This window comes from Cetorhinus maximus, chromosome 14 (genome assembly GCF_964194155.1).
Source record: "Cetorhinus maximus chromosome 14, sCetMax3.hap1.1, whole genome shotgun sequence".
Taxonomy (NCBI): Eukaryota; Metazoa; Chordata; class Chondrichthyes; order Lamniformes; family Cetorhinidae; genus Cetorhinus; species Cetorhinus maximus.
This window is the reverse complement of record NC_135892.1, coordinates 39,093,105-39,229,982: the sequence shown is the minus strand read 5'-3', so window position 1 is coordinate 39,229,982 and position 136,878 is coordinate 39,093,105. Positions and strand designations below refer to the sequence as shown.

General features: G+C 43.0%; 2 protein-coding genes across 4 annotated transcripts; one reads left to right on the top strand and one right to left on the bottom strand.

The window, feature by feature from the left end:
- Positions 1-21,308: 21,308 nt before the first annotated feature.
- Positions 21,309-91,135, bottom strand: wtap (WT1 associated protein). Of its 3 annotated transcripts, none has more exons than XM_078556798.1 (8): positions 90,920-91,135; positions 77,511-77,548; positions 77,350-77,405; positions 62,421-62,479; positions 53,201-53,328; positions 36,190-36,368; positions 31,865-32,019; positions 21,309-22,602 (listed from the first exon to the last, which is right to left on the bottom strand). In XM_078556798.1, exons 2-8 carry the CDS (start codon positions 77,538-77,540, stop codon positions 22,001-22,003), a joined length of 1,209 nt encoding a protein of 402 aa, XP_078412924.1. In that variant the 5' UTR covers positions 77,541-77,548; positions 90,920-91,135; the 3' UTR covers positions 21,309-22,000. The 3 variants fall into 3 exon arrangements, with proteins under 3 accessions (XP_078412924.1, XP_078412925.1, XP_078412926.1); XM_078556799.1 differs by lacking the exon at positions 90,920-91,135 and adding an exon at positions 90,703-90,807; XM_078556800.1 differs by lacking the exon at positions 62,421-62,479 and having other exon boundaries at positions 90,920-91,094.
- A 75-nt stretch (positions 91,136-91,210) lies between these two features.
- On the top strand, positions 91,211-128,255 carry sod2 (superoxide dismutase 2, mitochondrial). Its single transcript, XM_078556801.1, has 5 exons — positions 91,211-91,542; positions 102,646-102,848; positions 116,215-116,331; positions 127,012-127,191; positions 127,975-128,255. The coding sequence occupies exons 1-5, from the start codon at positions 91,514-91,516 to the stop codon at positions 128,118-128,120; spliced, it is 675 nt and encodes a 224-aa protein (XP_078412927.1). The 5' UTR covers positions 91,211-91,513; the 3' UTR covers positions 128,121-128,255.
- Positions 128,256-136,878: the final 8,623 nt, after the last annotated feature.

Here is a 136,878-nt window from a genome sequence, read left to right as displayed (position 1 = left end):
TGATAGGTCCCATCTGGTTTCCGAACGGGCCAAATTGGGGAGTTAGTTGTGAACTGTGCCAGCCCAACTATTCCGCCCTGCTCAAGATTCTGTATTATATCCCACACCGTGTCTCGTTTAATGGCGTACTGCTTCCTCAGAGCGTGTTCTGGCCCTGGAAGATGGATTGGCGTCATATTAGCCCTCCCCGCAGTCGTAGATACATGGATGGGATCCCCTGTACTAAATCGGCTGTTGTCGATGAAGAAAGGTGGATCTTGGGCAGGGGTAAATTAACAGGGGGCCTTTCAGCCCAAGTAATGGAGTTGGTACTGTTAAGAGGCCTTGCATATGGCAGAGGGGAAAAGAGCTAATATTAAAACTGATAGGAGATATGCCTTTGGGGTAGTGCACAATTATATGGTTGCTTGGAGCAGAGGGGATATGTTACATCAGGAGGAAGACACATACAACATGAAGCAATAGTTAGAAACTAGTGGAGGCTGTGAAGCTATCATTAGAGGCAGCGGACCCCATTGAATTGGACAACCAACAGGTGGATGAAGCAGCTAAGGAGGCTGCAGCAACCGGTTTGGGATACCAGGTGGCCACAGCCGCAATTGGACCCAAGGAAGCGAATATGGCCGATTTACACAGAGACATTGAGGGAGGAGAGAGAAGTCAGTGAGAAAGACAGGGGCAAAGGCACAGATGGAATTTGGCGAAAGGAAGGAAAGGTAGTAGCGCCCCTCTGTATATAACAGAACCTCATGAAAATATACCATGGAATCGCCCACCTGGGAGATAAGCTATGTTAGAAGGATGGGCAGGTGCTGGTGGTGGCTGGGAATGGGAAGTACCCAGTGTGGGAGATATGGTAGTAGTCAGGGTCACACCCAATAAGCCAGGATTTGCACCTAGGTGGGCAGGACCATACGAGGTAATCATGACCAGTGATACGTGTGCCTGTGTGGACATTAGAGGAAAGGGGCGCTGGAAACACTGGTCACAGCTGAAGCATTTTGCTAATTAATTTTGTCTTAAAGAACTAATCTTGACCGGCCAGTGACGACCGGGATTATTTGTTTAATTTACAGAATGTTAACCGCTACACCAATACTCGTGGGACTGGTAATCCTTGTAGAGGGAATGGGGAATACCACCCAACAAACACCACAGGCGGGCCTATGGTATAGCACAAGCAGTGCGGAGTGCAACACCCAACATGGGACACTGAACATAACAATAGGAGTGCAAGTAACCTTGCATTGCAGTATGGGTATACTTAAGTTCGGACGCGGAAGCAGTAACAACTTGACACACATGGACGGTTGGTGGGGTCTCTTTGGGAAGACCGGTTTGTTTGTTAAATTCCTGAGTCTAACTAATGTATGTTTTAAACACAAGGAATGGGATGATTTTGTTTGTGAGAAAGCAAGTCACATAGATGTGGCATGCCTGACCAGTGCATGCCCAGCTTTTTTACTTATTCTCCCCCCCCCCAAGGATCAGGGATGGGACACTTTTGGTCCGAATGACAACAACAGATGAACGTGGGCACAAGACAATAATAGGTGACGTGGGGAGTATACCCTAAGGAAATGATCATTACAACTGCTTCTCCACCTTTCACGACAACAGGACAATCGGTCGCAGATGCATTTAAAACCTCACAAACCACACCAACTGACCCACCTTATCCGACATTAAGCCCAGGACTGGAAAATGGACTTTTGCTGATTAATGAAAAGAAGATCTGGTATGAACTATATGAAGGTGACACACAGTAGTGAAATGGACAGAAGCATGGCAAATGGTTATAATATGGAGGTGTGTGGAGTAGTGCACTTTGTGAGGACTAACATGGAAAGAAGATATGCAGTTATCGCGGTTGCATCATATGCCTGTGAATGTATGAAGACAAACATTTTTATTTTGTTTTTAAAAAGAACAGCATGGCATATTCTGGACATCACATGACTGTAAAGCACCTTGACTCAAGGTGGAGTCCAGGGAGTCAAGTGGCTTGTAATTTTTGCTCAGACAAGAATTAACTCAAACAAAAATACCTGGAAAAACTCAACAGGTCTGACAGCATCTGCAGAGAGGAATACAGTTAACATTTCGAGTCCGAATGATTCTTCATCAGAACTAAGAAATATAGAAATGAGGTGGAATATAAGCTGGTTGAAGGGGGGTGGGACAGGTAGAGCTGGGTAAAGGGCCAGCCTTTCACTTGCACTTCCCTCAATTTAGTCTACTGCATTCGCTGCTCCCAATGCAGTCTCTACATTAGAGAGATCAAACGCAGACTGGGTGACCGCTTTGCGGAACACCTTCGGTCTGTCTGCAAGCATGACCAGACATCCCTGTCACTTGCCATTTCAACACATCACCCTGCTCTCATGCCCACATGTCCGTCCTTGGCCTGCTGCAATGTTCCAGTGAAGCTCAACGCAAACTGGAGAAACAGCACCTCATCTTCCGACTACGCACTTTACAACCTTCCGGACTGAATATCGAGTTCAACAACTTTAGATCATGAGCTCTCTCCTTCATCCCCACCCCCTTTCCAATCCTCCCCCAACCCTTTTCTAATAATTTATAATTTTTAATATATTTTTAAATATATATTTTTTTCTTTTCCCACCTATTTCCCTTATTTTTAAATGTATTTCCATCCATTGTTTTATTTCTACCTTTTAGCCTATTTCGATCCCTTCCCCCCCACCCCCACTAGGGCTATCTTGCTCATCCTGCTTTCTACTCTTAATGTCATCATTAGCACATTCCTCAGCTAATATCACCATCGTCAACACCCCTTTGTCCTTTTATCTATGACATCTTTGGCAATCTCTTCTTTGCCTCCAGCTATCACTGGCCCTCTACCCAGCTCCACCTGTCCCACCCCGCTTCAACCAGTTTATATTCCACCTCATTTCTATATTTCTTAGCTCTGATGAAGAGTCATTCGAACTCAAAACGTTAACTGTATTCCTCTCCGCAGATGCTGTCAGACCTGCTGAGTTTTTCCAGGTATTTTTGTTTTTGTTTCGGATTTCCAGCATCCGTAGTATTTCTGCCTGTCTCTTCATTGCTTTCCATTTCTCTCCTGGTGTTTGACAAGGTGTTTACTAAAACTCGCTTTCACAGCCATATTTCCTTTCTCAGTAACAAAAACAGAATTACCTGGAAAAACTCAGCAGGTCTGGCAGCATCTGCGGAGAAGAAAAGAGTTGACGTTTCGAGTCCTCATGACCCTTCAGCAGAACTGAGTAAAGTTAGGAGAGGGGTGAAATATAAGCTGGTTTAAGGTGTGGGGGGGAGAGAAGTTGGGGAGGTGGTGGTTGTAGGGACAAGCAAGCAGTGATAGGAGCAGATAATCAAAAGATGTCACAGACAAAAGGATCAAAGAGGTGTTGAAGGTGGTGATATTATCTAAGAAAATGTGCTAATTAAGAATGGATGGCAGGACACTCAAGGTACAGCTCTAGTGGGGGTGGGGTGGAAAGACTGACAGGGTATTACAGTTATAGATTTAAAAATAATGGAAATAGGTGGGAAAAGAAAAATCTATATAAATTATTGGAAAAAACAAAAGGGAAGGGGAAGAAACGGAAAGGGGGTGGGGATGGGGGAAGGGAGTTTAAGATCTAAAGTTGTTGAATTCAATATTCAGTCCGGAAGGCTGTAAAGTGCCTAGTCGGAAGATGAGGTGCTGTTCCTCCAGTTTGCGTTGGGCTTCACTGGAACAATGCAGCAAGCCAAGGACAGACATGTGGGCAAGAGAACAGGGTGGACTGTTAAAATGGAAAGCGACAGGGAGGTTTGGGTCTTTCTTGCGGACAGACCGCAGGTGTTCTGCAAAGCGGTCACCCAGTTTGCGTTTGGTCTCTCCAATGTAGAGGAGACCGCATTGGGAGCAACGAATGCAGTAGACTAAGTTAGGGGAAATGCAAGTGAAATGCTGCTTCACTTGAAAGGAGTGTTTGGGCCCTTGGACGGTGAGGAGAGAGGAAGTGAAGGGGCAGGTGTTGCATCTTCTACGTGGGCATGGGGAGGTGCCATAGGTGGGGGTTGAGGAGTAGGGGGTGATGGAGGAGTGGACCAGGGTGTCCCGGAGGGAATGATCCCTACGGAATGCCGCCAGGTGGGGTGAAGGGAAGATGTGTTTGGTGGTGGCATCATGCTGGAGTTGGCGGAAATGGCGGAGGATGATCCTTTGAATGCGGAGGCTGGTGGGGTGCTAAGTGAGGACAAGGGGGACCCTATCATGTTTCTGGGAGGGAGGAGAAGGAGTGAGGGCGGATGCGTGGGAGATGGGCCGGACATGGTTGAGGGCCCTGTCAACGACCGTGGGTGGAAAACCTCAGTTAAGGAAGAAGGAGGACATGTCAGAGGAACTGTTTTTGAAGGTAGCATCATCAGAACAGATGCGACGGAGGCGAAGGAACTGAGAGAATGGGATGGAGTCCTTACAGGAAGCGGGGTGTGAGCAGCTGTAGTCGAGGTAGCTGTGGGAGTCGGTAGGCTTATAATGGATATTGGTGGACAGTCTATCACCAGTAATAGAGACAGAGAGGTCAAGGAAAGGAAGGGAAGTGTCAGAGATGGACCATGTGAAAATGATGGAGGGGTGGAGAATGGAAGCAAAATTAATACATTTTTCCAGGTCCCAATGAAAGCATGAAGCAGCACCGAAGTAATCATCGATGTACCGGAGAAAGAGTTGTGGGAGGGGGCCAGAGTAGGACTGGAACAAGGAATGTTCCACATACCCCATAAAGAGACAGGCATAACTGGGGCCCATGCGGGTACCCATAGCCACACCTTTTATTTGGAGGAAGTGAGAGGAGTTAAAGGAGAAATTGTTCAGTGTAAGAACAAGTTCAGCCAGATGGAGGAAAGTAGTGGTAGATGGGGATTGTTCGGGCCTCTGTTCAAGGAAGAAGCTAAGGGCCCTCAGGCCATCCTGGTGGGGGATGGAGGTGTAGAGGGATTGGACGTCCATGGTGAAGAGGAAGTGGTTGGGGCCAGGGAACTGGAAATTGTTGATGTGACGTAAGGTGTCCGAGGAATCACGGATGTAGGTGGGAAGGGACTGGACAAGGGGAGAGAGAAGGGAGTCAAGATAACGAGAAATGAGTTCCATGGGGCAGGAACAGGCTGACACGATCGGTCTGCCGGGACAGTTCTGTTTGTGGATGTTGGGTAGGAGGTAGAAGCTGGCCGTCCGAGGTTGGGCGACTATCAGGTTGGAAGCTGTGGGAGGAAGATCTCCAGAGGAGATGAGGTCAGTGACAGTCCTGGAAACAATGGCTTGATGTTCAGTTGTGGGGTCATGGTCCAGGGAGAGGTAGGAGGAAGTGTCTGCGAGTTGATGCTCAGCCTCACCCACCACTGAACATCAAGCCATTGTTTCCAGGACTATCACTAACCTCATCTCCTCTGGAGATCTTCCCTCCACAGCTTCCAACCTCTCAGTCTCCCAACCTTGGACGGCCCGCTTCTACCTCCTACTCAAAATCCACAAACAGGACTGTCCTGGCAGACCGATCGTGTCAGCCTATTCCTGCGTCACGGAACTTATTTCTTGCTATCTTGACTCCATTCTCTCCCCCCTTGTCCAGTCTCTTCCCACCTACATCCACGATTCCTCTGACACCCTACACAATATCAACAATTTCCAGTTCCCTGGCCCCAACCACCTCCTCTTCACCATGGACGTCCAATCCCTCTACACCTCCATCCCCTACCGGGATGGTCTGAGGGCTTTCCGCTTCTTCCTCGAACAGAGCCCGAACAATCCCTATCCACCACTACTCTCCTCCGTCTGGCTGAACTTGTTCTCTCACTGAACAATTTCTCCTTAAACTCCTCTCACTTCCGCCAAATAAAATGTGGCTATGGGTACCTGTATGGGCCCCAGTTATGCCTGTCTCTTTATGGGGTATGTGGAACATACCTTGTTCCAGTCCTACTCAGGCCCCCTCCCACAACTCTTTCTCCGGTACATCGATGACTGCTTCGGTGCTGCTTCATGCTCTCATCTGGACCTGGAAAAATGTATTAATTTTGCTTCCAATTTCCACCCCTCCATCATTTTCACATGGTCCATCTCTGACACTTCCCTTCCCTTCCTTGACCTCTCTATCTCTATTTCTGGTGATAGACTGTCCACCAATATTCATTATAAGCCTTACAGACTCCCACAGCTACCTCGACTACAGCTCCTCATACCCCGCTTGCTGTAAGGACTCCATCCCATTCTCTCAGTTCCTTCGCCTCCATCGCATCTGTTCTGATGTTGCCACTTTCAAAAACAGTTCCTCTGACATGTCTTCCTTCTTCTGTAACCGAGGTTTTCCGTCTACTGTGGTTGACAGGGCCCTCAACCGTGTTCGGCCCATCTCCCGCGCATCTGCCCTCACACCTTCCTCTCCCTCCCAGAACCATGATAGGATCCCCCTTGTCCTCACTTATCACCCCACCAGCCTCCGCGTTCAAAGGATCATCCTCCGCCATTTTTGCCAATTCCAGCATGATGCCACCACCAAACACATCTTCCCTTCGCCCCCCCGGCGGCATTCCGCAGGGATCGTTCCTTCCGGGACACCCTGGCCCACTCCATCACCCCCCACACCTCAACCCCCTTCCATGGCACCTTCCCATGAATCCACAGAAGGTGCAACACCTGCCCCTTTATTTCCCCCCTCCTCACTGTCCAAGGGACCAAACACTCCTTTCAAGTGAAGCAGTATTTCACTTGCACTTCCCTCAATTTAGTCTACTGCATTCGCTGCTCCCAGTGCGGTTTCCTCTACATTGGAGAGACCAAACGCAGACTGGGTGACCGCTTTGCAGAACACCTTCGGTCTGTCCGCAAGCATGACCCAGACCTCCCTGTCGCTTGCCATTTCAACACACCACCCTGCTCTCATGCCCACACATCCATCCTTGGCCTGCTGTAATGTTCCAGTGAAGCTCAACGCAAACTGGAGGAACAGCACCTCATCTTCCGACTAGGCACTTTACAGCCTTCCGGACTTAATATTGAGTTCAACAACTTTAGATCATGAACTCTCTCCTCCATCCCCACCCCCTTTCTGATCCCCCCCTTTTCCAATAATTTATAATTTTTAATATATTTTTAAAAATATATATTTTTCCTTTCCCACCTATTTCCATTATTTTTAAATGTATTTCCATCCATTGTTTTATCTCTACCTTTTAGCCTATTTCGATCCCTTCCCCCCACCCCAACCCACTAGGGCTATCTTGCTTGTCCTGCTTTCTACCCTTAATGTCACATTAGCACATTCCTTAGCTAATATCACCACCGTCAACACTACCTTGTCCTTTTGTCTATGACATCTTTGGCAATCTCTTCTTTGCCTTCAGCTCTACCCAGCTCTACCTGTCCCACCCCCCTTCAACCAGCTTATATTCCACCTCATTTCTTTTCCTTAGTTCAGATGAAGAGTCCTTCGGACTCGATACGTTAACTGTATTCCCCTCCACAGATGCTGTTAGACCTGCTGAGTTTTTCCAGGTATTTTTGTTTTTGTTTCAGATTTCCAGCATCCGCAGTATTTTGCTGTTATCCAAGAATTAACTCATGTCTCTGGAAAGCCATTAGAACGTAAATGTCCGTGGATGGAGTATTGTCCCTTAAAGGCATTCTGGATGCAAAAGTCACATGAATTTACAGCTGCTATTGTCGAATATTTACAGAAACTCAAATATAAGGGTGGCCCTATACTCTTTCTGTGAACTCAGATTGGAGAGGTGGCGAGAAACTAGCTTATCACAAGCAAGTATGAACAGCCACCATTCATTTCCCATTGTGACAATGGCTTCTGCTTAAAATCATTTGCATGGACAATAGCAGCATTGCTTCTGTGGTCATATTAGCAAAAACTAGCTTGGGACAGCAAATTTTATTATTCCAAGGACAGGCCAGAGACAATTCAGTTTGTAGATTGTATCTGATCCACAATGGGCTGTAACTTCTGATGCAGTGGCAATTGAGTCGGATTGCCACTCCGCTCGAAATTACTTACCTGGAAATCCAGAAGATCCTATTGTGCCCAACACTCTGATTCAGGCTGCACGACATCAGCTCGCTCCTGAGGCCTACTTTTGAGGGCAACTTGGTTGCAAGTAAGCCCTGCCCCCTTTTTTATGGCACTAACCGCCATAAACCAGGTAAGTTTAAAGGTCCAGCCCGGTTTAAAGGTTTTTGACAAGCCAGGGAAGGTAAGCAAGTAGGATTTGGAGGAGATTGGATTGGGCATTGGGAGGGGTTGAGGCGGGAGTCGGGCCGTGGTGGAGGGATTACCATGTACCCCCCTCCCTCAACTGATGAATCACTGCTCCTCCATGTTGAACACCACTTGGAGGAAGCACCAAGTGTGGCAAGGGCGCAGAATGTACTCTGTGTGGGGGACTTCAATGTCCGTCACCAGGAGTAGCTTGGTAGCACCACTACTAACCGAGCTGAGTCCTAAATGACACAGCTGCTAGACTTGGTCTGCAGCAGGTGGTGAGGGAACCAACAAGAGGGAAAAACATACTTGATGTCATTCTCACCAACCTGCCTGCCGCAGACGCATCAGTCCATGATGGTATCAGTAGGAGTGACCACCGCACAGTCGTTGTGGAGACAAAGTCCCGCCTTTACATTGAGGATATCCTCCATAGTGTTGTGTGGCACTATCACCATGCTAAATGGGATAGATTTCAAACAGATCTAGCAATCCTAGACTGGGCATCCATGAGGCACTGTGGGCCATCAGCAGCAGCAGAATTGTACTTGAACACAATCTGTAACCTCATGGCCCGGCATATCCCCCACTCTATCATTACCATCAAGCCAGGAGATCAACCCTGGTTCAATGAAGAGTGCAGGAGGGCATGCCAGGAGCAGCATCAGGCATATCTAAAAATGAGGTGTGAACCTGGTGAAGCTACAACACAGGACTACTTGCATGCCAAACAACATCAGCAGTAAGTGATATACAGGGCTAAGTGATCCCATAACCAACGGATCAGATCTAAGTTCTGCCGTCCTGCCACATCCGGTCATGAATGGTGGTGGACAATTAAACAACTCGCTGGAGGTGGTGGTTCCACCAATATCCCCATCCTCAATAATGGAGGAATCCAATACATCAGTGCAAAAAATAAGGCTGAAGCATTTGCGACAATCTTCAGCCAGAAGTGCGGAGTTAATGATCCATCTCGGCCTCTTCCGGAGGTCCACACATGCCGGTTTCAGCCAATTGGATTCACTACAAGTGATATCAAGAAACAGCTGAAGGCACTGGATACTGCAAAGGCTATAGGCCCTGACAATATTGCTGAAGACTTTTGCTCCAGAACTTGCCACGCCCCTAGCCAAGCTGTTCCAGTACAGCTACAACACTGGCATCTACACAGCTATGTGGAAAATTGCCCAGCTGTGTCCTGTACACAAAAAGCAGGACAAATCCAACCCGGCCAATTACCATCAGTCCACCTCAGTCATCAGTAAAGTAATGGAAGGGGTCGTCAACAGTGCTATTAAGCGGCATTTGCTTAGCAATAGCTTGCTCACTGACGCCCAGTTTAGGTTCCGCCAGGGTCACTCAGCTCCTGACCTCATTATGGCCTTGGTTCAAACATGGACAAAAGAGCTGAACTCAAGGTGAGGCGAGAGTGACTGCCCTTGACATCAAGTCAGCATTTAACCGAGTGTGGCATCAAGGAGCTCTCGCAAAACTGGAGTCAATGGAATCGGGGGGAAACTCTCCAATGGTTGGAGTCATATCTAACACAAAAAAAGATGGTTGTGGTTGTTGGAGGTCAGTCATCTCAGCTCCAGGACATCACTGCAGGAGTTCCTCAGGGTAGTGTCCTCGGCCCAACCATCTTCAGCTGCTTCATCAACGACCTTCCTTCCATCATAAGGTCGGAAGTGGGGATGTTCACTGATGATTGCACGATGTTCAGCACCATTCGCGACTCCTCAGATATTGAAGCAGTCCATGTCCAAATGCAGCAAGACCTGGACAATATCCAGGCTTGGGCTGACAAATGGCAAGTAACATTCTCACCACACAAGTGTCAGGCAATGACCATCTCCAATAAGAGACAATCCAACCATCGCCAGTTGACATTCAATGGGATTACCATCGCTGAATGCCCCACCAACAACATCCTGGGGGTTGCCATTGACCAGAAACTGAACTAGACTAGCCATATAAATACTGTGGCTACAAGAGCAGGTCAGAGGCTAGGAATCGTGCGACAAGTAACTCACCTCCTGACTCCCCAAAGCCTGTCCACCATCTATAAGACACAAGTCAGGAGTGTGATGGAATACTCCCCACTTGCCTGGATGAGTGCAGGTCCCACAACACTCAAGAAGCTTGACACTATCCAGGACAAAGCAGCCCACTTGATTGGCACCACATCCACAAACATTCACTCCCTCCACCACCGACACACAGTAGCAGCAGTGTGTACCATTTACAAGATGCACTGCAGGAATTCGTCAAGGCTGCTTCGACAGCACCTTCCAAACCCACAACCACTACCATCTAGAAGGACAAGGGCAGCAGATGCATAGGAATACCACCACCTGGAAGTTCCCCTCCAAATCACTCACCATCCTGACTTGGAAATATATCGCCGTTCCTTCACTGTCGCTGGGTCAAAATCCTGGAACTCCCTTCCTAACAGCACTGTGGATGTACCTACATCACATGGACTGCAGCGATTCAAGAAGGCAGCTCACCACCACCTTTTCTTAAAGGCAACTAGGATGGGCAATAAATGCTGGCCCAGCCAGCGAAGCCCACATCCTGTGAATTAATTGAAAAAAAATTCCAATGTGGGTGGGGAAATAATAGGAGTCATGTGGGTGGTCAGGGTGTAGGGGGGGGTGCCCTGGGAGTCATGTGAGTGGGGTACTAGGCGGTGGGGAGTCCTATGTGGGGTGTAGTCCGGAGGGTAGGGGGAGGGAGAGAGTCCCCTGGGGGTTTGGTGGGCGGTGGGAATCCCGTGGGGACCAGTGTGGGCCTGTACAATAGTTACCCAGAAGAATTAAAACCAATTTTCTAGCTTCTAACTTTTTCTAGGTAACTGTTGATGTAACAGTAGGAACCATCTGAGGTTTGAGGTTTTTAAAATCGCATCTTCAGTTCGTTCCTTGTGCAGGGCAATTGCCCATTGGAAGTCTGCTCATCCCGGGCAATTGCCGTGCAATTCTTACCTGGGAAGTTCCAGATGGTGAGGGCGGGGGGGGGTCTCCAGTGCATCTTTGGGGTACATCCGTTGTACTGCCCTTGAGCTCAAAAGTTACAGAAGTTACAGCTCAAATTCTTTTGGTTCTGTGTCATCAGTCTACCACAAGTTCGTTATTTTCTTGCCTCCAGTTTTTACACCTGAAATACATCTAGTTCTCTCAATGTTTGGTCTGTGTATAGGTTCAATAATTTTGCCAACAATATACAGCCCTGTAGTACTCCTCTCTCCACTTGAAATCCTGCTTATCTAGTCTGGCGCCCACGATTTGGTTCCAATATCAACTCTAGATAAATCTCTCATATTTACACATTTCAGCAACACATTAACAACTTTTGGTGATAAGCACAATTCAATACTTTTTCATTCTTTACGAAGCATGTGTAAATATCCTTGTTTATTTCTGGATATTTATAAAGATTGTTCTTAGGTTAAATATTCCCACTCTTGTTGCTACTCCAGATCTAAATCCAGACTGTGTTTCACCAATTTCTGCTTCAAATTCCTTATTATTTCTATTCTGATTTTCAAGATCACTTCAATGAAGTGACTCGTTACGCTTATGGTTCTAAAACGATTACACTCCATTGCTTTAGGATCCTTGGGTAACTCAATGATTAATGAATGCCTCAAGTCACTTGGAATATATCCTTTGGTATATTTTTGACCACAAATTTATGTTATCACTTCTAATTCTGTTTCTCCAAGGGCTTTTAGATGTTCTGCTGTTAGTTCATTTATGCCTGGAGCTTTTCTTGTACCCATCAACTTTAAATCATTCTTTACATCTGATATCATAATGTTTGGAACTTCATTTGCCTCTATCTTGAAGACATCTCGATTTGGATTATCGTCCAATTTACTAATACATTCTGTCCATCCTTTTGCTACTGCATTGCTGTGAAACAGTATTTACCATCTTTGACTTTTGTGTGCCCTTTCCCTTTGTCACAGTTTTTACCTGGTGCATAACTCATTTTGTAATTTCTTTCCAGCTCCAATCCTTCATCACGCATCTCATTATACCATTTCTCTTTAGCCTGCCATTATGCATTCTTTATATTCTTTTCTTCTGTTATCATTGCTAGAATCTCATCTGTCTCCTTGTCTCTTTTGGTAATATACCGTTTGCAGCATGTTGTATACTTTCTTTCATTTTTTTTTCCCATTTTTTTTCTACTTCTTGTTCTTATTCCTCAATCCTGAGACATTCATACTTTTTTTTTTACTTTAAAAGCGAATGCCTCTATGGTGTTCTCAAGGTCTAAACGGTTGCAGATCTTTTGTATTTTCAGTTTCAACTTCATTATTTCCTTGTGGCAAAAATTATGTGAATTTATATCTGTGCTGGGATACTTATGAATGTTCTTTATACTATTTAAAACATTGTTTTGCTGTCACAATCTATTTGATTTTTATACCCAATGCCTGAATTTCTCCAAGCCACCACTGTATGTCTTCGCTTTGGTAGCTTGAAGGTGTATGCCATCATCAGGTCATTTTCTTGACAAGATTGCATCAGTCACTCTCCTCTTTCATTTCTCAATCCAAGGACATATTGACCAACACGTGTTCCTGATGTTCCTTCACCGATTTGAACATTTAATTCGCTCATTACAATTAGCACATCAGTTGATTTAACTTGATCATAATACTTCAGGATGTCACCATAAAATGTCTCTATTTCCTGCTCACTGTGATCTTGCATCATGGCAAAAACCTGTATGACTTGTATGAGATCTTTTGGATTTCTTTGAGCTTAATCATGATCACTCTTTCTGAGAATGGCCAGTAACCTTGAACAGATCTCTTGTATTGGCTGGTGAGTATTTCCTCTTTATAACTAGAGAATTTCAAATCGGTGCAAGTGGAACATTTATTGAAATAATATAAGCATAGGTAGGACTAAAGACCTATGAATTAAAATGTGATCAGTAAAATTAATTAACTAATTAAAACACTATTGGCAGGGCAGGCGATGTGTTGCAGCTCCAAGATGTAGGAACTTGTGAATGCCAGTGTGATCCAAGGCAACATGTCTGCAGTAAGTGCCTGTGGCTTGAGGAACTTTGGCTCAGACTCATTGAGCTGGAAATCAAGCTGCAGACACTGCGCTGTTTTAGGGGACTTACTTGAACACTTTGTTCCAGAAGGTAGTCTCACCCCTTAGGCTAAGGTCGTCTGATTTGATCCATGGTCAGGGGCAGGAAGGTATGACTGTGAGTGAGGCTGGTATGGGGATCAAGAAGGTAGGAGTGGAGGACTCTCAGTCTTTACAATTGTCCAACAAGTTCAAGGCTCTTGCAGCTTGTGTGGACAAAAGTAGGGTTGATGAACGAGCTGACCACGGCACTGTGGGTACAGGAAGCCATTCTAGCAGGGGAGTTAATAGTAATGTAGTGGTAGTATGGGACAGTATAGTCAGGGTGTTAGACACAGTTCTCTACAACTGAGCGTGAGAATCCAGAAGGCTGCATTACCTGTCCGGTGCCAGGGCTCAGGACATCTGCTCAGGGATGGAGAGGAACTTGCAGCGGTAGGGGGAGGATCCAGTTGTTCTTATCCACATAAGTATCAACTACACAGGTAGAACAAGAAAAGAGATTCTACTTAGAGAGTATGAGCAGCTAAGGGATAAATTAAAAAGCCAAACATCAAAGGTAATAATCTCTGGATTATTACCTGAGCCATGGCAAAGGGCTGAGACAACTGAACGCTTGGCTCAAAGATTGGTGTTGGAAAAATGGGTTTTGATTCATGGGGCACTGGCACCAGTACTGGGCAAAGTGGGAGCTGCACCGTTGGATGGTCTTCACTTGAACAGTCTTCTGGTGAGTCGTATAGCTAGGGCAAGAGAGAGAGAAGGCTTTAAACTAAATAGCAGGGATGAGGAATCAAGTAAGTGAAGATGTGATAAATTAAAGGGAGAAAAGAAGACGAGAGCAAGGTAGCAAAAATGGTTATGATAGTCATAGCGTGACAGGAATGGACACAGCGTACAAATTTACAAGTGTGCCAGTAGATAAGGCTAAAGGTTGCAAAAATAGTAAAAAGACAAAATCAAAGGCTCTGTATCTGAATACATGTAGCATTCTTAATAAAACAGAAGAATTGTAAGCACAAGTAGAAATAATTATGATCTGATAGTCGTTACAGAGACATGACAAAGACTGGAGCCTGAATATTCAAGGCTATGTGAGATTTTAGAAAGGCTGAAAGCTAGTAAAAGGTGGAACGGTAGTTCTGTTAATTAAGGATGACATTAGTATAATTGGGAGAGTTGACATCAGCTCCAAAGAGCAAGATATAAAATCAGTTTGGGTTAGAGATAAGAAATAGATGGTGCAAGAAGTCACTTGTGGAAGTGGTTTATCGGCCCCCTAACAGTAACAGCACTGTAGGGTGGGGTATGCAGGAAGAAGTAATAGGGGATTGTGAGAAAGGTACAGTGATAATCATGGGTGATTTTAATCTACATATAGATTGGATAAACCAGATTGGCAAAGGTAGCCTGGAAGATGAGTTAGAGTAGCAAATTCTAGAACCAACCAGAGAGCAGGCTATTCTAGATCTGGTAATCACTAATAAGACAGGATTAATTGATGACCTGAAATTAAAAGCGCCCCTAGGTAGCAGTGATCATAACATGATTGAATTTCACATTCAGTTTGAGGGGAAGAAGACTGGTCAAAGAATAATGTTCTAAACTTAAATAAGGGTATGAAAACAGAGATGGCTGAAGTGAACAGGAAATTAGATTAAGGGATAGGTCAGTAAAGATTCAGTGGCAGACATTGAAGGAGCTATTTCAAAGCAATCAGCAATGATACATTCCAGTGAAAAAAAAAGACTCGAGGGGAAGAACGCACCAACCATAGTTAACTAAGGAAGTTAAAGGTAGTATCAAATTGAAAGAAAAAGCATACAATTCCACAAAGATTAGTGCAGACTAGAAGATTGAAGAGAATGTAAAAAACACTGAAGAATGACTAAGAAAAAAGGGAGAAATTAGAGTATGAGAGAAGACCACCTAGAAGTATAAAAAATAGATAGTGAGATAATTATTTGGTAGTACAGAACTTGAGTATTGCTTAAAAAAGGTATGTTGAAGCTATTCGCCTTGCACTCATCAGGACATGTGCAAGAATACCGAATACAAAGGGTACAACAGTTTATGCTTCACAAGAGTGTTCATTGGTTGGCAAGTGGGCTCTAATTGGTAGACGTGTTGCCATGGTGAATCCACCAGTTAACTGATGACTGACAGTTAACTGCCAAGCTTTATTTAAATTCAAACCAGGCAGCTTGACTCCGAGTGGTCAAGGCATTGCCCTGGGGATTGAACCAGAGTATGGCTGTCGCTTATTTTGTTCAGTTGGAACAGGCGCAATGTGTATACAAATTCTTCCTGTCTGCAAAGAACAGGGCTTTGTGTATTAATATATGTAGCTTCTAGCATGAGCAAGTGTGCCACATTGAGCCTGACTGATAACGTTAAATTGGTTGTCAGTTTGATTCTCAGAACACTCAGGATTGTTTAGCAAATGTTGTCCAATTGCGGAATCACATCTGATGTTGGGCACTGTGTTTTACGTTTTGCAAGCATTGGCTGGTACGGTCAGTACCTTGTCCTTTCGGCTGCTCACAACACACATGCTGTATGATACAATCTGCAGGTCTTTTGGGACGTATGGTCTATATACCTAACATCACACTGACACTAAAATTCATACATCACATTACTCATCTGTGAGAAAGGCAGAATGTCTTTTTGGCTTGACGGCAGCATCCTGTTAGTGGTGAACACCACTCAGGTTGCTACTGCATTGTAGCAGCGTCAACTGTTGCACAAATTTTTGAGTTACCTTACTCTTCCGGGGTAATGAGGTAGACTGGGCACTTTTCAGGGCCGAAAGTGGCGGCATAAGACTCATTCATGAGTTTGAGCGATATACAGTGGGCAATGATCTGATCAGGGTAGCCATTATCTCACAGGATGGCTTTGATGCGCCCCATTTCAGCATCAAGCTTGCATGGTGAGCAAATGGCTTGGGCTCTATTTACGAGTTTGCCAATAAGGCCAATCTTATAGCATGTGGAACTGTCGGAACCCCAACACGTATATTGACCAGTAAAGGTAGGCTTATGGTAGATAGTGGTAGAGAACCCCAAGCAGATTTCTCAACTAGCACATCAAGGAAAGGGAGCTCATTTGACTGCTGCATTTCAAAAATGAATGTGAGTGCAGGATGGAGCCCATTTAAGGTAAGTAAATTCTCACATGTAGCTGTGAATTCAGATACAGCATTTGTATCATTTTCACATCCAAAATATGCAAGGGGTAGGTGGTTAGGTGATATTCCATCGAAGATGCATTTCTTGTGAAACCCAAAAAAGATGGAGAGAGCTGGGCCTAGAGGCGATCCCAAGGCAATGCCGTCCATTTGGGCATACATGGTGCTGTTAAAACTGAACTCAGCTGCACGAGTTGCTAAGTTCATAAGTTCAATGAATACTAATTCACACAATGGCAACAGGTCTAGATTGCCATGATATAGTGCTGTAGTGCAAGTGAAGCCAATGGCTCCCTTGAGCTGTACATTGGGCTAACAGTGTCAAATAAGCACATGGACACAGCATCACCGTCGATATGTAAGTCCTGTATGGTCTTCACAAATGTGAAGGAATCCTCCATTTTTGTGGAAAATTTGCTCAAAACCAATTGTAGCAACTCGCCCAACCATTTGGCCAATTCATGTTGTGCAGAACTGATCATAGATAAGATATGGCGTTAAGGGTCATCACTTGTGTGTGTCTTGGGAAACCCATAAATACATGGACGCAGTGATCCATGAGTACAAATCTCATCATATATATCCCTGGCAACTCATTGCGCTTACACAAGTGCAACAAGTAATTTTTTTCTTGCTTTCAAGCAAGGCTGTCCGGTCATGCTGAATGGCAGGTCCAATGGATACAAATTTGGACCCATCATTAAGAATGGCATACATTTTGTTGATATAGTCACGCTTCTTAAGGATGACTATTCCAATCCCTTTGCTGGAATCTTGTCAGGGCGCAGAGTCTTTAAAGTATCCAGTGCCTTCAGTCATTTCTTGATATCATGTGGAGTGAATCAAATTGGTTGGAGACTGGCATCTGTGATGTTGGGAACCTTAGGAGGGGACTGAGATGGGTTAGCAACCTCAGGAGGAGGCAGAGATTGTCCGCTTGGCTCTTCTAGCTGAAGATGCTTGCAAGTGCTTCATTGTTGTCTTTTGCACTGATGTGCTGGGGTCTCCCATCATTGTGGATGGGGATATTTGTGAAGCGTCCTCCCTCCTCCAGTTGGTTTAATTGTCCACCACCATTCACAACTGGATTGGCAGGAGAGCAGAGTGTAGATCTGACCCATTGGTTGTTGGATTGCTTACCTGTTTATCACATGCTGCTTAGGATGTTTGCATGGAAGTAGCCCTGTGTTATAGTTTCAACAGGCTGACATCTCATTTTTTAGGAATGCCTGGTGCTGCTCCTAGGCACGCCCTCCTGCACTCTTCATTGAATCAGGATTGATCTCCCAGCTTGATGAGAATGGTACAATAGGGGAATATGCTGGGCCATGAGGTTACAGATTGTGATTGAACACAGTTCTACTGCTGCTGATGGCCCACAGCATTTCAAAGATGCTGTTTCGAGTTGCTAGATCTGTTTGAAATCTGTCCTTTGGTATTGTTGTGTGGCACGACCACTATGTGAGAGAATATTTACCTAATAATATTAACAAAATGTTTGAAAGGGACAAAGCAGAAACAGCTAAGGTCTAGATTTAAGTGAAGTTGTGCTCAATACAATCAATCGGAGACTGTCCTCAGTAAACTGGGCAAGACTGTTAATGCATAAAGCAACAGAACATTAGTGGGAGGTGTTCAAAAATAATTTAATGCAATGAAGAACCACTTTATACCTTTAAGGGTAGTGCTTCCCAAACTTGATGTGACCCCCATTTTAAATGCCACAGACATTGTGACCCCAAGGCAAAAATTGGGTTTTGGGGGCGAGGTGGGGGGGGGGGAAGAGGGATTGTTGGGGGAAAGGGGGTTGTGAGTGGGGCAGTGGTTAGAGAGTTGTTAAGCAGGGCTGTGGTGAGTTATGCAGTGTGGGGGGAGGGGGCAGTCAGAGTTCTTCAGCTGGGTGGGGTTGGGTTTAAAACTGCTGGGTTTGCCCTGGAAAAAGAGAAGACCCACCTCTTTACAGACTGTAATTGTAACAACAATCAGGCCTCTGAGAAGACAATTAAGCTAGGCCCACCAACAGAAAATCAATACGAACGTGTAAAGGAGGCTCTCAACTGTAAAAACTCGGTCTGAGCTCCATGGCTACTATTGCAGCCTTGGATCTCGTGACCCAAACTCTTGTCGGGTTGCGGCTCAGTTTGGGAACCCTTGGTCTAGATTATTTAATAGTTTGTTACTCTTTTGTTTTTCCTACACACTAAGTTGCATTAAGTAATGGAACACTTTAAATACCCACCAACTCAAGCTTACCAGAGCCACAACAAGCATTGGAACCAAAAAGCAGCACCTCCTTCCCCCTCACACCAAATTTCCATCTTTTGCATTGTGTGTGAGCCACTCCATGCATTAACAAATATTCTCTCGTTTTATGCACTTTGAGTCACACTGTTCAAAGTGCTCATTCAGCTTTCAGCTCTCCAGAATTAGCTATTTACATAACCACTTACAACAGTTAATTGTTGCTGATTGGCAATCCCTGTTATGTGCTGACTAACTTTTACAGTTTTTAAAGTTCAGAGTTAAATTCAGAAGGTTAAACTAAAAACTAAAAAGTTAAACTGTGTTTTGGTTAGACAGTACTCACCCAGCAGTACTTAGAGAGTTCCACTTGCATCAAATTCCCAACTTTTGCACTGTTTTGTGATCGCTGTGCCGACCACTTGTATTAAAGCTCATCTGAAACCACTCGAGCCAGAAGATTTTGTTGCAAGACTAAACCTTTTGTTGAAACAGTAAACATGGTAGATTTAATGTATTTCAATAACAGTTCCAGCAATTATTCAGAAGAACTACAATTACAATAAACTCTCTTCTTCTCATTGTTGTCCCACTGAGCACTTTCTCTCAAGCAGGAAGCAACATTCACAGTAACAGCTACTTATACTTATTGGCCTGGATTTTCCTTTGTCAGTCGTGGTGAACACAACGGCACTGCAACTTCTGACAAGCTCACTTAGTAAAATTCAGAAGTTGCAGTACTGGTTGCAGTACTACAGTTGCAGAATGGGCTCCCATCCTTATGATCCTGCCATTCCTATTCTTAAAATGGCAGGACCATTATAGTTTGAAAATGTTGCCAGTTTGCCCTCAACTTGCACAAATTATTTCTTGCAAGAGTGTTATGGCTGATAATCACAAGAGTAAATTGACAATTCAGCCCTCCAAATGTTTATGTCCCTATCCACAAACAGATGGTTGCTAATTGTTATTAAAATCTCTCATGATTCTCCTGGCTCTCACGCAACACAGCTCCTCAGTCCCACCAATGTTGCAAACAGCACCTGGGAGGAGAAAGTTGTTTTGAATATCAGCGTGACTGAGCAGCAGGGATGCTGAATTGGAGCTCGTGAGGGCAGGTAGAGGAGCCGGAGGGTGAGAGAGAGGAGAGCCAGTGTGCCAGAGATGAGGGGAGCAAGTGGGGAGTGGGAGGTTAGAAGGGAACCAGTGGTGCATGGGGAAGAGGAACTAGAAGTGAAGGGGAAGGAGAGTCAAGGGCATGTGGGGGAGGAAACGGATGCCAGGGCAAGAGGGAATGGGAATGCCAGGTGGCATTAATGACTGAGGGGTCGACCCTGGCAAACTTGTAAAAACATGTGTTAGTTTTAAAAGTATTTAAAAAAGTATCAGAACTGTTTGAATTTAAAAACCTTACCCTTCAGTGAGCTGAAGACTGATTTCAAAGGGAATTCTTCAGCTCAATGTCAAAAGACTTCACCAGCAATGCATCATGCTGGAAACCCTCAGTTCTTGGCTCAACAAAAGACCTTGCTTGGTGCAGGGAGTAGTCGTTTTCGCTGCAGCTTTAGGACAAGGTAAATATGGATTTTTGGGCAGTCAATAGCGAATACCAATGCTTTGTGGCATTGGTAGAAAATCCAAGCTATTATAAACAGATGGAACAAACAAAAATGGACTGCTTCAGTGATTGAAGGATCTGAAACAAGGGGCCACAGGATGCAAGTTTTAAGATGGCAAGAGGAGAAGCCTTTTCTTTAAACACACAGGCTGTGGAATGGAGAGTTAGTAAATGAAGCAGAGATCATGTCAAGCATTAAAGGTGATTAATTATAAGTGGCTGGAGGAGGAGTTAAAAGGATAAAGCAGTCACATAGGATTAGGATCACTGCTCATGTGGAGGATGTTGGGATGAACAACCTGTGTCCATGTTTTTATCTCCGTATGTAGCTGGAAGTTGAGTTAAACATTCATTGATAACAGCAGCACAAGCGTTTGTAGCTGAGGCAGATAAATTACTGGTTGGGCAATGCCATCTTAAAAATAAAATCAACATTTTTCTCAGCTAAAGGCATCATTTTGTTACAGAACATTGTGGATAAAGGTAAACTTCACAGCTGGGTTTAAGTAGACAGTATTATCCAAAAGCTGCCATACACAAAGAGCCAAAAATAAACCTGTCATGAAAAATTCTGAAATTCAATGACTGAAGTCTGCTTAAACCGGCAATTCTAGGTGTAAAATGGTAATTTACAATGTGCGATGATGTAGTTTGTGAGTTTGCATCTCAAACAGCCCAGATTCCAACTTAAGTTTTGCTGTTACACAGGGGCAAAAGGAAATCTGATAATGTCCCTTAACTTCTCATAGCTGTTACCTCAAATATGGTACAGGATTTCTTAGTCTGTCCTCCTGCATGGGAAGTCAAGAGGTGAGAAGGGAAAGACATTTTAGCAGAAAGTATTGTATATCATAACAAATCACTCACTGAAAGTAACATTCAAAATATAGGATATTAAAAGACTTTATTAAGTTTGGTCAGTACAGGTAAGGGATTTCTGGGAATAGTCACAGAATATGCATTACACAGGAAATAACTCTTGCCTAGAAACTGGGTAACAATATACACTAATTCTTTAACACAATCTTTTCACTGGGCAAAATGTACACATATGCATGGTGGAAAAAATGTCTCTGTAGTTAACAAACTACACAGACTCCCCAAACCTGAATATGGCAAGTACAACATCCAAACTCCCTTTGGAAAAGTAACTACTGCAATTGGCAAGCTTACATAATCATCACACACATTTGGTGCAACCTTCTTTTGTTGCAGGACTGTACGACACAGTTGTGGTAGTATGCCAATAGCTTTTCACTGGAGTCCTAGATGTACACAGGAGACCCAGTTTTATACAGCTTTTCTCCCCAATGTTAAAGTTGTAGTAATACATTTTATTCAGATGAAATCATATAAAAATAGCTGAGGTCTACATGTATCAACATCCTTTCAGCAACAGCCAATGCAATATGATGCTTTAAAAAAATTTAAACAGTAGCAACAGTTTTACAAGAAAGCAAAAACACAAAAGGCTGAATTTTAAACAAAATTACACACTAGCTTCAACAGTCACTGGACAGCCATCAGCCAAATGAAATGACACTATATAAAAAAGACTGCAGACAATGCCCATTAAGTGTTACAAAACCGACCCCTGTGTGCTGACTGAGTCCAACCCATTCTGAATGTGACGGGAACCCATAGTTCTGGTACCTTTCACAACAAATGGTTTATCTTCCTGAGGGTCATTGATGGAGTCTGTGTCATTTGAGTGCTGAGTAAGAGAGTTCTCACTACCAGTGGGGGAGTCTACACTCTCATATCCAGCACCTAGCTGATACATGTTACTGCTGCCTGCTCGGTCCAACCTTTCTTCGCTGTGGTTTGAAAGTTTATTCCCACTGCCAGGAGATGACGGGAAATCATCCTCTGTGCTGCTTAATTCTCTGTAAAGGTTAGTCTTGTCTTGAAAGGCAGCTGCCGCTCTCCCTTGTGGGGATGAATCACCGTTGGTTGGTCCATTCACTAGTCGACTGCAGTCTTTAGCAATGCTTTCCCGTTGTGCAGAAGGCTCAGGGGCTGGAGTCCTACTGGTGCCAGAGAGTAACACCTGATGATGCTGCTGTCCTTGAAGTTGAGCCAGCTGCTGGCGTGCCTCCTTCAGCTGCTGCTGCAGAACCATGATAGTGCTTTGCATCCCTTCCACCTCCTCATCAAGCTGGATAATGAAATCATTCAACTCTATACAGAAATATAAAAATTCAGTAAATGGGAATTGAGAATCTTTTGCAATTCAGAACATTTGTATCAGACTGCAATATTTAGTGCAGAAAACCCTTGTACATTAGTTTATCTGCATATAATTGTGTTCCAGTAAAGTTGAAAGAAATGTTAAAATTGAACAAACGAAAAATGTCATGATACTTTAAATGCAATTAAAATGTCAGTGATTTTCTGCTGCAATGCAATGTAAATATTTCTCCCGATTACTAAATATTCAAACGTCTTCCAAAAGGAATCTTCAATTTCAGAGTGTTTCTATTACCATTTTCCTCAAAAAAATTGCACTTGCCAACATGATTAGAAGCAATAATGTCACTGCATGTTCCAACTATATATGGCTAAAGCAAAATTATTAACAATGAATTACTGTATTACAATGCATGACCATTTCACATACCTGTTAAAATACCAAGCAAAAACTGTGGAAAGCAAATGCTTAACTATCAGGTCTCTCTGTAAAACAAGAATGCTTAAGTTGCAGTAAGGAACCCAGGATGCCATGCTAACTCAAGGCTTCCATTATTCTGTATATATCCCAAGCAGCTGATACTAACAGATCTGATTTAGAATTACTCTACCAATGAGCCAGTAGCCACTTCCAAACCTCCAGAATTCAAATAAGGCAAAAACAAAAAAGTGCAAATAGGATGGAACTTCTTGATCTGAATACTCAGAGCTATGGGCCACACATTTCTCATAGTTGTAGTTTTGATCTCTTGGTAATTAAATTTCCTTTCAAGGATCGCAAGTTTAATTTTTAAAGTCGGAAGTGTGTGGGGAAGTGTCATTAAAAGCCTTCTATGCGACGTGAAATACTATCTATTCAAGCAACATCTGCCTCATTGAATATTGTTCAAATTCCAAACAATAGCTGACCCCAATCTGCAACGATAATTGCATCTTTTTCTTGATACAATTAACGAGTTACATTGCATTGCTTATCTGGGGTTTTTAAAAAAAAATGTGATTACTTTCAGGGCTCAGTAAGAAAGTTCAGGATATTTCTCTTAGAAATTTTACTTCCACGTTTTCCTCAATCAGGATATTTAAATAAATCTGGACAACACACTGTACACAAAACAATCAGCTCAAAGTGGCTTGTGTTTGAATTAAATGAAATTAGTTGAGTTTGAATTGAAGCAATGTGTTCAGACAACCCAAAGTTTTGCAGAACTCTTTAGCAGAGCTACAGAACTCAGTAAGGTGATGTGATGAACAATGGCAGAGATAACACAGAATACGCTACAGAAGGACATCATGTTGAGAGATAGTAAATGAGTATTTTTCATTGATTGTCATATCAAAATAAAAAGGGGGCAGTACAGAAATTGAGTAGGATAAACAAAAAAAGCAACACAAACATTAGAAAAGTCACCCTGCCCAGATGGGATGCATCTTCAGTTGCTGAGGTAAAGATGGATGCTGTGGAAGCTCCAGCCACAATCTTCCAATCCTCCTTAGAATTGCAATTACTACTTATGTCAAAAAACAATGGGAGGGTTAAAATTTAGCAACTACAGGCCAGTCAGTCCAATATCAGTGGTGGGTAAACTTTTAGAGACATTAATCTGGGACAAAATTAATAGGCACTTGGGGAAAATATGTGCTAATAAATGAAAGCCAGCACAGATTTGTTAAAGGGAATTAAAGTGTAATGCCTAACATTGGACATAATACTCCACCCGGGACCCAACAAATGTTATAAGTCTAGCAATCATTGTTTTTGTACTCTATGCCTCTATTTATAAAGCCAAGGATTCCGTGTGCCTTTTGCAACAGCCTGCTAACTTGTCCTGCCACTTTAAAAAAAAATTCTTTCATGAATGTCATTGGCAAGACCAGCATTTGTTACCCACCCTCAACTGCCCTCAAGAAGGTGGCAGTAACCACCTTCTTGAACAGCTACATCCATCTGGTACAGGTACACCCACAGTGCTGTTAGGGCGCTCCAGGATTTTGAACAGTGAAGGAGTAGTGATATAGTTCCAAGTCAGGATGGCTTGGAGGAGAACTTTCAGGTTCCCATTTATCTGCTGCCCTTGTCCTTCTAGGTGGCAGATCTCCCAGGTTTGGAAGATGCTGTCAAAGGAGGCTTAGCGAGTTGCTGCAGTGCATCTTAAGAGTACACACTGCAGGCTGCTTTGTTCTGGGTGATGTTGAGCCACGACTTTTGTTGGAGCTGCACTCAAAGGCAAGTGCAGAGTATTCCATCACACTTCTGACTTGTGCCTTATAGATAGATAGTGGACAGACTTTGGGAAGACAGGTGGTGAGTGTCTTTCTGCAGAATTACCACCTCTGACCTGCTCTTGTAGCCACAGTATTTCTACAGCTCGTCAAGTTCAGTTTCTGGTCATGGTAACCCTCCCAGGATGTTCATTGTAGAATAAAGTGTTATCAGAAGCATACATGATCAGTCTGGAACTTGGCTGGTACAGTTTAGTTTCTGGTCAATGGTAACCTCCGGGATGTTGATTGTGGAGGATTCAGCAATGGTAATGCCATTGCATGTCAAGGAGAGGGGAGTTAGATTCGCTCCTGTTGGAGATGGTCATTGTCTGGCACTTGTGTGGCACAAATGTTACTTGCCACTTGCCAATCGAAGTCTGAATGATGTCCAGGTCTTGCTGCATATGGTCACGGATTGTCCCACTATCCCAGGACTTGTGAATGGTACTGAAAGTTGTACAATCATCAGCAAACATCTCTACTTCTGACCTTATGATGTAGGGACAGTCATTGATGAAGCAGCTGAAGATGGTTGGGCTGAGGACACTACCCTGAGGAGCTCCTGGAACTAAGATGATTGGCCTCCATCCATTCCTTTGTGCTAGGTATGAATCCAACTTAAAATATTTATATACATCCCTAGGTTTCTCCTTTCCCACTTTTCCTTTAAAATGTTACCACTGAGTTTTATATTGCCTCTCCTCATTCCTCTTGCCAAAATAAATCACGTCAGATCATCCAACTTAATGTCTAGGTTGACAATGCCTCATCAGTCCCACAGGGTTCAATTTTGCTAATGTCTGACACTTCACCAGCACTTCTGGAAAGTCCATATATATAAACTGTGTAATTTCAACCCTCTTCATTTAATTGAAGAACTCAACCAAGTTCAGTCCTACGTGATTTGCCGTTAACAAATTAATGTCGATTATTTATTATGTTCCTCCATGTGACCATTAATTTTGTCCTGCATTATGGTTACTAGAAGTTGCCCCAACGTCGACATGAGGTTGACTACCCTGTCATTATCTGGTTTATTGCCTCCTTGCTTTGTACAGGGTGCAACAATACAATGTTCCAGCCCTTCGAAACCACTCATACCCCCCAAAGCATGGAAGGATTGACAAAAAGCCCTCCACTATTTCCAACCTCCTCTCAGCTGCCTGGATACATTCCATCTGGATTGGGTGGCTCCTCTACTGAGGTCACTGCAAACCATTTTAAAACATCGTCAATTTAATTTTATGCCACCAATTCTTTAATCTCCCACTTTTACAGTAACAGGGGTAGCATCCTCTTCTTTACTGAAGAGGGATTCAGAATACTCAATTAGATACCTGTCATGCCCTCTGCTGAAAAGGTTTCTTTGCAGGTCCTTAACATGCCCCACCTATCCTTTTGACTATCCCATTACTCTTAAGTTTATAAACATCTTTAGGATTCATTGAAACATAGGAAATAGGAGGAGTAGGCCATTCAACTCCTCAAGCCTGCTCCACCATTCAACAAGATCATGGCTGACCTTCTACCTCAATGCCATTTTCCTGCACTATCCCTTCTCCTAGTCAAGCATTTTCCTTTCTCCTTTCCGAAAAAATACTCTAGACTTGATATTGTGATCACTGTTTCCCCAAATGCTCTCCCATTGAAATGTGCTACACTTCATTCTCCAGAACAAGATCCAGCATTGATTATTTCTTCATTGGACTGGAAACATATCGATTAGGAAAGTTTTCCTGCAAAACTTTGAGGAATTCCTCCCATGCCTTGCCATCGCAGTATATATTAGTATTCTCACTAATCTAGTGCTTTTACATGTTTCTAAGATTTGCCTGCAAATTTGCTTCTCCATCTCCTGCCCACTTTTTGGTAGTCTTTACGACACACCTAGCAACTTATCTACTCCTTCACTCGAACCAAACAGACTCTGTGAGCCCTCAAGCACGATTCCTTTCCAGGGCTGTACCAGTATCTTTGATCAATACTATCACTCCACCTCCTTTTCTTCCTTTCCTATTTCTCTTGAATACATTGCAGCCAGTAATGTTTAGTTCCCATTTTTGCACTTGTTTCAGCTGGGTTTCTGTTGTTGCATTATATCAAACAGTAATTCTGCTTGTAGCTTACCAACCTATTTATCATGCTCTGTTCAGTTAGGTACATGCACTACAAACCTGCCTTGTCTCTCTCCTGTCTGGTCCCTTCTATTTCTAGACCACTCTTTGCCTCTCCCAGTCCTTTATAAACCTTCATTTCTCCTATCTGATGTTTCATCCTGGTTTCCTTAAAATTAGATTAAAGCCTCTTCTCACCACTTGTTAACCAAGTATAAATGATAAGTCGAGTGATTTGAGTCACAGATAATCAAACTAAATTTGCTCTTTCAATTTAATCAATTTACAGTGTCTTCATGCTTAAGTGGAGCAATATGGATTACCCATGTCTTCTCTGCTACTCTTGTGACCACCATACGTAGTCCACTCTTATCTGACTCAAGTGGCTGCTCTTCATTTAAGAGCCTATAGAGCAAATGTCAGCAGTCTTATTTTAACATGAATGCCATCACAATCTGGCTTGATCCTCTCTCAGCCCAAGTCAACACATTGATTTTCTCAGTAGGAATCCCTGAATACCAATCAAGACTGTAGTTCCAATCCAAGCTATGAGGTTACTGAGGCCATTTACTGCCCATCTAACTTGGCAAAAACTGGGGATCCAAAGTCTACATATCTTGGAATTCCATCAGATGTACAGATTTAGGCATTGAGCACTCCATACCCAGGTTTTAAAGACAAGCCTTAATTTTCTGCTTAAAACAAAGGCTTTTTGTTCAAAGACTTGGTAAGAGTAAGCACACTAGACCTTGCAAACAAGCCTATCTCAGCATAAAATTTGTTAACAAATCCAAATTCTTAAGTGAGGCTACACAGTACACAGAGGCAAGCCCAAAAGAGCACACATGGAAACCAAAAGGACCCATTTTTGCAAAACAGATTGAGATGGTTATCAGTCACTGGCTACACATGCAAAATTTGTGTGCGTTCACTCTATGTTTACTTTTCTAAAATTCTCATTTAGATTCTATCATTTCTACCTCAACAGCATTTGTGATAGAGAACCACGTTTAATAACCTGAGAAAATATTCTTTCCTTCTTCCAGTAATGAAATAGTCTATGCTTATCTATGAAGATTGAAATAATTGCACCTCTAGGTCCTTAACACTCCTTTACTTTCAAGAATCCTATCTTTTTAAGGTATGCCCTTCCCCCCTCCTAAAAATATACTTCACATACCTGTACATTGTATTTATCTGCCCACTCTGTCAACCTGTGTCATTTTTCGGTCAACTTCCTATAATTTTCTTTTTTGATGAAATGCCTTTTATGCCTATATCAAAGCCATTTATACAAGTGGAACTTAAAGAGTACCCAGGTTAGAACCCAGGGCATACCTGTCTCTCATCTCTCCAATCCAAAAAAAATTTATTCACCCTTGAAGGAATCATATTTGACTTGAAACGTTAACTCTGTTTTCCCTCTTCACAAATGCTCCAGACCTGCTGAGTATTTCCAGTATCCACAAGTCTTTTGTTTTTATCTATTCACTCTTACTCTTGTTTTCTAGCCCGCAGTCATCTACTGATTAATGCAGCTACAGTGCTTTTAATATAGGCAATCGTTTTTCTAACGTGCCTCTCATGTGACATTTATAGGCTCTCCTGAAAATTAATTTGTAACATGTATTATGTTCCCTTTATCTAACTAACAGTCAAAAAAAGTCAAGCATGACCTCCCTGTTATAAATCTTTGCTTTTCCCAACTTAACATGGCCATAATTTCATTCTATTTCTGACCTATAGCCATTGTTAGAGATCTGAAGATCCCCGCAGAAGCATACCCACAACGCAATAAGTGCAATTGTGTTTATGAATGGCTGTGAAACCATGAGACTTCCACTATTCTTGGTGTGTCATTTTGGCAGAACATGACGGCAAGTAAATTTCTCTTTAATTAGGCTGAAACAATGGTCTTAAAATACACCACAATAGTATAATGTTTTTAAAAATAGTCTCCTTGCAGTACTTTAGCATAATAAAAGATTTTCTTTTAAAAAAAACTCCCTTTCATGTTTCTGAGCTATGCAGCATTTCTGACCACTGGCATAACAGGCTGGTAAGTGGTTCCCCATTCTGGGAAAATGCCAAGCTTCAGCTCAATAAAATCAATACTTCTCTCAAGATCAAGAATTCACAATACATGCAAGCCATTACTTTGTACAGCTTCACTGAATACCAACTTAAAAAGCTTGATTTTATATAATTATATTTATCTATCTAAAAGTACAAAAGTAATGATAATTCTATACCAAGTTCTGCAAACAGCAGATAAAAACAAATAAAAACAAAAAACTACTGCGCATGCTGGGAATCCAAAACAAAAACAGAATTACCTGGAAAAACTCAGCAGGTCTGGCAGCATCGGTGGAGAAGAAAAGAGTCGACGTTTCGAGTCCTCACGACCCTTCAACAGAACTGAGTATAGTTAGGAGAGGGGTGAAATATCAGCTGGTTTTAGGTGGGCGGGGGGAGCGAGAAGTTGAGGCGGGGGGGGTGGTGGTGGTGGTTGTAGGAACAAGCAAGCAGTGATAGGAGCAGATAATCAAAAGATGTCCAGCATGATGCCACCACCAAACACATCTTCCCTTCACCCACCCTGGCAGCATTCCGTAGGGATCGTTCCCTCCGGGACACCCTGGTCCACTCCTTCATCACCCCCTACTCCTCAATCCCCACCTATGGCACCTCCCCATGCCCACGTAGAAGATGCAACACCTGCCCCTTCACTTCCTCTCTCCTCACCGTCCAAGGGCCCAAACACTCCTTTCAAGTGAAGCAGCATTTCACTTGCATTTCCCCTAACTTAGTCTACTGCATTCGTTGCTCCCAATGCGGTCTCCTCTACACTGGAGAGACCAAACGCAAACTGGGTGACCGCTTTGCAGAACACCTGCGGTCTGTCCGCAAGAAAGACCCAAACCTCCCTGTCGCTTGCCATTTTAACACTCCACCCTGCTGTCTTGCCCACATGTCTGTCCTTGGCTTGCTGCATTGTTCCAGTGAAGCCCAACGCAAACTGGAGGAACAGCACCTCATCTTCCGACTAGGCACTTTACAGCCTTCCGGGCTGAATATTGAATTCAACAACTTTAGATCTTAAACTCCCTCCTCCCATCCCCACCCCGTTTCTTCCCCTTCCCTTTTGTTTTTTCCAATAATTTATATAGATTTTTCTTTTCCCACCTATTTCCATTATTTTAAAATCTACAACTAATACCCTGTCAGTCTTTCCACCCCACCCCCACTAGAGCTGTACCTTGAGTGTCCTGCCATCCATTCTTAATTAGCACATTTTCTTAGATAATATCACCACCTTCAACACCTCTTTGATCCTTTTGTCTGTGACATCTTTTGATTATCTGCTCCTATCACTGCTTGCTTGTTCCTACAACCCCACCCACCCCAACTTCTCACTCCCCCCGCCCACCTTAAACCAGCTGATATTTCACCCCTCTCCTAACTATACTCAGTTCTGTTGAAGGGTCGTGAGGACTCGAAACGTCGACTCTTTTCTTCTCCACCGATGCTGCCAGACCTGCTGAGTTTTTCCAGGCAATTCTGTTTTTGTTCTGTAAACAGCAATTGGATGAAGTTGATAAGGGAGGAATGTTGGCTTCCTGCTCTCCTTTGAATAGCATCATATGATCTTTCATCTCTAACTTAAAGTAATTTAAGGGATTATCCATCACAATGCAGCACTCCCACAGTACTGGATTATGGGCTCAAGTCCTGAAGTGGGCTTGAACTTTCAACCTCTGACTCAGAGGAGTGTTATCAAATTAACCAAATTGATGTATATTTTATTAATGTGAGCAAAATTTTTGTAGAAAACAAATTGGAACTAAACTTCAAACAACAGCTTATATTTATATTGTACCTTTAATGTAGTAAAGCATTCCAAGGGCATTATGAAACGAAATATGACATCAAGTCACATAAAAAAAATCAGGTCAGATGAACAAAAGCTTGGCTAAAGAGAAACGTGTCAAGGAGTGTCTTAAAGGAGGGAAACGAGGCCGAGGGGTGAAGGGAGGGTATTCCAGAGTTTAGGGTTGAGGCAACTGAAGGCACAGCCACCAATGTGGAGTGATTAAAAATCAGGCTGAAGAGACAAGAGTAAGGGGAGGACAGGTAGCAGAGGGTTGTGGGGCTAGAAGAGATTAAAGGTAAGGATGGGTGAGGCCATGAAGGGATTTGAAAACAATGATCAGAATTTTAAAATCAAGACATAGCTTGACCGGGAGTCAATGTTCATTAGCAAACACAGGGCTGATAGTTAAGACATGGGCAGCAGAGTTTTGGATGACAAGTTTATGTAGGGTGAAATGTGAAAGACCAGCCAGAAGTCGGGTGGTATAGTCAACTCCAGAAGTAACGAAGGTACGAATGAGGGTTTCATCAGATGAGCTTAGACGGGACAGAGTCAGGCAATGTTGCGAGGTAGATATAAGCGGTCCTAGTGATAGCACGAATGAGATCATGAGCTCATCAAGCTCAAATGTGACACCAAGGTCTAGAGCAGACACTAATCTCAGATTGTTGCCAGAGACGGGGATGCGAGTTGACAGCTGGGGAACAGAGTTTGCAGCAGAGACCGAAAACAATGGCTTCAGTCTTCCCATTTTAATTCAAGGAAATTTCTGCTCTTCCAGTTCTGGATGTCAGATAAGCAGTCTGATGGTTCAGCAACAGTGGAAGAGTTGAGAAAGGTGTACAAAAAGCACACCTTGTGTTTTATACTTTGCAAGTCAGTCCCATTGCAGATACCATAACAACAGTCATTAATACTGATTAAAATGTTACAAACCAAAAACTGCTACTCCTAAAGAATACATTTTCTCACAATCAAGAACTCAGTGGTCAACTCTACTCACCATCTTGACTGCTTTTGAGCTCCTCACTGTATTTCTTCTGTAAAGCTAATTCAGCCTCCAGCTGTGCAATGCGTCCCTGGGACAGCTGTCTTCCCAATTCTTGGTTTTCCTGAATTAACATCCGACACTTGGCCATCAGCTTTTTTCCCGTTTGGCTGTAAAGACAGACACTTACCATCACAGAAGGAAACGACAGTTCTTCATAAAGTGGAGATCATCACACATGATCACATGCTATTAAAACCCAACATTTCTAGCCCACTGTATTTCAAGCCACTATGGCTTGGGAACTTCCATTTTAAATGCATGATATTTTCAAACCCAGAGTTAAGACATTCCTATTTAAATGCTTTTCATTAAATCATTTTTTTTTTTAAATAAAAAAGTGATACTCTGGAAGAAAATGTCAGCTAGTTCCTGCAGGATTTATAGTTGTGACGCTGAACCTATATGGAATTAAAATACCCAGAGATCTCATTCATAGTAGTATATGGATAGTCAACAAAAAGCACAAGTTTACAGCAATGAAACTCTGATCTCAGGGAAGATCAGAGAAGCATCAACGTATGAAAGAAACAGCATCAACTGAATTCATAATTATTCAAAGCTCACAGATGCTCTGTGGGGTGCGGTAGGTAGGCATTCAAACCAGCGGGTCCCAGGCTTGATCCCATGGCTGCACTGCGCTAGCTGATTTTAGCCTAGGCTACTAAAAATAGGCCAAGTGCCTCAGTGTTTTTGGAGGGAGCCTAGGGAGAAATTGGTCTTGAGCTCCCACACAGTAACATATAATACAGTAACCCCTGCTGAAATGGGCCCAATATACACTGGGGGAGGACAGCAGCAGGCTTAGACTTGGCTGTGATGCCTCCAATGATCAAATTGCCTATCAACACACAGGAAAATTAAAACTTCAACCCAAGTGGCCCAAGAGCTGCTAGTGCATTTGAACTGCACCGCAACAGTTATGCAATTTAAAAGAGAGAAAAACAGAACGCAATTCCATCTCCAGATGACCCAATACAGGTCTGATATTTTAAAACTGGCGATGGTCCCATAGTGGATTTAACACAAAAAGAGGCATTGAGAAAGTAATAAAGTACCAAAAACAGTGATGAAATGTCCAAAGTTTGTCGAACTGGTTGACAAAGACGACCAAAAACTGCACATTACAAAACAGTGGTAACAGCCTTTATGACTTTAAAGGTGGACTTATTTTAAATCCATGCAAGTATACCTCAAAACCACAAAGTTTAAGACAGGAACCAAATACAGTGCTGACAATTTTGGAAGCACAGGAACTGGGTTCACATTCATCAATGACAGATCACTGTGCAGAAATGTGCATTGTATAGGTAGGATAGAATGAAGATAGTCGATGCATAATAATGCAATTCTATTGTCTCCTTTCCCTGCACCTCCAAGAAAAATAAAAGCACAACCATACCCTCAAGTGATGGTGCGGACCAGAGCAGTGCATGGGCCTAAGTTTAAATGTTAAATTAAATCCTATATGAATCAGACTGATAGGAAATTATATTAACATATGCCTATTTCCACCGGATTTAAAAATAGGAATCAAAGAAAACATTTTAAAGCTGTAACTAAATTGCCGATGAAACACGTACTTCTAATCTCCCTTAGTAATGCTGATTTTTAAGAAACTGATATATTGTTGAAATCATATCCATCACCACTTTAACAGTCCTTCTGAAATACTTTTGTAAGAAAGATTTATGTTGTGGCCTGAACTTGATCTCAGACCATCCGTGATGTTGTCTGTTGCAGTTTCTCTTCTATGTTTTGAAATGGTACGCACTATTAACAATTGATGCATAATGACATAAACAGCCACACATACCTACACAATTCTTATTTTACAAGACACATCTGAACTGCAACACAAGAAATGATTAATGAAAAAAATTTGAAAGCTTTACAAACTCATAAAACCCCAAATGCTATTTTGCTGACAGAATTTAAGATATGTCCATCTCTGCAAGGCCCAGATGAGATTTCCCACATGATCAATAATCAGAAAAAAAATTGAAAACTGGGGTTCAAATGTTCTCTTTGGAATGTGCATTAAAATAGGTACAATTATATTTCTTTGTAAAAAGAGCATGGCATGTGCTTTTAATAAATGGAGGTTCAAAGGAAAACCAACGATCTATTTCGCAATAAACTTAATTTGAAATATTCATTCCACTGACTTGAATAAATCTCTACCAGTTTGATCTTCCAACTTCACTGGTACAGACAATTATCCTGATGCAACACAAAACATTTCACGAAACAAGAAATTTAGTTTTGCAGTTTTAAAAGTGCATGAACGTTTCTTTTTACTGAGACAGGTAGATCATCTTGCAGTATTGAAATAAACTACACAGAATACTGTACAATTAAGACTGATATGCCCCACAATATGAAAATAAGAAAATAGGGTTAGACTTTTATCAGCAAATTGCACTGTGAACTTTACAATGAGCAGTTGGAAAAACATCAAAATACATTAAAAAACTACAGTTTGGGGACTTCAGTATAGATTTTCTCCCTCCCTGTGTCAGTCACCAGGATAGTTTGAATTTCACAGTGTTAAAAATTCTCAAACAGTCATCATTACATATCACCTGGAGCTGCTCCAAACTTCCGTTTTTTGAAAAAGGCTGCCATCTAAATTTTGCTTATGAAGCAAATATCCAGAATTACTGCAGTTGAGGGATTTTATTTATGGAACTGGGAGCTCCCAAACTAATTCAGAAAAAATTGTTGATAAAGCAAGTGGTGTGGTGCACATACTTTAGCATCCCATTTCCATAAATAAAAACAAAGTATCCCAAACTTGGCATGCTTAGCTGAGGGATGAAGAATTGAGCAATTTAGGATTTAGTGAACAATTGCTGTCACTGTTTGAAATCAGGTCTAGATCTAGCTTTCATATTGCGCCCAATTAGTCTGTTTCGATCACAACAGCCAGGATAAGCAACTGATTTTGATAAAGCACTATATAAAGAAACACCAGGATTTATATGATATTGAAACCTACTTGTAACATATTGATTACAGTTACATACCAGACAGATTTTCTGAAATGTATATGAAGGATGTCAATTGGATAAGTTGTCTCATTCAACTGGAAGGGCACGATATCACCTTTCAGCTCCAACAGATGTGTTTTAATATTTCTCCACCAACGACAAAAGATCTTTCAATACAGGAAAATCAAATTTTCCCCAACGTAACATTTTATCTGGTGCAAACCTTTAGATGTTACAATAATCACTTGCAATTTCTAGAATAAAACTAAATTTCAATACACTTGGGTTCTACAACTGCACAGTTGCGTTTCCAGATAAGTCACTGATGGCAACACTTCAGAAATAAAATGCCCAGTACAAAAATGGCATGTTTTGAAAAAAAAAAACAACATTACCTCCAATAGTTAGCCAGTGGAAGGGGTTTAAATTTCACTGACAAAAAACTAACCAAACAGTTAGATTTCAACTTTTCCGCTTACATTTATAAGACTGCTCACAGTTTGGTACATACAAGTTGGTTAGTTAATGAAGTTAAAGAAACCATAACCACAATAAAGGGAATGTTGCATCAGAATGAATCAATATGAAAATATGGCTTTGCAAATTAAACGCTACATAAGAGTTGATGGCCAGTTCAAAAAAATTATTGAAACCTTTGACTGTGCTCTAAAGTCACTTCAATCTTTTTTCAACTCTTGACAGTTCACCGTGAACAAGCAGGAAGTCTTCAGTCTTACACCAAATTGACTTCCAATGTCTATTGGTCACTAGCGCAACGTTTGGAGTGCAGGGCATTCCACTACTTTAAACGAATTTACACGAACAACTCAATTCAGGCTCAGTGTCTGAGATGAGAAAAGCTATGTTCTCTCCTCCAAACTCAGACTGCAAACTCAGCCACCAGAAACAGTGTGCAGCAGACTTTACACTCTTTTTTGCAGAAAAGTGACTTCTTTTCCTCCCTTTATTTTCTTCTATAAAAGCCAAATTTCAAGTGTCTAAACTGGGCAAGAATTTTTTTTGGTTGGATGCAGGCCCACTCTTCAGAACAGTCCGACTCCTGCAGGCCTCTGAAGTAGAAGGGGAAAAAAGCTGAAACAGAACGTTCATCTGACAATGTTTTACATTAAGCATAACAAGCTGAGTAGTAAATGAATCTGGATTTTTTTTTTGCTCAAAGGCTGAGGCTGTCTTGCTCTGTTAAGAGAGTACTTGGCCTTCCCACCATACATTCTTGCAGTGGGACTGTCAGGGAGGTCTTGACTGGGGAGTATTTTGTTTGTTTACCTATCAGGTGTAAACTTCCAGGCACTCAGTTCATTTTGGGCTTGTTCCAGTTTGTCTTTAGTCTGTTCCAGTTCAGTCTTCATTTTAAGGAAAAACAAGTTAATAGCAGGGTCAACCAAGGTGGATCGGAGTTGAGCAGCACTGGGCAGTTGAACTTGCTTGAGGTACTGGATCTGGTTCTGTTAGAAGTAAAAGTTATATGGTCACCAAAGAGGCATCATCTTAGTGCACAATACTGATGTACCAATAAGCAGGATGTTAATACCTCTCCAATGCCATCTTACATAAACTGCTAGTGTACTTTCTTTTAAGTTTTATTTCCCCCAGCCAAAATGTTCATCCCTTCTCTCCACAGCAACAAGCCTTCAGAAGCCACGTGCTTTGCAACAGTAGCCATGCTTTGCCATACAACGGGCTATTTGAACATACATAGGGAAGTTGAAAAGGAAGACGAGTAGCCCAGTCTTGTGTTACCTCACATCCAAACACAGTTTCCTCCCTGGGCCCTGATCCATAAAGTACGACACATTTCACATCTACCCTTTGAACCATCATGAGCCCACAAAATGTTTACCATAGATCAGTAATCAAGTTAATGTACATGTAGCGGTTGTATGGCTGCAATCAAGGACATGGATATGTATAGTTACTGAGATACTCAAATAAGTTATGCAGTTAATAGGAAGTCAACATTTTCCCCTGCGGGATTGCTCAAGATGTACAGCAGAAATTTAAGATGTGGGTTGTGGTAAGTTTTGATCAGCTGGGAAATAGTTAATCAGAAAGAGAGACAGATTGCATGAGATACACGTATGGTACCTGCACATAACCATCTGATATACATATTTTTTACATAAGTCCGAAAAGAGCAACATTGCCACAGAAGGCTGTGGAGGCCAGGTCATTGAGTGTATTTAAGACCAAGATAGATAGGTTCTTGATTGGTAAGGAGATCAAAAGTTACGGGGAGAAGGCGGGAGAATGGGGTTGAGAAACGCATCAGTCATGATTGAATGGCGGAGCAGACTCGATGGGCCGAAAGGCCTAATTTCTGCTCCTATGTCTTATGGTTCAGCAGAGAGAAATGTTCACTTAACAGAAGAGGCTGGTTGTACAGAATCAGCTCCTTTCATCATATAGGACAAATACAGCTGTATCTTGTACTTCTGCCAACAGCTTCCCGGTTGAAAATGACTCCTGTGGTTAAGGAAAGCCAGCTGCCGATTTTTGAATAGTCTACACCAAAGTTTCAGTTGCTGTTATTTGTTAAGCATTTGTGCATGCATAAACTAGTAAATACAAAAAACCACATAACATCAGTCAAATGTTAATTATTTTCACATATCTTAATTTTCTTTCAGTTTGTATTTTCCTGCATATTAAAATACTGAGATAGCAGGTCTGATGTATCCTTAAACAAATGAGAGGGTAACAAGCAGATTATAAAAAAATACAAGGAAGAATTGTGGGAATTTATACTGACATACCATTTGATCTCAGGTTCCACATAATAGACATTCATGCAAGCAAAGTCCAATTTTTATTACAATTTTAACTTTACAGCAACAGAAACAAGGGATATCCACATGTGCTCCTTGATCTCCGTAGTCAACCCCCGAAAGCATTTTCTGCCATGTGCGTTCCTGCAACTATACCTTTTGAATCACAACTCAACGGAGTTGCACTTGTCGGTTTAATCTGGATCAACTCCAAGACAACATATAAAACAGTCTTTTGCTTCAGAAATTGAAGGAAACCTCTAGCCAAACTCAATGCTGACTTAAAGAAAAAAGGTTTACATCTTGTTTTAGCAGTATGATCCTGCTGCCAGTTCAAATACTGCTGTCAATAAGGACAAAGTAGCCACTGAACTCAATGTATCTGTTGCCATGTATCTTGTTTTTAGATGAATCTTGCTTGAATTCAAAGCAGTGATGGTTGGGATACTTGATGCCATTGGCATTTGAGCAGTTTATTGCGTTGTCCATACCCCATTTCAGAAGCACCCAGAAGCAACCTTTGAACGGTGGATCCTATACAACATTTTGTTAGCCACTATACCAAAAACATTTTGGCTTCCCATCTAGCTTATTGTTGATAATACCAAGCCAGGTATCAAGCAAAGTAGCTGTGAGACAATATAAAACACCAGTTAATTCTAGTGTGTGTTCTGCTGGTCACAATACAAATGACTTCATAGCCTTTTAATATACATTAAAACATTTCCTGCTTTATGTCAGTTAGACTCCACTAGTGTGATACAAAGGCTCAATTATCAGAGCTATGAAAACTACTTCTGTTACCTGTGACATTTCTCTAACTTATGGGTCCAGATGCAGTATCATACATCTTCAATTAAGATCCAATATTAAGAGTGCACAGCACTCAAAGGACAAACTACATGTCATGACAGTTCAACTTTAGCAAGCCAGCCATATTTTCACAATCCAACTGCCTCAAAATGTGTATAGCAAAAATGAGGAAACATATCGCAAAGTAAAAACAAATGCAAAAAATACAGCATTCCCAATATATGAATCATTTCACGAGACATCAGGTGACATTTGCCATATACGTAATAGAAATTACCGGAACTAAGTATCACCAGTTCTAATTAAGCACTCAAAACAAATGCAGATTCCTGCATGGATTCACTCACTGCATATCTATTGAATTAGGGATGTGGAGAAAGAATTTCATTTCGAAAAATTAGGCAACTAAAGTTTATGCATTATAACTATCATTGGTGATTTAAACCATTTCCAACAAAATAGCTCATGTTTTGATAGCTGTTTTGGAGTTGACAAGGCATTTCAAAATTACACCAAATCCACATGCTTAAGCCATAGAGCTGGATGGTATTGCAGTGCAAGTGCACCCCTGCTCCAGGCCTAGCCTCCCATTCTTTTCTCAAATAATGCTCATCATCATATTGTGTATTGGATTATCATTTGCAGATCAGAAAGAAGAATGGTATAACAACCGGAATCAACAGGAATCTAAACACCAAGTACTAATTTGTTAAATGAAATATGGCAATTCATTAATCTGAAGCAGTCTACACTGTTTATAGTAAGTATATTGTTGTTAACACAATTCGCCTGCAATAAGCAGATAACAAAAATCTTGAAAATGTAAATTGTGATGTTAAAAGATGAAACATCAGATGACATTTAATGAATAAGTGCAAAGCATTTTGGAAGAAAAAAATGAAATGTAAAATAAATCATCAAACTATACAATTTTTAAAGGGGTTGCGGGAGCAGAGAAACCTGCTCACATACACAAATCTTTGAAGATGGCACACACTTGTATTTAGGGAACATGATTTTGATGATACAACATTTGGGTGTGGTTGACAGTCAGGAGGAGAGCTGTAAACTGCACAAAGAAATCAACGGGCAGAAACGGGCAGGTGGGCAGAAAAGTGGCAACTGGACTTCAATCAGAAATGCATTTGTGAACAACAAACAAGGCAAAGGCATACAAAATAAATGACAGGATATTGAGAAATGTAGAGAACAGAAGGACCTTGAAGTGCATGTCCACAGATCCCTGGAAGTCAGACAGGTAGATAAGGTAGTTAAGGCAGCATATCAGATACTTTTTTTTAGCTGCAGCATAGAGAATAAGAGCTGATAGGTTATGGTAGAACTGTATAAAACACTAGTTAGACCACAGCCAGAGTACTGCATGCAGTTCTGGCCACTGCATTGTACAGGAATGATATGATCACACTATTGGGTACAGAAGAGATTTATGAGGATTTTGCTGGAAATTTTGTTTGCGATGAAAAATTAAATAGGTTGGGGTTGCTTTCTTTGGAACAGAAGCAGCTAAGGGCATATTTAAATGAAGTCTGTAAAATTATAAGAGGACTAAATAGAGTGAATAGAAGGACCTATTTCTCTTACCAGAGGAGTCAATAACAAGGGGGCATAGATTTAAAATATGGGGTATTGCGGAGAAATTTTTTCACCCACTCTGCCAGAAAGGGTGTTAAATGCAGAAACCCTAATTGCATTTTAAAAAATACTTGGGTATGCACCTGAAGTGCTGAAACCTACAAGGATACAGACCAACAGTTGGAAAGTGGGATTAGGCTGGTTAACTTCTTGGCCAGCTGAGGTCCTATGGACCAAATTGCCTCCCTCTGTGCCATAAATTTTCTATGCTAAGTTGATACTGTGTTTTAAACAAACACATGGGAGCCGTGGCTTTACAGGGGAATAGTGTACTCAAGCAAGAAGTTATATTAAATTGTTATAAGCAATTGGTTTGACCTCAGCTGGAGTATTTAAAAGAAAGATGTTAAGGCCTTGGAGATTTGAGAAGAGGTTTCCCTTAATGGCATCAAGGATGAGGGACTTGAGTTATATGGAGACTGGAGAAACAGATAGCTTTCTCTGTTCCAAGGAAAACAATGACAAGATTTAAAAGTTCAAAAGTATGAGTTGGTGTAATAGGGTAGATAAAAACCAGAAAAGACAGATTAAAGATAGGTGGCAAAAAAAAGTTCTAGGGAAGGTGACCATCTTTTTTTCCCACAAAGCGAGTTATGATGATCTGCAGTGTACTGCCTGAAAAGGGTGGTGAGAGCAGATTCGATGCAACTTTTTATAAAGGGAATTGGATTATATCCACTAAGATAAAAGCAAAAAACTGCGGATGCTTGGATTATATCCAAGTCACCAAAAGGAGAAATTTGTAGGGGGTGGTGTGGAAAGAGCAGGGGACTGGGATTAATTGGATAGCTCTTTCAAAGGGCCAAAGATATGATAGGCAAAATAATCTCTGTGTTATATGATTGTATGATGGTTGGATAGTAAAACTGGCTATAGAAACCAGATACTCCAAATCTTCTACTGAAAATGATATAAAACAGGGCTTTCACTTAAGTTGTTTCAATATATTTGAAATTGATCAGGACAGCTGATAGGCAGCAACTGCCATGCACTATTCAATCTCTTCTGTTTTATTTAATTCATTTTGCCAATAAAATGCCAGGATATTTGGGAAGATTTTAAATGCTCTCCATCAGCAACAAAACCACCCCAGCTTTGAACTTGGATTTTTATTTGTTCTTAGGACGAGAGCATTATACTCCATCCCTTGAACTACTGTAGTCCACGTGGTGCAGGTATTTCCAAGTGCTGTTAGAGGAGTTCCAGGGTTTTGACCCAACGACAGGGAAGGAAGGGCGATGTGTGGTTTGGAAGCAGAACTTGCAAGTTGTGGTGTTCCCATGCATCTGCTCCCCTTGCCCTTCCATGTGCTGGAGGTTGCAGGTTTCGAAAATGCTGTCAAAGTGCAACTAGGTGAGTTGCTGCTGGTGCTGCTACCATAGTGGAGGGAGTGAAGGTTTAATGCGGTGGATAAGGCACCACCAAATGGGCTGCCTTACCTTGTATGGTGTTGAGCTGCACTCATGCAGCCAAGTGAAGAATATTCCACAAAATTCCTGACTTGTGCCTCGTAGGTGGTAGGTAGGCTTTGGGGAACCGCGAGTTACTTGCCGCAGAATTCCTCATCTCTGTTCTTGTAGCCACAGTATTTATGTGGCTGGTCCAGTTAAGCTTCTGGTCAATGGTAACCCCCCAGAATGCCGATATTGGGAAATTCAATTATGGTAATGCTGTTGAATGTCAAAGGGATCTTTCTTTAATTTTTCTCCCATTGGCGCTCTTGCCCTATTCAAGCTGATCTTGTCTGAGGCCTGCTCCCTTGACCCTATTCCCACTAAGCTGTTCATCACATGCCTTATCTTCCTGACTCCCACGCTAACCGCCATTCTTAATGATTCTCTCTCTTTAGGTGCTGCAGTCCCCTCCTTCAAATATATCATCCCTTTCCTCCTCAATCCTTGCAAGCTAGCACCCAATTTCCTTTTCCTCTCCAAATTCTAATCGTCTGTCACCTCCCAAATCTGCCCCATTTTTCTTCATGAACTCCATAACTGAATCCCTTAAATCAGGTTTCTGCTCCTGCCACGGTACCAAACCAACTCAAAGTCACAAACGATATCCTACATGAATGTGACTGTGGTAATGAGGTGCTATACACCTCATGAGAATGAAAGCAGATTGACCAAATGACTATTACCCATTGGCTGTGTAGCACAGGCTACAAGGTTAATCAGTAGTTTAGAATAGGTACCCGCATGGGCCCCAGCTATGCCTGTCTCTTTATGGGGTATGTGGAACATTCCTTGTTCCAGTCCTACTCCGGCCCCCTCCCACAACTCTTTCTCCGGTACATCGATGATTACTTCGGTGCTGCTTCATGCTCTCGTCGGGACCTGGAAAAATTTATTAATTTTGCTTCCAATCTCCACCCCTCCATCATCTTCACATGGTCCATCTCTGACACTTCTCTTCCCTTCCTTGACCTCTCTGTCTCAATTTCTGATGATAGACTGTCCACCAATATCCATTACAAGCCTACCGACTCCCACAGCTACCTCGACTACAGCTCCTCACACCCCGCTTCCTGTAAAGACTCCATCCCATTCTCTCAGTTCCTTCGCCTCCGTCGCATCTGTTCTGATGACGCTACCTTCAAAAACAGCTCCTCTGACATGTCTTCCTTCTTCCTTAACCGAGGTTTTCCATCCACGGTCGTTGACAGGGCCCTCAACCGTGTCCGGCCCATATCCCGCGCATCCTCCCTCACGCCTTCTCCTCCTTCCCAGAAACATGATAGGGTCCCCCTTGTCCTCACTTATCACCCCACCAGCCTCCGCATTCAAAGGATCATCCTCCGCCATTTCCGCCAACTCCAGCATGATGCCACCACCAAACACATCTTCCCTTCACCCCCCTTGACGGCATTCCGTAGGGATCGTTCCCTCCGGGACACCCTGGTCCACTCCTCCATCACCCCCTACTCCTCAACCCCCACTTATGGCACCTCCCCATGCCCACGCAGAAGATGCAACACCTGCCCCTTCACTTCCTCTCTCCTCACCGTCCAAGGGTCCAAACACTCCTTTCAAGTGAAGCAGCATTTCACTTGCATTTCCCCTAACTTAGTCTACTGCATTCGTTGCTCCCAATGCGGTCTCCTCTACATTGGAGAGACCAAACGCAAACTGGGCGACCGTTTTGCGGAACACCTGCGGTCTGTCCGCAAGAAAGACCCAAACCTCCCTGTCGCTTGCCATTTTAACACTCCACCCTGTTCTCTTGCCCACATGTCTGTCCTTGGCTTGCTGCATTGTTCCAGTGAAGCCCAACGCAAACTGGAGGAACAGCACCTCATCTTCCGACTAGGCACTTTACAGCCTTCTGGGCTGAATATTGAATTCAACAACTTTAGATCTTAAACCCCCCTCCCCCCATCCCCACCCCGTTTCTTTTCCCCCCCCACCCGCCTTTTTTTTCAATAATTTATATAGATTCTTCTTTCCCCACCTATTTCCATTATTTTTAAATCTAAAACTAAAACCTTTAGTCTTTCCACCCCACCCCCACTAGAGCTGTACTTTGAATATCCTGTCTTGCATTCTTAATTAGCACTTTTCTCAGACAAAGACCACCACCTTCAACACCTCTTTGACCCTTTTGTCTCTGACATCTTTTGATTATCTGCTCACACCACACCCTCATGTGTCTCTTCCCCCCCACCCACCTTAAACCAATTTATATTTCTCCCTTGTTGAAACTATGCTTCAGTTCTGCTGAAGGGCCATGAGGGCTCGAAACGTTGACAGATTTCTTCTCCGCCGATGCTGCCAGACTTGCTGAGTTTTTCCATGGTAATTCTGTTTTTATTTTGTTTAGAATAGGGCCTGGTTTCAGAAGCACACATGGTGTTAGTGCTCTGTTTCTGGTGTAAATAAATAGCATGTACTTCAGCTTATATTGGTCTCTGCGTCTGCAGTATATTGTTTGCCAACTCACCCACCGGTAGATAGGTGTGCGCAATCGTGTTTGCGAGCAAAGCGACCCGACAGAAGGAACATAACTGGCGACAAGGCAAAACACGACCAGTTGATGACACCAAGGAAAGCCACGAAAATTCCATTGAAGCAAATCAGCCGTGCCTTGCAGGCCGATTCTAAGTGCAACCCTCACCATAGTCGCTGACGTTATCTCCCTCCAGTATGCCAGTTTGGCCATATCGAACCATTTGACAGGCCACTGATGACTGGTCATCATATTGAATGCCTCGTGTTCTTTTTGGCCAACGACATAAGGGAGATGAGGCAGGCCTGCTCCCTTGACCCTATTCCCACTAAGCTGTTCATCACATGCATTCTCTTCCTGGCTCCCATGTTAACTGATATTCTTAATGATTCTCTCTCTTCAGGTACTGTAGTCCCCTTATCGGCATGTGGCGGTAAAACATATGGCCTAATTCGTAGTCTAATGGCACCAACACCCCAGATTCAAAGAGCTTTGATGAGTTGTTAAACCTTATGAAAAGCCACTTTCAGCCAAAATCCTTGGTAACAACGCAGCGTTTTAAACTGAATTCGAGGTGTCGTGCCCCTGCAGAGACAGTCGCTTGCTACGTAGAGGCCTTGAAACAACTGACAGAGCACCGAGTTCGGGATGCCGATTAACGTGTTAAGAGACTAATTAGTATGTGGGATTAACGATTCAAAAAAGGTTGTTGTCAGAAACGAATTTAGACTTCAGCAAGGTGCTGGAGTTGGCCCTCGCAATGCAAAGTGGTCAGGGATTCAGAAGCAATCAAGGGAACACAAAATGGTGCCGCCTATCACGTCGGGAGGGAAGCACAGATTAGAATTTGCACAGAGGCACTGGGCTACACGGAAAGGCAGTAAACCACCACTATTAACAGACCAGCAAAAAGCAATGGTTTAACAGAGAAAACCCACATTAGTAACTGTAGAAATGGAACCAGACAGCCTGCAAGTGAACGACAATTTGTATGAATCGAGTGTTTCTACTGCCATTGTAAAGTGCACATTATGAGATATTGTGAAGACAGATTGAGGCAAAATTTTAACAAAAAGGTAGAACTCGTGAAATCCAAATAGAGAAACCAGGAGAAACAGAGCCAATCTACATGACTGTGGAAGTCAACGGAAAACCTATCCGGATGGAGTTGGATACAGGGGCATCCACTACAGTTACAGAGGAACATACATTCAAGTATCTGAATGGAGGAGACTACCCATTAAATCTGGAAAATTCAGATGCTAAAGATGTATACTGGTGAAGACATACGAGTAAGAGGTACATGCAAGGTTCTAGTACAGTATGGAAGCCAGTCTGTAAATTTACCCGGTAGTGGTAGCAGGAATTCTACTTGGTTGAAACTAGCTAAATGAAATAAAGTTGGAGTGGACCGAGATTTTTCAATTCAGAATGAAAGATCTGCAAGAAATATTACAGAAATACGCCTCTGTTCAGGGAAGAGCTGAGGCAGATTCATGAACTGCAAGCTAAAATCCATGTGGATCCCAGGGCAACCCCCAGATACTTGAAGGCGAGGCCAGTCCCTTATGCATTACGAGAGAAAGTTAATGTTGAATTAGACAGGCTGTAAAGTTGGGAGTCTTACAACCCATGCAATTTTCCGAATGGGCAGCATTCATAGTTCCAGTACTAAAGCCTGACCGGAGTGTGCGAATATGCAGGGACTACAAGTTGACTGTTAACAAAGTGGCCAGACTTGATTGGCATCCTATACCGAAAATTGATGAGTTGTACTCCAAGCTTGGTACAGTGCCTTGGTGAGACCACACCTGGAATACTGTGTGCAGTTTTGGTCTCCTTATCTGAGGAAGGACATACTTGCTATAGAGGGAGTGCAGCAAAGGTTTACCCGACTGATTCCTGGGATGGCGAGACTGACATATGAGGAGAGATTGAGTCGATTAGGATTATATTCACTGGAGTTCAGAAGAATGAGGGGGGATCTCATAGAAATTCTAACAGGACTAGACGGGGTAGATGCAGGAAGGATGTTCCCGATGGTGGGAGAGTCCAGAACCAGGGGTCACAGTTTGAGGATATGGGGTGGACCATTTAGGGCTGAGATGAGGAGAAATTTCTTCACCCGGAGAGTGGTGAGCCTGTGGAATTCGTTACCACAGAAAGTAGTTGAGACCAAAACATTGTATGTTTTCAAGAAGGAGTTAGATATAGCTCTTGGGGCAAAAGGGATCAAAGGGTATGGGGAGAAAGCGGGAACAGGCTATTGAGTTGGATGATCAGCCATGATCATAATGAATGGCGGAGCAGTCTCGAAGGGCCGAATGGCCTACTCCTGCTCCTAGTTTCTATGTTAAGCTGGCAGGGGGAACCGCATATACGAAACTGGACAAGTTGAGCTCGAAAAGGCCTCTTGGAATTTAATGACTAACAACACACATAGGGGCTTATACCAGTATACCCTTTGGAGCTCCTCGGCTTGTGTCATTTTCCAACGGACTATGGAAAGTTTACTTCAAGGTCTACCTCATGTGGTGGTTTATCTCTAAGATGTCCTAGTAACAGGACCAACTGATGAAGAACACCTGGCTAACCTGAAAGAGGTATTGAAGCATTTCACACAAGCCGGATTATGTTTGAAAAGAGAAAAATGTATATTGCAAGCAAAAGAAGTGATTTACTTGGGTCACTGGGTCGACTTGCAGGGCCTACATCCAGTAGAAGACAAGGTGAGAGCATTTTGTGAGGCGCCAGCACCAAAAAACGCATAGAACTCAAGTCCTTCTTGGGAATGGTGAACTACGATGGCCGTTTTCTCCCAAATTTGTCAACAGTACTAGCTCCATTACATGGGTTACTCGAGAAAAAAGCCACAGACGGACTTGGCAACCTCCACAACACCCGGCTTTTATGACTGTAAAGCAGTTGCTACATTCATCGGCCCTGTTGGTCAATTTTGACCCAAAGGAGGAATTAATTTTAACCTGTGATGCATCCCTTTAGAGAGGAGGGGCAGTACTCACCCACCGGATGGCTCCGCACAGCCCATTGGTTATATCTCAAGAACACTCAGTGTAGCAGAACGAAGAAACTCTCAAATAGAGAAAGAAGGCTTATCCATTGTATTTGGCATTAAGAAGTTCCACCAATTCATCATTTTATCCGATCACAAGCCACTACTAGGCTTGTTTGGGGAAGATAAAACAATACCCCCAATTGCCTCAGCACGCATCCAAAGGTGTGCACTGATTCTAGCTGCTTACAAATATACTTTTATCCACCAGCCAGGCAGCCAGATTACAAATGCTGGCGCACTGAGCCGATTACCTCTCAAAGACAGCAATGTGAACATTCCCATTCCTCAACAACTTGTCATGTTATTAAACTATCTGGATTCGTCACCAGCACATGCCAATGAGAGAGTGGACAGACCGCGACCCAGTTTTGTCTAAAGTAAGGGAACAAGTCTTGCAGGGATGGTCTAACGAGCCAAAGTTGGACGAAATGAAGCCCTATTTTAATAGGAAATATGAGCTCACCTGCCAGGATGGCATCTTGTTGTGGGGAGTGAGAGTCATTGTGCCTCCAAGAGAAAGACAACATTAGCCAAATTGCATAGTGCTCACCCCAGCATCTCCAGGATGAAAATGTTGGTGCGCAGCTATTTATGGTGCCCAGGGATGGACACAGAAATCGAAAACTTGGTTAAGATCTGCATGCAGTGTCAACAGGTGCAGAAAGTGCCCCCTTCTGCTCCACTGCATCCCTGGGATTGGCCACGTGGGGCCTTTTTTGGGCACAATGTTCCTCTCGAAGTGGATGGATGTATACGAGGTAAGATCACCCACATCTGCCACCACCATAGACAGATTGCACTTGAGTTTTTCAATACACGGGTTACCAGAGTAATAGTGTTTGATAATGAAATGGCATTCACCAGCGGGGAATTCCAAAGATTTACCATTCTCAATGGCATAACACATGTTAAACCCTCCCCATACAACCCTGCATCCAATGGTTTGGCTTAGAGGGAAGTCCAGACCTTCAAGTCCGGAATGAAAAAACTGGATGGAGACTCTATTGCAACTAGATGATCACGTTTCCTACTCAGCTATAGGACTACACCACACACAACCACAGAGTTATTGATGCAGAGACGTCTCAGGGCACGTGAGAGTCTCAGAAGGCCGAATTTAGAGGGGAGGGTAGAGAGAAGTCAGGAGGCCCAGAAAATGTACACAATTACCACAGTCGTGAAAGAAACTGTTGGAGACATAGATTTGGCAAAGAACTTTAGAGATGGGCCAAAATGGCTATCAGGTGAAGTTAGTGCAGTGACAAGGCCCCCGTCCTAGCACATATCAGTCGAAGATTGGATAATTAGGGGACATTTAAATAACCTCAGGACAAGAGAAATAGATCTACAAGAAAGGATGCGGCAAGCACTCCCATTGGAGTCTACACCACACGTAGAAGGAACTCCCCTTGGTTTGGAAGCCCCTGTAGGATTCATTGAGCCTGGCTGTTGGAGACATAAACTTACAGGTTCCCACTGGAGAGCCTAGCAGACAACTGACTCCTGAGAGGGAGGCCTCAGATAAACCATCCGAAGTCATGGAACTACGGCGTTCGACACATTTGAAGCCTCCAGAGAGACTGAATTTGTAAATAGTTTATTTATGTAAATAGTTGACATATTGTAAAGATTGTAAATTGTACTTTTGAGTAAAGGGGAGAGGGTAAGGTAATCTGAGGTGCAATACACCTAAAAGAGAATGTATATTTCTCTTTAAGACTGACCACGTGACTGTGTTACCCAATGGCTGTGTAGCCATTGTTAATCAGTGGTTTAGAATAGGGTCTGGTTTGAGAAGCACACATTGTGTTAGTGCTCTGTTACTTGTGCTAGTAAACAGCATGTGCTTCATCTTACATTGGTCTCTGTGTCTGCAGTATATTGTTTACCAACTCACCCACCGGTAGGTAGGCACGCACCCGTGTTCACGAGCAAAGCGACCCGACAGAAGGACATAAGTGACAAAAGTAAACTTTTTATCCTTCTCTGCCTGTAGCCTGTGACACAGCCCATCACACCAACCTTCGCCAACGCCTCTCCACCGATGCTCAACTGACTCAGATGTCATTCGCCTGGTTTCACGCTTATCTATCCAGTCACAACCAGAGTATCACTTCTAACTGCTTTCACTTGTGCTATTACTTGTGGGGACCTCAAAATCTATTCCTGGCCCTCTTCTTCTTCCCATCTACATGCTTCCCCTTAGCAACATCATCTGAAAGCATGCCAGATTCCACATGTACGATGACGACAACCAACCCTGCCTCATCACCATCGCTTTCAACCCCTCCAGTCTCTAACATGTCAGAATGCTTGTCAAACACCCAGTACTTAATGAACAGACATTTCTCCAACTAAACTACCGGGAAAACTGAAGCCACTGTCTTTGGTACCTACCACAAAATCAGTCAACCCTAGCCACCGTCTCCATCCCTCTGCCTAGCATATATCTGATGCTCAATCAGACTGTTTGCAACCTTGATTTCATATTTTACTCAGAGGTAGCTTCCAACCACCTGGTCTGTACTATTACCAAGGCCACCTATTGCTACCTCCATAACATTGCTCAGTTCAAACGCTGCTGAAAACCTCATCATCCATCCCTTTGTTGCCGATAGACTTCCCTGTTATGATGTATTCCTGACCAGACTTAAAGCTCTACCCAAAATCAACTAAAGCTCACCCAAAAAGTTGTTGTCTGAGTCCAAACTTACACCAAGTCCTGCTCACCATCTCGCTGACTTAGTGATGCCTGGTTAAGCAAAGCCCTGATTTTAAACTTCTCATCTTTGTTTTCAAATCCCATGAGCTCACCTTTCCCTACCCCTGTAATCTCCTGCAGCCTTACAAATGCCTGAGATATCTGCGTTCTTCAAATTCAGGCCTCTTGAGCATTCACAATTTGAACTGCTCTACCATTGGCAGCCGTGCTTCGGCTGCCAAGGCCAATATCTCTCCATCTCTCTCTAACTTTTTTTTTTTACAAAACACTTAAAAACTTTTTAAAAAAATTCATTCACAGGATGTGGGCTTCACTGGCTGGGCCAGCATTTATTGCCCATCCTAGTTGCCCTTGAGGTGATGGTGGTGAGCTGCCTTCTTGAACCATTGCAGTCCATGTGTTGGAGGTACACCCGCAGTGCTGTTAGGGAGGGAGTTTCAGGGTTTTGACCCAGCAACAGTGAAGGAACGGTGATAGATTTCCAAGTCAGGATGGTGAGTGACTTGGAGGGGAACTTCCAGGTGGTGGTGCTCCCATTTATCTGCTGCCCTTGTCCTTCTAGATGGTAGTGGTCGTGGGTTTGGAAGGTGCTGCCTAAGGAGCCTTGGTGAATTCCTGCAGTGCATCTTGTAGATGGTACACACTGCTGTTACTGTGTGTCAGTGGTGGAGGGAGTGAGTGTTTGTGGATGTGGTACCAATCAAACAGGCTGCTTTGTCCTTGATGGTGTCAAGCTTCTTGAGTGTTGCAGGAGTTGCACTCATCCAGGCAAGTGGGGGGGTATTCCATCACACTCCTGACTTGTACCTTGTTGGTGATGGACAGGCTTTGAGGAGTCAGGAGGCGAGTTACTTGTCGCAGGATTCCTAGTCTCTGACCTGTTCTTGTAGTTTCTTGTATTTATATTTATATTGTATTTGTCCAGTTCAGTTTCTGGTCAATGGTAACCCATAGGATGTAGATCATGGGGGAATTCAGTGATGGTAATGCCACTGAACGTCAAGGGTCGATGGTTGGGTTGTCTCTTGTTGGAGATGGTCATTGCATGACACTTGTGTAGCGCCAAATGTTACTTGCCACTTGTCAGCCCAAACCTGGGTTTTGTCCAGGACATGGACATTTGGACATGGACCTATTTCTTCAACCAAAATTTCGGTCATCTGACCTCTCTCCTTAACATGGCTCAGCATCAAATTTTGTTCACTCATGCCTGTGTGAAGCATCTTGGCACAAAATATTAAATATTAACAGTGAAATTAGGTACTAGCAATTGTTATTGAGCCATCAGAACAGTGCCCGATATTTACTCCCTCTTCCATGCAAAGAGTAGTAATAAAATGTTGCACAAGAGATTCAGATGGAGACGATTACTGATTTCAAAAGGAAACTGGACATGCACCCAAGAGAAATAAACTTGCCAAGTTAGAGAAAGAGCAGGATAATGGGACTGGCTGGATTGCTCAGCAGAGAGCCAACATGGACTCGATGGGTTAAAGAGCTTCTGTGCCATAATGATTTTTTAAATTGTTTCATGGGATGTCAACATCATTTGCAATTGTTGCCCATCCCAAATTGCCATGGTGGTGGAGAAGCCTTTCTGAACTGCTGCAGTCCATTTGGTGCGGATGCTGTTAGAAAGGGAGTTCCAGGTTTTGGGACCAGTGACAGTGAGGAAGGGCATGTAGAGGCCGCAGGTTCGGTGCGTTGCCACAGTGTATCTTGTAGAGGGCACATATGCTTCAAAGGTGCATTGGTGGTGGAGGGAGCGAATGCTTAAGGTGGTGGATGGGGTGCCTATCAAGCGAGCTGCTTTGTCCCGAATGGTGTTAAGCTCGAATGGTGTTGGAGCTGCACTCATCAGGCAAGTGAAGTGTGTTCCATCACACTCCTACTCGTGCCTTGTAGATGTGAACAGGCTTTGGAGAGTGAAGAGATGAGTTACTTGCTGCAGGACTCCCAGCCTCTGACCTGCTCTTGTAGCCACAGTATTTCTATGACTGGTGCAGTTAAGTTTCTGGTCAACGATAACCCACAGGATATTAATGAGTCTATGACTCTAAGGCATTAGCTAAGACATGAGAACAAAACTGAATGCATTTCAAATATGTACTGGTATATTAGAAGTATACTTTTAAGAGATGCAGTGTTGCATGAATATGCCATAGAATGGATGGAGTGTAGTTTGATCCTCCAAGTCTGTTCCCTTCAGCACAGGAACACATGGCCCTGTAAAATGGCAATCTTAGAGAGAGGAGAGTTGGGGAGAAGCAAATAAAACTAAAATAGCCCCATCAGCATGGCTTCACATTGATAGTCCAAGATTAACCTCCCCATAAGTATGTCACATTAAGTGCATTAGGGTTAAACAAAGTTTTATTCTAGAAACTGCTCAAAGTTAGAAGCCTTCTTAAAAAGATTCAGTGTCTCATGTGTAAAAAAAAAACTTTAAAGCTGAACTTGATTAGAAGTCATTGCTGACAAGCACATGAATGTGAAAGGGTTGGATAACCATCATAAGGAACCAACTGTCTTTTTCATCTTTCTGTGCAAGCATAAATTTAGTCAAAGACAAGCATTCAGGTTCAGATGGGTTACAAAACAAACAATATGCCAACTTTCAAAATAAGGTCTTGGTGCAAGGAAAGATCATTTGCAATTCTGAGGAGTGCCCCAGCCTCAGTTAAATTCTTGGGGCAACATTGGTTTATCAATTCTTTTGGGTTGGTTATGTGTTTGTTCCACGACTTCCGTTCTCTTGGAGAAAGAGTTTGAAATAGGTAGAAGAGACCTGAAAATCTCAAAGCATTTATACTATTTGGACATTTACCAGCAGCTATTTGGCCGAGATGCGTTTATCCAGCAATGTTCAGACACTTCATTAGTAACACTGCATTAATAGAGATTGAAGAATTATACAGTTAGCATTTTACAGAACAATTCTCACAATAATTCTTTTGATGTGTTCTAAATTATTTCCCTAATTGAGAAAAAAAAGCCAGGAATGAACAGGCTCAAGGGGCTGAATGGCTCCTGTTCCTATGAGTGACTGACCAAAATAAGGCCACTGGTTACAGGTCAGAAAATTTATTACAGGATTCTGGAGCTCATGGCCTTTTAAAAAGTTGGAACAAAACCTAAGTTTCTGAAATGGAGACATGAGAGAGAAATATGATAGTTTCCATTATTAGTTGTTAGCTCCCTTTCACTATTACAGAACAAGAACACAGTAATCAACAATTCTTCATTTGTGCACACTATTGTGCAATAATAAATTAAAAAGAGTCCAATGCAATTTAAAATACTTACAGTACACTCCTGCATTTCCTGTTCCTTGGTAGCTAGCCTCATAACAAGAATGTTCTCCCTTCGAGCTGACTCATGTTGCTGCTGTTTCAGCTTCTCTTCAGACTCTCTTAACCCACTCACATCATTTGCTGTCATAACATGAAAGTGTAAACAAATACACTACATTAACAAATCTTTGCTTAAGAAATAGTTTCCTACATGGGGTAATTTCAATTATGATTTTCGCTGGGATGGTTACATTTTTCACATTTGGTTTTGGTCGCACATAACACACCAATACAGGCACTGAAATTTTCACTTCTCTGCAGTCAAGATATTAAACTGGCATGAGCTTAACCAATATGTCTGGTTTGTTGTGATCTTGCTTTTAAAGTCAGTTTCTGAAATCTCCTGTTTAGATTTCTGCTACCATAAAAGTCATGTGTACACCAATTTTTGTGCAGCTTTTAAGGCTTCGAAATCCAAGGAATGGTTTTGATTCCTATTATTCAATGCCAATATGATTCAATGTATAGTTACAGCAAGGAAGATAGCAGGTTTACTTGGGGTTGATGAATGAAATGTCCAAGTGTAACAAGCAAATTCAGCGCCCAATGGCAGTTTAAAGACGATCATTTGAAGAAACGACAATTGCTTGTCCTCAAAACTGCCACTTATTGCTAATGCAAAAACTGCAAACCACTTGTAAAACTATAAAGGGCTTGGGGAAACAAATGGAATATGAAGATCAGAGCTTTCTCCAAATGTGGTTCTTTACACATTTAACATAACTTCATCAATACTGAAGGGTCATAACGATGTGAAGCGCTCACTCTTTTTCTCTCCACAGATTCTGTCTGACCTGAGTGTTTCCAACATTTTCTGTTTTTATTTAACGTAACTAGACTGCTTTTGATTTCTATTCCTCTAGAAATGAACCAGTGTTTTGTTTCCATTTTTGTGGTCAGGTTAACTTAGAGTGTTATTTTTAATGATTCGTGAATCTGGATTCTAGATCTCTTTGCTCCTCTATCTGATCTTTATTTGCATTTTCCATTGCCTTATTTTCCCCATCAAATGCACCACTACTTATTTAGCACATCAGCCATAGCGATCATTATAATGTGCAGGTCAGGTTATTTATGGAGAAGGAGCATGAAATAAAAACAGAAAATGCTGGAGAAATTCAGCAGGTCTGATAGCATATGTGGAGAGGGAAACAGAGTTAACGTTTCAAGTCCGTATGGCCCTTCTTCAGAGCTAAATCGCAGTAGAAATGTAATGAAATTTATGCTGTTTAAGGGAATGTGGAGTCGGTGAAGCTGGATAGAAAGCCAGCGATAGGCGGGGGCTAAGAGAGATTGACAGATGTCATGAACAAAAAGACAAAGGGAGTATTAATGGTAGTGGTAAGGACTAAAGAAGATGCTGATAGTGGCATAAAGATAAGAAAGCAGAGTGTGTTAATAGCAGAACAAGGGTCAGCACTCTGTGAAAGAACAACATGGGGCGAGTATCAGATGGCCCTTTTAGGGGTGGGATGAGGGGAGGGCAAATAGGGTCTTCTGATACTCGTCCCATGTTGTTCTTTCACAGAGTGCTGACCCTTGTTCTGCTATTAACACACTCTCCTTTCTTATCTTTATGCCACTATCAGCACCTTCTTTAGCCCTTACCATATCAATAATATTCCATTTGTTTTGATGTCCATGACATCTTTGTCAATCTCTCCTTAGCTCCTGCCTATCGCTGGTCTTCTATCGAGCTTCACCTGCTCCAACCCCCTTACAAAGAGTATTAATTTCATCACATTTCTACTGCTATTTAGTTCTGAAGAAAGGTCATATTCTATCATTACCACCAAGCCAGGGGATCAACACAGGTTCAAAGAAGAGTACAGGAGGGTATGCCAGGAGCAGCACCAGGCATACCTAAAAATGAGGTATCAACCTGATGAATCTGCAACACAAGGCTATTTGCCAAACAGCCTAAGCAGCCAGCGATATACAGAACTAAGCGACTCCACAACCAAGATCAGATGTAAGCTCTCAAGTTCAGCCACATCCAGTTGTGATTGGTGGTGGACAATTAAACAACTCACTGGAGGCGGTGGCTCCACAAATATCTCCATCCTCAATGATGGAGGAGCCCAGCACATCAGTGCAAAAGATAAGGCATTCGTAATAATCTTCAGCCAGAAATGCCGAGAATGATCCATTTTGGCCTTTTCCAGAGGTACCCAGCATCACAGATGCCAGTCTTCAGCCAATATGATTCACTCCACTTGATATCAAGAAACAGCTGAAGGCATTGAATGCTGCAAAGACGATTGGCCCTGACAATATTCCGGCAATAGTACTGAAGACTTGTGCTCCAGAACTTGTTGCGCCCCTAGCCAAGCTGTTCCAGTACAGCTACAACACAGGAATCTACCCGGCAATGTGGAAAATTGCCCATGTATGTCCTGTGCACAAAAAGCAGGACAATTCCAACCCAGCCAATTACTGCCCACTCTCCACTCCATCATCAGTAAAGTGATAGAAAGGGTCAGCAACAGTGCTATTAAGTAGCACATGATTAGCAATAACCTGCTCACTCATGCTCAGTTTGGGTACCGCCAGGGTCACTCAGCTTCTGACCTCATAACGGCCTTGGTTCAAACATGGAACAAAGAGCTGAACTCCAGAGGTGAGAGTGACTGCCCTTGACATTGAAGGCAGCATTTGACCGAGTCTGGCATCAAGGAGCTCAAGCAAAACTGGAAACAATGGGAATCAGGGGAAAACTCTTTTGGTTGGGGTCATACCTAGCACAATGGAAGATTGTCATGGCTGCTGGATGTCAATCATCTCAGTTCCAGAACATCACTGCAGGAGTTCCTCAGGGTAGTGTCCCAGGCCCAAACATCTTCAGCTGCTTCATCAATGACCTTCCTTCCGTCATAAGATCAGAAGTGGGGATGTTCACTGATGATTGCACAATGTTCAGCACCATTCGTGACTTCTCAGATACTGAAGCAGTCCATGTCCAAATTCAGCAAGTCCTGGACAATGTCCAGGCTTGGGCTGACAAGTGGCAAGTTACAAGCGCCAGGCAATGACCATGTTCAGCACGAGAGAATCCAACCATTGCTCCTTGACACTCAACGGCATTACCATCGCTGAATCCCCCACTATCAACATCTTGGGAGTTACCACTGGCCAGAAAAGGAACTTGACTAGCCATATAAATACTGTGGCTACAAGAGCAAGTCAGAGGCTAGGAGTAACTCACCTCCTGGCTTCCCAAAGCCTGTCCACCATCTGCAAGGCACAACTCAGGAGTGTGATGGAATAGTTACCATTTGACCAAATGAAGTGCAGCTCCAACAACACTCAAGTTTGACATCATCCAGGACAAAGCAGCCCGCTTGATTGGCACCACATCCACAAACATTCATTCCCTTCACCACCGATAAACAGCGGCAGTAGTAAGTACCATCCACAAGATGCACTGCAGAAACTCACCAAGGCTCCTTGGACAGTACCTTCCAAACCCACGACTACTACCATCTAGAAGGACAAGAGCAGCAGATACACGGGAACACCACCACCTGGAAGTTCCCTGCCAAGCCACTCACCATCCTGACTTGGAAATATATCGGTATTCCTTCATTGTCACTGGGTAAAAATCCTGGAACTCCCTCCCTAACACCACCATGGGTGCACCTACAGCACAGAGACTGCAGCAGTTCAAGGCAGCAGCTCACCACCACCTTCTCAAGGGCAGTAAGGGTTAGGCAATAAATGCTGGCCTAGCCAACGATGGCCACATCCCATAAATAAATTTTAAAAATTAAAAGTACAGGGAAGTGAAAAGGGAAATTAGAAGGGCAAAGAGGCAGTAAGAAAATAAATTGGCAATAAACATAAAAAGGAATCCCAAGGTTTTGCTATAGGCACATTATCAGCAAAAGGCTCATGACTGAGGACTGAAGGCATGGTTGAGGTGCTAAAATCAGTACTTTGCACTCTTGCGTATCAAGGAACAGGACTTTGTTGGGGCACTGGGTGAGATAAAAATATATTTGAACAGGTGGTACTGGAAAGGCTGGCAGTAGTTACTGTGGCTAAGTCAGTTGGTTGAGATGGGATGCACCCCAGCTGGCAGGGGGAAGTAATGGTAGAAATTGCAGAGGTGCTGGCCACAATCACCCAATCCTCATCAGATACAGGTGACAATTGGAGCATTGTAAATATTACATCCTTGTTCAAAAAAGGGGAGAAAGATAAACCTGGCAATTACTGATGAATGAGCTTAATGCTGATAGTTGGGAAGCTTTGGAGAAATGGAGAAAAATGGAGAAAATCAGCCATTTGGACAAATGTCAACTAATAAAGGGCAGCCAGCTCAGATTTAGCAAGGGCTAATTGTATTTGACTGACGTGACAGCTTTAAAATGTGGCAACAGAGTGATGTAGTGCAGTTGATGCTGTGTGTATGAACTTTCAAAAGGTATTAGATAGGTACAACATAATAGATTAGTTAGTAAAATTGAAGCTCATGGGATAAATTAAGTCACAGCATGGATACAAAATTGGCTAAGGGATTAAAAATGTAGAATTATGATAGCTAATTTCAGACTGGAATGGATGTACAGTTAAGTTCCCCAAAGTTCAGTTGTTTTGAGTATATAAGTCACAAAGGTACAAGGCAAAATGTTGAAATTAGCAGCTGACATGGAACCTGAAAGTAAGAGTGAGGAAAACAGTAAATAGACTTCAAGACAGTATAGACAGGTTAGTGGAATATGCAGACAGATGGCAGATGATATTCAATTCAGAAATACACAGGTGATGCTTTTTGGTAGCAAGAATGAAGAGAGACAATACATGCCAAATGGCAGAATTTTAAAGTGGGTGCAAGACAAGAGGGATCTGGGAGTGTTTTTGCTCAAACCTTTTATGGTGGAAAGAGGTTACTAACATAAATGAATGTAGTTGACACTGAAGAGGGTAGTGGTCAACTCCAGAATGATATCAATGGTTTCGTTGAGTGGGCGGAAAAGTGGCAAATGGAATTCAATCCAGAAAAATGCGAGGTAATGTATTTGGGTAAGGCAAACAAAGCAAGGGAATAGTCAATAAACAGGAGGATATTGAGAGGGGCTGAGGAAGTGAGAGACCTTTGACTGCATGTCCACAGGTCCTTGAAGGTGGCAGGACAGGTGGGCAAGGTGGTCAAGAAAGCTTATTGGACAAGGTGTCAAATACAAAAGCAGGGATGTAACAATGGAACTGTATAAAATGGTTAGGTCACAGCTGTAATTTTGTGTACAGTTCTGGACACATTACAGAAGGACATAATTGCTCTGGAGAGAGCACAGAGGAGATTTACAAGAATGTTGCCAGGGCTTGAAAATTGCAGCAATGAGAAGAGATTGGATAGGCCAGGGTTGTTTTCTTCAGAGCAGAGGAGGCTAAGGGGTGACCTAAGTGAGGTGTACAAAATTATGAGGGGCCTAGGTAGGGGAGACAGGAAAGACCTGTTTCCCCTAGCTAAGGGGTCAATTACCAGGGGGCATAGATTTAAAGGTGATTGGTAACACGATTAGAGGGGACATGAGGAAAAGCTTTTTCACCCAAAGAGTGGCGGACATGTGGAATACACTGCCTCAGTTGGTGGTTGAGGCTGAAATGCTCAACTCTTTTTAAAGGTACCTGGATCTGCATCTGAAGTGCTATAACCTACAGGCCAGGTGCTATCAAGTTGGGTTAAAATCAGCAGCTAGTTTCTTTCTTCTCTTTTTGGTCAGTGCAGGCACGATGGGCTGAATGGCCACTTTCTGCACCATCATCTTTCTATGGTTCTGTGGTTCTATACATTCGAACATACGAATTAAGAGGAGTAGGCCCACTCGGCCCCTCAAGCCTGCTCCGCCATTCAACAAGATCATGGCTGATCTGATGTGTAAACTCAACTCCACATTCCTGCCTAACCTTGATAACCTTTCACACCTTTGCTTATCAAGAATCGATCTACCTCTGCCTTAAAAATATTCAGATTCTGCTTCTTTTGAGGAAGAGTTGCAAAGTCTCCAGAAGCTCAGAAAAAATTTTTCTTCCTGCCTTAAATGGGTGACACATTTTTAAAACAGTGATCCCTAGTTCTAGATTCTCCCATAAGAGGAAACATCCTTTCCATAGCCACCCTGTCAAGGCCCCTCAGGATCTTATATGTTTCTATCTACTCACCTCTTCAAACATATAAGATCCTGAGGTTGTCAAAACAACTAATTAATACATGGAATCTTGGGCTTTATAATTAAAAGCTTAGACAGCAAAATCAAGTAAGTTTGCAAAGCCTATACGAAACATTAGCTCATCCCCAGCTGGACTGCTCAATTCTGGACAGCATGCAGGGAAGGGGAGGTGGGGGTGGATGGAGGAAAGAGAGATACACGACATATGAAGGTACAAAAGAGGTTTACCAGAATTATTCCAGGGATGAGTTATTACAGTTATTTGGCTATACTGGAGAAGCTGGGGCTACTCTCCTTGTAGCAGATAAGGTTAAGGAGAGATTTTGAAAAAAGTGTTTCAAGTTATGAAGGGTTTAGATACAGTAAACAGAACAATTTCTAATGGCTGAAGGGTTGATAACTTGAGGACACTGATTAAAGGTGATTAGCAAAAGCAGAGGGGATATGAGGAATTTTTAAAAACATGAGCGATTAGGACATGGAATGCTAGGTAGAGTGGTAGATTCAATAATTGCCCTCAACAGAGTAAATGTGACAACTCATAGCCAGAAGTTAAGGATTAAACACTGGAGCCTAGTGTTTATACAAGCTTTTGCTTAGAGTCAGACACTGCATGTCATGCACCTCCGACCAACAACCACACCCATGGCCTGCTAAATTTTTTATATATATGAGTAACAGGTTGAGAGTGTGGTTGTTGATTGGTGGTGCATGACATGCAATGTCTGACTTTGTAAATAAAAGCTTTTAAGTGTATAAAGACTAGGCTCCAGTGTTTTATCCTTCACTGTCTGGCTGAGTTTTTAATTAATGCCCACCACCTGAATACAATTAACCCCCAATGTATATAATGGCTGCCTACTCTGCTGTACTATTTTATGATTACATTATTGGATTTAGATGTCTGGCTGGACAAACCTTTAAAACAAAAAGCCCTGTCCTAGAGATGTTTTTGAATCCCACAAGAAATGCTTATTGTTGTTTCTTTTGCATTGGCAAGCACCAGAGTACTCTCCACAAGGTAGGATATTACAGTAATTTGGCTATACTGGAGAAGCTGGGGCTACTCTCCTTGTAGCAGATAAGGTTAAGGAGAGATTTTGAGAAAAGTGTTTCAAGTTATGAAGGGTTTAGATACAGTAAACAGAACAATTTCTAATGACTGAAGGGTTGATAACTTGAGGGCACTGATTAAAGGTGATTAGCCAAAGCAGAGGGGATATGAGGAATTTTTTAAAACATGAGTGATTAGGACATGGAATGCTAGGTAGGGTGGTAGATTCAATAGTTGCCTTCAACAGAGTAAATGTGACAACTCATAGCCAGAAGTGAAGGATTAAACACCGGATCTATACAGCACCAAGGAGAAAATAAGCACTCAAATTCATGCTTTTTACTCTTGTTTCAGAAGGAGCTTTCATAAAATGTAGAAATGTATTAGCCCCAACAATTATCGGACCACATTTCCAATAAATGCTCGGAACAAAGTTGTTAATTTTGCACAAGTAGTCATAGGGCTGGGTTAAATGTAACCTTTAAATAACTGACCCAGGGAAGGTTGGTGAAGGACCTTTGTCTTGGCGATGCTTAAGGACAAGCTAAGCCTCTTATACGGGGTATTGAATAGGTCAAGTGTCCTTTGCATGATCTGTACAGGCTTGGCCTGTCCTTAAACATTGTCAAGATGGGCCAGTTGAGCACCCATTGTGCCATAGATGGGGTGGCTCTGCAGTAGAATGCAGTAGACTAAGTTGAGGGAAGTGCAAGTGAAATGCTTTTCCATTTCACTTGCACTTCCCTCAACTTAGTCTACTGCATTCGTTGCTCCCAATGCGGTTTCTCTACATTGGAGAGACCAAATGCAGATTGGGTGACCGCTTTGCAGAACACCTTCAGTCTGTCCGCAAGCATTACCCAGACCTCCCTGTCGCTTGCCATTTCAACACTCCACCCTGCTCTCATGCCCATGTGTCCGTCCTTGGCTTGCTGCATTGTTCCAGTGAAGCTCAACGCAAACTGGAGGAACAGCACCTCATCTTCATACTAGGCACTTTACAGCCTTCCGGACTGAATACCGAGTTCAACGATTTTAGATCATGAACTCTCTCCTCCATCCCCACCCCCTTTCCGTTTTTCCCCCCCTCCTTTTTGTTTTTTCCAATAACTTATATAGATTTTTCTTTTCCCACCTATTTCCATTATTTCTAAATGTATTTCCATCCATTGTTTTATCTCTACCTTTTAACCTTTTTAGATTCCTTCACCCCACCCCACCCCCACTAGGGCTATCTGTACCTTACTTGTCCTGCCTTCTACCCTTAATTAGCACATTCCTTTAGATAATATCACCACCTTCAACACCTCTTTGTCCTTTTGTCTGTGACATCTTTTGGTTATCTCCACCTATCACTGACCCTCTACCTAGCTCTTCTTGTCCCAACCTCCCCCCCTTAAACCAGCTTACATTTCACCCCTTTTCTATTTTTACTTAGTTCTGTTGAAGGGTCATGAGGACTCGAAACGTCAACTGTGCTTTTGAAGCTTCATGGCTGAGTCTCGATGACATGACCCTGATCAAAGAGCACTGGTTCATTCATGTCCTGGTCTGGCCTGCATGTGGCCCTTGGAATAAGGCCAATAAGTGCTGGCCTAGCCAGTGACACCCACATCCCTCGACACCATTTACCAACAATTGGATCATTTGAAAATTGAAGCTACAAGTTTCCTGACATGCTATTTTGTTGCCATGCCGATTTCCATAGGCAACAAAAAACATCAGGTTTTGCAGCTGACTTGATGAAGCTCACACTGAATCAAAAGAACCATAACCCCAGATTTTATCTTCATTACATAATTCTTTATGCTGTAGGAAAACAAATATCTAGTTCCGTGCAACTGGTGATCACCACCCAATTGCCAATTTTGCTTTTCTGCAGCTATTTTGATTAAACAGATATTTTTGACATTAAAGCCAGTTACAAACAAACTAAAGTAACTTACAGCTGAGCTCTGAACACTTGGTCTCTAACGCATGCACATAGACTTCTTGCTGTTTCCATCTAGAGGAAGGGAGGGAGTCAAATATTAGACACTTAACCATTTCCTATGCAAACACACTAAGTAAAAACTGCATTAGTTGCATTCAGACACACATTCAAATTGAACATGGGAACATAATTGTCATTGAGCTTTTTCCACCATCCAATTAATTTATGGTGGATCTGTAATTTAACTTCATCTACTCAACTTGATTCTATACATCTTGTGTAAAAAATCAACCAATCTCAGTTTTGAAATTTTCAACCAACCCAGCCTCAAGAGCCTTTGGGACAGAGTTCCAACTCTCCACCATCTTTTGCGTGAATAAGTGCTCCTGAATTAGCCTAATGGCCAAGCTTTAATTTTGAAATTATGCCCTCTTTTTTGGACCCCTCTATCAGAGGAAATAGTGTCTCTCCATCTATCCTATAAAATCACCTTAAGCACATCAATTACACCATTTCTTAATCTTCTTTCGTTAAGTGAATACAATCTTTGCTTTGCAACCCGTCCTTATAGTTTAACCTTGATATCAATCTGGTGAAATTTGCACAGCACCCAAAGGTGATATCTTTCCTGAGGTGCAGTGCACAGAGCTGAAGGCAGCACTCCAGATGGGGTTTACCAGAAGTCTGTGCAGCTGTAATGCGATTTCCACCCCTTTATGTTCCAACCCTTGAGATAAAAGTCAATTTTCCATTACCCAATTACTTCTTGTACCTGCCTACAAGCTAAATGATTTTTGTACTTCAACCTCTTAAATCTCTTTCCATCTACAGTTCCTAGTTTCTCGCCATTTAGAAAATACTCTCATCTATCTGTCTTTGGTCCAAAGCTATTCCAAACTGACTTCCACCAACCAACTTTAGCCACTTACTTAATCTATCAATGTCAATTTGAAACTTTCTGCTCCCACCTACATTATTTACTTGTCAGCAAACTTAAATTTTCAACTCTCTATTCCGTCCTCTAAATTATTTATAAGTATAATGGAAAAACTAAGGCCACAGAACAGATCCCTGGCAAACAGTATATATCACATCCTGCCAATTTGCGTACATACCTATTATCCCTACTCTATCTCCTACACCCTAATGAATTCCCTGTCCAAGCCAGTGTCAGTTGCGTCCAATTTGATGCACTCATCTTTGTTAAGAGTCTTAGGTGGATCCTCATCAAATGCCTTCCAAAAGTCCACACAAATAACATTTATGCACTTTTTTTTATCTCCTCAAAATATTCAACTATTAGACTCTTTTAGACATGATTTACCTTTTACAAATGCACAGTGGCCCTGATATTGTTCAAAAGCTTGGCACTCTGTCCCCAATGGCAATTTTTAGCAGCTTCAACACAACAGACATTAGATTAATTGACCTATAATTTCATATTCTCCCTCTCTCCCTTAAATAATGGAGTAATACTGACAGATTTCCAATCCAAGGGACAACTGTCATAAAAATCCAACTGGATTACTGATGCCATCCATGGGACGGAAACTGCTACTCATACTTGGTTTTATCTACATGTAACAACTCCTACGCTACATAGTTGACTCTAAGGTCCTCAATGCAACAAAAAAGATTTGCATTTATAAAGCACTTGACATGACCACTGGACATCTCAAAACATGAGAGCCAATTAAACACTTTGAAATGTTGTCATTGCTACATTGTAGGAATCACAGCAGTCAATTTAAGCACAGCAAAACTCCCACAAACAGCAATGTGATCTATTTTGTGATGTTGGTAGAGGGATAAATATTGGCTAGGACTGACATTAAAATATTGCTTTGCCAGCAAAGTCCAATCATAAAACCTAAGATCGCAGACTGATTAAGACAAATTTCCTAAATAATTACCTTTTGCTTAAAAAAGAGGCACCAAGGTTGGAAAAACACAAGTGCATGGTTAAAACAAGGGGCATCAGACCGTAAAAAGGTAGGGGAAACTGTGCCAGCAAAGAGACAATGAAAAGATTAAAACAGTTTGGACAAGGAACAAGCAAGACATTTTGCAAGGTGACATATGGTACCAAATTTGGAGGCATGGCAAACAATGAGAAAAATACCACCGTACTATCAACTGCAAGAGGCGAGCAGAATGGGCAGCCAGATGACAGATGGATTTCAATGCAGAGAAGTATGAGGTGATGCATTTTGGCAGTAGGGAAAGAGAGAAGCAATATAGACGTAATGGCTTAATTCTACAGAATCTGCTGGGACAGAGGGATTTGGAGGAGGGGGGGGTTCATGTGCACAAATCTTTGAAGGTAGCAGGACATATAGAGAGAGTATTTGGCAAAGCTATAGCATCTTGAGCTTCACAAATATAGGTCAATACAACAGCGGAGCTGAACCTTTATGAAGTAACTCTTTCGCTTGTTCTTTGGATGTGGGCATGGCTGGCAAAGCCAGCATTAATTGCCCATCCCTAATTGCCCTTGAGAAAATGGTGGTGACCACCTTCTTGAACCACTGCAGCCCATGTGGTGTCAGTACATCCACTGTTAGGGAGGAAGTTCCAGGATTTCCAAAGTCAAATTAGGAGCTGGGAAATTAAAAGTTTCAATCTGTGCTTATAGCACAGAGCAGGTCTAGAGTTCATAAACAGACTACTAACTAGATTGAGGGAGTACAAGGCTTTTTTATATCATGGATATGGGATCTGAGACCTGTTGTTTAAAATTCCTGTGCCATGCAGGAACTTCAGGATACTTCACGTGTCTGGGGAACACATGTGAAGCAAAGTACTCAGCCATCAACTGCTTCAGCTCAAGCTCAAAATTTCTGAGGAAGCTAGAGTCACTGCAGAGCATCTGGGAAGATGAAAGTTTCCTGGATTGTATGTTCCGGGAGGTGTCCAACTACTTAGACAGCAAGGGTTCAGGATAGTAGGTAGGAAGCGGCATGATAGAGGGAAGAAGTGCAAGAATCTTCGGGGTGTGTGCCACTCTCAATGAGGTACACAGTACTGGAGACTGCTGGGAGTGATGTTAAGGTTGGTGAGCTACAAGTGCAAATAGCTGTGTGGGAATATGATACAGTGGCAAAAATGGAAATGTGGCTTAAAAATGTGAGAACTGAGCGTTTAATATATAAGGATATGAAGAGTTCAGAAAAGAGAGAGAAGGAAAAAAATGTGGGGTGTGTGGACAGGGTGCCAATACTGATCAGGAAAATCATTGCTGGAAAGTGCTGGAAAGAAGGAATGACAGAATCCATTTGGTTAGAGTTCAGAGGCAAAAACGGTATGATCAGGTATTCTATAGACCAGGGGTGGGGCCACTTATCAAGGGCCGTTCATACATAGACAAAATCAGTCACGGGCCACACACAAAAAAAAGCCAACTTAATTTTATTTTCAAGAGAGAATACAGAAATGTTCAACTCACCCGCTGCTTTAATGCGATGGCCGAGTTCCTTTTCCTTAATGAGTAGCACAATTTTTGTGTCTCAATCACAGCACTCCTGAAATTCAGTTCAACTTTTTGCTTGATTTCTTTTCCCATTCTCTCTCACTCCCCTTTCCCACTTTGTCTCACCCCCAAGCCAGCCCAGGGGAGTGACTCAACAACCCAAGGCTCTGGCCAACTCCCAGTGCAAGGCTGCACCTGGGCTTGGGGCTTGGAGCCTGGGCCTCTTCTTCAGTCTACAGAAGCTGGGACAGCAATGGAGTTTGGGGGTGGATGGGGGAAAACAGTTGTAAGCCACTGATGGGGGTGGGTGTTCTCTTCCCCTTTCTCCCCTGCCCCGTCATCCTCACTATAAAGTTTATAGTGTGGAACTCCTAATCTCTGCACTGTCCCAACACAATCCTTTCCAGGATAGAGGAACGTATCTCTGCCGTGAGATCCATCTGGGAAATTAAGTTCTCTGAGTCAAGATCTGAGCATTTAGTACACTGACTGTCCTATTAAAAAGTATTCTTTATCCACTTCTAATATGGTTGACTTCTTCCTGTGCCATGGTATAAAAGTAATATTTCCTGTCCTCCTTTATTTTCCACTTCCCCTACAGCACATTTTGATCAGCCTAGTCATGGTCGACCTGGAGATCTGTTCTCAGATCTTTCCTATTAAGGTTCAAGAGGCAGCAAGAGAGAGAGAGAGAGAGAGAGAGAGGGAGGCAGTGAGAGACAGACAGAGAGGAGCAAAACTGCAGGGTAAGGTTACTACACAGAATAAGATTACATGGCATAGGGGGAGGGGGCATGGATAAAGGATTGTTTGGCTCACAGGAAGCAAAGACTAGGGGATAAATGGGTCTTTTCAGCTTGGCAAGCTGTGACAAGTGGAGTGTCACAGGGATCAGTGCTGGGGCCTGAACTATTTACAATGTGTCAAAGATTTGGATGAAGGGACTGAATGTATGGTAGCTACATTTTCTGGCGACACCAAGATCGGGAGGAAATTAAGTTGTCAAGAGCAGGTAGAGAGTCTACAAAAGGATATAGACATGTTAATTGAACCGCCAGAAATTTGGCATATCGGAGTATAATGTGAGAAAATGTGAACTTGTCCACTTTGGCTGGAAGAATGTTTACGTAATGTACAGTTCTTCCAGAGAGTTTACAGAACTCAGAGGCAGAGGGATCTGGGGGTCATGGGACATGAATCACACCAAGTTGGTATGCAGGTACAGCAAGTGATTCGGATGGAAAATGGAATGTTAGCATTTATGGCAAGGGGAATGGAATATCAAAGTGGGGAAGTTTTAATTCATAGGGCCTTGGTGAGACCACATCTGGAATACAGTTTTGGTTTCATTTGAAAGCATTAACAAGTCAGAGAACGTTAATTCGACTCATTCTTGGGATGAGGAGCTTATGTAATGCAGAAACCTTGGACAGGTTAGGCCTATAACCATTGGAGTTTAGAAGAATGAGAGGTGATCTTATTGAAGCATAAGATCCTGAGGGAATTTGATAGGGTAGATACCAAGAGGATGTATCCACTTGTGGAAGAGACTAGGGGACAGTTTAAGAATAAGAGGTCTACCTTTTAATATGGGGATGAGGAGAAGCTTTTTTCTCTCAAAGGATTGTTTGTATGTGGAATTCTCTTCCCCAGAAAGCAGTGGAGGCTGGGTTATTGAATTTATTCAAAACAGAGTCAGACAGATTATTGGTAGACAAGGGAGTCAAGGATTTTGGCGGGGGTGGGGGGGGGTGGGTGCGGACAGACAGCAAAGCCAAGTTGAGGCACAACCAGATCAGCCATGATCTTATTAAATAGCAAAGCAGACGTGATGGGCTGAATGGCCTACTCCTGCTCCTAAGTCCTATGATCCTATAAATCACAAAGTTGCGTTACAGCTATAGAGTCTTGAGATGGGGGCTAAGAATGGCAGTCAACTTAAAAGGGAATTCAAAAATCTTTTACTGACACAAATAGTAAGCAGGTCGGAAAAGGCAGATTGAGTCACATTAGGGTCAAAGGCGGCCATGTATGCTTAAAAGCATAGGACAAGGCTAGAATACATAATAAGTACTTTGCATTGATGTTGACTGAGGAGGAATAATCTGATAACAAGTCGGATTTCCTAGATTATGGGGGACGTGTCAGAGGATTGGCAAGTGGCAAATGTGACATCCTTATTGAAGAAGGGGTCTGGGGACAGTCCTAGCAACTACAGGCCAGTTAGTTTAACATCAATAGAGGATAAGGTTTTAGAAACGATACATGACAGCTGGGTGGTGGTGGTGGTGGCGGTGAGGAGAGAACGAATGGCACCAACAGGTACTTGAAGAATTTTAAGTTAAAGGCTGACAGCAGGATTTGTAAGATAGATCATGCTTGACTAATCCAATTGAATTTTTTGATAAGTAACTAAGGCGGCAGATGAGTGGAATGCAGGGAATGTTGTCCGTACAGATTTTAAGAAAGCATTCGACTAAGCGCCACATAAAAAGCTGGTTAACAAAACCGAGGCTCATGGAATAGGGGGGCTAGTGTCAAATTGGATAAGAAGATTTGCTCAAAGACAAAAAAACTGCAAGTCATGGTATTTTTCAGTCTGGCGGATGATGGATAGTGATGTTCCCAAAGGTTTAGGGCTAGGACCACTGCTTTCTTTGCTATATATAAATCACTTGGATAATTGAATACAAAGTAAAGTTTCCAAATTTGCTGACGATACCAAACTTGGGGGAGTAACAAACAGTGAGGATGATACGAATTGCCTGCAACATGAGAAAGATAAGGCAGCAGAATGGTCAGGCAAATTGTGGATGGAACTTAGTATAGAGAAATGTGATGTGAAGCATTCTGGCAGAAGAATCTGGAGAGACAGTGTAGACATAACGGCACAGTTCTAAAGCGATTGGGAACAGGGGGACCTGGCCTGCATGTGCATCAATCTTTGAAGGTGGCAAGACACATTGAGAGAGTGGTTCATAAAGCATATGGGATCTTGGGCTTCATAAATTGAAACTTAAAGCAGGAAAGTTATACTGAGCCTTTATCAGGAGCTGGTTAGGCCCCAATTGGAGTAGTATGTCTAGTTCTGGTCACACTTTACAAAGGACATGAGGAGAAAGTGCAGAGAGATTTACCAGAATGGTTCCAGGGATGAGGAATTCATTTGAAGGTTAGGTTAGAAAAGTTGGGGTTGCTCTCCTGGAGTAAAAGATATGGAGGGGAGATCTGATAGAAGTGCACAAGATTATGACAGATTTTGATAAGGTAGACAAGGGCAAACAGTTCCTATTAGCTAATGTTATAAGGATTAGAGGACGTAGAATTAAGATTTTGGGCGAGAGATACAAAGGGAGTGCGAGGGAGAATGCTTTTTTTTAAAAACATAGCAACTCGTAGTGACCTGGAATTCGCTGTCCACAAGGGTTGTGGAAACAGAAACAATCATTTCAAAAGGAAACTGGATGGGCACTTCGGAATTAAACTAAGCCTTTTGCTGGGTTAAAGTCCTGGAACTCCCCCCCCCCCTCCCCCGCTAACAGCACTCAAGGAATTAAACCAAATTTCCCAAGCCTTCTGCAACTGGGGCCCTGTTAAAGCTTTGAGATTGCCATGACTCCTCAGACTCGAGGGAGCTGACGGATGGTCGTGGGGGGGGGGGGGCAGGGGAGGGAAGAAACAGGAAGTGAGGGAGAAGACCTATGAGAATGGTGGGGGGAGGGGGCAGAGTTTTCCACAGAAATTTGATTTTGGAAGGCCTGCAGTAGTGCTACAGGCATCAAGAGGGGGAGGGGACTATCTGAATTGCTCTGCAGAGAGCCAACATGGATTTGATGGCCTGGACAGCCTCCTTCTGGGTTATAAATGACTGCCCGACAAGAGTTTCAAGAGCTGGTGAAGAAATTGAGAAGACCTCAAAAGTGGCATCTTTTCAAATTCTTTACAGGGTTGGGGCATCACTGGCTGGGCCAGCATTTACTGCCCTTCCCTAATTGCTCCGAGAAGGTCGCAGTGAGCCACCTTCTTGAACCGCTGCAGTTCATGTTGTGTAGAAACATCCAGCGCGCTATTGGTTAGGGATTTCCAGGATTTTGACTAGCAGTAAAGGAATGGCAATATAGTTGCAAGTCAGGATGATGTGCGGCTTGGAGGGCAACTTGCAGGTGGTGGATGATGGGCAGGCTTTGAATTCCCAACCCATATTGCTCTTATAGCCACAGTATTTATATGGATGGTCCAGTTCAGTTTCTGGTCAATGATAACTCTCAGAATGTTGATAGTGGGGGCTCAGCAATGTCATTGAACATTAATGGGAGATGGTTGAACTCTCTCTCATCAGAAAATGCTATTGCCTGGCACTTGTGGCGTGAACATTACTTGCCACTTATCAGCCCAGGCCTGAATGTTGACCAGGTGTGGCTGCATATGAACACAGACTACTTCAGTATCTGAGTAGTCAGGAATGCAGCGGAGAATAGTTTGCTGACAATTGCACATCCCCACTTCTGATCTTATGATGGAGAGAAGGTAATTAATGAAGCAACTAAAGATGGTGGGGCCTAGGGCACTACCCCAAGGAACTCCTGCAGTGATGTCCTGGGACTGAGATGATTATCCTCCAACAACAATAACCATCTTCCTTCGTGCTAGGCGTGACTTCAACCAATGGCGAGCTTCCCTCCTTCCCCCTCAATTCCCACTGACTCCAGTTTTGCGAGGGCTCTTTGATGCCGCAATCTGTCAAATGTGGCCTTGATATTAAAGACAGTCACTCTCACATCATCTCTGGAGTTCAATTCTTTCGTTCATGTTTGGGCCAAGGTTGTAATGAGTTTGGGAGCCGAGTGGCCCTGGCGGAACCCAAACTGAGCTGATTATTACTAAGTGCTGATTGATGGCGCTGTCGATGACCGCTTCCATCACTTTGCTGACAATCGAGACAGTAGACTGATAAAATGCTAATGGGCAGGTTGAATTTGTCCTGCTTTTTGTGGATGTGCAGGGTATGCCCAAGCAACTTTCCACATTGCTGTGTAGGTGCCAGTGTTGTCACTGTACAGGAACGCAGCTAATCTGGAGCACATGTCTTTATTACCATTGCAGTTTCTGGTGCTTTCAGTCGTTTCTTGATATCACTCGGAGTGAGTCAAATTGGCTGAAGACTGGCATCTGTGACGCTGGGGACCTCAGGAGGACTTGGCACTGACTGAAGATGGTTGCAAAGGCTTCTACCTTGTCTTTTACACTGATGTACTCTGCTTCCCCATCAATGGAGGATGGGATATTTGTGAAGCCTCCTTCTCCTCCCGATAGTTGTTTAACTGTCCACTGCCATTCAGGACTGGATGTGGCAGGATTGCAGAGCTTAGATCTGATCCATTAGTTGTGGGCTCACCTAATTTGACATCTAATTTCTAGATATGCCTACTGGAGTTCCTGACATGCTTTCCTGCACCCTTAATTGAACCAGGGTTGAACCACCCGCTCGGTGGTAATGGTAGAACGGGGAACTTGCTGGTCCACGAGGTTACAGATTATGTTCGAATACAATTCTACTGCTGATGGTTCAACGCGCCTCATGGGTGCCCAGTTTTGAGTTACTAAATCGGTTTGAAATCTATCCCATTTAGCATGGTTGTGCCGCACAACATGGAGTCATAGAGGTCAACAGCACAGAAAAAGGCCCTTCAGCCCATCAAGTCTGCGCCGGTCAAACAAGTACATAACTTGTTGAGGGTGTTGAGGAATGGCGTTGAGGACGTTCAAGTTGAAGGTGGTCATGGTTGAAGAGTATTTCAAAGTATTGTCTCCAGCGAATGCTGACTGCTTTCCTGTCCTTGTTGATCTCCCCTTCATGCTTGGCTCTCAGCAGGGTGGGCCCTCAAGTGTTTGGGCCACAGATTATCATGGCAGCACTGAAAAAACTGTTGTCATTACTGTCCCCAAGTTGTTGGATTTCCTGTACTCTCTGTCCATCATTTGTTCTTTACGTCATGGGTTTTATGCTGTACCGTTGCCTTCAGACGCCTGTAGGAATGCTGCTTTTCTCTTGAGATATGGTGAAGCTTTCAGCTTGCCAAAGATTGGCACTTAAACATTTTAAGTTTTGTATTTCTTTGTCATTTTTCTCAAACCAGTCTCAATGTTTCCCGGTATAGGGAGGAAGGATATCTTCACAGGTGCTTGTCATTGTGGACTTTAGGGTCAACCAGGCACTATTGGCACACTATGGCTCTTGGTGGCTAGAGGTGAGAGATTGGCAAGTGAAGCGTTAATTGACAAGGACTACCTTGGTGGGATCATTGAGGCCTTCAATGTTAATTTTCTTGCCGCATTAGTTTGCATCTGTTGCCTCCGATGTTTGGGACCAGGCTGATGGGGGCGGTAGACCTACCTTGTGACCTCTGGCAAAGATCTGGGGGTGGTGTCCTCAATCTTTCCACAAGGGCTGTGCAGTGATCATTCCAACCAATACGGTCAGGGATGTGACAGGGAGATTGGTGAGGAGGAGGTCAAGTAGGTTTCTTCCTCTTGTTGATTCCCTCACCATCTGCCGCAGACCCAGTCGAGCAGCTATGTCCTTTCGAAGTCAGTCAACTTGGTTAATAGTGCTGCCTCCAAGCCACTCTTGGTGATGGACATTGAAGTCCCTCATCCAGAGTACATTCTGTGCCCTTGTGCTACCCTGAGTGCTTCTTCCAAGTGGTGTCTAGCATGGAGGAGTACTGATTTACCAGCTGGGAGGGGAGGGGGGTAGATGGTAATCAGCAGATGGTTTCCTGACCTATGTTTAACCTGATGGCATGAGACATCATGTGGTCTGAAGTCAATCTTGATGACTCCCAAGGCAACTCCCCACCAAATGTACACCACAGTGCCGCCATCTCTGCTGGTCTGTCCCACTGGTATGAGAGGACATACCCAGGAATGATGTCTGGGATGTGGTATGATTGCGAGTCTAACTATATCAGGCTGTTGTTCGACTAGTCTGCGGGACAGCTCTCCCAGTTTTGTTACAAGCCCCCAGGCCTAAATAAGGAGGATTTTGCAGGGTCGACAGGACTGGGTGTGCCATTGTCATCTCGGTGCTAAGGTCGATGCTAAGTGGCCCGTCCAGTTTTGTTCCTTATTGACTTTTCTATTGTAGTTTGATATAACTGAGTGGCTTGCTAGGCTAATTCAGAGGACAATCAATCACATTTCTGAGAGTCTAGAGTCACATGTAGGCCAAACCAGTTAAGGACGGCAGATTTCCTTCCCTGAAGGACATGAGTGAACCAGATGGGACAATCAACAATAGTTTCACGGTCATCATTATTGAGACTAGCTTTTAATTCTAGATTTATCCAGTGAATTAGCTGCTATGGTGGTATTTGAACCAGCCTGGGCCTCTGGATTGCTAGTCCAGCATCATTACCACTACACCATCACCTCCCCCAGCATTCTAATTGCTCTCACATTCTAAGCACTACAGGAACAGCAAGAGAAGTCAGGTTAACATGTGGCTTTAAAGATGCTGTGGGTGTGAGAGCTTCGTATTTCTGGGCCTTTGGGGGACAGTTTTGATGCAACAGGGTCCTTTATAAGATGGATGGGTTTACAGCTCAGCAGGGTTAGGACCAATGTCCTCGTGGGGAGGTTCTCTAGTGCTATGGATTAGAAACATAGAAACTAGGAGTAGGCCATTAAGCCCTTCAAGCCTGCTCCGCCATTCATTACGATCATGGCTGATCATCCAACTCAATAGCCTGCTCCCGCTTTCTCCCCATATCCTTTGATCCCTTTCGCCCCAAAAGCTATATCTAACTCCTTCTTGAAAACATACAATGTTTTGGTCTCAACTACTTTCTGTGGTAGCGAATTCCACAGGCTCACCACACTCCGGGTGAAGAAATTTCTCCCCATCTCAGTCCTAAATGGTCTACCCCATATCCTCAAACTCTGACCCCTGGTTCTGGACTCCTCCACCATCGGGAACATCCTTCCTGCATCTACCCTGTCTAGTCCTGTTAGAATTTTATATGTTTCTATGCGATCCCCCCTCATTCTTCTGAACTCCAGCAAATATAATCCTAATCGACTCAATCTCTCCTCATATGTCAGTCCCACCATCCCAGGAATCAGTCAGGTAAACCTTCGCTGCAGTGCCTCTATAGCAAGTACATCCTTCCTAAGATAAGGAGACCAAAACTGCACACAATATTCCAGGTGTGGTCTCACCAAGGCCCTGTACAACTGCAGCAAGACATCCCTGTTCCTGTACTCGAATCCTCTGGCTATGAAGGCCAACATACCATTTGCCTTCTTTACTGCCTGTTGCACCTGCATGCTTACCTTCAGCGACTGGTGTACAAGGACACCCAATTCTCGTTGCACATTCCCCTCTCTCAATTTATAACCATTCAGATAATAATCTGCCTTCCTGTTTTAGCTACCAAAATGGATAACCTCACATTTATCCACATTATACTGCATCTGCCATGCATTTGCCCACTCACTCAGCTTGTCCAAATCACACTGAAGCATCTCTGCATCCTCCTCACAGCTCACCCTCCCACCCAGCTTTGTGGACACCAGGTTGGAACAGTAGAGAATAAAGAGCATTACAATTTGGTTCAGAAATAAGAGGGATCAGACTTACTGGGAAAATGCAAGGCAGTACAGTTTGGAGTGTGTGAGTAAATAAGGCTGGTGAATTGCAAGCACAAAATGTTCCATGGGATTATGCTAAAGAAGAAATAAAGGAGGGGCTTAAATGAGCCCAGAATTGGGCACTTAGTATTCATGTTACAATATATGCAGGAAAGATAGGAGAGGGGGGAACAACAGGAGGTTTTATTGATCAAATATTCATTGAGGTAGTATTGATCAAATACAAACTATTCTCGTGTAAGCTGGGAAAATAACAGTGCCAAGGGCAACAAGGTATTCCCGAAACGTGCATTATAGATATTTCTTATCAGCACATATCCAAACTAACAAGGAAGGAAACAGCGCTGGATCTAGTTCTGGGGATTAAAGTGGGGCATGTCAGTTGGGGAGCATTTGGGGAATAGTGATCACCAGATCATTAGGTTGAAAGGAAACATCAAATGTGAAAATACTTAACTGGAAGAGGACTTATTTCAGTAAGCTGAAAAGTGATTTAGCACAGCTAGATAGAAATAAAAATTGGCAGGTAGCACAGCAAATGAGAATGGGAAGCCTTCAGAGAAGAGATTAGGAGACACATTCCCACAAGGGGTGAAAGGGAATCCAAACTGGAACACTCTGGATGACTGAAGAAATTTGAGATTAAAATACGACAGAAAAAGGAGGCTTATGATAAACGCCAAGCTAGATGCAATAGAATACAGCAAATACAGTAGACAACCAAGCTAAATACGAAAAGCAGAGAACTGAAAAGGAAATAAAATGGGGAAAGAGACACAGATAATAGATTAACAGGTTAGAAATATTTAAATAGAAAAAGGGTAGTCAAAGGAAGAGTGAAGCCGATGAGGGACCAAAATGCAATCTTCTTACGGAGACAGAGGGCATGGCTGAGTTATTAAATGAGTACTTGGCATTGGTCTTCACTGGGAAGGATGCTGTCAATGTCACTATAAAGGTGATAGAAAAATTGGAGCAGATAAAATTGATTTACCAAGTGCTTAAAAGGCTAATAACAATCCAAGTAGGAAAAAAGCAATCTGGTCTATGCTGATCAAGGAAGTAAAGGTGGAACTTGTGCCACATGCTTCCAAACCTCTTTGGATATGGGAGTGGTGCCTGAGGACTGAAAGACTGCAAATGTTACACGTCGTTTGAAAAGAAAAAGGAGGATAGACACAAGGACTACAGGCCTTATGTTGGTAATACAATAATGAGACAATAATCTGACACATGGAAAAATATGGGTTAACAAATCAAAGCTAGCATGAATTTGTAAAGGCATGCTTGACTAACTTGATTAAGCATAATTCATCTCTCTCTTTGGTAGCTCTCTGATGCTGAACCAGACCGTTCGCAATCTTGGTTTGACCTCAAGAGCAGCTCCTGACCACATACCTGCCCCAACACAAAGACTCCTCCCCATCTCCACAATATTGCCTGACTCAGTCCTTGCTCATCTGTTGCTGAAACCATCCTTCATGTTTTTGTTATCTCTAGACTTGACTATTCTAACGCACTACTGGCCTGACTTTCACGTTTACCTACTGTAAACATGAGGTTATTGAACACTTTCCTGCCCATGTCCTTCCTCACATCAAGTCCTATTCACCCAAAACATCTGCATACACTGGCTCCTGGTCAAACAAAGCATCGATATTATAGTTTTCATCCTCATTTTCAAATACCTCCATGCTCTCGTCACTTCCTATCTCTGTAATCTCCTCCAACTCAATAACTGTTCAAGATATCTGTGCTCATCTAATTCTGGTTCTTGATTTATTATAATATTAAACATAAGCCTGGTTTGTTGGATGAGATTCAGCAAGAGGCAACGAATTGTTAAGATTAAAGCAGAATAAGATGTTCGGGAGACGAGCTGAATTAGTATGACAGTTGAGAATATAGGAAGCTAACAAGCTATTCCAAGTTATTCATGATCCCAGAAAATTTGGCATGTGTTAACTTGACCAACAGAAGATGAGAGCACTAAAGTACGAAAGCACTAAAGTTGCGACAAGTCTTCTGACATGCATTTTCAACAGGGAGAAATTATGCCCAATTTTATAACATCCCTAGAGATAAAGTTCTTCCCGCTGATATTTAAACCTAATTCTGAATCAGCATTAATCCAACCTTTAGGGTTTGCATGAAGGCACGTTCTTGAGCAGCAACACAAAGTTTTATGGTGTATATTCACTGCTGGAAACATTTTATTCGAAGTATTTTACATGAACATTCTTGACCTGAGATTTTTTGAACTTAGAAGCAGGCACTGTCATCAACTGGGTTTTCTGTTTGATGTGCACTGTGCAACATTTAAAACTAGAAAACTGGGACTGGATGTAAGGTCCATTTTAGGTAGTAAAGATAAAATACTGGCGCAATGGTTAAAGGGAAGACAGATAATTTAGCACTCCACCTCCATATATGCGAAAGCTAAACATTAATCGGTACCTACTGCTAACTACAAACACAAGTCTAGGAAAGAAATCCAATTGCTACTCTAGCTATCAGGCGTATCACATCTAACCCTATGAGACAGCGCCAGTTTTCCTGTTGCTTCACAGCTCTCTTTCATTCAAAGTCTTCAAACAGGAGCATACATGGATAGAAGAGGCTCAAGCTAAAATGGTCTCAGACACCCGGATTGGAGAAAAATTGGTCAAGTGAATGCTGATTATATCTAAGAAAAGCCACTGGAAAAATCTTGGAATTCCATAAAATTTCCATCTAATCCTATGCTATAAAGACCACAAAAATTTCTTTAGCACATTAAACAGTTACTTCCAGTTTCATATTTATTTTACCAAAGCACTACCTGGAACACAGCTCATCTCGGGACAGATTTTTGAAATCCGATTCACTTAAGCGAACCTATTGTGGAAAAAGACAGGTCATTAGTTATTGCTAATTATAAATTACGATCATAAGTAATCATAAGCTAATCATTGCTTACTTGTAGTTATTTTTTGCGCTTACCTTCTTTGGGAGAGGTTCTTCATTAGTCATTCTGATATCTGAAAGAAAGTTCGTAAATTAAGATTATAATCTACACTGTTAGTCACAGTATCACAGCATTGTTACGGCACAGGAGGCCATTTGGCCTATTATGTCTGCACCAGTTCTCCAAACGAGCAACTCACTTTGTACCATTCCCCAGGCTTCTCCCATAACCCTGCACATTCTTTCTTTTCAGATAACAGTCTAATTACCTTTTGGATGCTTCAACTGAACCTGCCTCCACCAGACTCTCAGGCAGTGCATTCCAAACCCTAACCATTCATTGCATTAAGTGGTTTTTCCTCTTGTGGCTTTTGCTTCCTTTACTAATTACCTGACATCTGTGCCCCCTCGTTCTCGAATTGGAGCAGTTTCTCCCCACCTACTATGTCCAGGCCCTTCATGATTTTGAATACCTCTATCAAATCTCCTCTCAGCCATCTTTTCTCTTAAGGAAAACAGTCCTAAATGCTCCAATCTATCTTCTTAACTGAAGCACCTCAATCCTGGAACCATCATGAATCTTTTCCACATCCTCTCTAATGCCTTAACATCCTTTCTAAAGTGCGGCACCCAGAACTGGTCACAATACTCTAGCGGAGGTTGAACTCATGACTTATACAAATTCAACATAACCCCCTTGCTCTTGCACTCTATGATCCTATTAATAAAGCCCAGGATACTATATGCTTTATTAATTGCTCTCTAACCTGTCCTGCCACCTTCAGTGATTTATGCACCCAGGTCCCTCTGCTCCTCCACTCCCTTTAGAGTCACAACCTTTATTTTATATTGTCTCTCATGTTCTTCCTACTAAAATGAATCACCTCTCTCTTCTTTGCATTGAGCTTCATCGGCTACCTGCCTACCCATTCCACCAACTTGTCTACGTCCATTTAACATTCCACTACCCTTCTTACAGCTCACAACACTTGCAAGTTTTGTATCATCTGCAAACTTTGAAATTATGCCTGTACACCAAGGTCTAGGTCATTAATATATTGTCAGGAAAAAGAAGGCTTCCCAGCTGGGGAACTCCACTACAAACATTTAGAAACCACTATTCTTTTCTTGTTGCTCAGCCATATCCATGCTGCTACTATCCCTTTTATTCTATGAGCTTTACAATGTTGCCCACAAATCTGTTGAGCAGCACTGTATCAAATGCCTTTTGGAAGTCCATGCACACCATATCAATAGCATTTCCCTCATCAACCCTCTCTTTTACCTCAAAAAAAACTCCAGCGAGTTAGTTAAATATAATTTTCCCTTAAGAAATCCATGTTGCCTTCCCTCAATTAACCCACATTTGTCCATGTGACTTCATTTTGTCCCAAATTATTGTTTCTGGAAGTTTCCCCATCACTGAAATGAATCTGACTGGCCTGTGGTTGCTGGGCTTATCTTTACAATCTTTTATGAACAAGGATGTAACGTTTGCAATTCTCCAGTCCTCTGGCAACATCCAAATCTAAGGAAGACTGAAAAATTGTGGCCACTGCCTCTGCAATTTCCACTCTCACTTCTCTCATTATCCTTGGACTGAACTGGTTCTGGTGCATCAACAACTTTTAAGTACAGAATCCTATCCAATACCCCACCTTTATAATTTTAAACCTATCTAGTTTCTGAATTACCTCATCTTTTACCATGGGCTGCGTAGCATCTTCCTTCAAAAGGACGGATGCAAAATATTCATTCAGCACCTCAGTTATGCCTTCCTGCCTCCATGTGTTAATCCTCTTTGCCTATAGAAGACTTTGGGATTCCCTTTTACAACCTTCTTACAATCATTACATATTGCCATCACCAGGGTTGATATAATAATACCAATGCTACAGAATATAGAAGCCTGAACTCTTAATATATCACCTGACATTCCTCTCACTATAACATTTGTGTTAATATCAGAATGCATCCCAGTGTTTTCATTCTAAAATCTACAACTGCAGTATGCTCATCACACCAAGTGGGCAAAACAAGAAAGTTCCCTCAGTATATGTAAACCATCTACCATGTCTCACTGAAACCCTAATGACAGAGAACACATGAACTGCCTCAAAAACAATGAAACAAAAGCTGATGTCAATTTCTACTACTTAAATTGATTAAAATTAGCTCACACCGTGAAACTTCCTATAACTCACGACCTTGCACATGTACAACTTTTAACCGTTCTATAATTAAATTGGTTACCTAATTAAAGTTCGCATTTAAGCATAAACCACATATGCTACTGCAATTTCTTTCTATAAATTGGTCAAATTGCAATAAATGCAACTTGTAAATGACCACTTCATGGTCTCCACCAAAAAGTGCACAAGACTGGATTGAAAATTTAATGGGAAATGTACCTTTGTTGGTTATGTAATCACACCTTCTTCAGTAAACCATCAAGCCTCCTTCCAGCTACCCAATCACCATAATCTTCTATTCCTTTCTCCTACACGTGTTTATCTAGCTTTCCCTTAAATGCTGTTGGCCTCAACTACATCCCGCAGTAGCGAGTTCTACATTCTAATCACTCACTGTGTAAAGAAATTGATTTTCAATTTCCTTGTGGGTGTATTGGCATCTTAGATTTACGGCACCCCATTTTGCACTCCCCAAACAAGTGGATACATTTTCTTTCAAGTCTACCCTACTAACCCTTTTATAATCTTATACAACTGTCACTCCACCCTTCAGTCTTCCTTTTTCTAGGAAAAAAGAACTCCAGCCTGTACTGTCTTTCTTAATAGTAACATCTTCTGAGTTCTGGTATCATCCTTTTAAATCTTATTAACACTTTCCCGAGTCTCTGTATCCTTGTGATAATATGGAAACCAGAACTGCAGTGGTCTAAGCAAGGTTCTATTCAAGTTTAACTTTGTTGGGTTTCACTTCTTTAGGAACATAGGAACAGGAGAAGGCCATTCAGCCCGTCGAGCCTGCTCTGTCATTCAATACGATCATGGCTGATCGAACACTTCAATGCCTTTGACCCACACTATCCCCATAACCATTTACGTTGTTAGTCAGAAATCTATCAATCTCTACCTTAAACATACTCAATGACTGAGCTTCCACAGCCCTCTGGGGTAGAGGATTCCAAAGATTCACAACCCTCTGAGTAAAGAAATTTCTCCTCATTTTGAAATTGTGTCCCCTGGTTCTAAACTCCTCAACCAGGGGAGACATCTTCCCTGCATCGACCCTGTCTAATCCTTTAAGTATTTTGTAGGTTTCAATGAGATCACCTCTCATTCTTCGAAACTCTGGGGAAACTGGGCCTGTATTCTCTAATCACTCTTCATAAGACAGTCCCGCCATCCCAGCAACAGTCTTGGTGAACCTTCGTTGCACTCTCTCTATGGCAATAACATCCTTTCTGAGATAAGGGGACTAAAAATGCACACAGTACTCCAGGTGCGGTCTAACCAAACTTCTATACAATTAAAGCAAGACTTCACTACTCCTGTGCTCAAACCCTCTTGCAATAAAAGCTAACATTCCATTAGCCTTCCTAATTGCCTGCTGCACCTGCATGTTAGCTTTCAGTGACTTATGGGCAAGGACACCCAGGCCCCTTTATATATCTACACCTTCTAATCTCTTAACATTTAGGAAATACTCTGCACTTCTGTTCCTTCTACCCAAGTGGATAACCTCACATTTTTCCATACTATATTCCATCTGCCACGTTCTTGCCCCCTCACTAAGTTTGTCCAAATCCTCTTGTAGCTGCTTTACATCTTCCTCACAACACACATTCTCACCTAGCTTTGTACCATCCACAAACTTAGAAATATTACATTTGGTCCCCACATCCAAGTCATTGATTCATAATGAACAGCTGGGGCCCAAGTACTGATCCATGCGATATCCCACTAGTCACAGCCTGCCAACATAGAATGACCTGTTTATTCTTACTGTGTTTTCTGCCTGTTAGCCAATCCTTATCCATGCCAGTATATTGCCTCCTATCCCATGTGCTTTTATCTTACTAATCAACCTCCTGAATAGAACTTGAATAGAAATGAACCCGTGTTTTGTTTGCTTTTTATAGCCTTATTAACCCGATTTAAATTGGACATCTGTACCCAAGACCCCTTTCTTCCTCTATCCCATGTACTCCTTCTGAAAATAAGCTTTTACGTGACCACCTATTCTTCCTACCAAAATGCACCCCTTACTCATACTTATCTATATTGAAATTAATTTGCCCATTTGCCAATGCCCATTCTGCAAGTTTATTAATGTTTTCTTGTAATTTGTCATAGTATGTCATCCTACCGTTCATACCTCCCAATTTGGTGCTGTCAGCAAATTTTGAAATTGTACCCCTGCTTCAAGAACAAATTGTTTACAAGAATGGTGAATAGTGGTTCCAGCATCAATCCCTGTGGAACAGCACTTGCCACCTTTTGCAAGTTTGAGTTGCTACCTTTACTCTCTTTTTAGGCAGCTTGCTATCCATTTTGCTCTTTGTCTCAATTACATATGCTCCAACTTTAATCATTAGGCTACTAACGATGCTTCACCTGGGTCTTTTAAAAATCCAGAGGCGAATGTTGCAATGCCACTGTCTTACTTGACATATTTTTGACACAGCAATGACAATATAAGCAATATGACAATTTTGAGACCATCTGTAGTTTAACAGAAATACAACCAAAATTGCTACCAAAAAAAATCCCCACTGACGCACTTAAGCAATACTTTTGGGTAACATTCCCAGGATCTATTTAGACAAACACCCCTAGCACTTGCTCCCCAACACTCAAAAGTATGCAAAACACTCAACCAAAGCAGTTATATCTGGCTTCATAAAATGGTGTCCAAATACAGCTACAAGTTTCCTCTCACTACGCTCAATTTTATGAATTAGAATACATCTTATTGCCAGGAGTTTATTATTTGCATTGCCTATAGAATAAAGAATGGCCTCCATCTGTACTGTGACCATTTGGTCTTCCTGGCCATGTCAACTCTCCATAAGAGCAATTCAGCTAAGTGACATTCCCCTGCCTTATCCTTCTAGTCCTGCAAACTTTTTCCTCTTCAGATAATTTTCCAATACCCTTCTGAAAATCACTATTAAATCCATGTCCACCACAATTTCAGACATTGCATTCTGGAGCCTGCCTCATTTCTAATGTCACCGTAGGTTCTTGTGCCATTAACTCAAAACCTTCCGCCAATGCAACAGTTTCCCCTGCCTACTCTGTCCAGACCTCTCAGCTCTATCAAATCTTCTCTCAACCTTCACTTCTGTAAGAAGCCCCAGCTTCTCCAGCCAATCAAGGTAACTGAAGCTCCTCATCTCTGGATGCAGTCTTGTAAATCTTTTCTGCACCCTAATCTGAAGTCCTTCTTGAGGTGTGGTGTCAACAATTGGACACAATATTCCAGTTGAGGCAAATTTTTAATGAAGGTTCACCATAACCTCCTTGCTTTTGTACACTATTCTATTTATAAAGCTTTCTCAACCTCTGCCGTCACCTTCAGCCATCTGTGCAAGTACACTGCCTGGTCCTGATGCTCTTGCATCCCCTTTAAAATTATATCCTTTATTTTGTTGCCTCTCATCGTTCTTCGTAAATGCATCCCTTCACTCTTCGCTGTGTTAAATTTCATTTGCCACGGGTCCGATCATTCCACAAGCCTATGTCCTCTTGAGGTCTTCCCCTGTTTTCCTCACAGTTCACAATGATTCCAAGTGTGTCATCTGCAAATTTTTAAATTGTGCCCTGTACAGCAATTACAGATCATTAAAATATATCAAGAGCAGCATAGGTCTTAACACTGACCCCAAAGAACTCCACTATACACCTTTTTCCCGTCTGAAAAACAAGAGCTCACCAATATTCTGTTTCCTGTCACTCAACTAACTTAGTATCCATGCTATCAATGCCCCTTTTGTTCTATGGTCTTTAACGCTTCTGACAAGTTATGTGGCACTCAAATGCTTTTTGCAAGTCCATGTACACCACATCAACCGCATTACCCTCATCAGCTATCTCTGTTACCTCATGAAGTTAGTTAAACGCGATTCACCCATAATAAGTCTGTGTTGCTTTCCTTAATCTACATTTGTCCAAGTCTCTGTTTATTTTATCCTGGATTATTGTTTCTAAAACTTTTCCCACCAACAAGGTTAAATGAACTGGCCTGTATTTACTGGGCTTTTCCTATTTAACAAAAGTGAGACAATTTTCAATTCTCCAATCCTCTGGCACCACTCCTGTATCTAAGCAAGATTGATTACAGCCAGTGCCTCTGCAATTTCTACCCTGAATAATCGACTTTTAAGTAGGGCCAGCCTTCTAATACCTGGTCTTCAGTTTTTAGCCCATCCAATGTAACAACTACCTCCTCCTTCATTATGACTTTGGAAGCATTTTCTTCCTTCATAAAAGACAGATGCAAAGTACTCATTTAGTACCTCAGCCATGCCCTCCATGAGTAAATATTCTTTGCATCTGAGTCAGCTTCATTACTCCATATACTACCCTTTTATTATTTACATGCCTGTGGAAAGCTTCTGCATTCCCTTTTATGTTAGTTGCCAGTTTTTTCTCACTTTGAATTTTCCCTCTGAAATTCCTCTATTCAGCTCGGTTCTCACTGGTATTATCAAGTTCACGCCTGTCACACAGGCCCTTTATCTGCTTCATCTTTCTATTCCTTTTGTTATCCAGGAAGCTCTGGTTTTGTCTGCCCTACCTTGTCCCCTTGTGGGAATGTACCTCAGCAGTACCCGAAAAATCTCCTCTCAAGGCAGGTGGTGATGACGGAGCGGTATTGTCGCTGGACTAGTATTCCAGAGATGCAGGGGGGCCCGGGTTCGAATCCCACCGTGGCAGATAGCGGAATTAGAATTCAATAAAAATCTGGAATTAAAAGTCTAATCTTGACTATGAAACCATTGTTCATTGTTGTAAAACAAAAAAACCATCTGGCTCACTAATAACCCACAGCAATGCGGTTGACTCTTAAATGCCCTCTGAAATGGCATTTAAGAGTCAAGTCAGTCAAGTTATTTAAGAGAGCAAGCCACTCAGTTGTATCAGATCACTACAAAGTCACATAAAAAGGAATGAAAGTGGACAGACCACCCGCCATCAACCTAGCACCGGAAACGACAACGGCAGTATCAGCCCTGTCGAGTCTGCAAACATCCTCTTTGCTAATATCTGGGGGCTAGCGCCAAAATTAGGAAAGCATTCGCACAGACCTGAGAGTCATCCTTATTGAATCATATCTTATAATGTCCCAGACACCACCATCCACCCACTGGCAGGCCAGACCCAGCAGAGATGGAGGCACTGTATACAGTCGGGAGGGAATTGCTTTGGGAGTCTTCAACATTGACTCCAGATCCCATGAAGTTTCATGGCATCAAGTCAAACATAGGCAAGGAAACCTCCTGCTGATAACCACGTACCACCCTCCCTCAACTGATGAATCAGTGCTCCTCCATGTTGAACACCACTGAGGGCAGCAAGGGCGCAGAATGTACTCTGGATGGGGGACTTCAATGCCCATCACCAAGAGTGGCTTGGTAGCATCACTACTGGCCGAGCTGACCAAGTCTGAAATGGCATGTCTGCTAGACTGGGTTTGCGGCAGGTGGTGTGGGAACCAATAAGTGGGAAAAACATACTTGGCCTCATTCTCACCAGCCTGTCTGCTGCAGATGCATCTGTATAGGTAGGGGTGACCACCGCACAGTCGTTGTCACAGCCCCGCCTTCACATCGAGGATACCCTCCATCGTGTTGTGTGGCACTACCACTGTGCTAAATGGGATAGATTTCGAACAGATCTAGAAACTCAAGACTGGGCACCCATGAGGCGCTGTGGGCCATCAGCAGTACTGTACTCGAACACAATCTGTAACTTCATGGTCTGGCATATCTACCATTACCATTAAGCCAGGGAATCAACCCTGGTTCAATGAGCAGTGCAGGATGGCAAGCCAGGAGCAGCGCCAGACATACCTAAAGATGAGGTGTCAACCTGGTGAAGCCATAACACAAGACTACTTGCAAGCCAAACAGCATAAGCTGCAAGCAATAGACAGAGCCAAGCAACCCCACAACCAATGGATCAGGTCTAATCTCTGCAGTCCTGCCACATCCAGTCGTGAAGGGTGGCGGACAATTAAACTCACTGGAGGAGGGGGCTCCAAAAATATCCCCATCCTCAATGATGGAGAGGCCCAGCACATCAGTGCAAAACATAAGGCTGAAGCATTGGCTACAATCTTCAGCCAGAAGTGTTGAGTGAATGGTCCACCTCGGCCTCTTCCGGAGGTCCCCAGCATCACAGATGCCAGTTTCAGCCAATTCGATTGACTCCATGGCTATCAAGAAACGGCTGAAGGCACTTTATACTGCCAAGGCTATGGGCCCTGACAATATTTCAGCAATAGTACTGAAGACTTGTGCTCCAGAACTTACCGCTGCCCGCCCCCTCGCCCCCCCCAGTCAAGCAGTTCCAGAACAGCTACAACACTGGCATCTAGCCGGCAACGTGGAAAATTGCCCAGGTACGTCCTGTACACAAAATCACTGTCAACATCCTCAGGGTTACCATTGACCAGAAAGTGAACTGGACTAGCCATATGAAATATTGTGGCGAGAAGAGGTTAGAGGCTAGGAATCGTGCGACGAGTAACTCACCTCCTGACTACCCAAAGCCTGACCACCATCTACAAGGTACAAGTCAGGAGTGTGATGGAATACTCCCCACTTGCCTGGATGAGTGCAGGTCCCACAACGCTGAAGAAGCTTGACACCATCCAGGACAAAGCAGCCCACTCGATTGGCACCACATCCACAAACATTCACTTCCTCCACCACCGACGCACAGTGGCAGCAGTGTGTATCCATCCAAAAGATGCACTGCAGGAATTCACCAAGGCTCCTGAGACAGCATCTTCCAAACTCACGACCACTACCATCTAGAAGGACAAGGGCAGCAGATGCATGGGAACACCACCACCTGGAAGTTCCCCTCCAAGTCACTCACCATCCTGATTTGGAAACATATCGCCGTTCCTTCACTGTCGCTGGGTCAAAATCCTGGAACGCCCCCCCTAACAGCACTGTGGGTGTACCTACACCACTTGGACTGCAGTAGTTCAAGGGAGCAGCTCACCACCACCTTCTCAAAGGCAACTTGGGATGGGCAATAAATGCTGGCCCAGCCAGCGAAGCCCATACCTCATGGATGAATTTAAAAAAGCAACCCATTGATTGATTATGGTTTTGTCTGCCAATCTTTGATTTTAATTTACCTGGGCCAGATCTATTCTCATCCCATTGAAATTGCCCCTACTCCAATTAATTATTTTTTATTCTTGATCGCCCTTGTCCTTTTCCATAGGTATCCTTAGGCATAGGTGCCTAAATGTTCCCCTGACACTTGATCCAATTGGCCTACCTCAATCCCCAAAACCATCCTTCCTCCTTGGGCAGTAAACATACTGATCAAGAAAATTCACCTAAACAAACTTCAAAAACTCCTCATCTCCAACCATTACCTCTATTACTATCCCAGCCTACGTTAAGATAATTAAAGTCCCTTGTTATCACTACCCTATAGTTTTTGCATCATTCTGTAATTTCCTTGCAAATGTGTTCCTCTATCTTTCCCACGAGTTTGTGGCCTATAGAGTACACCCAGTAGTGTAATGGCACCTCTATTGTTTCATTCAGCGTCAACCAAATATATTCTGTCCTAGACCACACTTCCTCTCTCTCCAGCACTGCAATCACTTCACTCACTTTTCCAGGACCGCTTCATCCAATTCAGGGTCGCAGGGAGTCCAAACGTATCCAGACAGGTAATGGGCACTAGGCTGGGTACATCAGTCCATCACAGGGCGCACACACACAATGGGGGGCAATTTACTGTAGCCAATCCATCTAACAAGTGCATCTTTGGATGGTGGGAGGAAACCCTGAGCATCCGGCAGAAACCCACGCAGACAGGGGGAGAATGTGCAAACTCCACACAGACAGACACACTATGTCAGCATTGAACCCGGGTCCCTGGAGCTGTGAGGCAGCAGCACTAACCACTGCGCCACCGTGCCACCTTTAATGTAACTTTCTCCTTAAATCAACACTGCTGTTTCACTTCCCATCTTGCCTTCCAAGTCTTTCCTGAACACCACACATTCAGGAATATTTTGTACTCAGTCGTGCCCTTTTTTGATCAGGTCTGTTATTGACATGCCATCACATTCTCACTTGGATAACTGCACCAGCAGCTCAGCAACTTTATGCACAGTATATCTAATTTAGAATTTATTGCATTTCCTCTTACATAGAAAAAAACCTCAACCATGACAAGTCGCTGTTTATAAAGGCAGCAACAAATAAATAATCTATTGCTTTTCTCTACATCACCCTTTAAAACAGTGCTCAATTGCTGTTAAACAGGTATTTAGCAGGTTCAGAGGCCAACTGAGAGGCACCAACATTTCCAGCTAAAGTATAGATTTTGGGAAAACTACTTTGTTATTTTTGATTAGTGCCCGCCATTTACACCACCTGTACTTATCCTGGACAAACAGCTCTAGCCCTTTGCCATAGGTAATTACAAAGGTGATGCATAAAATTTACCTATAATTTTGGACAATTAAAGCAGAATAATTCCCTGAATCAGCTCTGCACACAGCCACCTACCCACCCACCCCCCCCCCCCCCCACCTATAAGTGCAATTGTCATGAAGACTATTCTGCTTGTTGGTGACCTTTTCAAAATTACATTATTTAAGGCTGGAAAATGACTCGAAAACTGGAACATATTTAAAAAGGCACAAGCAGTAACGGCATCATCGCTACCTCCAGAACTTCTGGGGGCCCTGCTGTTAATTTAATCATTGCAGAGGATGAGGCACAAATTGTTTCCGTTCATGTTACCCAATAGTCAGAGTCTCAGGAGTCAGGTACTCAAGGAACTGGCCCTGACGCTTTTGCATGGGCTTTGGAAGGAGTTGAGTAGATGTGAACAGAAGTACTTGTAAATTTCCCAGCTACAGCATTCATCATGTATAGTGGGCAAATCAGGGTTGACACCAACATGCCTGACATAAATAGTGCTGACTATATTTTGAAAAGCAATACCAAAACATGAACAAGACTGCAAGCGTCTAGAACACTGCAATAAAAAATATAGAAGTTTAAGCAGCTAAATCTCCCATTTTATATAAACTGTTAAATATAATCGGGCTCTGGTGGCTCATTTATTACCAGGGGAATTCCTACTGATTACAAGGTGCAAACTGAAAAGGAGGTAACTTGGCTACAGGCTATATCGTAAAATGTCAAGATCGAAGTAACCCAATTTGAATTTAGTACAATAGGACTTTTGGAGGGATAGTGAAAACATTCTCTCCCAGAAGAAATTGTGCTATAAAGCACGTAGCTTTTTACCATGTTTGGGCTTCTTTACAAAACAAGGGCAAGAACCACGAACTGCAAATATGTAATGAAGGGTGTTTTTGTTGATAATGAATTTTTCTTCAAAAAAACTTAGATCATGCCTTCTGGACCAACCTGGCAAAGCAGTTGATAATGAGTATCAGTATTCAGAAATACTAAGGTATTCAAATTTGATTTTCAGTCTCTGGGCAGCTTGAATTCAGAATATTCTGGAGTTATGTATCTCCATGAGATGGATGTTACCCCCAATCCAATCATTTAGTTCTCATCTTGCAATGCAAATTTTTGGAAGCAAGTTGGGCGAACAATGATTAAGGAGGTAGAATGTTATTCCCAATGAAATTTAAAGATAGAGAAAGAAACAGCAAACATTGGAGAAGGATGCAGGGTGAATTAGAGTCAAATTAGATACGGAAAGAGGAATACTGTAGAGGGAGGAAGATTTGATTGAGAAAGCGAGAGATAAAAAGAGCATTTATAAATCTCGAGTTTCCAAAACTCCAGTTTCAAATGTACCCTTTCTAAGTCTGTCAGGTTTTAATGGCATTGCAAGGACATAAATGCCATCATGAGAAGGGACCTTATGACGTGAAATACCAGCCCCAACTTCCTGCAGAGTTTTATATTTACTGCGCAAATCCAGCAATTTCTTGAAAGTCCTGGGGAGATTGACAGTGAGGCTCTTTGTTGTGTGAAATTCACCACAGAAAAGCACAAATCATCCAACAGTCTGTAGTGACTCAATACCAGGTGTATATCATCTTCACCACAAACGGCTCTTCTTTTAGAACATATATTAACCTTTACCTCAACATTATTTCGCCAGCAAACTCCTTGATTTCAGCCTGGAGTGCAACTGGGTGTTACAACTATCTTGTGATCCTCCCTGCATTTTCTCAAATATTTCTCTTAAGTGACATTGTACCCGCTTCGTTTTGTAATTTGCTTTCTCGGACTGGGGTTATACTAGGTATATGATGCATGCAAAAGGGAATCCAAGAATAAAAACAAAATGCACATTGCAGTGTAATATATATACTGAAGTGGTAAAAGCTTTTCATCCTACTTCAATATTTCAACTTTTGATGTAAAATTTACTTCCCAAACAATAGCAATGCAACATGTATCCAAACAGTTCTATACACGTATTACAATAAAGATGACTCTCGAGTAAATGTTATCCACATTAAGGAAAAGCTAAACAAAATAACACTGCAACTCAACGGATTAATTTGTTCTGCCTATATTGCCACTAGGAGCTCCAAATCTTAATAAAACACGTCTACTCAATCACCAAACGGTTCGGTTAAACATTGCCTGTTTGGAAAAATCTTATCAATTCAAGTCAGAAACAAACACACAACGGTTTACACATAACATTGTGGAAAGGACTTCTTATCGGTCGTGATACAAGGCTTATCCCCCTCCATTCTTGCATACAACCACGATTAGGTCCCATCCTAAACGATTCAATTTCCGTAAATGTAAAACAAGCAACCAGGCCCGATAGTAGCCTGCCGCCCTCCAAACGAACCCATCGAGTCGCTCGACCTATTTAAATAGGGACGGCATGCGTTATCTAGTTCAGGCCCAGCTTAAAAAAAAGGCACAAGACGAAAGATATGCTCAGTACTATTTAAAACAAGATCATATAGTAGAAGAAAACGCGCGCAGCGCCCACTCTTGTAAACCCCAGAGGTAAGGCAAATCGTTATGTTCAGAAACACAAACCGTGAGCCTGGCTGCAAGGCCCCGGTTGGAGGGGGGGGGTGGGGGGGGCCTGAATCACCACAGCTCTTCAGAAGTGTACCCCCTTTTCTAACTCAACCCGTTGTTTGAGGGTAGAAAATCTTACACAAAATGGCGTCCCTAGTCTCCGGCCTAGCAGCGCCGAATCCACACGACGCACGCTCACGTACAGCCGCGCCCGCCTGACGGCCTCACTCACCCAACCTCCTCCACGACTGCCCCCGATCTACTGGAAAAATCCACCTCCACCACTCAGAACAAAGTTTAAAATGCTGACTGATTCGGGGCAGAATTCAAGTAAATCTAACGCAAACTGTTGTCACGACCGCCATGTGTGTCAGGGAATGAGGGAACGCACACGCACGACGCATCATGGGAAAAAAACGCGCACTTCAAAATTCAATAGCGGGACTGCGGGCGGAGGAGCACACAGAACCGCGTCACCAAAATAATCCCTTCCGCATCGGGTTGCGGGAATATAGGTTGTACTAATGTGAAAAAAGTCGGGTCTTTGAAAGACTGAATCTAATAGGGGTGGAACTGCGATATTCATTGCAGAGATTTTTTAAAAACCGACATTTAATTCATGAATAATACTGTGTATTTTGGCAAAAATAATCTAACTGTTAATGTGTGTATTTAGTTAAATACTTAACTGAAAGAAGAGCGAATGAAATGGTTGGGTCTGAGTTGAAAGGTCAGCGGCGTTGAGTGGTGTTCAAAACAAGATCTGCTTGGTGGCTTTCATGTTTGTGTCCTTGAACGGCTGGCAGGTGCTCACACAAGCCCGACTATGTTGAACAGATTCAGTTATTTCCGGAGGTGAGTGTCACTATCCTAGTTTGAAATCGTACTCATTTCGGGCGAAAACCTTTGCACCGCCTTCGCTCCTGAAACACCCCTTGAGATACCAGACAAGCCTAATCAGGCTCGACTCATTTGCCCCATTCTATCCGCACCCCCAGTGCGCAACGCTTAACTTGTCCCGTCTCCCATTCCCCCTCCCCCCCATTCCCCCTCCCCCCCATTCCCCCTCCCCCCCATTCCCCCTCCCCCCCATTCCCCCTCCCCCCCATTCCCCCTCCCCCCATTCCCCCTCCCCCCTCCCCCCTCCCCCCCATTCCCCCTCCCCCCTCCCCCCCATTCCCCCCTCCCCCCTCCCCCCCATTCCCCCCTCCCCCCCATTCCCCCTCCCCCCCATTCCCCCCTCCCCCCCATTCCCCCCTCCCCCCCATTCCCCCTCCCCCCCATTCCCCCCTCCCCCCCATTCCCCCCTCCCCCCCATTCCCACCCCCCCTCCCCCCTCCCCCATTCCCATCCCCCCTCCCCCATTCCCACCCCCCCTCCCCCCTCCCCCATTCCCACCCCCCCTCCCCCCTCCCCCATTCCCACCCCCCCTCCCCCCCATTCCCATCCCCCCCTCTCCCCATTCCCATCCCCCCCTCTCCCCCATTCCCATCCCCCCTCTCCCCCATTCTCATCCCCCCCTCTCCCCCATTCTCATCCCCCCCCTCTCCCCCATTCTCATCCCCCCCCTCTCCCCCATTCTCATCCCCCCCCTCTCCCCCATTCTCATCCCCCCCCTCTCCCCCATTCTCATCCCCCCCTCTCCCCCATTCTCATCCCCCCCTCTCCCCCATTCTCATCCCCCCCTCTCCCCCATTCTCATCCCCCTCTCCCCCATTCTCACCCCCCCCTCTCCCCCATTCTCATCCCCCCCTCCCCCATTCTCATCCCCCCTCCCCCATTCTCATCCCCCCCTCCCCCATTCTCATCCCCCCCTCCCCCATTCTCATCCCCCCCTCCCCCATTCTCATCCCCCCCTCCCCCATTCTCATCCCCCCCTCCCCCATTCTCATCCCCCCCTCCCCCATTCTCATCCCCCCCTCCCCCATTCTCATCCCCCCCTCCCCCATTCTCATCCCCCCCCTCCCCCATTCTCATCCCCCCCCTCCCCCATTCTCATCCCCCCCCCTCTCCCCCATTCCCATCCCCCCCCTCTCCCCCATTCCCATCCCCCCCTCTCCCCCATTCCCATCCCCCCCCCCTCTCCCCCATTCCCATCCCCCCCCCTCTCCCCCATTCCCATCCCCCCCCCTCTCCCCCATTCCCATCCCCCCCCCTCTCCCCCATTCCCATCCCCCCCCCCTCTCCCCCATTCCCATCCCCCCCCCCTCTCCCCCATTCCCATCCCCCCCCTCTCCCCCATTCCCATCCCCCCCCCTCTCCCCCATTCCCATCCCCCCCCCCTCTCCCCCATTCCCATCCCCCTCCTCTCCCCCATTCCCACCCCCCCTCCCCCCCATTCCCACCCCCCTCCCCCCCATTCCCATCCCCCCTCTCCCCCATTCTCATCCCCCCCCTCTCCCCCATTCTCATCCCCCCCCTCTCCCCCATTCTCATCCCCCCCCTCTCCCCCATTCTCATCCCCCCCCTCTCCCCCATTCTCATCCCCCCCTCTCCCCCATTCTCATCCCCCCCTCTCCCCCATTCTCATCCCCCTCTCCCCCATTCTCACCCCCCCCTCTCCCCCATTCTCATCCCCCCCCTCCCCCATTCTCATCCCCCCTCCCCCATTCTCATCCCCCCCTCCCCCATTCTCATCCCCCCTCCCCCATTCTCATCCCCCCCTCCCCCATTCTCATCCCCCCCTCCCCCATTCTCATCCCCCCCTCCCCCATTCTCATCCCCCCCCTCCCCCATTCTCATCCCCCCCCTCCCCCATTCTCATCCCCCCCCTCCCCCATTCTCATCCCCCCCCTCCCCCATTCTCATCCCCCCCCCTCTCCCCCATTCCCATCCCCCCCCCCTCTCCCCCATTCCCATCCCCCCCCCCTCTCCCCCATTCCCATCCCCCCCCCTCTCCCCCATTCCCATCCCCCCCCTCTCCCCCATTCCCATCCCCCCCCTCTCCCCCATTCCCATCCCCCCCCCTCTCCCCCATTCCCATCCCCCCCCCTCTCCCCCATTCCCATCCCCCCCCCTCTCCCCCATTCCCATCCCCCCCCCTCTCCCCCATTCCCATCCCCCTCCTCTCCCCCATTCCCATCCCCCCCCTCTCCCCCATTCCCATCCCCCCCCCCTCCCCCATTCCCATCCCCCCCCCATTCCCATCCCCCCCCCTCTCCCCCATTCCCATCCCCCCCCTCTCCCCCATTCCCACCCCCCCTCCCCCATTCCCATCCCCCCCCTCTCCCCCATTCCCATCCCCCCCCCCTCTCCCCCATTCCCCCCCCATTCCCTATTCCCCCACTCCCGCCCCCCTTCCGCCCCCACTTTCCCCCAACTCCCCCACCCCCCACTTTCCCCCAACTCCCCCTCCCACTTTCCCCCAACCCCCCACATCCCCCCTCCCTCTCCCCCAACCCCCCACATCCCCCCTCCCTCTCCCCCACATCCCCCCCCCCGTCTCCCCCACATCCCCCCCCGTCTCCCCCACATCCCCCCCCGTCTCCCCCACATCCCCCCCGTCTCCCCCACATCCCCCCGTCTCCCCCACATCCCCCCGTGTCTCCCCCCAATGGGTATAGGCCCAACCTGTTCAACCTTTGCTCATAAGATAACTGCTTCATCCTGGGAGCTAGGTGAGTGAACCTTCTCTGAATTGCTTCAAATGCAGTTGTACCATTTCTCAAGTAAGGAGACCAAAACTGTACACAGTATTCCAGGTGCTGTACAACTGCAGTCACACTTTCCTACTTTTATACATGATCCCCCTTGCAGTAAATGCCAACATTCCAGTTGCCTTCCTAATCACTTGCTGCACCTCCATACCAATGTTTTGTGATTCATGTGCCAGCATACCCAGATCCTTCTGTACCGTGGAGTTCTTCAGTCTCTCTCCATTCAAATAACATACTGCTTTTCTATTCTTCCTGCCAGGTTGGACATGATTTCCCCACATTATACTCCATCTACCAAATTTTTGCCACTCACTTAACCTACCTAAATCCCTCTGAAGGCTCTTAATGTCCTCTTGACAATGTACTTTCCTACCTATGTTTGTGTAATCAGCAAACTTAGGTACCATACTTTATCCCTTTATCCATGTCATTGACATATTCATATCAATGTAATTAGTTGAGGCCCCAATACTGATTCCTGCAGTACTCCACTAGGAATAGCTTGCCAACCTGAAAATAACCCATTTACCTCATTCTTTGCCTCTTGTTAGCTTACCAATCCTCTATCCATGCTATATATTACCCCCTACCCCATGTGCCCTGATTTTGTCTAGTAACCTTTGATGTGGCACCTAGTTGAATGCCTTTTGGAAATCCTAGTACACCATATCTACAGGTTCCCCTTTATCCACTTTGCTTGTTACTTCCTCAAAGAACAAAGAATTTCTCTTTCACAAAACCGTGTTGACTCTTCCTGGTTGTGATATGATTTTCTAAATGTACTGCTATTACCTCCTTAATAATGGATTCTAACATTTTCCCTAAGACAGGTGTTAGGCTAACTGCCTTATAGTTTCCCTGAACTGATTCTATATCTTAATCTTCTGAACTAAGGTTATCCCTCACTACTGTACGAGTGACTAATGTCATCCTTAATTAACAGCGCTACCTCACCTTCTTATCCTAGTTTTCTGTCCTTCCAAAATGTCGGATAGTTTTGAATATTTAGGTACCAGCCTTGGTCACCTTGTAACCACATCTCTGAAATGGCTATCAGGTCATAGATATTTATCTCTATTTGTGCTATCAATTCATCTGTTTTGTTATGCATGCCGTGTGCATTCAGATACAGAGCCTTTGATTCTGACTTTTTACCATTCTACAGACTCTGGCCTTATTTTCTGGTGCACTCTTTGGATTATATTGCCTCGGTCCCTTCCTGCCGCTGTCTGGTTATCATTACCCATGTCACTACCTTGTTCTATCGCCTCACCCTTTCTCTTAATTTTACCACATCTTCCCTCATGTGATCCAGCACCCCTATTTAGTTTAAAGCCCTCTCTTGCCACAACACTGGCCCCAGCATGGTTAAGGTGAAGGCTATCCCAGCGGTACAGCTCCCACTTTGCCCAGTACTGGTCCTATTTCTCCTGCACTAATCTTTGAGCTACGCATTCAACTCTTTTATCCTATTTACCCGATGCCAATTTGTTTGTGGCTCAGGTAGTAATTCAGAAATTATTACCTTTGTGTTTCTGCTTTTTAGTTCAGCCCCTAGCTGCATCTAATCTCTAAGTAGAACTTCTTTCCTATTTCTATCTGTGTCGTTGATACCCATTTGGACCACAACAACTGGATCCTTCCCTCCCACTTCCAAGTTTCTATTTAGCACTGAGCACATGTCCCAAAACGTGGCACTGGACAAACACCATAGCCTTCTGGACTCATGTTCTCAGTTGCAGAGCCTATCCCCCTGACTATACTGTCCCTGGCTGCTGCTACATTTCTATTTACTCCCCCAACTTGAACGGCTCCCTACACCACAGTGCCATGGTCAGTTCGCTCATCCACCTTGCAGCACCTGCTCTCGTCCAGACAAGCTGCAAGTACCTCGAACCTGCTAGAGAATTGCAAAGGCTGAGGCACTGTCACTTCTACCTCGTTGATCACCATACCTGCCTTACAGTCACACCCTCCTGTCCCTGACCACAGACCAAATCAGAAGACTCTAGCTAAGGGGTCTGACTGTCTTCTGTAAGTGTCCAGGTAAATTTTCCCCTCCCTGATGCATTACAGTGCCCAATATAACATTAATTGAAATAATAATAAACACAAGCAAGGCTAGAGGCGTTAATTAAAATTTAGTGAAGAAAATAATTAATTAGCTATTTGAAACACAATGGCCCGTAACTTCCAATGGAGTGACAATTGAGTCCGATTGCCACTCCACTCTTAGTTACTTAGCTTGAATTGCAGCCGCTCCTATCTCGCCGACCTTCCAACTCAAACCAGGTGAAATCTGTGTCGCGCAGCGAGCTCCTGTGGCCTACAGTCGAGGGCAATTCAGTCAAAGATAAGTAAGCCATGCCCCCTTTTTTGCAGCACTAGCTGCCATAAAGTCGGTAAGATTAAAGGTCCATCAACTTGGAAAAGCCAAGGTTAAGTGGGGCGGGGGGGAAAGAGACGAGTTGAGTGGGGACATCGGCCTCCGGCCAGAGTTCCTCAAACGACCGACACTTAGTGCAGATACGGTTGCCATGGATCACACCGACATACATCAGATCCCACATAGGGCAGGCGATATGTTGCAGCTGTACTATCATCCTTATTGGCCTGTACCTTGCGAATTCTGGGGCAGTGTACCTGGGAGGTGCAGCTGCCCCAAAGATGCACTAGGGACCACCCACCCCCCCAAGAAACCTCCAGGCAAGGATCGCATGGCAGCTGCCCGGGAAGTTCTAACTTGCTTTGGGAAATTGACCTGCACTGGGAACCATCTGAAATGTGATATTTAATTGCAAGTTTTGGATAGTTCCGACTGTATTACAGTCGTAGTTAGCCAGAAAAAGTTAGAAGAATTAAAACCACTCCTAGCTTCTGGTAATTATTGTACCGACCCACAGGACTCCCACGACCCTCATGGCATTCCCCCTAATCCCCCCGCCCTCCCACCCACCAACCAGAACCCAACCTGACACCTAGCGCCATAAAAAAAGGGGGCATGGCTTACTTGTCTTTGACTGAGTTGCCCTCGACTGTAGGCCTCAGGAGTTCGCTGCGCTACACAGATCTCACCTGGTTTGAGTTGGAAAGTCGGCGTGATAGGAGCGGCTGCAATTCAAGTTAAGTAACTACGAGCGGAGTGGCAATCGGACTCAATTGTCACTCCACTGGAAGTTACGAGGCATTGTGTTTCAATTAGCTAATTAATTATCATTAAATTTTAATTAATGCCTCTAGCCCTGCTTGTGCTTATTATTATTTCAATTAATGTTATATTTAACCTGATTGAAATTTCCTAGTTTAGATTAGAGAAAAAGAGAACATGCTCACCAACCAATTTTTCTCCATTGCCGTTAAGTGACTCTTCAATTTTCTTTGGAATGCTCTGATCCCACAGACTCACCCCACTAGCTCTTCAAACTCTTGCTGCTGTCTCCAGGTTACCCTCGATATCTGGGAAGCAACCTGTACCTTTTACATCTACTGTAGTCTGAAAAAAGGCAGAGAAAGGAATACCCCTTTCCCCCTCTTGTACTTTTAATATCTTTAATGTAACTATTTAAGATAGCTTATTGTTATTAGTATTCATGTTCTTTGATTTTTGTGTAGTAGCATTCTTTTGTTTTAGTCAGTGAACCTTGTGTCTTAATTCTTTTAGTAAATACCAGGGTTTTCGAATTTCCAAAAAAAATACTAAAATGTCACTGGTCTCTACTGCGATCATTACAAAAGTGACAGAAGGATATGCTGATCTGGTTAGTTGATGTAGAGTGGAAGGAGATTCATGTGAAGCATAAACACCAATTTGGATCAAATGGCCTGTGACTGTGCTGTAAATTCTATTTTTTTATTTGATTTCATCGCTGATGTGGGAGCTTGCTATGTGTAAAATGGCTACTACTGACATACATTAGAACACTTCAAAAGTTCTTAATTGGCTGCTTTGCTTTGGGACACGCTGAGGTCATGAAAGGCACTATATAAACAAAAGCTTTTTTTCTTTCACTCCACGTACATAATTGCTTTTCCAAAGTAAAGCTCTTCATTGAGTATTTCCATATTTAAAATACCAAATAATATGAATGCTACTTGTCATAATGTTCTGGCTCAGTCTCTTTACATCATCTGCCTCTCTCTGTCCTGGTCAGTTTATTTTACTTGAAATGTAGTCTGTTTTCTATCGGTCAGATGCTGAAGAGCCATGTTCATTCAAATTTCTTAATGCTTCGCCCTTTATTGTTATGAAAGTTATTACCAACGTAAAGTGGAAATATTTATTGTTTTTTAACTCGTGATCTACAAAGGCTTAGTTAAACTCATGTTACTTGGTATATAGCTGATATGTATATTGTGTTGAAGAAATCATGGAAATTTGCTGCATTTTGAGCTCCATAGTCTCCCATTCCATACTATTCCTCAATATTCCTAACTTTCAAGCAGCTATGATTCCTCTGTTAAATAATTCCTGGACTCTGCTTCAATAATAGCAGAGAATTGTAACCACCTTTGGTAAAACTTGGAACAGATCTGAAGTAACAGATTTCTGTCAGACTGATGGTTTGAATCAGCTATCCCTGTCCATTTTCCTGCTAGATTGGCGCTAACTTCAGTTAACATATAAGTTTTTGTAACCGCTGATATGAATTCAGAAGTATCTAAGTATTTAGCCAATTCTGGCTTCATTATCTGAAAAGACAGTGGCGGAGAGGGATCCACATTTGAATCCCACCATCGCAGATGGCGAAATTTGAATTCAATAAAAATCTGGAACTAAAGGTCTAATGATGAGCGTGAAACCATTGTCGATTGTTGTAAAAACCTATCTGGTTCACGAATTTCCTTTACTGATCTGGTCTGGCATACATATGACTCCAGACCCACAGCAGTGTGGTTGACTCTGAAATAGCCTAGCAAGCCACTCAAATTGTATCAAACTGCTACAAAGTCTAAAAGGAATGAAATTGGACAGCACTGACAGTGATAAACTCAGCCCTGTCGACCCTTACTAACATCTGGGGGCTTGTGCCAAAATTGGGAGAGCTGTCTCACAGACGAGTCGAGCAACAGCATGACATAGTCATACTCATGGAATCATACCTTACAGATAATGTCCCAGACACCACCATCACCATCCCTGACCCAGCAGTGGTGGTAGCACATTGGTGTACAGTTGGGAGCAAGTTGCCCTGGGAGTCCTCAACATCGACTCCATGGCATCAGGTCAAATGTGGGCAAGGAAACCTCTTGCTGATTACTACATTCCCTCCCTCCTCAGCTGATGAATCAGTACGCCTCCATGTTGAACACAACTTGGAGAAAGCACTGAGTGTGACAAGGGTGCAGAATGTACTTTGGGCGGGAGGGGGCTATAATGTCCATCGCCAAGAGTGGCTCGGTGGCACCAGTACATATGGAGCTGGTTGAGTCATAAAGGACATAGCTGCTAGACTGGGAACCAACAAGAGGGAAAAACATATTTGACCTCGTCCTCACCATTCTGCCTGTCACAGCTCCATCATGTTGTGTGGCACTATTGCCGTGCTAAATGGGATAGATTTCGAACAGATCTAGCAACTCGAGACTAGGCATCAATGAGATGCTGTAGGCCATCAGCAGCAGCAGATTTGTACTTGAACACAACCTGTAACCTCATGGTCTGGCATATCCCTCACTCTACCATTACCACAAGCCAGGGGATCAACCCTGGCTCAATGAACAGTGCAGGAGGGCATGACTGGAGCAGCACCAGACATACCTAAAAATGATGTGTTGACCTGGCAATGCTACAGCACAGGACTACTTCTGTGCCAAATAATATAAGCAACAAGTGATAGACAGAGCTAAGCAATTCCACAACCAACAGATCAGATCTAAGCTTGGTATTCTTGCCATATCCAGTTGTGAATGGTGGTGGGTAATTAAACAACTAACTGGAGGAGGAGGAGGCTTCACAAATATCCTTATCCTCAATGATGGGGGAGCCCAGCACATCAGTGCACAAGATAAGGTTGAAGCATTTGCACAATCTTCAGCCAGAAGTGCCAAGTGGATGATCTACCTCCGCCTCCTCTGGCGGCCCCAGCATCACAGATGCCAGTCTTCTGTCAATTCAATTCACCCCATGTGATATCAAGAAATGGCTGAAGGTGTTGGATACTGTAAAGGCTAGGTGCCCTGAATATTCTGGCAATAGTACTGAAGACTTGTGCTCCAGAACTTACCACTCCCCTAGCCAAGCTCTTCCAGTACAGCTACAACACTGGCATCTACCTGGCAATGTGGTAAATTGCCTATTTTTATCCTGTACACAGAAAGCAGGACAAATCCAACCAAGTCAATTAATGCCCCATTAGTCTTCTCTCAATCATCAGTAAAGTGATGGAAGGGGTCATCAATAGTGCTATCAAGTGGCACTTAATTAGGAATAACCTGCTTACTGACACTCAGTTTGGGTTCCACCAAGGCCATTCAGCTTCTGACCTCATTACAGCCTTGGTTCAAACATGGACAGAAGAGCTGAACTCCAGAGGTGAAGTGAGAGTGATCACCCTTGACGTCAACGCTGCATTTGACCACGTGTGGCATTAAGGAGCTCTAGCAAAACTGGAGTCAATGGGAATCAAGGGTTAAACTGGTTGGAGTCATACTTAGCACAAAGGAAGACCGCAGGAGTTCTCCAGAGTAGTGTCCTTGGCCCAACTATCTTCACCTGCTTCATCAATGACCTTCCTTCCATCATAAGGTCAGAAGTGGGGATGTTTGCTGATGATTACACAATGTTCAGCATCATTCGGGACTCCTCAGATACTGAAGCAGCCCATGACCAAATGCAGCAAGTCCTGGACAATATCCAGGCTTGGGCTGACAAGTGGCAAGTAACAGTTGTGCCACAGAAGCGTCAGGCAATGATCATCTCCAACAAGAGACAATCCAACCATCGCCCCTTGATCTTCAATGGCATTACCATTGCTGAATCCCTCAGTAGCAACATCCTGGGGGTTACCATTGACCAAAAACTGAACTGGACCAGCCATATAAATACTGTGGCTACAAGAGCAGGTCAGAGGCTAGGAATCCTGCAGCGAGTAGCTCACCTCCTGACTCCTCAAAGCCTGTCCACCATCTACAAGGCACAAATCAGGAGTGTGATGGAACACTCTCCACTTGCCTGGATTAGTGCAGCTCCAACAACACTCAAGAAGCTTGACACCATCCAGGAAAAAGCAGTCTGCTTGAATGCACCCCACCTGCAAACATTCAATCCCTCAATCACCAATGAACAGTGGCAGCAGTCTGTACACAGGATGCACTGTAGGAACTTGCCAAGACTCCTTAGACAGCACATTCCAAACCCACGACCACTACCATCTAGAAGGACTTGGAAATATACCGCCATTCCTTCACCGTTGCTTGGTAAAAATCCTGGAACTCCCTAACAGTACTGTGGGTATAACTACACCACATGGACTGCAGCAGTTCTAGAAGGCAGCTCATCACCACCGCACAATTCGGGATGGGCAATAAATGCAGGCCTGGCCAGTGATGTCCATCTCCCATGAAGAATTAAAAAATAATTTTTGGCCAAACTAATATTTCTTGATCCTCATTGATTAAACTGTGTAGTTGTAACATAATTAAGTGTGCACCAATTTAGAGTGAAGGCAATTACTCAGTTACCACTAATTTACCTTGGATAATCTGGAGTTCTGTGTATCCTAAAATGAAAATATGGCTGTTGCGAGTGAACCCAATTTTGCTTGTTTTCCATGGCAACTGCAAAAGACATTCTGTTGACATTACAACAATGGCTTGTCATTTCAAATACATTTGCTTTCTTCGAAGGTTGAGTTAAGTATTGTGATCCTTTTTGCCCTGGCTTTTCCAAAAAAATAGCTTAGACTCTTTGTCTAGATTCAAGGTAGAGTGTATTCTGTTTTTGACTTATGTGGTCATAAAATCTTTAATGAAAATGAGCCACTAATTGAGAACCTTAGTTTTGTTTAAGTTTCATATATGTGCTTTAAAATAATTTTGGTAGTGCAGCTTTAAGAGTATATTAATTCTGAAGTTTGCTTGGGTGTTTTGTGCGTGAAATATGGAACCTGCTATTATAGTATGACTTACTGTGTTGAGGGACTGACATAAAGGATGTTCATTTCTAGGATATATCTTTATCTTATGGATGTTTCTGACATTTATGAAGGGGGAGAAAAGGTATTGGAAAAAGCTTCAAGATATTAAAAAGTGAACGTGTATATTTTTAATTTCACTGGCTAATTAACTTTTGTTTCTTATGCAGATGTGTCACCAACATTTCTCCAGTTTTGAGTTTTTTAGCTACCAGACAAAAGCATACACTGCCTGATCTGCCTTATGACTATGGCGCATTGGAACCACATATCAGTGCGGAAATAATGCAATTGCACCATAGCAAGCATCATGCAACCTATGTTAACAACTTAAATATTACAGAGGAGAAGTATGCAGAGTCCTTGGCCAAGGGTAAGTGCGCACAATATGTAGCTGACCTAGGAGGAATGTCCAGGCAGATTTTTTAAAAATCCAAAAGGCTAGCAGGAGATGAATAATGGGCTATCAATAATGTTATTAATGAATAATGGCTCAGTATTAGACAGCCAAATTGAGCAAAACTGAAATGTCCAGTGAGGAATTTGTATTTTTTACCAATTGCTAGTCTATTAAATTTTGATCTAAAATTCTTGTGGACTGCGCTGTGTGCTATGTTAGTGATACCAGTCCCCATTTGATGGGCTACTATAGTAATTAGATTATAGGCAAAATGGCTTTTTTACTTGGGATGGAGGTATGGTTTGGGCAGCAAGTTTCTTAACTTTTTATTCTGCAAAACTTTCTTCATTGATACATATGGCGGCCTGGATGCAAACTGACAGCTTTTCAATTATCTTTTTTCTCTCCCCCCTCCGCCCCTCACCTTGCATTGGGGGAGGTTAGAATTTAATTCTAGTTAAAGACTTGGATTGCAGTCTGCCCTTGTCATCATTTCAACATCCAGCTTTTCATAAACCCTAAAATCATTTTCCTTTGCATCAATATCCTTCTGTAAACAGGTTTCTGAAGTTTTGCACATTATTCTGCAGCATTCTTAACAATGAAGGGTAGAAGATTAATATTATCGGGTTTGATTTATGATTTGATGCCATTGGCTCATCTTGATGTTTAATTTAGCCTTGACGTTTCAGTGAATGGTCAGTAATGCACCTAAATCTTTTCCGATGTTGAAAGCCATGGGCTGGATATTTGCTTACCAATGGAGGCAGGATGGGGATCGGGAAACATGAAATCTTGAAACTTTTCACTGCAAAAATGAATATCCTCCCCTTTCCCAACCATGCGCCATTTTCATGCAGCTTTTTCACAGGTCAGGAAGGCCTTAGGTCATCCACACCTTTTCTGAGGTTGGGGTCACCATTGTGAGCACTGTAGGAAATTTGAAGTTCCTCCCTCCAAGCTATTTTCACATGCCGGTGTCGTTTTGGAAGCTCTAAAAATAACTGCCTCCTTGGAGAGATTGTGGCACTGGGGAAGCTTTCTGAGCAGTTGGGAACATTGTGACAGGTAAATACTTTGTTGAAATGTAGATGTATTTTACAGCAGTGATTGAACATAAGCCTCTGAAGATCTTTTCTTAACTTCCCAGCTGCCTTAGGTAGTGGCCAGAAATATCAAATACAGTTTTCTTTTTTTTTTAATGTTCATAGGCAAGAGAAATTTATCATTATTACTACACTTTCCTAACTCTTACTAAAACGTACATGGATACTAGATTACTAAAATGTACATGGATACTGGATTGATATATTCCATTAAATTACACCCCGGGGTAAATTATTCCGGTTTCCATTTGCTGTTGTTATTCCTGTCCCTATCTTATTCTGAATTGGGCATCCCATTAATTACCATGCAGTCTCATTCTGGAGCCCTGAAGGAACTTGACAATCCAGTATAATATTCTCACAATATCTTTAAAACAGAAACCAAACATTCCCATTTGATTCTGGGTATTAAACATATTTTGTTTGTTCTTTATCTTAGATGACACTTTATTTTTCAAAATTATCCCAGAATTCAAATATTAATGTTGAATCCCCCAAAAGATTTTTTTTTTTTGATACCCAGGAACCACCTAGACTGTTTTTTCATTAGTTTTCTTTCTGAGTGAAAATTTGATTATTCCCTTAAACTTAAGGTAAATTACCCCTTTGAGTGCTTGAAATAGCAACTCATATCAAGTTCCAATCTCAGCAACAGTTATGACCAGGCTTGGTAGTTCTAAAACAAAAACAGAATTACCTGGAAAAACTCAGCAGGTCTGGCAGCATCGGCAGAGAAGAAAAGAGTTGACGTTTCGAGTCCTCATGACCCTTCAACAGAACTGAGTAATATTAGGAGTAATATTAATTGTTCAGTTCTGTTGAAGGGTCATGAGGACTTGAAACGTCAACTCTTCTCCGCCGATGCTGCCAGACCTGCTGAGTTTTTCCAGGTAATTCTGTTTTTGTTTTGGATTTCCAGCATCCGCAGTTTTTTGTTTTTATCTTGGTAGTTTTAAATTGTGCTTTTACATCAGAGACAGAAGTGCTATATGGAAGTTAACTGCAAACTGATTACAGGTATTTTGTTTTGAAACATAACCAATGGCCTGGTTGGGTTTGAAGTCTTTGAAAGGCAAAGCCTTTGTTCACACCATGGCTATGCTGTGGAATTTGATGTCTGTAGATAAATTCTTAAATTCTGTAAGTTTCTAGATCTCTTGTTGCAGTATCAGTGCTCATGTGGCCCTGGGAACCATTGTCACCTGTTTTTTTCTTGGGAACAAAATCCATTGTGCCTCTTGTTAGGATCCCAATAAGTCGTCATATCATCTGTAAATTTAGAAACTTAAAATTTAATAATGCCCATTATATAAATAAAATTTTACATGAATCAATACAACAGTTGTGTTTTTTTTTAAAAAAGCAGCTGTCAGCAACCTTTTAACCTTTCCACTTATTTTCAAGGGGCGGAGCAAAACATTCTCAGATGCATGTAATTGCGCCACTTTTTAAAAAGTTATTGTTAAAAACACTTTCCTAATCAGAAAATAACCAAACTCCATTTTAAACTGCTTTTCTTCAAATTCTTTTGATATCTTCTCTTCAAGTGTGCCCAAATTTTATCCTTTACCATTAGAACCAACAAAATCACTGGTATCATTATTGTTTCAAAGGAAGAACATTCTGATTGGGGAAGACAGCATTTTAAATTAAACTTCAATTGTTTCCAAACTTTTAGCAGTTTTTGTAAAAGGATTCTCACCCAAGATTTTTTTGGTAAAACCAGGATGATTAAACAACCAGAATCAATTCAAATATTCCAAATTCTAATTCACATCATGGATCATTTGAAATTCAAAACTGCTAAGCTTTTAGATATGTGAGCCTTATTATCCAGAATAAAGACTTTTACATACCTTAACATAATAACTAGAGTGTTACCATGGCCACAAATGAAATTCTACCTTCACAACAGGTTAGTTAACCTTAATACTCCCTATTTAATTCAATGCTTATAAACTAGACACAGAACATAATGGCACATTCTCTAAGAAGAGAAGATCAAGTATGTCATTTTCACATTATTCCTTCAGGCATCTTTTTAAGTGATTGTAATGAAACTAAAGATAAAGTTAGCTTTCGCAGTTAAGTAAAATTTCCAACAATTTTAGACCAAAAGAGGGGCACCAGTTTCTCAACGAGACAGCACTGCAACCTTACACACTTTAACTGTACAAAAGGAACATATCTCTTTTGTTTGTTCTTTTCCTCCCTTGAACCAGTTTTTAATTTCTGCTACATAACCTCATATTGGGAAAAGGCCTGTAAGACAACAGATCTTTAATTTACATTGGATAACAATAGCAACTTTATCTAAACTCGAGTCAGATTAAAACAAAATGTTTAAATTGGACAGTTCAAATTGGATTTTGCCGAACACACAAGGGTTAAGGCTAAAGCTCATTTCCTACAAGACTAGTTGTTCAGTTGCAAAAAAAAATCAAATTGTATAACATCATTAATTTAAAAAAGTTATTCAGTTTTTATATTTTTACAACTCTGGATGCACAATCTTAAATTAAAACAAACAGGCTCACAGTCACACCTCATAATACCAAGTAACTTTGAATTGGGAACCCATTACAGGAATCAATATTTCTGAATGCCAAAATATCTGTTTTATTCTCGTTCCTGAGCCAGTGGAGCAGACAGCTTCAACCAATTTACAACCAGAACATGTCTGAAGTTTCCCATAAAAATATACACATGTATAGATACAACTGGACAAATTACAAATTTATGGTTTCAACATTAAAAGGCCAGACGATAAATGGTTAACAACTATAGCTCTCGACACAGATGTTGGGTGGCATTACAATCAAAACAATCAATCACAAACCCTCTTCAAAGACCGATTTAAATCAAAGGAAACACAGTAATTATTTATTAATTTCATTTCAATTTCATTTAGCAAGGAAGCTAACAATTGGCTTCAGTGACGGTTTCAAGCTTAATTTCTTTCCCTTCGTAACAGAACATGAAACCTTTTCCTTTCTCAGTAGTTTTAACTATTGCTGTTAGCTTTTAACTTATTTATTTTCCCCTTAACCATCTTCCCACCTGCACAATCTTAAATTTTTCTCAGCACAGAAGCTGACAGCATTTACTCTCAGCCTATGTGATGGTTTCAACTTGTAAATGTTCTTTTTCGCCTCTCAGCGGCTCGTATCGGTTCCCTAACTTTCTGCTTTTTTTTTCAAATATTCATTCTCCTTCTGATGTTTCAAATTATCAACCTTCTGATCCTTTTGTCTAATGACCTCTTTATCTCTTGGGGCACTGTAGTATGCAGCTTAAGCTAAAAGGTAAAGGCTTGTCAACCTTCAGCTTCTTTTGACCTACCCATTTCTGAATAAACTACTCTGTCTTCAAAGGACGTACACTTGCCCATCATAAGGCATCCCTCTAACAGTACCTCTTTGTCAATAACAGGCAACTTACCTAAATTTTCTTTATAAGCTAAAGCCACATCTTTGGATACCATACCATTCTGGAGTCTTAACATGTCTTTGATTACTGGCATGTCTCACAATAGGTCTTTGCACACCCTAAGAGTTTCCCTTCCCAGACTGTGTGTTAGCCAGATAATCACAACCCTGAGATTCCTAATTGTTACAAAAGATCACCCACGCTGTATTAATGATGTCCCACCTGAGTTTCAGATCTAATTGTGCTTGTGCCTGACAGAAAGGTTGACAGTGAGACTGTCAATGAGATGGCGAATTTGTAACAAGTCAAAGATTTATTAAGTAGAATTCAAGTATAAAATTTAATAAACAAGGCAGTAATGAACAGGTTTAGATAAGCTTTACATCCAGCTTCAACCTTGGAGGTAGAGCACTCAGATCAGACTTCATCTTCTCTCAATTTCTAGCTTGCAGTTCTTGCGCCACCAGGATCTTGTCTTTAGTGGTGTCCTTCTCCACCTGGAAGACCTGATGAGGGTCTCTTTTGTCCTAACTCCTATCCAATTAACTCCTCCATCTCCTCAATCATCTCCAGTCTTGTGGTTGATCTCACACTGAACATGCCTTTTTTGACCAACCAGGTATAATTCATCTGAATCTCGCATGGTGGCGGTGCTGTAGGACTAGTAATCCAGAGGCCCAGGGTAATGCTCTGGGGACCTGGGTTCAAAACGGCAGATGGTGGAATTTGAATTCAATAAAAATCTGGAATTAAAAGTCTAAGGATGACTATGAAAACATTGTCGATTGTTACCTGCCCTGGCCTACATGTGACTCCAGGCCTACATGTGACTCCAGACCCACATCAATGTGAAATACCTAGCAAGCCACTCAGTTGTATCGAACTGCCTATAAGGAATGAAACCGCATGGACCACTAGGCAACGACAATGGCAAACTCAACCCTGTTGGCACTGCAAACTCTTCTTTGCTAACATCTGGAGGCTTGTGCCAAAGTTGAGAGAGCTGTCCCACAGACTAGTCAAGCAAGAGCCTGACAAAGTCATACTCACGGCATCATACCTGACAAATAATGTCCCAGACACCACCATCACTATCCTTGGGTTTGTCCTGTCTCACTGGCAGAACAGACCAAACAAGGGTGGCGGCACAGTTGGGAGAGAGTTGCCCTGGGAGTTCTCAACATCCGCTCTGGACCCCATGAAGTGTCATGGCATCAGGTCAAACATGGGTAAGAGAACCTCCTGCTGATTACCATGTACCAGTTGACCAATCCGATTGGCCGTCAGTTCTCTAATCCCTGCAGTGATGAGAGCTGCAGCGGACTGGTGAGGAAATGCAGGAGGACACCTGAGACTAGACACTGGAGACCAAGTAAGTTCAAGGGGGTCCCAGGGCGGGGCGGGGAGGGCAGGGAAGGCCTGAAGGGTCTCGGTGGAGAGAAGGTCCAGAGGCCACTGGACCTTAATGGGGGGGTGCCTGACGTCAGAAAGGGGCTTCTGATGGAGGCGCCCCTCCCTTCCCGTCTGAGATCTAACTCTGTTGTATTTTGGGCTTCCCTTACGCAACTTCAATCCTCCCACCAGCCTCAAAATTGAGGCTAGATGGAAAACGGCTGTTAAGTGACCAATAATTGGCCACTTGGGCCTCTGTTGGGGCAAGAGTGGGCTTCACATCCGAGGCCTTGCCCGTCCCAGCATAAAATCGCTGTGTCGTTGGGGCGGGTGAGAACCTGAAGGGAATCCCATCCTTTCAATTTCACGTCTCCACCCCACTGCCTAAAAACCCGCAGGTAGGGGAATGATCCTGGTTCTTGGGAAAAAGGTGGGCCAAGTGGATCAAGTGTCAGTAAAGAAATATTTCTGTGACAGTTATAAGGTGAGCTTATGATCGATTTCAGATGGACAATACAACCGAGAACCAGGCTGAATATAGAAGATTCAGCGTTGAAGTGAAAAACCAAATAAGAGAAGCAGAGAGAGAGTCTGAAAAAAGACTAGCAGTTGATACAAAAGGGAATCCAAAAATCTTCTATAAGAATATAAATAATAAAAGGGTGGTAAAAGGAGGATTGGGACCAAAAAGGGGATTTATGCATGGAGGCAGAGAGCATGGTATTAAATTAATACTTTACCCCTGTCTTTAGCAAGGAACCAGGTCATGGTGGAGGAGGAGGTAGTGCAGACACTTGAAAGGTTTACAATTGATAAGGAGAAGATATTGGAAAGGCCGTTTGTAATTAAAGTTGAGAAGGCACCAGGACCTGAGGATATTAAGAAGTGAGACTGAAGAAAATTGTGGAGATACTGGCCATAGCTTTCCAGTCATCCTGAGATTCAGGGATGCTGCCAGAGGACTGGACAATCGTAAATGTTACATTCTTGTTCAGAAAAGGGTGTAAAGATAAGCCCAGCGACTACAGGCCAGTCAGTTTAACCTTGGTGATGGAGAAGCTTCTTGAAAGGACAGTTTGGGACAAAATAAATAGTCACTTGGGAAAATGCAGGTTAATTAAGGAAAACCAGCACAGATTTATTAAGGGAAAATCGTGTCTAATGAACTGAATGGGGTTTTTTGATGAGGCAACAGACGGTTGATGAGGGTAATGCTGTTGGTTTGGTTTACATGGACTTCCAGAAGGCATTTGATAAAGTGCTGCACAACAGGCTTGGTGGGCAAATTTATAGCTCATGGAATAATAGAGACAGTAGCAACATGGATACAAAAATGGCTGAGTGACAGGAAAGAGAGTAGCATGTTTTTTGGACTGGAACAAGATTTGTGGTGGAGTTTTCCAAGGGTTGGTATTGGGTCTCTTGCTCTTCCTGGAGGATAGTGGACAATTTCAAAAGGCATAGAGAACAAGTTGGTGCAATGGACGGACAAGTGGCAGATGAAATTTAATGCAGAGAAATGTGAAGTAATTCTTTTTGGTCAGAAGAATGTGGAGATACAAACTAAAGGGTACGATTCTAAAGGAGATGCAGGTGGCAAAGTGGTAATTTCATTGGCCTGGTAATCCAGAGGCCCAGGCCAATGTCCCTATGGCATGGGTTCAAATCCTACCATAGTAGCTGGTGGAATTTAAATTCAATTCATAAATCTGGGATGTAAAGCTAGTTTCAGTAATGGCCATGAAACAATAATCGATTGTTATAAAAACATGTCTGATTCACTAATGTCCTTTTAGGGAAGGAACTCTGCCGTCCCTACTCTGAATGGGGACCCACTCCAGACACACAGTAATGTGGTTGATTTTTAACTGCCCTCTGAAATGGTCTAGCAAGCCATTCAGTTCAAGGGCAATTAGGGATGAGCAATAAATAATGGCCTTGTCAGCAATGCCTTCATCCCATCAAAGAATTGGGGGGGCGGGGGTGGGGGAAGGAGCAGGGGGACCTTGGTGAATATGTACAAAGCTCATTGAAAGTGACAGGACAGGTTGAGACAGTGGTTAATTAAGCATACACCATCCTAGGCTTTATTAATAGGGACATGGAGAAAAAAAGCAAGTAAGTTTTGTTAAACTTGTATAGAGCACTGGTTCAGCCTCAACTGGAGCGTCCAGTTCTGGGCAGTACACTTTAGGGAAAATGTGAAGGCGGTTAGAGAAAATGCAGAAAGAATTCATGAGAATGGTCCCAGGGATGAGGAACTTCAGTTAGGTAGATAGAGTGGAAAAGTTAGGACTGTTTTCCTTGGAGAAAAGAAAGTTATGAGGAGATTTAGTAGAGGTTTTTAAAATTGATGGGATCTGGACAGAGTAATAAGGAACAACTGTTCCATTGATGGAAGGATCAAGAACAAGAGGACATAAATTTAAGGTAATTAGCAAAAGCGACATGAGGAAATCTTTCTGATGCAGCAAGTGGTTAGGATCTGGAATGCGCTGCCTGAGTGTGGTAGACGTATGTTCAATTGAGGCATTCAAAGAGCGACTTGGATTGTTATCTGAAAAGAAACAATGTGCAGGGCTATGGGTAAATTGTTCCTACAGAGAGCCAGTGCAGACATGATGGGCTGAATGGCCTCCTTCTGTGCTGTAACAATTCTGTGATTCCGTGTCTTCTAGAGGTTTATGTTGGGGCCATCTTTTTGATGTGTGTTAATGACTTAGGCTTTGATACACAGGACATAATTTTAAAGCTTGCAGATAGCAAGAAACTCAGAAATGTAGTAAATAGTGAGGAGGATAGTAACTGATTCAGGAGGAGATCGACAGGCGAATAAAATGAACAGATATATGGCAGATAAAATTTAATGCAGAGAAGCATGGACTAATTCATTCTTTAGGAAGAATAAGAACAGGAAATATAAGATAAATGGCGTTATTGGAAAGGTCTTGCAGGATCAGAGACATGTGATAATACATAATTTTTTGAATGTAGCAGGACAAGTTGAGAATATAGGATCCTTAACTTTATAAACAGAGGCTTAGAGTACAAAAACAGGGAAACTCTTTCGAGTTATCAACAGTCACAGATTGCAACTCTTTCGAGTACAATCACAGTTCTTGGTTTCCGGGAGTGGGACATGAACCAACAACCCTCTGATTCAAAGGCGAGGGTGCTATGGACTGAGCCACAGCTGACACCTCACAAAAACACGGAAACTCTTTCGAGTTGCCAACAGTCACAGATTGCAACTTCTTTCGAGTACAATCACAGTTCTTGGTTTTCTGGGAGTGGGACATGAACCCACAACCCTCTGATTCAAAGGCGAGGGTGCTATGAACTGAGCCACAGCTGACACCTCACAAAAACAGGGAAACTCTTTCGAGTTATCAACAGTCACAGATTGCAACTCTTTCGAGTACAATCACAGTTCTTGGTTTCCGGGAGTGAGACATGAACCCACAACCCTCTGATTCAAAGGCGAGGGTGCTATGGACTGAGCCACAGCTGACACCTCACAAAAAGAGGGAAGTTGTGCTGATTTTTAAAAAACAAATTAAATACTTATTAGACTCCAGCTGGGATATTATGCCCAATCTTGGGGAACACACATTAGGAAAAATTTCATGGTCTCAAAGGAGATTTAATGCTGACTGCAATGCTACTTAGTTACAATACTAACTAGGGCTGTCTTAAAAATTCTGTAATTCTATTTCAAATTTATATTAAGAGTCAGGTTCTGACAGAGTTTTCAACCTTAAAGTGAGTTAAATAGCCTTGTTGAACAGTGGCAGTTATCTGTCAATCAGCTGAAGTTAGTTAGTTCAATAGGTGTCAATTACTGTAGCAGGAAGCTAAAGTAGTTAATGACTCGTCAGAAGCTCCAAATAAGCAGACATGTTTTTCAAACCGCATGGCGAGGAGACAATGCTAGAGTGAGACGTATATAGTGTATGTAGTTGGGAATTTGGTTCAGGTGAGAATTCAGTGCACAGGAAGAAAGAGGTGCTCCTTTTTCTACTTGTCTCCAAGCTAGGTGTGTGCAACTTTCTATTAGTTTATCTGTGTAAAGCATTAATTAATTGGCTAATTAAATAAATTAGGTTGAACAGAAATGGCAGGGCTGGTGGCATGCTGTAACTGCAGCATGTGGGAATCTGTGGAATGCACTGCAATCCTGGACAACCATGTCTGCAATAAGTATCTGTAGCTTAGGTAATGTCAGCTGAATGCCGAACTGAAGTTTGAATTGTGGATGTTCCGTGGCATCAGGGAGGGGGAGAGTTACCGGGACACTTTGTAACAGGACGCAGCCTTGGGTTAGGCAGAACCTTAGAGCTGGTCAGGGACAGGAAGGTGTGATTGCGAAACAGGCAGGTATGAGAAACCACCATGTAGTGATGGAGGAATCTCAGCCCCTGACTTTGTCCAACAGGTACGAGGTAATTGTTACCTGTGCGGATGAGGAAACGGACTGCAAGGTGGTTGAGCAGGCTCTGAAGAAGTCGTGCGGACTCGAAACATTAACTCTGTTTCTTTCTCCACAGATGCTGTCAGACCTGTTGAGTTTTTGGAGCATTTTCTGTTTTTATTCCACTTGAACTCGCTGGGACCAGTGTCCTTACCAATCAGATTAGTTATCAGTGGACAGGGCAGTGGACAGGGCTTGAACAGAGATGGGGAGCGTTTGGATGAAGGGAGATTTAGGAGTTCAAAGAGAGAGTTGAGGTATCAGAACAGTATAGCAATGTGGGCAAAGACAAACAGAGTGGGTCAGGAAGGGACAGAGAGTTTAACAAAAATTTTACATTGGCAAATAAGGACATTGCACAGAATAGAAGTAAGGATAAATTGAAATTAAAAGTTCTTTATCTGAATGCATGAAGCATCTAAAATAAGATAGATGAACTAATGGCACAAATGGAAGTAAATAATTATTCCAGGGTACACTATTTAGGAAGGATAGAATGGCAAAGGAGAAGGGGCAGCCCTGATAGTAAAAGATGACAAAAACGTTAGAGAGACAGGAGATCATGAAGTAGAATCAGCATGGGTGGAAATTAGGAATAGCAAGAATCGGAAAACACTGGTGGGAGTATTTTATAGGCTCCCTGACAGTAGTTATACCATTAGACAGAACATTAATCAAGAAATTATTGGAGCTTGTAACAAAGGAATTGTGGGGACTTGAATCTTCATATAGACTGGGGCAATCAAATTGGCAAGAATGGTCTAGAAGATGAGTTTGTAGAATGTTTTCATGACAGTTTCTTGGAGCAATACATTGTGGCACTGACAAGGGATAAAGCTACCTTAGGTCTAGCATTGTGTAATGAAGCAGGGTTAATTCGTAATCTCATAGTGCAAGACCCACTGGGAAATAGTGATCATTCTACCATTGAATTCCATGTTAAATTTGAAACTGACATACTCCAATCACAAACAAGAATCGTAAACAAAGCTAATTTCATGGGTATGAGGGGAGAACTGGCTAAGTTGAATGGGGTAAATAAACAGGGATTTGGGGTCCGGATGGGAAGGTGGAGTTGAAGCCCAAGATCAGCTGTGATTGTATTGAATGATGGAGCAGGTTTAAAGAAACAATTCAAAACCTTCAGCAAAATTAATAGCAGCAGAGAAAAAGTTTTGAAACTTAGGGAACTAAAATCCAACATATTCCCGGTATCTGATAGCCTACACCCTAGGGTTCTAAAAGAGATAGCTGCAGAGATAATGGATGCTGTGGCCCTGACTTTCTAAAATTACTTTGATTCGGGAACAGCCCCATTAAGTTGGAAGTTGGCAAATGTTACAACATTTTTCAAGAAACGAGGGGGAGAGAAAACAGTGAACTATAGGCCAGTTAGCCTAACATCAATTGTTGGGAAAATCTGGAATCTATTATTCAGGAAGTCTTAATGCAATTAGAAAAGCATAGTATGATCAGAACAAGTCAATATGGTTTTACTAAAGGGAAATCCTGTATAACAAATTTAGTAGTTTTTTGAGGATGTAACAAGTAGGGTAGATGAAGAGGAAGGCATTTGATCAGGTGCCACACAAAAGGTTAATGGGCAAGATAAGGGCTCATGGAATTTGGGGGTAATATTTAGCTTGGAAAGAGGTTTGGTTAATGGATAGAAAGGAGAGAGTGGGCATAAACAGAGCTTCTAAAAGTTGACAGGCAGTGAATCGTGTAGTGCCACAAGGATCATTGCTGGGGCCTCATCTATTTACAATCTATATTAATGACTTGGATGAAGAGAGCGAGAATAATATTTCAAAGTTTGCAGGTGATACAAAGCTAGGTGGGAAGGTAAGCTCTGGGGAGGACACAGAGAGGCTGCCAAGATTTATAGACGGGTTAAGTGAGTGGGCAACAAGATATCAGATGGCGTATAATGTAGGGAAGTGTGAAGTTATTCATTTTGGTTGTAAGAATAGAAAAGCAGAATATTTTTTTATAAGATTGTGTTGATACTCAAAGAGACTTGGGTGTGCCTGTACAGAATGCAGAAAGCTAGCATGCTAGCGGAGCAAGCAATTAGGAAGGCAAATTGCAAGGAAGTGCAAGAATAAAGAAGTATTGCTGCGATTGTGCAGGGCTTTAGTGAGACCACATTTGGAATAGGGTGTGTGGTTTTGGTCTCCACATTTAAGAAAGGATATACTTGCGTTGGAGGAGGTACAACAAAGGTTCACTGAATTGGTCGCTGGGATGAGGGGGTTGTCCTATGATGACAGGCTAAGTAAATTGGGTTTATATTCTCTGGAGTTTCAAAGAATTAGAGGTGATCTCATTGGAATCTACAAAATTCTGAAGGAGCTTGATAGGGCAGATGCTGAGAGATTGCTTCTGCTGGTTGGAGAATCTAAAATAGGGGGGCACAGCCTCAGGACAAGGTTCTGATCATTTAGGTCTGAGATAAGGAGAAATTACTTCACTCAAAGGGTTGTGAATCTTTGGAATTCTCTACCCAAGACGGTCATGGATGCTCCACCATCAAATACATTTAAGGCTTAGATCGACAGATTTTTGGTGTCTCAGGGAATTAAGGGATTTGGGGACCAGATGGGAAGGTGGAGTTGAAGCCCAAGATCAGCCGTGATTGTATTGAATGATGGAGCAGGTTTGACGGGCCATATGGTTTACCACTGCTCCTATTTCTCATGCTCTTGTGTTTTCCTTAGAGCAGAGACATAATGGGAAGATTAACTAGAACTGGACATACAACTCCTGTATTGGTTTTTTTTTTAGCGAGAAGTAGTTACAAGTTGGGGTGTAGGATAAAAAAGCATTCCATTGTGGAAAGATTGTGCTTGTGCTTTTGCTTTCATTAAATATATTTCCACACATTGAATAATTTTTTTCAAAATGACCACATCTTAATAGTTTATTTCATGCATTTTAGGTGATGTGACAACTCAAGTTGCTTTGCAGCCAGCACTGCGATTTAATGGTGGGGGTCATATTAATCACTCTATTTTCTGGACTAACCTGTCTCCTAATGGTGGAGGGGAACCTGCAGGTAGGTTTGAATTATTGAGAGAATGGATGTTATTTTATAAATTATTTTTGGGGGCGGTGTGCGTGCTTGTGTGATTTAATTAAGCTGGGGGAAGGTTACTCCAGACAGGTTGTCTGGGGGAGGTTTAAGATAAGTGAGGACAAGGGGGACCCTTATTATGTTTCTGGGAGGGAGAGGAAGGTGTGAGGGTGGATGCGCGGGAGATGGGCCGGACACGGTTGAGGGCCGTCAACCACCGTGGGTGGAAAACCTTGGTTAAGGAAGAAAGAAGACATGTCAGAGGAACTGTTTTTGAAAGTGGCATCATCAGAACAGATGCGACGGAGGCGAAGGAACTGAGAGAATGGGATGGAGTCCTTACAGGAAGCAGGGTGTGAGGAGCTGTAGTCGAGGTAGCTGTGGGAGTCGGTAGGCTTGTAATGAATATTGGTAGACAGTCTATCACCAGAAATTGAGACAGAGGTCAAGGAAGGGAAGGGAAGTGTCAGAGATGGACCATGTGAAAATGATTTGAAATGAGGTGTGAAAATTGGAAGCAAAACTTATCACCCCACCAGCCTCCCCATTCAAAGGATCATCCTCTGCCATTTCCGCCAACTCCAGTATGATGCCACCACCAAACACATCTTCCCTCGTCCCCCCCGGCGGCATTCCGCAGGGATCGTTCCCTCAGGGACACCCTGGTCCACTCCTCCATCACCTCCTACACCTCAACCCCCTCCCACGGCACCTTCCCATGCAACTGCAGAAGGTGCAACACCTGCTCCTTCCCCTCTCCTCACTGTCCAAGGGCAGCATTTCACTTGCACTTCCCTCAGTTTAGTCTATTGCATTCGCTGCTCCCAATGCGGTCTCCTCTACATCAGAGAGACAAAACGCAGACTGGGTGACCACTTTGCAGAACATCTTCGGTCTGTCCACAAGCATGACCCAGACCTCCCTGTCGCTTTCCATTTCAACACACCACCCTGCTCTCATGCCCACACGTCCGTCCTTGGCCTGCTGTAATGTTCCAGTGAAGCTCAACGCAAACTGGAGGAACAGCACCTCATTTTCCGACTAGGCACTTTACAGCCTTCCGGACTGAATATTGAGTTCAACAATTTTAAGTCATGAACTTTCTCCTCCATCCCCACCCCCTTTCCAAACCCCTTTTTTTTCCAATAATTTATATAGATTTTTCATTTTCCACCTATTTCCATTATTTTTAAATGTATTTCCATCCATTGTTTTACTCTACCTTTTAGCCTATTTCGATCCCTTCCCCCTCCACCCCACCCCCACTAGGGCTATCTATACCTTGCTCGTCCTGCTTTCTACCCTTAATGTCACCTATTATCACATTCCTTAGATAATATAACTGCCTTCAACTCCTTTTTGTCTATGACATCTTTTGGTTATCTCCACCTATCACTGGCCCTCCATCCAGCTCTCCCTGTCCCACCCACCCACCCACCCACACACCCCCCCCAAACCAGCTTATACTTCACCTCTTTTCTACTTTTCCTTAGTTCTGTTGAAGAGTCATACGGACTCGAAACGTTAACTCTGTTCCTCTCCACAGATGCTGTCAGACCTGCTTAGTTTTTCCAGGTATTTATGTTTTTGTTTTGGATTTCCAGCATCCGCCGTTTTTTGCTTTTATCTTGAATTTCAAGAGCTGTGAGAGCAATGAAACTGAGATGAAAGGGCGAAAAAGATATTTTAGAGTTACTGTGGAGAGCTTAGTGGTTGGCTGTTGGCTATGAGAGGAAGATCTCCTGGAAACAACTATTGGAAGGGCGAAGATGCGGTTTGAATCAGCCATCTAGTCAAGCCAGAAAAGCCTTGGGATGCAAAAAGCAGTCTTGTTCTGAAATTTTGGATTTCCACAGAAAAGTGGGAGAGAGTTTAAGAGGTCATGTAGTATGCCTTTATTAAAGCTACAGCAGTTTTCCTTAAGTAATGTTACTGGATTTTTATAGTTCGACATCTGTAAGGGAGTCTTGCCTGGAACGTGTTTACTTGCAGGTCTGACCAAATAGAGTGTTGTTTGTGGGAATGCTTTGTAAGACTAATTTCAACTGTGTAACTGTAATCTTGTGTGCTTAAGTTTTCTTTTCTTCTTGTTAATAAAACTTCTACTTCTAATTTTTAAAATCCCAGAAGTGTTCCTGGACTTCTTGCTGCTTAGATTAGAAATCAAAAGGAAAAGGGTATGGCCTGTGAGCCAAGTTTCCCTCTGGGATTTGGTTTACCCAACAATTAACATCTGCAGTGGCGATAACACTATGTAAATTAATTTGGAATGCTTGTGTTAAAATCTTATCAAATGTGCAAAGATTATTAATTCACAACTTAATTTTCTTACATGAAGTATGATCTGGAAACAGTGGAAGACTGAGGTATAAAACTGCTGAGATTGTTGTCTTGGTCATAGTTGCATTATATACTTTTGAGGGTTGAAACTTGTGCTGCAAAGCTTATTTTCCTTCTGATATGCTTGCACCCCAGGGTAATGCAAAAAATTAAGACCAGAAATGACCATGATCTTGTACAGTTGAGCGAAAAGTTAAATGGACTGAAAGACCCCTCCCCCTCTCCCACAGCAACACTATTCAAAGGGTTCATGAACTTTTTCTAGATTAATTGCTGGATCATTTTCTTACTATGCTGGTGCAATTTTAAATGTTTTTTGGAGCTTTCCTACACTTGTCTAAAGTTTGAATAGACTGTCGGTGTGGTCTGGCTGGTGCTGAAACAGCAGTTTTGTTGAGAACAGAAACAAGTTGCTTTGAAATATGGGTGGCCTGGTAGGGTTTCTTCTGGCAACTGAGCATGAATAGGAGAATGAAGAGAGGGCAAGCAGAGCAGGGCAAACTGCTAGAAAAGGAAGGAGTGATAGAATAGCTCTCAGCAGTGGCCACATCTGCAGATGGTCTTCAGGGAGCAATATCTTCCCTGTGCAAATCAATGCTCGAGATGTCTTACTTCATGAGAGGTCTTGACTGAAATCTGCTAACTACTACAGCCACATCTGCAACTCAAAATAGGGCAAGGACAACATTGCCTGTCACTGTCAAGGTGACTAATGTTTGTGTATGGCCCCTGTGGGACTGCTGTTGGAGATGTAAATAACATCGCGCCCTCGGGGAAGCTGACACCTGTGCCACCCCTCTTACGCCGCATCCCCAGCTTTACTGGCTCCTGCACACTTATGTCACGTGTCCACATACAGATCTTTCTTCTATCCGAGCTCTCAAATACATGCAGTGTCAGTCTTTGACTTGATGCAGCAAATGTAAGATGGTATTTGGTCTTTTTTCAGTCGTCTTCCTTTACGTGAAAGGGAAATGACAAGATTATGGTGCGGGGAGAGGAGTAAGAAAGAAGTGTGTGCTTGTACATTCTGCAGCTTGTGTCAGTAAAGATTATGGGATGAGATGTAGTGCTTCCGTTCCCATGATGGTCAACAGTATCTCTTCCATGAAGTGATGAAGCATGCAGGCAGCTAGTCCTCCTCTAGTTCTTTCCCGCTGTCTGCTCTTATTTGCTACTCTTGTAAGAAAGAGAGAAGCATGTCAGCGAGTATGCTGCAATATGTTGGGTAATGTGGCTGTCATAAATCAATAGCTTTAAGTGTATACGAGCTTTGAGATATATAAGCGAGGCTTGCAACAGTGTGAGGGTAAGGTACAAATGTGTGAGGGTAAGGTAAATAAGAGGCAAATAGAGTGTGAGACAAGGCTGGCAGCTAACATATAAAAAGAAATCCAAAAGTCTTCTGTAGGCAAATAAATAGTAAAAGGGTAGTAAGAGGAGGGGGAGAGGCACAATTAGGGACCAAGAGTATGGTTGGAGATAGAGAGCATGGCTGAGGTATTAAATAAGCACTTTGCATTTATCTTTACCAAGCATCAAAATAATAGTGAAAGAGGAGGTAGCTCAAATATTGAGATAAAAGCAAAAAACTGCGGATGCTGGAAATCCAAAACAAAAATAAAAATACCTGGAAAAACTCAGCAGGTCTGACAGCATCTGCGGAGAGGAATACTGTTAACGTTTCGAGTCTGAACGACTCCTCATCAGAACTAAGGAAAAATAGAGAAGAGGTGAAATATAAGCTGGTTTAAGGGGGGGTGGGACAGGGACAACTCATATATTAAATCTCTCATATATTAAAGCGAGAAGGTTATGATGAACTTTTATATAACACTGTTTTGGCCTTATGTCCATGTTCTCTGCAAGAGCAGCTCAGCTAGTCCCATTCCTCTGCCTTTCCCCCATAGACCCACAAATATTTTCCCTTCAGCTGCTTATCAAAATTCCTTTTGAAAACCACAATTGGCTCTGCCTCCACCACACTCTCAGGTAGTACATTTCAAATCCTTGTTTCATAAAAAAAGTTTTTCCTCATGTCGCCATTACTTCTTTTGCAATGACCTTAAACCACTTTCCTCTGGTTCTTGACCCTTCCACCAATAGGAAAAGTTTCTACCCACTCTGTTTAGACCCTTCATGATTTTGAACAACTCTTATCAAATTTCTTCTCAAACTTCTCTCTACTTCTCCAATCTATCCATGTATCTGAAGTCCTTCAACCCTGAAAGCATTTTCGAAAATCTCTCTTGCAGCCACTCTGAAGCTTTCACATCCTTAAGTGCGATTACCAGAGCAAGTACCAAAGTATGATCGCAGTCTATCCAGTAACCAGGAGCCATGCTTAGAATCCACAAATGATAAGGAACATCTCAAAACATGGTGGCAGCATTGGACAGATATCAATGTAAAAAATACATTGGTGCTATCAACAGAACTACAGAGTGAAGAAAAACTTGATAGCAGCTTGTACTTACAACTCAATGGAAGGAAGAGGCAAACTGGATAGAGGTAACAATGACCCTAACTCGGTGAGCTGTCCCTGGTCCTACCTTGCCTGTTTGACTGTCTCAAGGACCCACAGAGAGGCCAGAAGTGGGATTAATGGAAACTCCATTTTCTTTGATATTGAGCAGCATTGGGCCTTCATGCTAAAGAGCAGAAGCATCAAGTCAGATCCTTAGTTTATGTTGTAGGTCCAGTAGCAGACGATGTTTTCCTGAGACAGGGAGCGGGAATAGCCCACAGTGGACTTTGAGACCATCCTCAAAGCATTTGACATCTTTTTTAACCAAAAGCAAAACTTACTTATACAGTGAGCACATTTTAAGCAAAGGCTGCAACCATGTGGGGAATTGGTTGTATTATTTCTGACCGACCTATATTGCCTGGCTAGTTCTTGCAGATATGGAGCGCTGAAGGACAAGCTAATCTGTGATCGCATAGTTGAGGGCATCCGAGATGAAAATCTCTCTGACTTTTTGCAGTCCAAAGATGACCTTATTTTAATTAAAGTGGTCCAGTGTGCGAGACAGGCTAACTTTCGAGAGCCCAACCGGCATCACTTCACTCCGTTGACTGGGTAGGCCCACGGGCAGCAGTCCCACCTTTAAGAAAGCCCGCCAAAATGAGCAAAAAGGCAGGAAACTCCACATTAGCAAACATTTTGAGATGCTTGCATTGTGGTGCGAAGAACCAACGTAGACGCCAGGACTGCCCATCAGAGGCCGTGGAATGCTTCCAGTGCGACAAAGCTGAATACTTCAAATGTTTCTGCAAATCCAACAACCTTAATTGAGTTAGAGGACAAAATATTTATAACACACTCCACCCAAGAAATTGGAAATCAAGACAAATATTAAATTACAGAGTTCCTATGGGAAGTTAATGGTCTTATTCCAGACTATTGGTCAGTTACAGTGCAGTTTAGATGCTTCAATACCACTGTTAAAATTGATTCTGGAGCTAGTGTTAAAATACTAGCAAATGACCTTGACTGACTTCAGCCAATACCCTTTCATCCATCAAACATCAAATTACGAGGTCCAGATGGCATGACCTTCCAATTAAAGGCAGGATTATTGCTCCTCTTCATTACAGGGGGCGATAGATCATTGTGGACAACATAGAGAGAATCAATCAAATGTACATCCTCATTGAGTGGCAATGTTGGCATACTTCTAGGAATTCTAGAAAAAAACAGATGATGTCCTGCATTTGAACAACTCAATGTCATGGAATAATTTTTAACCTTTTACTTTGAACCAGTGGAACTTCAGCCCACAGTAGCTGAGGAAGTTTATTCAATCAGCAGCAAGTTTCTTTCTTTCAGAGACAGTATCCACAAGACCTCAGGTGGAGGTTGAAGTCATGAATCTCTCAGTTCTTCATGAGGTTAGGCCAGAGGTGACAGGCACAGAAGGCACTGCAGTAGATGATAACCATCCATATGACGAATTAGTGGACCTGAATTGGCTGAAAGTGATGAGGAAGAAGCCATTGCAACACTGAGTGATCTGTTGGAGGATGAGGTCCTAGCGGTTGTCCACCTTTCCAATCGATAGATGCATCACACCAAGTCTCTGATGCCTTTTTTAAAGAGTCAGCTGTGTTTCTAGTGGCTGAGCAGCATTCAGATCTTTGTTTCACAGAACCCACCAATGTAATACATAATCTATCACTCGCTGCCCATGAAGATTCTTCTGGAGAGAGTACCTTGCCTGATTCCATGTCAGAGTCCACAGAGGATCTCACTGCTAAAGAGCTGGTAGCTTCCAAGGGTGAAAGTCAATCAAGTCCCAGCTGAAAATCATCTTTCCTCTGGAGCTGTATGTCGGCACAGAAACTGCAACAGAATCTTGAGCACTTCTAAAGCTGCAGAACCCTGTATAGCAATCTTGTCTCTGAATTATTTGTCTACAGGAAATTAGTCTTCATTTTATCATTGAATTTCGTCCCATTGCAGAAGATGCTGCTGTTTTGTCTCCATATCCTCAACAATTCTTCCCATTGTCCAGAGTGGAGCAGCCTCACACAGAGAAAAGTGTGGCTCTATGACCACTGCCTACAGAAAGTAGACAGCCCTTCTGAAATACTATCGGGAAATCATCTCTTCTTTTCCTGAAAGACTTGCTAGAATTTTGTCACTTTTTTTCTTCATTGTCCAGATTCATTACAATCTCAGATCTTAAAACCCTTTACAGTTTTTGATACAGCTGAGAGAGCCTTCCCTGGAGTTGAAAATCATTCTTCTTCTTAAGATCTTTTCCTGTGTGCTTTGAAGGAGCATAAAGTTCCTCAGAGCCCTAATTTCTTCTCTTCCAGCCCCAGAGAGTCCAAAGAGAGCCCTTCAGCCTCAAGCCAGTCTTCCGTTGAAAAGCCCTCATTGTTCTTGTAGTTCACTAATTCTGAAACCCACACTCTGCTTATCAGCATGTAACTTTACTTTCCCATTCTGCTGATGATGCCCTCCAAGACAGATTGAAACCCGCATGTCTCCAAGACATCTTCCCTCGGCCAAAAATACTGTGGGAGACTGAATCCCTCATAACTGTGACTTGGGGAGGGGGAAGAGTTGGAGTTGGGTAGGAGCTGTAGTTATGCAAAGAGGGTTACAGAAATGAAATGTAAACCGTTAAAGACATAGTTTTATTTTGTTTAAAAAGTAGATAACATAATTGCTGGGGGGGGGGGGGGGGGGGGGGGGGGGTTGTTAGGGAGGGAGTTCCAGGATATTGACCTGGCGATATAGTTCCAAGTCAGGATGGTGAGTGGTTTGGAGGGGAACTTCCAGGTGGTGGTGTTCCCATGTATCTGCTGAACCGCTGAAGTCCATGTTTAGTTGTAGTACTAATAAACAAGTGTTAAGGAAGTACCAGAGTATGACTACAGCCTATCCAGTAACCAAACACCACACCTAGAGTCTATAGATAGGAAGGACCATCTAAAAACACTGACCTCCACCACTAATTCCCACAGTTTTGTTATGATGTGTCTGGAGCACCCTCTGCCACCCTAAATACATAATGCGACTTATTAGGAAATTTGTGGGTTAAAAGGTGAAACCTGGGATCTAGTTCCATTTTTGATTGGAGACAGCAGTTCTAAAGCTCTATTTATATACCTGCATTTCTAATGAGTTTTATGACCCTTGAAGGGGTGTAAAACAAACACGAATAGAACAAAACTGTGCTGTTGCCTAGCAACAGGGCCCCAGAGAGAGATGCCCCACTCCGTCTCTCACACACAGGCACGTGCACACAGACCAAAGCAGTTTGATTCAGTTGGAAGCGGCTGCCGGTTGGACAGCGGAGGGACAGATAGCAAGTCCAAAACTAAAGTTGAAACCAGAATTCCAGAGAGACTGGATACTGGGAGAAGTAACTGCAGATGGAACAGATTTCCCAAAAGAACCAAAAGGTACCAAGGAATGAGACAGAAATGTGTCTGGCATGGACAAGATGGGCCGAATGGCCTCCTTCTGTGCTGTAACTTTTCTATGGTTCTATGGAAAGGGGGAGTCCCAAGAAGACCTTCTAATCAAATGAAGGACAGAAATTTGGAAAAGTTTCTATTCTGTGGAAGTTAAAGTAAGGAACAGAGAGGAAGGCTTCAAGCTTAAAGAGACGAAAGCTGCAGGAAGCAGATTTAAAGCAAACATGGCTTGTGAGAAGTCCAAAATGACAGCTAAAGGCCTGTAACTCTTTAAAATGGGCATGTGTAGCAGTGATGTTCTGTTGGCACAGCTGAGCATTTGTGAGAGAGTGCATGGAAGAAATCTTGAATACACGTGGCGATCCAGGGGAGAGGAACATTGGAAGGAGAGTTCAAAACCCTGGAGGTGGACCCTTATAGAAAGCGTCTGAGAGAAAGTGTTGTTTGGGAGAAGATTCCAGGACGAGTTCTTCGAGAGTGGATATTGGAAACCCTCATGTGAAAGATGGAGTTCAAAGAGACTGTTTGGCTCATGGTATGACAAGCGCGGCTGGGGGAGTTGATGAAAGATCCATAATAGCTGTTTAAGGCGACATCTGTCACTTGGTTTCAGAGTGTGGTGTGACTGACCATAGGTCGCCAGTGTTTACATGGACTGTGTACTCACTGAGTACACAGAGTATAATATAACTTTTGTAACGTGTTATCCATACAAATCTGTATATATCTGTGGCGGTGCAGCTGTGGGTGAAGGAGTGTTGTAATATAGTTCATTTCTTTCCTGTTTAATAAATGTTTTATTCTTTTGTTAAAAGTTCATCAGCTGACTTCTGTGATCTTGTTCAGTAGCCACTCTCCATGCATCAAAACAAAAAATAAAAGTTAAGATCTATCAAGCCGGGTTCCACCCTGAGATCTGGCTTGTCCAGTAGTAACATCAGCTGGGATCATAACACACTCCTTTCTACCTTTTCCATCAAGCCCTCCAATGCATTGTCTGAAAACTCCCAGCATTTCTTACAGCCACAATGGACTTTCCATTGTAGAGCAGCACGCTGCCTTCAAGGAGTGCTAGCTGCTCACAGTATTGGGTGCCCAGCTGATCATCAGCGGCATTGGCTGCACGCATTTCAATGAAAAGGCAGCAACAATTTAGCCTGCACTGAACAGGTTAATTGCATGCTGCTATCCTCTCACCTGTTTCCATGGTTTAGCCAATTTCTTCAGAATTGAAGGTGCGAATCTAATTGCACAGTTGCTGTCTGAGATTATGTGAGGTATATAAATTTTGCAGACACTGCAGTTGTGATATGGTAGCAAGAACTCCCTATCTCTGTCTCAGTGGTGGTGTTGCTGGGGTTAAATTCAGCTGTGCTTCAGCTTGAGGAACAGGTTCACTGGTATAGGTTTGCGCAGTAGATATCTGAGTGCCCACAGATTGTTGAGGCTCATTGAAACATATAAGATTCTGAGGGGACTTGACAGGATAAATGCTGAGAGGTTGTTTCCTCTCGTCAGGAAATTGCAGACTGCGGGCAGGGGGGAAATGTTTAAAGATAAGGGGTCTCCCATTTAAGATGGAGGTGAGGAGGAATTTCTTCTCTATAAAGCCTTTAATCATTGGAATTCTCTTTTTTTTATTCACTCATGGGATGTGGGCATTGCTGGCTAGGCCAGCACTTATTGCCCATCCTTAATTACCCTTGAGAAGGTGGCGATGACTGCCTTCTTCAACCGCTGCAGTCTTCCACAGTGAAGGCTGGGTCATTGAACTTATTCAAGGTTGGGTTAGACATTTATCTGACTGACAAGGAAGTCAGGGGTTATGGTGGGGTCGCAGGCAGGAAAGTGTTGTTAAGGCCACAGTCTGATCAGCCATGATCCTATTGAATGCTGAGCAGGCTTGATGGGCTGATTTGCCTACCCATGCTCCTATTTCTTGTGATCTTATTTAGATAGGTTGTGGCGGCAGCAGCAGATTGTGAGAGCTATTGAGACATGAGCTGCTGTACTTAGTTGAATTGGAATTTAGCTGGCTTGAGTAGAAGATATGGAGAAAACTGCTGAGTGGATTTGCAATGATGAGCAAATAAGTTTATGATGACCAATGAGTTATTTATTTAATTGGGTTCCATTTCATACAAAGGTAGCTCCAGTAACCTGTTTTTCCTTTTTGCTGATGTTGATAATGACTCTTGCTGTGAGACAGTTGGACAAAATGTACCTATTAAACCTATTCTTGTAATGCCTAAAACATTATAAATGTTCATGTTCTTTAATTGGCAGGATATGATCTCGAAAATGTTTTTGGTGAGAGAGCATTTTAATATTGGTTGAGTTGATGGATACTTCCTAACTATATTGTGTGTTTTGTTTTGCTATATTTAGGAGAGTTAATGGAAACCATCAAGCGGGACTTTGGTTCCTTTGAGAAGTTTAAGGAAAAGATTACTTCAATCTCAGTCGGTGTTCAAGGCTCAGGATGGGGATGGCTGGGTTACAGCAAGGATTCAGGAAGGCTACAGCTTGTGGCTGCTTCCAATCAGGATCCATTGCAAGGAACAACTGGTAAGCCATGCCTACTTTTTTTTAATTTTCATTTTCCCCTTCTAGTGGATTAGTGCACAAGGTTTAAATAGTAACAATCTGTTACATGTGACATATGCTTTGATTTTACTTTGCTGGTTGATGGTCTTCAAATTTAGAGACCAGTCTCTAAATTAGGTCAACTCATCTTTTCTTGGTTTAGGTGAATCTTTACAAATCTGAACCCCCCCACTCATTTTTTTAAATATTAAGATGGATAAGGATCAGCTTTAAAGCTTTCAGATTGGAAGATGAGAAATTCAATATTAGTTTTGTTATTTTGTATGAAGAAACTCGTAATTAGATCAGATTACTAAAAAACACTAATATTTGGTCTTTCTGAAATGGTAGCATATTTCAACTTGTTCCCATTCATTTTATATTGCACTGATGGCGAGCAATGATATTTTTGCCCTCCTGGTTTGAGGTTACTGACAGTTAATAACCTTTTGTTATCAATGACATTTATAATTTATTCTAATTTTATTTTCCTTCCAATGTTTCCATATTTCTGATGGTAGAAAATAAAAGGCAATTATATGCAGTACTGATGAAAAAGAGAACTATAGCATAAAAGGATCCAATGTACCTTTTCAATTGGAGTTATCTATTCAAATCCTTCTCTCATTTTTTTTACATATACTTACTCAGTGATGTTTGTGTTTCTCTATATATGGCTTACATTTAAAATTATCAAAAGTCTATATTGCTTAATGCAGAGTTCCTTGAATAGACTCACTAAAGTCAACTTGTCACATGTTTCAGGTCTAATTCCCCTACTTGGAATTGATGTGTGGGAGCATGCCTACTACCTGCAATATAAGAATGTGCGGGGTGACTATCTGAAAGCTATCTGGAATATTATCAACTGGGAGAATGTAGCAGAGAGACTCAAAGCTGCCATGAAATGAGTAGTATTCATGCTGGACTTCAAGGAAACCAACAGAACCCTGCCATTGCTGTTTTAAAATGTTTTTCAATAACATTTGTGAAACAGTTTCTAGCTTTCAGGACCATGTTTAAAACATTAAATCTTTGGAAACATCCAGCAAGTATGATTTGTATTTATTTTGAATCTATCTAGACATTTGGCAAGTATTTTCGTTCTGAAATGTTTACGGATCTGAAGAACTTGTGTTGTACAATCCCACAATTAAAAACAATGTAAATTTATCTTTATTCTTCTGTAGTATTGAAACCAGTTCTCTCAAATGCAAGGTCAGTTGTACAAAAATGAATTTATGTAATAAGGCATTTTGAAAGTATCTTTGTTTGCAAGTATCTCCAGATAGCTATAGTGCAAATTGGGATTAAACGGTTAATGTGATTCCCTGTAGCTGAATTTTATATTTTTTTAAAAAAGGTTAAAGTGAGGATCGGTACCATTAGTTCTTTAAAATGCTGTCTTTTTACTGCTGTAACAAAGGTTTGAATCAAGCAAAAAGTAAGAATAAAATATTTTTTCTCTCATTGCTTAGAGTTCTGAGGAAAGAGGAAAAATACTAACTTTAAAGAACTATTGGGACCATGGAATAGAAACAAGGGAAAAGTGATGTGGAAAATAATTGATCCCAATAAATTAGAGTTAAGAGGTGGGGAGGAATATCAAAATTTATAAGAACACAAGAAATAGGAGCAGGAGTAGACCATATGGCCTACTGAGCCTGCTCCACCATTCAACACGATCATAGTTGATCTTAGGCTTCAACTCCGCTTTTCACCTGCTCCCATATCCCCTGATTCCCTGAGAGAGCAAACATCTGTCAGTCCCATTCTTAAATGTATTCAACAATTGGGCATCCACAGCATGTTGGGACAGAAAATTCCAAAGATTCACAACCCTTCGAGTTAAATAATTTTTCCCTCATCTCAGTTCTAAATGATCCTTTTCCTTGGATTGTGTCCCTGTGTTTTAGATTCCCAACCAGCGAAAACAATCTCTGTGTTACCCTATCAAGCTTCTTAATCTTTTATGTTTCAGAGGTTGCATCCTTTCCTGCATTCTGAGAATATAGGCCCAATTTACTTAGTCCCTCATCCCAGGGACCAATTTAGAGAACATTTGCTGTACTACCTGTAATGCAAGTATATCCTTTCTTAAATATTGAGTACTCCCAGATGTGATCTCAACAAAACCCTGTACAATTGTAGCAAGACTTCTTTACCCTTGTACTCCAATCCCCTTGCAACATTTGCCGCCTTAATTGCTTGTTGTGCCTGCGTGCTAACTTTCTGCATTCCTTGTACGAGCACACCCAAGTCTCTCTTACAATTACAAGTTGATCCTTTTATCACCCTTATTACAATGTTGAAAGGTAATACTCATTTTCGAACAGTTTTAGTGAATGCTTCATTAATATTTAGTACCATTTGACTTCGGGATCTTGTTTTGGAAATGCTGATTTCATTCAAAAGTACTAAGCCAGGACTTGAAGCATGAGTGCTTGCTCTAACTGGGTGCAAAACAAGTGGACTAATGTTCAAGTTTTCAGCGCTGCAGTAAACAAATGTAGCCATTTTCTGTTCAGCATAACATTTTAACTACAATGTATGTTTGGTTTGCCACCAGTTTGAAAAGTAGTTATAATTCTGTAATACTATTTGGTGTGAATGTTTTTGTACTGTAGAAACCACTTTTTCTTTTGAGATGCAACACTGCAGTGTATACTGATGTTAAATGGACTGCTGTGTTACAGTCCAGGTTTTATCCAACATTTTCCTTAGGAAGTCATCACAGTTTTTTGTAATAGATTGCAAACTAATATCTTTAGGCTTCAACACTGTATAGGGACAGAAATCCACCTCAAGCAAGTTCTGCCATTCAATTCCTGGATGGTCTGTATCTACCCACATTGGTTCCTTAACCATTAATGTGCTTGTTTGACCTAGTTTTTCTGAAGGGACTTCTAGATTTCCATGACCCTTTTTTATGAAGAAATACTTTCTGACAACACTGTGGATGGCCTCTCACTAATTACCTTTGATCATCCGAATATAGTAGATTAGCGGGGAAGTAAGTGAAGGGAATATAAGCCAAGCCTATAGAACCTGCCCTTACAATGTTAACCCTTTTATACTGCATATCATTTTGATCAATCTGTGCTGCATCCCAAGGCTAATACGTTCTTCCCACAGTAAAATGGGCAAAGCAGTCAATGGGTGATGTACAGAAGATCAGTGAGAGTTATTCAGAAAATAATTTAATGTGATATTGAAGCACTTTGTACCCCGGCAAGAAGTTTTACTTGGAAAAAATAGACAGCGTAGATGGCTAAAGAAGTAAGAGACAACATATGGTAAAATAAAAAGCATGCAAAACAAAACAGAGCCTGGCAAATGGGAGCAACAAGTAACAACGGGTAACAAAGCCAGATAATAAGGGAGTATGAAAAGAAACTGCAAGGCATATCAAAATCAACACCCATTTTTACAATTACATGAGGAAAGAGGGTGGTAAGAAGCAATGTGTTCCTCTTGAAAACTGATATTAAAGAAAGTAATGAAATGGTGGAATGCTGAATAATTACTTTGTGCCAGTATTTACAGCTGAGGAAGAGATCAGCCTCCCAGGATCCCAAGGAAACTATATTGGGACAGGGACACGACAAAATTAACATAACTACGATAACAGTAATAGAGAAATTCATGGCACTAAAGAGTGACTGTTTCCTGGGACCAGCAGTTTCCATCCCAGGGTTTAAACAAAGGTGATAATATTGCAGCTGCCCTAACTATATTCTTCAAAATTCTCTCAATTTGGGGACTGTTCCTTTTAAATTGGAAAATTATACATGTCACTCTGTTATTTAAGAAATGTGAAAAAAGGAGTTGAGTAGAGGGTGGCTGAACACCTTGAAAATTTTCAGTTGGTCAGAGAGCCAACCAAATTGGATTTGTAATGGGTAGGTCAGGCTGTCCGAATTTGATTTGATATTTTGAAGAGATGGCCAAAATAGTGAACAGGAGAATGGATTTCCAGAAGGTATTTGATATAGGTCCTCATAACAGACTGTTAACCAAAGTTGAAACTCGTGGGATTGAAGGCAAATTATTGACCTGGTTAGGAATTTGGCTAAGTGGCAGAATACAAGAGTGTAAGGAAAATGGGCAGGCACTCTAAATGGCAGAATGTGACTAGTGTTGTCATGAACTATTGGTGCGAGTAGTGATGCTGGGCATCAACTATTCACTGTATTAACAACTTGGATGATGTGATAGAAAGCCAATGACACAAGGATAGGCATAAAATTACAAAGAGGGATTGACCGATTAAGTGGGCGAATGGATTTCAATGTAGGCAAGCCTGTATACAGCAAACTCATCACTGATATATCAAACCACAAAACTCCACCCCCTCTATCATGTCATTGTGCCAAGTTAATGATGAACCACACACATGAACAACACACAAACTGATCTATGTACTCCACCTGCTCCAATGCAAGGACAGCTGAAACAGGAAGCAGCCAAGAGAGTCAGGACATGCTAGCACAACGCATCATTGACTGCGACTTTGATATTATGGTGCAGGCAATCAGCAACAGCAGGGATGGGCTGCAAAATATCCCCAATTACCAAGAATGCGTGGATAGAGATTGTGCAGGTGATCAACACCTCCAGGGAACATCAATGTGCATAGGTGCAGTGCTGCAAGCGGTTCAGTGACCTACATTGTGGAAAGGTGAGTGAGACTTCCACCGACTCTGCATCCTCTTTTGGATCGCAACATGCAAAGCAACTGGTTGACTCAGGCCACGTGATGTTCCCCAGCCTGAAAGTAGTATGTGCCAAGGTCATTGACACAGCACCCAGTGCTAAAGACATGAAGGTTGCCAAAGAGGAGATGCTTTCAAACTATGTGGAGGAGATGGACCCCTTCACCATGCAGCACAAAACTGCCTCATCTCCCTATTTCACTTTCAGGAAAAATTTATGCACGATGCCCTTGAAAGGGAGGGGGCTGGTGGTGAGACCCCAATGTTGAAGCCTGTGGAGAAGAGGGCCATGGAAATTGCTAGGAATGCACCCAGAGAACATGTAGATGATGGCAAATCCTCCATTCTAGGTGCACAGGGCAGTGGAGGAGGCATTCTTGGGAATGGTGTGCTGCTGGTTGACATGGTGGTAGATCTTGAGGAACGGTCATGCAGGGGGGAGGGGATTGATGATGGAAGGGTGGCGCTGACTGCGAGGAGAGTCTAGCATGCCGAGCACTGGGTGCGTTGTGCAAAAACATCGATGAGGGTCTTCATGCCTTTCATAAGCCCTTTTTTCTCCCACAGGTCCCAGCAATGTGGTCCCATACCCAGATATCAAGCTGCACCTTAGATACCAGGAAGATGAATGTAGCAGGAAAACTTGTCCAAGGTATCAGCATTGTACCAGACTAGCTTACCAGGTATCAGAATGATTAAGTGCATCTTGGTGGGTTAATGTGTGGTTTTGGAGTCAGACACACTGGGTGAGAAGCACAACACCAGTGAGCAGGAGGAGGTGTCTGAGGCAAAGGCACCTGTGTACAGTCCTCCTCAGAAGGGGCAGACAGTTGCAGTGCACAATTCGCTGAGGTGATTAGGTAATTTCAACTTTCCCAACATTGGGATAGATTTAGTGTTAAGGGCTTGGATTTCTTGAAATGTGTACAGGAGAACGTTTTAGGTCAATTTGTAGAGGGTCCAACAAGGGATGGCGCAGTGCTGGACCTAATTCTGGGGAATGAAGCTGGACAGGTGGCTGAGGTGGTGGTGGGGGAGCATTTTAGTGATAGTGACCACAACATGGTACAATTTAAGCTTGTTATGGTCAAAGAAATAGACAAGTTGCAAAAAAATGTTTTGGATTGGGAGAGAGTGGATTTGAGTAAAATAAGGCAGGACCTGGCCAAGGTAGACTGGGAACAGCCACTTGTGGGGAAATCTACAGAAGAGCAAAGGGGGGCATTCAAAAAGGAAATGGGGAGGGTACAGGCTCAATATGTTCCCTCTAGGGTGATAGGAAGGAGTTACAAGCCCAGAGAACCATGGATGACCAGAGATATTCAGGATACGATGAGAAGGAAAAGAGAGGCTTTTAACAGGTGCAAGGGGAAAAAATCGGCGGAGGCATTAGTGGAGTACAGAAAGTGCAGGGTGGAGCTTAAAGCAATTAGGAGAGCAAAGAGGGGATATGAGAAAGCTCTGGCTGGTAAAAGCAGGGAAAATCCCAAGATATTCTATAAGCATATCAATGGGAAGAGAACCAGGGAAAGAGTAGGGCCCATTAGGGACTGAGGGGGCAATCTATGGGTGGAGCCAGAGGACATCGGTAGAGTGTTGAACGAGTACTTCACATCCGTCTTCACCCAAGGGGATGAGGATGAAGGTATGGAACTCGGGGAAAGAGACTGCGAGGTTCTTAAGCAAATTGATATAGGGATTGACAAGGTATTGGAGGTGTTGGCAGGCTTAAAAGTGGACAAATCTCCAGGTCTGGATGATTTGTGTCCCAGACTGCTGAGGGAGGCAAGGGAGGAGATCGCAGGGGCTCTGACCCAAATTTTTAATTCCTCTCTGGCCACAGGGGAGGTGCCAGAGGACTGTAGAACAGCTAATGTGGTTCTACTATTTAAGAAAGGTTGTAGAGATAAGCTAGGGAACTATAGACCAATGAGTCTCAAGTCAGTGGGAGGGAAAATATTGGAGAAAATTCTGAAGGAGAGTGTCTATCTCCACTTGGAGAGGCAAGGTTTGATCAGGGATAGTCAGCATGGCTTTGTCAGAGGGAGGTCATGCCTAACAAACTTGATTGAATTTTTTGAGGAGGTAACCAGGTGTGTAGATGAGGGTCGTGCAGTTGATGTAGTTTATTTGGATTTCAGCAAAACCTTTGACAAGGTCCCACATGGGAGACTTATAAGGAAGGCAAATGCACATGGGATACAGGGTAATTTGATAAGGTGGATTCAAAAATGGCTTAGTTGTAGGAGACAGAGGGTGATGACAGAAGGCTACTTTAGTGACTGGAAGCCAGTGTCCAGTGGCGTACCATAGGGATCTGTGCTGGGTCCCCTATTATTTGTCATTTATATAAACGACATAGATGACTATGTGGGGGCTAAGTTTAGTAAGTTTGCGGATGCTTCAAAGATTGGCTGGGTGGTTATCAGTGAGGTCGAGTATCTTGGGCTACAGGAAGATATAGACAGGTGGGCAGATAAGTGGCAGGTGGAATTTAACCCTAAAAAGTGAGGTGATACACTTTGGAAGGAGTAATTTGACAAGGAAATATTCAATGAACGGCATGACACTAGGAAGTTCTGAGGAACAAAGGCACCTTGGCATGTGTGTTCATAGACCTCTGAAGGTGGAGAGGCATGTTAATGGGATGGTGAAAAAGGCATTTGGGACACTTGCCTCGAGGCATAGATTACAAAAGTAGGGAGGTCATGTTGGAGTTGTATAGAACCTTGGTGAGGCCACAGCTGGATTACTGTGTGCAGTTCTGGTCGCCACATTATAGGAAGGATGTGATTGCACTGGAGGGGTGCAGAGGAGATTCACCAGGATGTTGCCTGGGATGAAACGTTTAAGTTTGAAGAGAGGTTGGATAGACTTGGGTTGTTTTCGTTGGAGCAGAGAACACTGAGGGGCAACCTGATCGAGGTGTACAAGATAATGAGGAGCATAGACAGGGTGGATAGGGAGCAGCTGTTCCCCTTAGTTGAAGGGTCAGTCATGAGGGGACACAAGATCAAGGTGAGGGGCAGGAGGTTTAGGGGGGATATGAGGAAAAACTTTTTTTACCCAGAGGATGGTGACGGCTGAGAATGCACTGCCTGGGAGGGTGGTGGAGGCGGGTTGCTTCACATCCTTTAAAAAGTACCTGGATGAGCACTTGGCATGTCATAACATTCAAGGCTATGGGCCAAGTGCTGGTAAATGGGATTAGGTAGGTAGGCCAGGTGTTTCTCACGTGTCAGTGCAGACTCAATGGGCCGAAGTCCTCTTCTGCGCTGTATTATTCTGTGATTCTGTGATGCTTTGTGGGGCACTGTCTCAGGAATCACAGGACCAAAAATAGCTGAAGAGGAGAGCGAGACTTCGGGACCATGAACAGTGAGAGAGGAGAGCGAGGTCTCAGGGCCAGAAACAGCAAGAGAGGTGAAAGAGACTTGGGGGCTATAAACAGCGAGAGAGGAGACCGAGACTTCGGGGCTATAAAGAGTTATAGAGGAGAGTGAGAATTCAGGGAAATTAAACAGAGAGGAGAGCGAGACTTTGGGGCCATGAAACATGGCTGGGTTCAAGGTTCTGGCAAGTCGTATAACTAGGACAGTAGAGAGAGCTCTTAACTAAATTGCGGGGGGGAGGGTGGTGGGTCGAGGGATCACATGGGGGACGATGTGGTAAATTAGAGGGAAAAGGGAAATTTTTAAAAAATTAAAGGCAAAGAACAAGGCAAGAGAGCAAATTAATGGTAATTAGGGTAATAAAAATAAAAATTGGCTGCGAGGCAACCAATGCTTGGACCTGGATATTCAAGTGTACTTGACATTTCAGAAGGACTGGAGGCTAGGAAAAAGTGGTGGCGAGTGGCTCTCCGAATCACGTGGCAGAGTGGGCAATGATTTGTCCACCGTGCCATTATATAATGGTCCAGGCGTCACCCGAACACACACATTATTTTCATCAGCCCACCAGTGTGCAGGAGACTTCATGAAATGGCTCCATTGAAGAAAAAAGTTGGCTCCCAGGTTGAGGAATGACTCTCTTGAGGCCCTCATCTGTGGAATCGACCAGCACCTCTACCCAAACCCTCACTGGCCTCTGCGGCAGTTGCAACGGAGGTCAACTCATTGGGCACCGTCATGAGAAACGCCATTCAGCACAGGAAGAGGATGAATTATCTCATCCGCTCTGCCAGGGTAAGTCAACCTTCAGCTCACTCTAATCTCACACTCTCATCATGTACTCAATGGGTTACATTGCTCAGGAATCTCACAAAACATTAGTGAGGGAGACATCAGCACTGATAGCCTCACAGACACTTGACCATTAATAGCATTTCATCTATCACGCTGCACAGACTCCATCCTTAGCCCTTACTGGGGAGGGCTCAGCACACACAACAGGCATGCATGCTTCCCAATCTCTCCTCCATCTCATCTCATCACATTTCCAACACATTCCATTCCATTTATCTTCATGCAGGCTAAGGTCGCCCATAAAAAGGTGAGATCCCAGACTCGAGGGGGTACGGCCGACATCCAGGAACTCTCCAAATTTGAGGAGGATGCCAGCAAGTTGGCTGGCAAGAACAAAGATCAGTCCTGTGGTGAAGGCGAGCTAGGCCTCTCCCAGCAAGCCAGTACGGATGAGTTGATCACATCCTAATAATCAGTCAGTGACATGCAATGTTGTATTCTGCCTGCTTCTGAACTAAATCTATCTTTTCTCTCTCTCTTACAGGCATCAGCAGGCCCAGAGAGAGCTCCAGACTAACCATAAGCCCCAATCCCCAGGCCACCTCAGAGGAGGATACTGAGTACACATCAGATGAAAAACCGTCACAGCGCTCATCTGCACCCTCCACCAATGCAGAGACATGGATCTAGATTAGGCTCAGGGTCACTTTCTGGAGAACACCTTACCGACATGTCTCCAGGGCAGTTGGAGGCAGTGACAGCCCAAG

Coding starts and splice junctions, on each gene's coding strand:
- wtap (XM_078556798.1), bottom strand. CDS start 77,540: ATGACTAATGAAGAACCTCTCCCAAAGAAG. Junction 32,020..36,189: donor TGGAAGTTTACACCTGATAG/GTAAACAAACAA, acceptor CTGTCTTTACAG/CCAAACGGGAAAAAAGCTGA. Junction 22,603..31,864: donor GCTCAAAAGCAGTCAAGATG/GTGAGTAGAGTT, acceptor ATTTCTGTATAG/AGTTGAATGATTTCATTATC.
- sod2 (XM_078556801.1), top strand. CDS start 91,514: ATGTTGAACAGATTCAGTTATTTCCGGAG. Junction 91,543..102,645: donor AGATTCAGTTATTTCCGGAG/GTGAGTGTCACT, acceptor TTTCTTATGCAG/ATGTGTCACCAACATTTCTC. Junction 116,332..127,011: donor TGGTGGAGGGGAACCTGCAG/GTAGGTTTGAAT, acceptor TGCTATATTTAG/GAGAGTTAATGGAAACCATC.